At 41.9% G+C, this 121896-nt stretch overlaps 1 protein-coding gene across 6 annotated transcripts; it reads left to right on the top strand.

Annotated features, from left to right (window-relative positions):
• Positions 1–19152: 19152 nt before the first annotated feature.
• Positions 19153–81659, top strand: AKAP1 (A-kinase anchoring protein 1). 6 transcript variants are annotated; one of them, XM_039341208.1, is made up of 12 exons: positions 19153–19374; positions 26643–26702; positions 48231–49866; positions 53900–54033; positions 60415–60541; positions 61322–61449; positions 63437–63614; positions 65103–65253; positions 67485–67552; positions 68762–68835; positions 75154–75219; positions 80116–81659. In XM_039341208.1, the coding sequence occupies exons 3-12, from the start codon at positions 48255–48257 to the stop codon at positions 80176–80178; spliced, it is 2601 nt and encodes an 866-aa protein (XP_039197142.1). In that variant the 5' UTR covers positions 19153–19374; positions 26643–26702; positions 48231–48254; the 3' UTR covers positions 80179–81659. The 6 variants fall into 6 exon arrangements, with proteins under 6 accessions (XP_039197142.1, XP_039197124.1, XP_039197150.1 ...); XM_039341190.1 differs by lacking the exon at positions 26643–26702; XM_039341216.1 differs by lacking the exon at positions 26643–26702 and having other exon boundaries at positions 19153–19475.
• The last annotated feature ends 40237 nt before the right edge of the window (positions 81660–121896 follow it).

The raw sequence follows: 121896 nt of genomic DNA, 5'->3' as shown, positions 1-121896 counted from the left end.
CACATTTTATTATGCTTAAAAATAACAAGGTAATGAATGTACCTAATATTTGTCTCTCCTGCTATTTTCCCCAGAAGACTGTGAGGTGGGTTTGTGGATTTTGTGATTGATTTCTCCCCTTTCTTTTAAGAATCGTTTATTTTATTTCTTAAATTACTTTTGTTTTTATTGTTAAGCGCTCTAAACTCCATTCATGAAATTCAGTGGAGAGATGGACCATTTTTTGAGTATTGAAATAAATTCAAGATTAAAAGATAATGAGATACCCTCGGAACTAAGTGTCTGCTGGTTTAAGAAGGAAATAGGAAACATTGAAGCTTGTAGCCTGCAATTAACACTAGAATTTTCCCTGCTGTTTTATGATGTTATTTTTTTTAAAGGGAGTTGAATGTTCATTCTACTCTTTGTTACAAAGGCTTACAGCAGGGGTCTTCAAACCTGGCCCTTTTATGACTTGTGGACTTCAACTCCCAGAATTCCTCAGCCAGGCACACTGGCTGAAGAATTCTGGGAATTGAAGTCCACATCTTCATAAAAGGGCCAAGTTTGAAGATCCCTGGCTTACAAGGTAACTTACCTGCAGGATTAGCAAACACACCAGTTGCGGAAGATATTGTGGAACACACTCCATATGCAAAGGATAAGCAGAATTTACCTCTCCAGATGCCTGACTAATAGCAGAGCTGCACAAGGTGGTGGATAGACCAGTGTTTCTCAACCTTGGCCACATTTAGATGTGTGGACATCAACTCCCAGAATTCCCAAGCCAGCCTTGAATTCCTGGGAGTCAAGTCCACACATCTGAAAGTGGCTAAGGCTGAGAAACAGTAGGCTTGTGTTGAGATCTGAAGTTCAGGCTCATTTTTCTCTGAAACTCTTCAACTGGGCATGGTTTTGGGAAACGGGCCTCCAACACATGTCTAGGTGGCCTCTAGCTTAAGTTTCTGACAGAGATGTCAGAGTTCCCTAACCTTTCCAGCTTCGTGGACCAGCAGGAGGCGAGAGGGAGTGGTTTTGCACGAGCAGTGGGCAAGCGCGCACACATCTCAATTTGCATGAATGGTGGATATGCGCACCCACCGCTCATGCAAGTGAGGGTGCATATGTGGGTGTGCTTGCCCACTACTTCCATGGCCTGGTTCCAAAGGGGTCAAGGCTCGTTAGTGGGCCACAGCCTGGGAGTTGGGGACCCCTGGTCTACATAACATGTTTAAAGACAGACTTAATAGGCTCAGCTTTCTGAAAGCCTAGCATGTTGCTGAGAGGAACCATTGTGATCAGCATTGTATCTGCAACCTCTCAAGTCTACTACAGCATCTTCCAAAGCAGGGATTGGTGATTCCTTCTGAGCAAAATGGATTGATGTTGGGAGACAGATTTAGCAAAGCATTGCATTCTCTATTATCACAAACTGTAGTACTGCAGTGCCCTCTGCTGGTTGCCAGAGGTCTAGGTCCCTTTTTCTTCTTCACCCTGTCACTTTTTAAGGTTTTTTTAAAAAGTGTGCAGTGTTTTAATCATTATGTTGTTAGATCTATTTACAGCGACCACATTTTCTTGGAAAACCAAAGGACAACCCTGAAGAAGGGCAAGTGTGGAAGAAGTCTCTAAGGATTAAAAAGAATCTTTACAGCTTTACAAAGGACAATTCAAGAGCAAAACAAAGAAAATTAAGTCTAAAGGACTGTCCTTTATAATAACGGATGTAAGAACTGTAGCTATATTGTAGTTGCTTTATACATAATGCTACAAATGACCATTTTTTAAAAGAAATATTAGTTATAATATAATGAAGTTTAATAAGAGACAAGCATACATTATCGACCTCAGTCTCCAACAGAATGTTAATGTCACCCCCAACTGCAGCCAGACTCTTCAATCTGATATTAGTTAATTAATCAATTAATTATAAGGAGCATATGCTGCCAAGCAACCTCAAGCCTCTGTCTTGCGGAGTTTATTTTTTATCCCATCTTTATTGATTTTACAAATAACGCAAGGCAGCAAACATATCCAATATACATTCCAGCACAACAACTCTGTGTGGTGAATTGGACTCAGAGACAGCGACTGGCCACACCCACCCGGCTTTCATGGTTAAAGCAAGACTTGAACTCACGATCTGCTGCTTTCTAACTTGGTGTCTTAACCACTAGACCAGTGGTGGTGAACCTATGGCACGGGTGCCAGAGGCGGCACTCAGAACCCTCTCTGTGGGCACGCAGGCTATCACCCCAGACCAAGGCCTTCAGCTGGGTTTTATAAAACCTTTTCGCTTTAGGCCTCCACCGCCGTGTACAAAAAAAAGGTTCAATCAATCAGTCAATTTCAACTTCTCGGGGAAAAAAGAAAAGATCTTGCAAAATTGGAATTGATTGATTGAACTTTTTAGTCCCACCCAGTCTGCTGTTACCACTGCAGCCACGCCCACTCAATTGGCCATGCCCACCCAATTGGCCATGCTCACCCAAATGGCCACACCCACCTGTCACCTGATGATGCATAAGTGGGTTTTGGGTTTGGGCACTCGGTCTCTAAAAGTTTCGCCATCACTGCACTAGACTAGATCATCCTCTCACGCAGAGGTTTTAGTCCACACACAAAGCCCAGGGGCGTATTTAGACTTTTACGTACAGCTAGAGTTGCAGCCAAGTATCTTGCTTTGGGAATATGCTTACCAGCCCTGGAAGAAGTGAGAGTCACCTGAGAAGATCCCCATTTCTTTTCATTATTTCTTTTTGCAGCATTCAGGTGAAACAATAGATATAAAAGCAGGAGACCATAGACGTCTACTTGGAAGTCAAATTCTCACTGAACTGGAATTGGGACTTAATCCTTGGCAAGCCAGCATGGTGGGCACATTTTGAACAGTGACACCTGTGGTGGATGCCCTCAGAAACAGCTGCCATGACAACCACCGTTATTTACACTTTTAATGCACTGTGTGACACACACATACCCTGAGATAAGTGAGCTTTTATGAAGTAAATTGTTGGTCTGCAACTAACAAGGAACCTATAGTGGCCCCAAGCTCCTGTAGAGAAAAGGAATGCTGGGGTCCTGGGATTCCTTTGGTGCCTTGTAGGCTGCTAAAGTTCAGAAATGGAAGTAATCTGTCAAAACTTTGGAGGTTAATAGGAACTCCAATGCAGGAATGAGTTGAACTGGCCACAGCCAGTCAAGAAATGGGCTGCTCCAGTCTGGATTCATTGCAACTTCCTTTTGTCTCCTAGGACAGCCCCACCTACAGCACATGAACAGTAGTCAAGCCACTATGACTCAGGAGTTGTTTTCCTGCATCATGCTTTTCAGATTGTAAACCTGTAGACAAGGCCTTTCCTCCCCCCCCCTCACTTAAGTCAACCTGGGGGCCTTTTCAGTTGAAATATGCAATACAAACATGTCGATAATGATGCTCAATCATCCAGATAAAGTTGTCTGGAGGTTGAGTCATGGCAAATGGATTTATTTTCTTGTTAGTTTGAGATGTTTCGCTGCTCATCCAAGCAGCTACATCAGACAGAGCAAGCTAGTTAGCCAGAAAGTCGTTGGAAACAACTCCACCCGCACAAACTTTAGGGTTCCCCCCCAATATGAATAATGCAATATTTCTGCAATATGAGCTCTGTAACTTTGGCAGTTCAATTCTCACTGGCTCAAGGTTGACTCAGCCTTTCATCCTTCCAGGTTTGGTAAAATGAGGATCCAGATTGTTGAGGCCAAGATGCTGACTCTGTAAAATGCTTAGAGAGGGCTGTACAACACTGTGAAGCAGTATATAAGTCTAAGTGCTATTGTATTGCTATTGTAAGTGCGTAACCAACACAATAGAACAGGGGTGGGGAACTATGTCCCTTTCATGACCTGTGTTCTTCAACTATGGCTAGCTCAGGAATTCTGGAAATTGAAGTCCACATAGAAGAGGGAGTCAAGCTATTCTCCAAAGCTCCTGAAGGCAGGACAAGAAGCAACAGATGGAAACTAATCAAGGAGAGATGCAATCTAGAACTAAGGAGAAACTTCCTGACAGTTAGAACAATGAACCAGTGGAACAGCCTGCCTCCAGAAACGGTGAATGCTCCAACACTGGAAGTTTTTAAGAAGAGACTGGACAGCCATTTGTCTGAAATGGTATAGGGTTTCCTGCCTGAGCAGGGGGTTGGACTAGATGACCTCTAAGACCCTTTCCAACTTTATTATTATTATTATTATTATGGATCATCGCACAGTCAGCCAGATGTTCAGACTGGATTTGGCATTTTGTCTACTTATCGAGTCCTTACCCAGGACCTGGGATAGGCAGATGTGGATGTTTGATGGTATTACAGATATCGTTGCAGGATGGAAGCAGTTCCTAGTAAGGCCGCCTTTTGCAATTGACTAATAGCGAATTTGTCAATGCCAATGGTGTTTAAGTGGTGCTCCAGTTGTTTTGGATTATTATTATTATCATCATCATCATCATCATCATCATCATTATTATTATGTCATAAAGGCGCCATTGTTCCCCACCCCTGCCATAGCAGCTGGATCTTCCCATTGTTCAGCTGAGCAATACCCATTAGGGATGCTGACAGATCTTTGCAGTTTCAGACAGTTTGTCTTCTATCACCAGCTACACCCTATTCAGGAGCACCTCTTGTCAGATAAAGTCTCCATCAGCTCCTGGTGTCTTTACAGAAAACATCCACGTTGGTTCCTTGGCAGGTGTGCAAACACAATTTGCCATCGCACTCTTACAGAAGCAAAGGAGACCATTTTAATTTACAAAAGAGTTGCTGGCACACATTTCTCAGTGGCCCCGTGGAAGGACCTCTCTATGATTCTGCCTGTTTGGCTTTGACCTATCTGAACAAGCGTGTTTCTTACTCTTCTTTTTTTCCAGCCAGCAGTTGTGATCAAAAGTGGCTGACTTTAAAAAAAAAAAAAAAAAAATCTCAGGGTGAGCCAGTAAGAGTTGCCATGTGGTGAGATGTGCCGGAGATAACTTTAATAAACAAACAAACAAACAAACAAACAAACAAATAAATAAAAAGCTGGGATGGAAGAAATTCAGATGTGAGCCTCACCACATATATACCCCAACTGGAAAGACTGAATCAAATACGAGGTTTTGTTCTTCCTGTCAAGCTGTTAACAAACAGAAGCAAAATATTATTTATTTGTCACATTTAACTGCCACGATTTCTCCATCTTCCTTCATAGTATCCCAGCAGCAATAACTGTGCAAGATAGGGGCTGCCACAAAGAAGAGGGGGCCAGGTTGTTCACCAGAGCACCAGAGGGAAGGACGAGAAACAATGGTTGGAAGCTGATCAAAGAGAGAAGCAACCTGGAATTAAAGAGAAACTTCCTGACAGTGAGGACAATCAACCAGTGGAACAGCTGGCCACCAGAAAGGTCCCTTCCAGCTTCTATTCTATTCTGTTCTGTTCTGTTCTATTCTATTCCTAATTTCTATTCTATTCTGTTCTGTTCTGTTCTATTCTATTTTCAGTTGGGCAGAGAAGACGACGGACTTTTTCAGGGGCTCTCTGATCAAGAAGAGACTTGAAAAGGAGAGTGAGGTTCCCCAATACAAATGACATGAAAGGCACCTCTTTAGTGATGAAAGACAGTAGTCCTTTACTTATGGCGGGTCACTTAGCAACCGTTCAAAGTTACAATGGGCCTCCCTTGGGGTAGTTACGATGTAGATTCAAAGTTCTGACAGCCAACTGCCACATTTCCCCCCCACCCAGCAGTCACATGATCACACTGCAGTCTCTCGGCAAGCATTTACAGACACCTGCAGCATCACAGGACTGTTGTGCAACTGTTTTGCTGAAAACCGCCATTTACTTCAGGTTTTTGGCAAAACTGGGCTCATAGGGAACCATTGGTTTGCTTAATGACCACATTATTCATTTAACAACCATCACAAAAAAGGTCGTAAAATCAGGTTGGTCACATGGGTGACATGATTTATGACCATCACGAGTTATGACAGGAAGGGTCCATTAACTCAATCAGAATGGAGCTGGAAGGGACCTTGGAGGGTCTTCTAGTCCAGCCCCCTGCTCAAGTAGGAGACCCTATATTATTTCGGGACAAGTGACTGTCCAGTCTCTGAAAGCCTCCAGTGGTGAAGACTACTTGCAAATTGGGGCTTTCTGTGTGGTCAAATCTGTTTCTTTGCCTGCAGATTTCTTCAATCATGATTAGATTAAATTGTTGTTGTTAATTGCGAAGTCGTGTCCGACCCATCGCGACCCCATGGACAATGTTCCTCCAGGTCTTCCTGTCTTCTACCATCTTCTGGAGTCCATTTAAATTCACACCTACTGCTTCAGTGACTCCATCCAGCCATCTCATTCTCTGTCGTCCCCTTCTTCTATTGCCCTCAATCTTTCCCAGCATTAGGCTCTTCTCCAGTGAATCCTTCCTTCTCATTAGGTGGCCAAAGTACTTGAGTTTCAACTTCAGGATCTGGCCTTCTAAAGAGCAGTCGGGGTTGATCTCTTCTAGGACTGACCGGTTTGAACGCCTTGCAGTCCAAAGGACTCGCAGGAGTCTTCTCCAGCACCATAGTTCAAAGGCCTCCATTCTTTGGTGCTCAGCCTTTCTTATGGTCCGACTTTCACAGCCATACCTTGCAACTGGGAAAATCATGGCCTTGACTATATGCACTTTTGTTGGCAGGGTGATGTCTCTGCTTTTTAGTATGCTGTCTAGATTTGCCATAGCTTTCCTCCCCAGGAGCAAGCGTCTTTTAATTTCTTAGCTGCAGTCCCCATCTGTGATGATCTTGGAGCCCAGGAAGATAAAATCTGTCACTACCTCCATTTCTTCCCCATCTATTTGCCAGGAATTGAGAGGGCCGGATGCCATGATCTTGGTTTTCTTAATGTTGAGTAGATTAAATTAGCAATTCTCAAAGTGTGGTCTGGGAATCCCTGAGGGTCCCTGACAATCTTTTAGGAAGTCCAGAATGTCACACATTTTTAAATTTCTCAGTTTTAATTTCTAATACAATCAGTATCACTGGTGTAATCCATATAAACCAAAAAGCACTTTGGAGTCCTCAATCAGTTTTAAGAATGGGAAGATCCTGAAACCAAAATGTTTGAGGACTGCTGAAATAAACTCCGTTGGTTGAATTCAGATATTAGACCAAACCCAACAAAAACCCATTGTTTCAAGTAGGTGAACACAAATTTTGTTCCAGCCATTTGTTTAAAACTCTGGCATTTTAATTAAATTACCAATGGCTAGATTTGTACATGTTAGGCTTGATTATTGCATGAGCTCAGCCACCATTTGTGCCAATTCTGTGTGGCCATACACCCATACAGTGGTCATCACCATATGAGCCGTGGTGTCACAGTGTTTGGAATGCAGTATTGCAGGCTAATTCTGCCAACTGTCAGCAGTTCGATTCTTACCAGCTCAAGGTTGACTCAGCCTTCCATCCTTCAGAGGTTGGTAAAATGAAGCACCAGATTGTTGGGGGCCATATGCTGACTCTGTAAACCTCTTAGAGAGGGCTGTAAAGCACCGTGAAGCAGTATATCAGTCTAAGTGCTATTGCTGTTGCTATCAACCTTCCGTTAATGAACACAAGAAGAAAGCATTTGAAAATGAGCAAAGAAATAGAGGAAGAACATTTTTTTATCAAATCTTATCAACTGTTCAAACTATACCCCTGCTACTGGTGCATGAATAGATTAGTTATGGAATGCCAAACCCTTTATTTGCACACTTTGGCATAGACACTCTCTTGCTTTGTCCAGCTCAGGGTTCCAGACCTTCTGTAGAGTTTGCTGGGTACAGCCAGACAGCTGTGAGTCAAATGTCTCATCATCATCATCATCATCATCATCATGTTGGAAGGGACCTTGGAGGTCATCAAGTCCAACCCCCTGCTCAGGTAAGAAACCCTATACCATTTTGGACAAATGGCTGTCCAGTCTCTTCTTAAAAACTTCCAGTGTTGGAGCATTCACCGCTTCTGGAGGCAGGTTGTTCCACTGGTTAGTTGTTCTAACTGTCAGGAAGTTTCTCCTTAGTTCTAGATTGCTTCTCTCCTTGATCAGTTTCCATCCATTGCTTCTTGTCTTGCCTTCAGGCACCTTGGAGAATAGCTTGACTCCCTCTTCTTTGTGACAGCCCGAGATATTGGAACACTGCTATCATGTCCCCCCTCATCCTTCTCGTTAAACTAGACATACCCAATTCCAGCAACCGTCCCTCATATTTTAGCATCCAATCCCCTAATCATTTTTGTTGCTCTTCTCTGTACTCTTTCTAGAGTCAGCATCTTTTTTATATCGTGGTGACCAAAACTGGATGCAGTATTCCAAGTGTGACCTTACCAAGGCATTATAAAGTGGTATTAATACTTCACGTGATCTTGATTCTATCCCTCTGTTAATGCAGCCTAGCACTGTGTTGGCTTTTTTGGCAGCTGCAGCACAGCAGCTGCCATCATTATTATTATGGTAGATTGCATAGTCAGCAGATGTTTACCCTGGATTTGACATTTTTGTCTACGTATCGTATCTTTCCCAAGGACTGGGATAGGTAGATGTTGTTATCTGATGGTTGTTAAAAGTAATGTTGCAAACTGTTCCAAGTAAAGCTTGAAATTGCAATTGATTGACAGGGATTTTGTCAATGCCGATAGTATTGAAGTGGTACTCCAGATGTTTTGAGGCTGCACCCAAGATGGTTATCACTATCACCAGTAGCACTATCTTTGTTTTCTTTTGCCATTCTCATTCTACTTCTATTTACAGGTTTTTGAATTTTGTGATTTTCAAAATAGAGTTTACATCCTGTGACGGTACCTGTAACATCATCAGCCAACAACATCTGTTATTCCCAAGTCCTTGGTAAGGACTCAATAGGTGAGTAAAAATGTCAAATCCAGTTTAAACATCTGGCTGACTGTGTGATCAACCATAATAATAATAACAGAAGAGAAAGAATTGGGGGGGGGAATCACAAAATGATTTGATGTCTAGACTTAATTGGCTTAGTGTTAAATGAACCAAAGTACCGAATCAGTAAACCATAGTTAATCCAACAATGGTCCAGTGCAAAGTATAATCCCAGACAGTGTGCATCTGACAGAAGCCAATAATGTTCATAAAACAGGCTTAGCTGGTTGTTGAATCCACCCATTATCTGAACTGCAAACCAACCCAACAGCCTTACTTCACTCTAGCATGTTAAGTCAGAAAAGGAAATCAAGTTTAATGCAAACTAAGGTCAATAGACAGCCTAACGTGTTTAAGTGTATTGTTTGAATACAGAACATTTCCTAAATCAGGGTTTCTCATTGTGGGCCCCATCCCAGAATCTCAGTTGAGGTGCATAATTTTAGACAGCCGTTCAAGAGGAGCTGTTTTGAAGAGTCTTCAAGTTTTAATTTGCTGCCAAGTAGATGAGGGTTGGTGTCTGGGGTATCTTTATTAATACGTTATCGCCCTATTAACGTTACTGCTTCTGGTTTATTGATTTTATGTTGTTTTAGATTTTATTGGATGTTCTGGTATGTTGTTGTTTTTTTGCACTATATGGTGTTGTAAATCAGCTCAGTTTGGCAGGATATCAATATCTTTCCCAAACAAGCAAATAAATAAAATCAAGACAGCAGCTGAAAGATTTCGTGGATACTGTCTCCATTACTTGTGAACAAATGAATTGCCAGATACTGAATTGGGACCCAGTGTGGATAATGCAGGAAAAGGACTTGGTTCAGTGGTGGCAAATCTATTGCATACGTTCCAAGGCGGCACTCAGAGACCTCTCGGTGGGCATGCACGCTGTTGCCCCAGCCCTGCCTCCCCCCGCAGCCCCTCCTCACCAGCAGCCCCCCTGGAGGAGAGTTGCCCCCAAGTGCGGCCCATGCGGAGCAGCGCAGCCAAGGACAATGGCAGCTGGGCAGTAGGGACAAGACTCTACCCTTACGCCCTGTCACGCGCAGTTGATGCTACAGAGCACGGGTGAAGGGTGTGGCTGCCATACCGTTGCTGGGCTGCCTGGGCGATCTGTAGCAGGCCGTGAAGGTGGTGGGTGGCCCTGCGGGTGTGGCGTAGGAGCGTGGGGCAGAGGGGCAAGGCAGGCGGGACAGGGCTGGGGCCAGTTTTTGGGCACTCAGTGTCTAAAAGGTTCGCCATCACTGATTTAGTCCTTCCAATGTGAAGAGTCAATGGCTACCTTTAGTGTTAACCCAAAATACTTATTTTGGTTATTTCTGCTTTAGTGTGCTGGGTGAAGCAATCCTGTGGTGTGCAAAAACATGGTTTCCAAAATAGCAGTAGCATGTGGCAAAGCTAGCTGAACATCATACTTACCCTGTGAGGCCCTGTTTCTGCCCCACTTTACGACTTTTCTTGCCATTGTTAAGTGAATCACTGCAGTTAAGTTAGTAACACGGTTGTTAAATGACTCTGGATTCCCCATTGACTTTGCTTGTCAGAAGGTCACAAAACATGAACTCGTGACCCTGGGACACTGCGACCGTCATGAAATATGAACCAGTTGCCAAGGGCCCGAATTTCAGTCATGTGACCACAATGATGCTGCAAAGGCTGTGGGGAAAATGGTCATAGGTCACTTTTTTCAATGCCATTGTCACTTTGAATGGTCGCTAAACAAACGGTTGTAAGTCAAGGACTACCTGTAACATCTTTGCTCCACAAAATGCACTGGGTGACAGTTTGCTTCCGCATCCAATTCCAGGTGTTGGTTATCACCTATAAAGCCCTACATGGAGTGGTGGGATTCAAATATGTGAACAACCGGTTCTCTGTGTGATTGCCACTTCCGGAAGTCCATTCTGGGCCTGGGCAACAAAAAATTAGCTACCAGTTCTGCCGAAGTGGTGCGAACCTGCTGGATCCCACCACTGCATAGGGCCAGGCTACCTAAGGAATTGGCTTTGCCCCATGGCATCAGCCCATCCCACCCAAATCAGGCAGGAAAGATATGCAGCCATTGGTCGAAAAATTCAGACTGGCAAGGTCAAGGAAGAGAGTCTTCTCTGCCACTCCCCTTGCATTATGGACCATCTTGCCCCTAGAGGTGAGGCTGGCCTCCACTTTCCCGGCCTTCTGCAAAGGGGTCAGAACTTGGCTATGCAGCCTTGTTCGGGGGGTGGGCACAGAGGACCATACAATGGTGGGGCTGGCTGGATCTATAAGAACTGCCCCCCACCTGCATTAACTATTAGTAAATGGCTATTTTGGATTTTTTAAATCTTTTTGAAATTTTATAATGCTATATTTTACAATTTAAAAATTCTCAATTAATGTTAATATTTTAATGCTAATTTTATAAGTTGTTTATATATTGATTACATTGTACATCACCCAGAGGCCCTTTCTGAGGAAGAGTCAGTATTATAAAATAGGGCATAGAGCACAAACTTCCTTTCACAAACTTGCTTTCACAAACTTCACAAGTTAAAGTTTTACAGCCTTTTCTTTTGTATTAACTACCCTGACATCAACTGGGAGACAAACTCTGCACCAAGTGGAAGATCAAACAGATTCCTGACAAACCTAGCAGACAACTTTGTCTCCCAAAAAGTAGAGAAGGGAACTAGGGGATTAGCCATATTGGATCTAATCCTCACTAACAGAGATGAAATGATAGAAGGAGTTGAAGCCATAGGAACCTTGGGAGGAAGTGATCATGCAATATTGGAATTCAACATTATGGAAGCACAAGCAATAGAACACAGTCAAACTAGAGTCTTGGACTTCAAGACAGCTAATTTCAATAAACTTAGAGAGGGTTTGGGAAGGATTCCATGGATGAGAATCCTCCAGGGGAAAACAACTCAAGAGGCTTGGGAAATTTTGAAAAGTGAGATAATAAAGGCCCAGTCTAGCACAATACCAACAAAGAGGAAAAATAACAGCTCTCAAAAGAAACCAGCATGCCTGCATAAAGAACTCTCTGATCAATTGAAAGATAAAAAGGACAAGTATAGAAAGTGGAAAGAGGGACACATAACTAAGTCAGAATATCAGCAAATAGCCCGAGCCTGCAAAGATGAAGTGAGGAAAGCTAAAGCTCAAAATGAGCTAAGGCTTGCAACCAAAGTCAAAAATAACAAAAAAAGAGCTTCTTTCAACATGTAAAGAAAAAGAAAAAAGTGAAGGAAATGATTGGCCCATTAGTGGGTGAAAGTGGCAAGAAAGTGACAAGCAACAGGCAGAAAACAGAACTATTTAACTCCTTTTTTTGCATCTGTCTTTACACAAAGGGAAAAAACAGACCGACCTATCAAAAATAGTGCCATAAAAAACAAAATAGAAATACAAGTTAAGATAGGCAAGAAAATGGTAAGTGAACACCTGTCCAACCTAGATGAGTTCAAATCACCAGGACCAGATGGATTACACCCCAAGGTTCTTAAGGAACTGGCAGATGTGATCTCAGAACCACTGAACTATATTTTTCAAAGATCCTGGAGCACTGGGGAACTACCAGAGGACTGGAAAAGAGCTGATGTAGTTCCCATCTTCAAAAAAGGAAAAAAAAAGGACCCAGGAAATTACAGACTTATCAGCCTGACCTCAATACCTGGGAAGATTCTGGAAAAGATAATCAAAAAAGAATCAGCAAACACCTACCAGGCAAACAAAGTCATTACTAAAAGCCAACATGGGTTTGTCAAAAATAGATCATGCCTGACAAATCTTATTGCATTCTTTGACTAAGTGACAAAATTAGTGGACCAGAGGAATGCTGTGGATATAATTTACTTAGACTTCAGTAAGGCATTTGACAAAGTAGACCACAACCTACTACTTGATAAGATAGAAAAATGCAGGTTAGACAGCATCACCACCAGATGGATCCATAGCTGGCTGACCGGCCGTACTCAGCATGTGGTCCTCAATGGAACCACATCTACATGGAGGGAAGTCAGTAGTGGGGTGCCCCAGAGCTCTATTCTGGGCCCAGTGCTCTTCAATATCTTCATCAACAATTTGGACGAGGGGATAGGTGGGGAACTCATTAAATTTGCAGACGACACCAAGCTGGCAGGAATAGCCAGCACTTCAGAAGACAGGCTTAGGATACAGGAGAATCTGGACAGACTTGAACACTGGGCGCTATCTAACAAAATGAAATTCAATGGTGAAAAAAGTAAGGTTCTACATTTAGGCAAGAAAAACCAAATGTACAGGTATAGTATAGGGGGTACCTTGCTCAAAAGTAGTAACTGTGAGAGGGAACTTGGAGTCCTAGTGGACAATCATTTAAATATGAGCCAGCAGTGTGCTGCAGCTGCCAAAAAAGCCAACACAGTGCTAGGCTGCATTAACAGAGGGATAGAATCAAGATCACGTGAAGTATTAATACCACTTTACAATGCCTTGGTAAGGCCACACTTGGAATACTGCATCCAGTTTTGGTCACCACGATGTAAAAAAAGATGTTAAAACAGCTAAAACATATAAAGGACGGTTGTTGGAATTGAGTATGTCTAGTTTAACAAAGAGAAGGACGAGGGGTGACATGATAGCAGTATTCCAATATCTCAGCGGCTGCCACAAAAAAGAGGGAGTCAAGCTATTTTCCAAAGCGCCTGAAGGCAGGACAAGAAGCAACGGGTGGAAACTAACCAAAGAAAGAAGCAAACTAGAACTAAGGAGAAACTTCCTGACAGTTAGAACAATTAACCAGTGGAACAACCTGCCTCCAGAATCAGTGAATGCTGTAACACTGGAAGTTTTTAAGAAGAGACTGGACAGCCATTTGTCCAAAATGGTATAAGGTTTCCTGCCTGAGCAGGGGGTTGGACTAGATGACCTCCAATGTCCCTTCCAACTTTATCATTATCATTATTATTAATATTAATATTATTATAGCTCTATGCCAGTGTTTCTCAACCTCAATAACTTTAAGATGTGTGGCCTTCAACTCCCAGCATTCTCTCCTATGCTGAGGAATTCTGGGAGCTGAAGTCCACATATCTTAAAGTTGTTGAGGTTGAGGAACACTGGCCTAAAGCTCCAGTACATGAAAGAAAAAGCAGTAAAATAAGACACACAGTACATAGTATTTTAGGCATAGATAATTAAGCAAAGTAAGAAACAAAGCAGTCATTACATATTTAACTAAGACATATTTAACTAAGAGGGAAAATGAAATACTTATCTTGAACAAAAGAGATCCGAACTTCAAATTTCTACTACAGGGAGTCCTCAATTTACAACAGCTTGGTTACTGACTCTCCGAAGTTACAACAGCACTAAAAAAAGTGATTTATGACCATTTTTCAGATGTATAACTGTTACAGCACCCCCCCCATGGTCACATGATTAAAATTCAGATGCTTGCAACTGAATCATATTTATGACGGCTGTGGTGTCCTGTGATCACCTTTTGCGACCTTCTGACAAGCAAACTCAATAGGGAGGCCATTCACTTAACACAGTGTTACTAACTTAACAACTGCAGTGAGTCACTTAACAATTGTGGCAAGAAAGGTCGTAAAATGGGGCAAAATTAACAATTGTCTTGCTTAGTAAGAGAAATCTTGGGCTCAATTGTGATTGTAAGTCGAAGACTAATTGTATTTGGTCCGGAAAGATTTGGGAATCCCAGTTCAGCTAGTTTTCCTTACTTTGTTATTCCTCCCAACCTCATGAAATCTTGGAAAGAAATTATGTCCAAGTAGTCCTTCTTTAGTGGCCACAATTGGGACTGGCAACTTGGTTGTTGAATGAAGTGCTCACTAAGTGAAATTGTGACTATGTTTACTTCAGCTTTCTTTTTTTTATTTTATAAAGTTTTATTTTTTTAACAGAATTCAATAGTAATCATTCAACAAAACGTGTTGTCTGAGTATCTTGTTCACTAATACAAATTAAATTCCTAGTCCCTAAATCTTTTCTCTAACCATTGATAAAATAAGTCCCAAGTTTGAAAATATTCTGTTTCTTCTTTTTCTTTCTACCTTAAAATAAGTTTGTCCATTTCTGCACAGTGTAGTATTTTTTTAATTATTTCTTCTTCTGGTGGCATTTCTTCATTCTTCAGTATTGTGCAAATATAACTCTTGCTGCTGTTATCACATGTAAAATCAAATATGTACTTTGCTTATCAAGTTTTTCTGGCATTATACCTAATAAAAAAAATTCAGGTTTATAGTCATGTTTTCTCTAACATTTTTTCTAACCAAGTGAATTTTTGTCCAATATCTCCTTGCTTTAACACATGTCCACCACGTATGATAATAAGTATGTGGTTTATGCTTACATTTCCAACATTTCTCTGACATATTTTTAAACATCTTGCTGGTGGCAAGTGCCAACTATAAAACATTTTGTATAGGTTTTCTCTATAGGAGGCTGACATTGTCAATTTATACTTTCTTTCCCACAAACTTTGCCACTTCTCTAAGTCTATATTATATCCAAAATTCTTTGCCCATACTATCATTGTTTCTTTAACCTGTTCATCTTCCATTTTCAGATTTAATAAGAAATGGTACATTTTTTTAATTAACTTTCATCAGAAGTTAGTAATGTCTGGTCAAACATAATCTGCTCTTTGTAAAATCCATCTTTTATCACTTGCATTTGTAAATGTGACCACCATGTTAAATCGATGCCCTGATTTTCCATCTCTTGTCTAGATTTCAAGTTCTCTTCAGAACATAGCTTTCTTTTGCTTTACAGAATGGTTAAGGCATCTATGTGAGGTGTGGGTGCAAAGTTATTTTTCCCAACCCCATCATAATTGTCAATATTTGCAAAATGAGGCAGTCGCTAAACATGGACTATGTGTAAATCTTATCAGCAAGATTAGAGGCAGATATCAAGTTCACCATATAGATTTAGGACTTTATAGACTTACAGGGTCAAGATGGATATGCTGCATTAGCAATGGAAGACCCTAAACCAGTGGTTCTCAACCCTTTTAATGCCGCGACCCCCAACCGGTCGTAAGTCGAGGACTACTCAACTGGTCATAAGTCGAGGACTACTCAACCGTCGTAAGTCGAGGACTACTCAACTTGTGCAGCACCGTTTGCAGAATGGGACTTTTGGCAGGCTCAGCAGGGCAGAGACAGCCTGGACAATTCCTATTGGCTTTTGAAAGCCAATAGAATTAGACTCTATTCAAGAGAGTCTATTCTATTGGCTTTCAAAAGCCAATAGAATAAAAGGGTGTAGCACAGCTAAGGAAAAGGGGAAAAAAATGGCAGACTGCGTTGTTTGGCGACCCCCGTGAAATGGTCCTTCGACCCCAAATGGGGTCCCGACCCACAGGTTGAGAACCACTGCCCTAAACCAATAAAAGTTTGAATAGGAAAAAAAAAGCAATGGAAGACCCCAAAGGTCAGCTAGGGGTAGCAAGGCCTGCCAGGCACCGAGTGGTTGTGGCTTTGTGTTGTAGGAGCTGGCTGCGGCGTGGGGCTTGAGGCAGCACTCAGCTGTAGTGGAGCTGAAGTAGAAGACCCTGGTTGGTGGTGGCTGGATGAGACTGGAGGTGCCAGGCCTCCATTTCAACCCACCACCACCTAGGAGTGCCATTTTGCAGGGCAGACAAAAGGGCAGAGATGGGGAGAGGTGGGTGGTATTGAAGCACCCCTGCAGTTATAAATGCAGCAGACTGCTAAGCACCCTAATTTTAATCATATGACTGCCGGGGCACTGCAGCAGCCATAATTTTGGGGACTGTACCATTTGTTCAGCACCTCTACAACTTCAAACGTTTGCTGAATGAGTCGTCATAAATGGAGGACTATTTGTATTTACTCTGTATAGTCTCAAAGTGTAGTTTGTGGTTCTGTTTGTGAGTGGGTTTTTAAAAATATACATTTTTATTTTCAAGTTTCTGTTTTCAAGTTCGGTGCGTTCATAATCTGGGCATAAATCAGACTTAAAAGTAGCTGAACTGGTGGGATTTTTGATCCTAGATAAATTCAGGCAGGATTCCTATCTTTGGTTACAATCTGTTTCTCAATCTTTCATTTCAGATCCTACCGATTACTCTGGCAAAGAAGCAGGGTCCTAATCCAGATGGAAGCATGAAAGGACCTCTTTTTCCAAAAAGGCCACTTATATATTCATCATTGGTGATCAGGCTTGTTTAAAATTCAAGGGCTTACCCTGTGCCCCACTTGTACGGCCAATCACTGAGAGCTACTGCTCCACCACCCAAGAACCCTGTAAGGTAGACCAGGCTAAGAAAGAGCGACCTGTTCAAAGGTTTTACAAGATCCACATTAAAAGATGCAATTTCTTAAAAGATAAAGGCTGAACTCTCCTCAGTGCTCAGAAAAGGCAATACAGATAGTCCCTGACTTACAGCAGTTCATTTAGTGACTGTTCAAAGTTACAACAGCACTGAAAAAAGTGACTTATGACCGTTGTTTACACTTACGGCTACTGCAGCATACCAAGGGTTGTGTGATCAAAATTCAAACGCTTGGCAACTGACTCATATTTATGATAGTTGAAGAGCCCCAGGGCCAAGGAATCACCTTTTGTGACCTTCTGACAAAGTCATTGAGGAAGTCAGATTTACTTAGACACGTAACCAATTTAAGAAGTGAAGTGATTCACTTAACAACTGGGGCAAGAAAGGTTGTAAAATGGGGCAAAGGTCATTTCACAATGTCTCACTTAGCAACAGAAATTTTGGGCACAACTGTGGTCGTAAGTCGAAAACTACTTGTTATAGTCAAGTAGGAGAGGCTTATCCTACGTGAGAACCTGTTTTTCTTTCCCTGTATTTTTATCAAATTTTATACATTATCTATCTGTCTATCATCTCTATTTCTCTCTAGATATAATAATAATAATAATAATAATAATAATAATAATAATAATAAAAGTTGGAAGGGACCTTGGAGGTCATCTAGTCCAACCCCCTGCTCAGACAGGAAATCCTATACCATTTTGGACAAATGGTTGTCCAGTTGCTTCTTAAAAACTTCCAGTGTTGGAGTATTCACCGCTTCTGGAGGCAGGTTGTTCCACTGGTTAATTGTTCTAACTGTCAGGAAGTTTCTCCTTAGTTCTAGGTTGCTTCTCTCCTTGATTAGTTTCCATCCATCCTTGCTTCTTGTCCTGCCTTCAGGTGCTTTGGAGAATAGCTTGACTCCCTCTTCTTTGGGGCAGCCCCTGAGATACTGGAGCACTGCTATCATGTCCCCTCACGTCCTTCTCTTCATTAAACTAGACATACCCAATTCCAGCAGCCATTCCTTATATGTTTTAGCCTCCAGTCCCTTGATCATCTTTGTTGATTTAGCCGTAGAAAGAAAATGCTTTTTCTTTAAAACTGCCATTAGCCTGTTTTTGACTTTGTACAATTTTATTCTGTTTTAGACTTGCACATGTTTTAGGCTTCCAAATGTTAGCAAATTAAACCTGAACTTTGCAGGAAGACTCCCCAAAAATCTTTAGCCTCCACGATTCTCCCATTGATTTTCAGACAAACTCTACAATGAATGCTAAACGCGGATGCTCTTTGCAAAATAAAATGCGACGAATCATCACGAAGCTAGCCAGAACGATGCTTCAGCCTTCAGGAGATGAAGTTAAATCGAGATTTTTAGGGTCTTTTTTTAAAAAAAAAATGAATCAAAGGAACTCTTTTATGGGAACTTACAAGCAAGTTACAAGAGCCAAGAAGCTCAATTGTGCTTTTGAATTTCTTCCACATTTACACAATCAATCAATAAAGCAGCGCATTTTAAAAGTATTCAAAACCATCGTGATAACGGTCTCCATTTCTTTGCAAGTAGATTTTGCAAAAAGTTGCTCTGGTTGCATTATTTATAAACAAAACTCCCTTTACAGCAGGGGTCCTCAACCTTGGCGACTATAAGACTTGTGGACTTGAACTCCCAGAATTCCTCAGCGGAGGAATTCTGGGAGTTAAAGTCCACAAGGCTTAAAGTTGCTAAGGCGGAGGACCCCTGCTTTACAGTATACTATTACGTTGCAAATAGAACCGGATTTGCTTGACTGCGCATGCGCTAGCTAAGCCTTTTTCTCTTCCCTCCTTTCCCCTTTCTCTCCCCCTCCCGGCCAGGCTGAGGCAGGGGGGCGTGGCCTCCTGAACCTTCTCGCGCGAGCTGCCGCCGAGACAGTGGTAGGAAAGGCGGGGCAAGGGGAACGCTCGGCGAGCGGTGGGCGGGGCGAGTGGAGCGTTGTGTATATCGCTCGAATGTCTCAGCGTTCCAAAAGGCCCGGTCTGGCAGCACGTGGGGAGAAAATTGAGCAGCCCGCGGCGGGTGGCAGGGCTGGGCACGGAGGTAGCGCACGGGGGCTTGGCACCAGCATCGGGGGTGGGACAGCGAGGAGAGGCGGCCGCACCAGCTGGAGAGCCGGCTGCACCGGACGCATCGTGAGTAGCGGATTTGACTGGAGGCTTAAGGTGCCAGTCCTCATGCGCCAAGTTTGCGAGGGAGGGGCTTTCCGGAGAGTAAACCGGCGTGGGCAGCGGAGGTGAGGGTGACAATGGTTGCTGGCGCTTCCGGTGAATCATATAAACCCCCGTCTGTTGTTCCCAAAGGGGGAATTTCTCTTCCCTCCCGCGCATATGTTTGCTAACTTCTCCGCTAGCCCACCTCCCCGAAGCCATACTTGGCTAGCGTTCCGATGATTGCTCTGCGGTACACTAATTGGCAGGTAAGAACGCGGCTCTCCCGTGTCCGATGACCGGCCCCCTCTCCCCTCCGGCTTGCATCTGACCTCCCTGGCTTGTGTACCACTTCAAAGCGGCTGTCTCCCACCCGGAGCCCTAACGGGAGGGTTCTCCAATGGGCTCCCCAGCAGCGACGGGGCTGCTGAACCCTTCAGTGTAAGACTTAAGGCTCCGGAGGGGCTCGGGGTAGCGGCGGTTCCGTCCTTCCCTTTTAAGTCCCCCCCCCCCCCGCGCAACTCTGTCATTTACCCGTCCTTCATTCCTCTGCTTTCCACGCGCCTTGTACTTGCACTTTTATGGCGTTTTCGACGCGTCTGCCTGCGAACATGTTTCTTCCTGCCACTTTCTCCGGCGGGTGATACCTGCCCCCCCCTTTTTTTTTTGCAGAGCCGGCCTATTTGGTGCTCTGCATTTGCACCCCAAGTGAGGTGCTGGGTGCTGTACAAGTTTAAAGATTCTCCCTAGGCAGGTGCCCCTTTCTAGCTCTTTGCCCGTGAGGAGAATTGGAGGCTGTTAAGGCCTACCTGGAACTCTGGAAGACACGCAAACCAAAAGCTGAATCTGTCAAGGCTGTTAAGGAGTTGTGGCTTGTGAACGGAGGTTTGTTTGAAATGTCTTGCTTTTCTAGGACATTTGAAAAACACCTTCAAACGCGGGGGACAGCCACTATTTCCTTGCTTAAAATTCATATTTAGGACTGTAGTCCTTCCCACCAGGTCATCCTCCAGATGTGTTAAGGCTACAACAACCTGGGTTGCAAATTCAGAGAGTTGTAACAAATCTGGTGGGGGGGCGGCTATGGCATATTCTACAGGCTTCAGAACATGTGTTATCAATCAAGGAAAGAGTATAATTTGCTGTTCAGCTTGTATTTAAAAGGCTCCCCCCCTTTCTTGGTTCTTCCACGTAAGGCATACTGTAAACTTAATGTTGGCTTATCCTGCAGGGTTATTGTGTGTGGGAGAGAGAGAAAGGCCAAGGTAGTGCAGAATTGTGGAGTTGTCAAGGACTGCACAGAAACTGGTCTACAGGGGGATTCAATCTGATGTGGGATAAATAGTACATGCCTGAGAAATGAGAGTTGGAAAACTATCTGGATGTAAAGTATCTCCACTTGGGAAGAAAGGCACGTGGGCATGGCTGTGTTTTGAAGTGGGTCTAGTGCAAGAGTTCATGAGAGGTGTGCTAATTTATCTGGAGTAAAAGCCACTCCCTGGTTTGTTCTTTCAGTGTATCAGGTATGGGCTAGAACTGCATTTGAAAGGTACCCAGATGCTTGCAGGCTGCTTATTCATGTCTGAAATGTATAATTTGGGGGAGCATGTGCTTGGATTGATGTCCCTGCAACCCCCCCCCCAGGTTCTTTTTCAACTAATGTTGCCAGCTCCCAACTGCAGTTAAATTGCCTTTTGCCCCCATCTTAAAGCCACAGGGCACCTCTGCAGCGAGAAAGCTAAAACTTCCTTGCAACAAGGTCACACACCACCTTGTTGGGTTTCTCTTTCAAGAGGATCTGGTGCCTGGCCTTCCGGCGACTAGAAAGAGGCGGGTCCTGGGTCCTCCAGCGAGGCCTAGTTTGCTAGGTGGGTAGAGGTCACCCTCCTCCACGCCTGCCTCTTTTGCTAGAGCAAGCCTGGGATTGAGAAAGGAGAGCCCATCTGTCTGTTTTGCCATGTGCCTGCTTCATCTTGCAAGGGCACGGCGGTGACATGAAGGCATGGGGGGGGAGGGAGGGACCTTGGTCCCCCCTCCTCTCGTTTAAATGAACTCTTAGCAAAGAACAGTTGCATTTGGCAGATTTGATTAAGCCAAGTCTTAACCCATGTGCCCGCTCTCTCCAGTGTGCAAAAAGAGCAAGGTTCCTTTAAGACACTTCTGACAACGTTTGAAGGACTGTGCTAAGTACAGTAATAATGCTTTGGTATGCCTCCCCCAACCTCCAGGTGTGTTCAGTGTGCACATTTTAATCACCTCCTAGTAGGCACAGCTCAATGGTGGTTATTTGTTTTCCCAGGCTTTATGGAGAATAATGCCATCAGAGAAGGAAATTCTGGGTGTTGATTCGCCTGCTAAATTTATATATTCTGCTAATCTAGGTTTTGTGGAGGCATCTGGCGTGTTTCCTGCATTACGTTAGGCGTCAAATCACAGTGGCTAGGTTCATATACTGTATTAAACCAAAATAAACCACATTGTGTTTTAGTAGTATGTGTGAAACAAGCTTCTGTGCTAAACTTAGCATGTATGCTTAACAATGCAACATGTTTATTTTATTATGTCCATAGTATATGCTTCACATCAATCCTGTTGAGTTGACTTGATTGAAAGATAGTTACTGGCCCAAAGGAATCTGTATTTCAGAATTCAGTTGGCCAGGGTCAACTCCACACTGTAACCACTATTCTAGACATCCGAGAGACAGACTGTCTGAAAGACAATTGCTCTTACACGGTGAATATTCAAAGTTTTTCTGCTCTCTAATTCTCCACCTATCCGCACACATTTAATGTAACTGACTGCTATTCCCATTTTACAGATTGTGGGAGAAGAATTCAGGTCAGCCCATATAAAGTTAGTAGGCAAACTTTGATTGTTACAACAGAGTAGTATATTTGACTTATTATTTTATGCTATAAATTATTCCATTTTACAGACGGAGGACAAAATTATTAAATTTTTCAGACTGAAGTTGCATTTAAGACAGATAACCAGGAAGGACATAGTTGTTTCAGGATTTGGATAGTGGTTTCTCAACCGCATTTTAGCTATTGGTTTCTACAAGCACGGTACTGTTTAAAGTGCTCCAGGATTTTCAAAGCAATAGGTTAGTGATGGTGAACTTTTTAGAGCCAAGTGCCCAAACTGCAATCCAAAACCCACTTATGCATCATAGGGTGCTGGGTGGGTGTGGCCCATTGGGTGAGTGTGGCCAATTGGGTGGGCGTGGCTACGGTGGTAACGGCAGACTGGGTGGGACTAAAAAGTTCAATCAATTCCAACTTTGCAAGATCTTTTTTTTCCCATGAAAAGTTGAAATTGACTGATTGATTGAACCTTTTTTTTTCTTGCACACGGCAGCAGAGAGGGCTCAGTGCCGCCTTTGGCACCCATGCCATAGGTTCTCCACCATTGCAGTAGGTTGTGTTGTATAGATTTTTGAAGCTTTCTTCCTTCAATCTGGGTCAAAACATTATGTCACTGTCCCGTTGTAGCTTCACAAATATTCTGTAGAAATATCAGGCTTAATTGTTGGACCCAAAGTGACTTATTTAGCCAGTTAAGGATTTGAACATGGGTCTCCAATCTGAGTTATTAATTAATCCACTACACTTCAAATTTGGCAACTTTTAAAACTTGTGGACTTCAACTCCCAGAATCCCTCAGTCACAAGTCTTAAATCTGCCAAGTTTGGAAATCCTTGCACTACAACAGGCATGTCAAACTCGCGATGTCATGCGACGTATCACGACTTTTTCCAGCCATGGGGTGGGCATGGTTTTGGTGTGACGCATCCGGCTTGTGGGCTGGCAGTTTGACATGCCTGCACTACAAGATTTCAGTGTCCATTCTCAGGAAAAAAAAGTTTTGAGTTTTTTAATGTAGATTTTATTATTTATGTTCTGGGTTTAACCTTTGATACAGGTGTATTAGATGATTAAATATATTTGGGAATAATTTTGGTTAGAAGTGGTTGCAAATCTGTGTCTCACATTGTGACTATTGTTGTTTATGTATTACATTTATATCTTGCCTTATGTTTGGGAGCAAAAGGCAGCAAAACTATTTCCCCAACTGGACAGAAACACTTTCATGGGTTTTAATCTTCATTCTTGCTCTGGTGTAAGGATTGTTCAGTTTTCTATGATGTCAGAGCAGCTGACCAATCAGAATTAGAGACACTGTAATGCTGAGAGCTATTTTCTGGGTTGAGCTTGGTCTTGGGATAGGGCTGTCAGATAATGGTTGGGGAGAAAAACCACATTTCCCTATAGTTTTGCATTATAAGACCTTGGTGCTCTTTGAGCTTGGTTGTTTTCTTGCAGACGTTTCATTACCCAACTAGGTAACATCATCAGTGTTAGAAGGAAATAGGGTTTGCTCTCTGTTTACATACAAATGGTTTGCCCTGTCAGTGTTGGTATGTGTTGTTTTCTTTTTTATAATTCTTTGATAAGTCTGTTATGTATTATTTAATTGTTTGTCTGAGTGGGTAGTTCTTTGTTTAGGGTATTGGGTATTTTGTAAATAGGTCTGCCAGTGGGATCAAGAAGCTGGCAGAGACACCCAAGTATGGACCACTCTAACACATTCACATGACTAATTTGCAAGTTATCTTTCTGAGATAGGGAGAAAGTGACTTTGATTCACCTTGGACAAGGGGGTGTGTTTTGTTGAATGCAAAGATATGTGGGAAGTCGTGGCCAATGAACCACATGACTTCCCCTTGGTCCAGACTGTGCAGTCTTGGCTCCCTTCTGCAAAAATGGACTTCCAGTAGCCAAGATAACCATCTGCTCCACCAAACAGTTCTTTTTCCCCTGGAGCAGAGGCTATCAGTAAATAAAAATTACCAGAGTGCTTTAGAGTAGAGCGAGCAGGCCTCTCTCCTCTCTGCAGCTAAGATGGGTGGAAAGTTTATTTTGTAAAACATGATTCGGTACATCTGGGTTCTTGACTGACTCTTGCCCTCATTTGTAATCTTGAGGCTGGATCAAGTTATGTTCTAGTGTGCCAACATGCTGGATTCTGGGACTTGTAGAAAGGAAGTGAATTTCCTGGCCTGGCCTCTTAATTTGCTGCTAAGAAAACTTGGTTTTTATTGGTTATTAACATATCCATACTGCTGCATTCCATCCGGTTCAGAGCGCAGGTAGTCCTCGACTTTACATCCATTTGTTTAGTGACCATTTGAAGTTACACAGTGTTGAAAAAAATGAAGTATGAGCATTTTTACCCTGAGGTAAGCTAAGTGGCCAATGAATTTGACAAGTGAAATAAATAAAAATTTTCACACTTGTAACTGTTGCAGCATCCCCATGGTCATGTGATCAAAATTTGGATGCTCGTGTTTATGACCGTTGCAGTGTCCCGAGGTCATGTGATCACATTTTTTTGCCACCTTCTGACAAGCAAAGTCAAGGGGGAAGCCAGATTCACTTAACCAAGTTATTAACTTAACAACTGCAGTGATTCACTTAATAACTGTGACAAGAAAAGTTATAAAGTGAAGCAAAATTCACTTAACAACTGGGGACTACTTCTAGTGTACAGTATGTTGTAAAAGGAATTAAAATCCAAATAACAACATTGGAATAATAGTGCCATCCATTGGAGCAGGGCCAAACGTGACATCTCAAAATGCTGTACCCTAGATAGAACACGTGGGCAGTCATCCAGAAGAATGGCTGTCTGTTGGTACAGGCCAGGTTCTTCCAAAGGAGATTAAGGCCATTTAGAGAAGGCCTGAATATATTTGTCATTGCAAATGGAGTTCGTTGGACACAGGACTTCAGTTGTCCTCTTTCGATCTTCTGGATAGGCAGATTCTCTTTTTAATTCAGATCTGAATCCCACTCATGACCAGGGGATGGTTGAAACATTACAATGAGCCAGTGTTTTTCAACCTTGGCAGCTTTAAGATGTGTGGACTTCAATTCCCAGAATTCTTCCTCCAGCCATGCTTGTTGAGGAATTCTGGGAGTTAAAGTCCACATGTCTTAAAGTTGCCAAACTTGAGAAACATTGCAGTAAGCCACAGTATAATTTATAGTTTTAGCTACAGTGGGAAGGGCTGAGATCATGATTAAGATTTAGGGCATGAATCAGTCTATTTGGTGCATGTTCTCCTTCCATGCAGAATCCTATATGAGTGATTATGTTGTTTGTTTGTCTGATTAATGCTTCCTCAATTGTACTATTATACAAAAGTTAGGTTTTATGCAACGTGCTTCCCGCAGTATGCTAGACTGAAGGTTATACAATATGCTTGTCCACTGTTAACATTACTGTGGTTTTACACAACCAGATTTTTTTGGCTTCCCACAATATGCAGAATCTTAAAATAGCCACGTGGACTAAGTTTGCACAGCACAGGCATTTTGTGGTTATACCATAATGTGGTTTGTTCCATTTGAGTCTACCATGTTGTATGAACTTGACCAGGCCTAATTTCTACGGTTAACTGTAGTTAAGGAAATCGTGGTATGGTATGAAAATGTAAATTTGGTTTGCATTAGTTTTTAATCTATTATGATCCCCACAGATAAAGCTCAGCCCCTTCCTGTGCCAGCTTCCTAATGCAAGAAAGCATATAAAAGTTCTAAATGCTTTAATCAGTTTATCTGTTACTTACTACTCATGATTTTTTTTTGGCAATGTTAACTGCCTTGTTTTTTTGCACTGGAAGGGAAAGAGAAATAAAATCTCTATAGTGTGGTCCAAAGTTATATTTTGGGGGGGGGGGGTCCTTAAAGCCGAATGCCAGATTTTTGGCAAGTTAGTGAAGAAAGGGGGGGAGTGAATTCCCTCCCCCCAAACTCTATTCCAGAATATTTTCCATTACATTTTTCAACTGGATGTTCTCCCTTTTAGAAATACACAATTTTGTAAGACATAGTTTAACCGGATGTATGCACTGCTATGCAAAATAGATAAGTAGAGGCTTTCGAAACTAGAAATACAGTGTACAAACTTTTTTCAAGCGAGTCTTTCTAGGAATCAACCAGAAAAATGCAGTACATAGATTTTTAGGCATGCTCAATACACAAGCAGTATCTCTGGTTTTACATTTGACTTTGAGAAAAAAAAAAACATGTCTAGTTGATAAGTCTAAAATTACTTATAGTTATTTCAGAAAACAATAGTTTCCAAACTTTGAATTGTTTTAGTATATAAATAATCCACCTTGTCATCACAATTCTATATTTATTTAATTTATTTATATTCTGTCTTTTTACAAATAACTCAAGATGGTGAACAGGTCCACACACTTCCTCCTCCTATTTTCCCCATAACAACAATCCTGTGAGGTGAGTTGGGCTGAGACAGACTGACTGGTCCAGGGTCACCCAGCCGGCTTTCATGGCTAAGGTAGGACTAGAACTCGGGATCAGCTTTCTAGCCTAATATCTTAACCACTAAACCAAACTGACTGTCTTAAACATTATATTAAACATACAAGTTTAATTTGAGTAGGAGGCATAACTCTTTAATCTTGATATGCCCTCACATACTAGTTTGTAATATTATATATATGAAGTTTTTTTAATGATCAAAATGTTCAGTTCAGCTAGTTTTGACTGTCAGTAAAATCTATGATGTGTTGATTTTGTTTAGTTTTAATTTGCAAGTAGCACAGGCTGATTGGATCTTATCTGATTTTTCAAACAGCGGGAAGCTCTTCAAAATTTTGAAGAGAATCCTCTTCCAGCAAACATTTGATCCTTAATGGATAATGCCAAGCCGCCGTTTTTATTCGATTCGGTTTATCGACTTATAAAAAATGTTCATCGTAAACAGCCTTGAATTCTGAAACGGGACATCATGTAAATGACTATATGTATAACCTGCTGAGGTTAACACTTTCTTATGCTTGGCTTTGTAGAAGCTTAATAAATATCCATTTTCTCCCTAATGTCTTCCGAGGAAAGGGAGTTTGACTACAGTTCCCATTTTCTCCAACTGGCTAATACTAGGTGTATATGTGACAACACATGGCAGAGCTTTATGGTTTCCAGCCTGGTGAAGTTGTGTGTCTTTATTGGTGATGTAAGGTTTAGGATTATAATAAAGAGGAATGAGGTCAAGCAAATCACTATTGTCCAGAAAAGTTGATGAGGTGTTTTTAGGTGTTTGAAGGCTCAGCTTTTTGTGGTGCTGACAGCTTAGCAAACTTGCCTTATTTTATTTCTGCACAGGGCTTAGAGGCCACTCCAGTGACCTTGGAGTGGTGTACAACTCCCACATATACCGTATAATTTGGATTAAAATAAATACTAGGTGGTGCGGTGGCTCAGTGGTTAAGGCACTGGGCTTTCGTTGGCTGGAAAGCTGACAGCCCAGGTTTGAGACCCAAGCGTCTTACAACAGGGTGAGCGCCCGTTCCTCACCACAGCTCCTGCCAACTTAGGAGTTCGAAAGCATGCAGATGTGAGTAGATAAATAGGTACCACTTTGGTGGGAAGGGAACAGTGTTCCATGACGTCATGCTAGCCACATGACTGCGGAAATGTCTTCAGACAGCGGTGGCTCAGTGGCCTTGAAACAGAGATAAGCAACGAGTAGCAGATTAAAATCTGCCAGGGCTCATACCTTTTTTTTTTAAATCTTTAAAACAAATACATGTAATCCTTGACTTATAACCATTCTTTTAACGATGGTTCCAAGTTGTAACAGTGCAGGCCACTTTAGCTGACTGTGTTCAACAGGTCAGCGGTTCAAATCTCATCGGCTCAAGGTTGACTCAGCCTTCCATCCTTCCGAGGTAGGTAAACTGAGGACCCAGATTGTTGGGGGCAATGTAAATATATACATACATTGCTTACTGGTGTACACCGCTTAGAGAGTGCTTGCACTTAAAGCGGTATATAAGTCTCATAAATAAATAAATAAATAAATAAATAAATAAATACCTAGAGAAAGCAAATGTAGGGATAGTCCTCAAATTACAATCGGTTGTTTAGTGACTGAAACCCCCCAAAATGTATTAATGATGTGGTTCCTAAGTTCCAGTGGCTGGTTGTTCATATGCACACATGCACACGCAGTCACATAACTATATTTTAGGTACTTGGCGACCATCCCTGATTTACAACACTTTGCAGCATCCTACAGTCGCATGACTACAATTTATAATATGTTTAACGAAAACTGGTGTTTACATCCGGTTTTCTGCAAAAATGCCCAATGGCAAACAATAGGTTTGTTTAATGACTGTGGATTCACTTAATTATAGTGATTTGTTTAATAACTGCTGTTAAAAAAAGTCATAAAATTAGATCAGTTGTGCTTTACGGCTATTATGACTTAAAACCATAACGGGCAGACTCCATCATGGTTGTAAGCTGAGGACTTCCTATAGTGATGCAGACATGCAAACTGCATCCTATTAAATCTGGCCAGCTCCTTGGGTTGTCTAAAAATATTACTGTGGTCCATGTCCAACAGATCTGCCCATGCTTTAAATAAAGGTAAAAGTAAAAGCTTCCCCTGTCCAGTTGTGTCTGACTCTAAGGGGGCGGTGCTTATCTCGTTTCTTCGCCAAGAGAGCCAGTGGTGTCCGAAGACGTTTTCCATGGTCCTGTGGCCAGCATAGCTATATGCCAAGACGTTCGGAAGACTGTTACTTTCCCATGAAGTGGTACCTATTTATCTACTTGCGTTTGCATGCTTTTAAACTGTTAGATGAGCAGGAGCTGAAACAACTAACAGGAGCTCACTCCGTGTTGCAATGCTCATATATCAAACCTGGGCTGTCGACTTTCCAGCTGACAAGCCCACCATCTTAACTGCTGAGCTATCACACCCCATGCTTTAAATAAACTATGGCTTATTGAGGCAAGCCAGTTGCCTACATTTTTGCGATACATTGCATCATAAGCTATCTCCCTCACTGAGTTTGCAGAGTACCCTGAGCTTCAATGGGGTTAGCTACTTCGTGGCTCAGAGAATTGTGCAAATATGGGTAGCACTAAGCCATGATTAGCCATGATTAGCCAAAGTATAAGCTGTGCAGTGCTAAGACTGTGCTTTGTTGCACAGAGGTATGTGAATCACGGGTATGTGAGCTGCCCTCCACCTCTTTAAAGCAGCTGTATCTCTTTCTAGGATGACGCCTAGTAATGACAGAGGGAAGTCAAAAGTACTATAAAAGACTATGAACTAATATATTTGGATTGCATCGAGTTGCAAACTAGCTAGCTGCATTTTAACAAAGCATGTTTTACAAACTTAGTTGCCAACTGGCATAACTTTTCCAGATTTCAAATTAGTGTTTTTCCAAGTCTTATCTGCAGATAGAAGTTATACTCCTGATCTTGTGCATCTTAAGGACATGCTCTTTCATTCATTGAGTGAAAATACTACTCTTCTGGGCATCAGGCTATTCAGAAAGAAATTTCTGAGTGATATTTTTTTACTTCAGGTCAGAATTTCATGTGGTCTTTATTTTGATTTGTGGTTGCTGTGAGCTCAATTTAGAGAAAAATGGCATGTAGGAGGTTTTATCAAGTTGTTAGCCTTTGCTTAGTTACCTACTAGGTTTCTTACTTGCTGTGGGCATAAATAGATGGCCATTCTTTATAAATCATGTGTACGTTTTTTAGTTGTATCTTTGCTTTCAGCGGAGCCAAGACATGGAGATTGGGGGATACGGCTAGACGTTAATAGGTAACTGTAGCTGTATCTCTACTTATTTCAGTTTATGTAACTTCTATCTCAGTGTTGACTTTAGGCAGTGAATAGCAGTTTAAAAACAATATAATAACTCCCCAATAAACATATAAATAGTAGCAAAGGTTAAAAACTATGCTACAATGCTTTACAAATCTTGCATTGTAAATGGAAAGATTGGATCACAGAGGTACTTTTTCATCGCTGTAAACGATTGCTAAATGAGGCAGTCACTAAATGAGCATTACCTATAGATGGGAGTTACAAGCATGTCTCTCCTGCTGCATCTGTAGTGACGTGTAAACACAATTGGAGTAACGTGGTCCCTCAACTGACCCCTTGTGGAAGCAGCAGCAGATAAGCAAGTTGAACCTGGTATTGAACAGGAGACCACTATGAAATCCCAGTTCTAGACTAGAGTGAAAAACTGGGGGGGGGGGAAATCTCCTGATTTAGTTGAGGCTGCCCAAAAGACCAGATGTTGAGTTCAACCTGAAGGAGAATCCGCCTTTTAAAAATATGGGCATTTGGGACAATACGTAGATAGATGATACAGATTATCCCCGAGTTACGAGTGTTCACTTAGCGCCTGTCCAAAGTTATGCGATAAACGCCTCCTAGTGTTTATGAGCAAGTCCCGAAATTACAAATATTGCAGCACCACGGCAGTCGTTCGCCTTTACGAAGGACTGCAAAGGCCCTGCAACATTCACCCTATTTCCCTCCCCCCTGCTCCCCCTCCCATCCTGCTATGCCAAGCTCACTTTCCTTACAAAAGATCTGTCTCCTCTCTGTTGCGGATTCTTTACTCTTGAGGGAGAGAGAGTCAATGGAAGTTCCTGGGTGCTATAATATCGCGCGAGTTCAGGCACCCATCCTCTTTTGCAGAGAATGGGTGCCTGAACTTGTGCGAGATCACGGAGCCCAGAAACTTTCATTCTCGGCGCAAAAAGTGTTTGCGTTGCCTGTCTCCTGCTCTTCCCCCCCCCCCAAACTCCTTTTCGCCACTGCTGGGACACTTTTCGCTCAGATTGCTCCGTTCCAAACGCCCCATTTGCACACAAACAAAGCTTCCAGTCTCTGTCAGGTCTCTCTCCGGGTGAAAAGTGTTTGAGTGCCTATGGGACGCTTGGAAAGGAGCGAGTCGCTCTGTTTCCAAGCGCCCCATTGGCACGCAGACGAAGCTTCCAGTGTCCGTCTGGGCGAAAAGTGTTTGAGCGCCTATGGGGCACTTGGAAACAGAGCGATTCGCTCCATTTCCAAGTGTCCCATAGGTGCTCACTTTTCGCTCAGTCGGAGACCTGCAGAGACCTGACAGAGAGCTTTGTCTGCAAAAGGATGGGTGCCTGAACTCGCGCGATATTACGACACTCAGGAGCTTCCATTGACTCTCCTTTCCCTCAAAGGCAAAGAAACCGCGGCAGAGAGAAGACAAATCTTTGCAAGGTAAGTGAGTCCAGCGCAGCAAGAAGGCAGGGAGAAGCATGAGGTATCCTGGTGGGACAGGGAGGCCTTTGAGGCCTGTTCCATCACTAGGCCCCCCCCATGGCCTTCCCCACCCTGAGATACCTCATGTGCCCTTAACGAACCACGCATTCAATTAACGAATGTGTAGGCGAAAGCAAGGAGTGATTTTGAGCAAGGTTCGAAATTCACTCCTATGAATCCTCGAGTTACGAATGGAATGGACAGGCTCCATTCCATTTGTAACTCGAGGACTACCTGTATTATAATGTGATAATAAAGGGGTATTTGGACAGAGAAGTTGGTCTTCCTTACCTCTTCTGTATTTCCAATACATTTCATTGCACTTAAAATGTTATTAAATAGGCTATGTAATAAAAATTAAACTGAACGATGCAAACTTGTAGAGAAGGCGGAAAAAAAAGAAATAGAAAACATGAAAAATATCCATCACATAATGATGGATTTTTCACTTTTGGGGAAGGGGGGGAAGGCAGGAGCTTCTGTCCCCCCCCACCCTGTATTTTGTATTTCATCTTTGGGGGGGGGGAATTACAAAAAAGAAAAAAAACCACCACAATTCTTTGCTATCAGAGTAGCATTATTATATTGCATTTATATAAAGTTTTACAGTTCAGTTTTTAAATTAGAAAGGAAACTCTGACCACGTAAAATTATGTGGTTCAGTCCACCAGTACCAAATGCAATTTGTCTATGCACACTCAGTTTGAACGTATAGGTAGAGCTGATGTTATTCGCTTTAATGGGTGTCATTGTAGTAACCCAATTACGTGTTTGTGCATTTAATAGATTGACTTGGTTTCTCCCTGGATGAGTAATACTGTACATATCTCCCAAGAGGCACTTGGCAGAGAAGACCATTCTGTGTGCATCACATGCACAGCCATAATCCAGAGATTAACAGCATGATTGGGTTCACACAACAGTGAGTGTCTGGCTTAGTCTGTTGATTGAACCTAGCATGTATTTCCCATAGTGCAGTGTTTCCCAATCTTGGTAGCTCTAAGGCAGGTGGACTTCAGCTCCCAGAATTCCCCAGCCAGGTGTATGGATTTCAGTTCCCAGAATTACTACAGGAGAAAGCAGACGGAGCTGGAAGGGCGGCGTTAAATAAGTCATCAGCCTAGAATTATTACGTTCCCACAAATGATCTAAATCCAATCCCTCTTGAATTCTGTTGACCCTTATCTGGAGCCAATTTAGTATTGAACTTTAGTCGACTAGATTTTTGTATATAGGCTCGAGCAATAAATCTTCCGACTTTTATTTAAAGTATGATCCTGATTCTTCATACCTGACAATTCCCCAGCCAGATATATGGACTTCAACCACCAGAATTCCCTAGCTGGCGAGGGGAATTCTGGGAGTTGAAGTCCACCCGCCTTAAAGTTGTGAAGGCTGGGAAACACAGCCATAGAGACTGCCCTGTGGGACTTTAATTCTGTTGCTTTGTGGTGATGGGTTGTCCTAGCTGTGGATTAGGGGTGTGGCAACTCAGCACATCAAAAATCAAGGTGTTGTAGACCACCTTGGAATGTCTTTATTTCCAGTGAAAAGGGAATGGGACTGGAAAGGGAATTTTCCCTTGGATTTAAATTAACTTGCTTTTAATTTTTGTGTTTCTCTCCTGCTACACGTCCTAAACTCTATTTGGTGGCAACCAAAAGACATGCTGATTTATTAGTTTTCTTGCTTCCTGCCTCCTCTCCTCTGCCATATTTGTTCATTGCCTGGAGTTCTGTTTATATATTTCAGGGCAAAGTGCATTTGAGGTACAATTGAGTCGTTGGGTAAGCTTTTTATTTATTTATTTTTAAACTGCAGCCTGAGATTCACATCCCGCTTTGCCAAATGAGGGATTTCTATTCAAAACGATACTCAAAGGTTGCATTTGCAAACTTGCTTGGCTGAGAGCCTGAGTAAATATATTTGTAGAATACTTAGAACTGTTAATGATCAATGAAACTGGTTGGCTAAAACTAGCCGTAGTTGAAAGTATCTTAAGATTTACTCACTGTTTAAATGCTAAGGCTGGAGATGGTTGGAAGAAGGTAAAAGTGGTGCACCATTATCTTGTATCTGGGTGAGGAACCATGGCTCTTTTATGACTTGTGGACTTCAACTCCCAGAATTCCTGAGCCAGCATGGTGCACCATTATCCTGCATCAGGGGTGAGGAACCATGGTCCTTTTATGACTTGTGGACTTCAACTGATTGGCTCAGGAATTCTAGGAGTTGAGGTCCACAATCATAAAAGGATCATGGTTCCTCACCCTATCCTATATTGTCCTTTTTGGAGGGAAGGGTCAAATATGGCAATTAGAGAACCTCAGTTTTGGAGATTTGTGGAATGCTCCATTTTTTTCCTGACCACCGTAAACCTTCCAGTGTTTTAGCTTGGTGACTTGTACTGACTACAGGGAGTCCTTGACTTACAACTACAATTGAGCCCAACATTGGCTGAATGAGATATTTGTTGTGTGAGTTTTGCCCCATTATACGACCTTCCTTGCCTCCGTTGTTAAGTGAATCATTGCAGTTAAGTTAGTAACATGGTTAAGTAAATCTGGCTTTCTCATTGCTTGTCAGAAAGTCACAGAATGTGGTCATGTGACCTCAGAACGCTGCAACCATCATAAATATGAGTCAGTTGGCAAGCGTCTAAATTTTGATCATGTGACCATGAGGCTGTTGCAGTGCTCATAAGTGTGAAAAATGGTCCTAAGTCACTTTTTTCAGTGCCGTTCTAACAGTCACTAAATGAACTATTGTAAGTTGAGGATTACTTGTATCTCCCCTGGTTTGAAGTCTTCTTGGAATGGTTCACTCAGGAAGCATACCCAGTTTTTCCTGGAACTGCATATGGAGCCACTTCCAGTTTGGTGGATTTATTTCTAGAAATTATCACCAGCTCCTAGAATTGTATACAGCTAGTCCTTGACTTACGGAGAGATAGATTGGGAAAAACTGTTTCTGGCCAGCTGAATTTACTAATGTTTCTTACAGGATCCAAGATAAGACAATTGAATTTCAGATTTTAAATTGAGCTGCGTTATAGGAGAGTGAGAATCCAAATCCAGGCCTCAAGCTGAACTTTCATTAAGCTGGATTTCTTTTTAGACTTAAATCAAAGTACCCTGTTTTTTTATTCTGAGTAGGCTACCAAGTTGACTTCTCTCTTCCAAAATCACCGGCCTTCTATGTGGGCTTATAAGGCAGCTCCTGTGCCTTTTATCTATTTTTAGCTTGGAAAAAGATTCCTTGCCCCCTCCTTGATTTAGGATTTAAAGCGGCCAGTTCCTGTCCAGTGTGCTTCCTCAATAGGCTGGCTGCCCTGGCCTTATTGCATCTTTCTAATTCTGTTGTGTTGTGCAATTCTGTTGCTATGTTTGGGTGAGAGTTGGAGTGTTTTTTAATTGGGGATCCCATGTAGTTATTTCTTGGTACCCCACAAACTTGCTGGTCCAGCTTTCATTGCTGGAATGGGTGTGTGCTGAGCTTGGCATCAGCTAGAAATTTGGAGAGTTTGTTGTCATGATATGAAAAATGTAAGGAAAAAAAAACGCTCAGCAAGCAATTCTCTACTCAAGGGAAGAAGTAAATTAATTCATTTATACTGCACCATGCTTGGCATTCGATAGTGCACAAATGTAATTTCACTTCGCTAGAACTATCCCTCGTTCTAGCCAGATTATGCATGGATTAAGTTCCTACAGAGTTTGCTTTTTCCTAGTGGCATGTAATTATTGGTGGTCCTCAACTTCCAACCACAACTGAGCTTAAAATTGCACATTGCTAAGCGAGACAGTTGTTAAGTGACAGTTTTACAGTCTTTCTTGCCAAAGTTGTTAAGTGAATCACTGTAGTTGCTAAGTTAGTAACACAGTTGTAAAGTGAATCTGGCTTCCCCATTGACTTCGCTTGACTAAAGGTTGCAAAAGGGGATCACATGACCCCGTCACACCGCAACCGTCATAAATATGAATTGGTTGCCAAGTGTCTGAATTTTGATCATGTGATCAGAGGGATGCTGCAGTGGTTGTAAGTGTTAAAAATGGTCGTGAATCACTTTTTACAGGGCTGCTTTAACTTCAAAGAGTCACTAAATCAGTGTTTCTCAACCTTGACAATTTTAAGGCATGTGGACTTCAACTCCCAGAATTCCACAGCCAGCATTGCTGGCTGTGGAATTCTGGGAGTTGAAGTCCACATGCCTTAAAATTGTCAAGGTTGAGAAACACTGCACTAAATGAATAGTTGTAATTTGAGGACTATCTTGTACCTAATTGTGTAAGTTCTGCAAAAAAAAAAAAAATTAAAACTCAGGTCAGGGTGGATTTTTAAATCCTATTTTTGAAATAAAAGCCAAATAGCAAGGGTGCTTCTTAAGGGAATCCCTCAAGCTTCTGGGTTTGGTTTAACTGGTAAGAGCTTTGGAGGAAGAGTTAAACAATTCAGCTGCAACCTGATTTTCCTCAGAAGAGGAGAGGCCAACAAAGGCCTCTGGCTTTCCTGGGCTCAGATTGCCAAACAGATTCATTTAATCACTAGATTACCTGCCAAAGCATCAGGATTCCAAAAAGTGCTGCCAAAGTGCCGTGCTGTAACTTGCTTGAGAATATTACGCATGTCTGTGAGCTAGTTACAGTAAACAGGACCCTGTTTGTTATCCAGACTTAAGACAGATCTGCCTCCTGGCTGTTCCTTTTCTCAACTTTTTAAGGATGGAGACGTTCTTTATTCTGCTTACTGAAGCTGTCCATTCAGGTAGTCCTCGATTTATGATCACAATTGGGACTGAAACCTCTGTTGTTAAGCAAGGTGGTTGTCAAGTGAATCGAGATCAGTTCTACGACCTTTTTGGCCACAGATGTGAAGTGAATCATCCCAGTTAAAGGAATCATGTGGTCGTTAAATGAATCCAGCTTTTCTCCCCCCCCCCCCATTGACTTTGCTTGTGGAAAGCCACCATCTGGGAAGGTTAAAAATGGAGATCACATGACCTCGAGATGCTGCAACGGTCATAAGTACATCCTGGTTGCCAAGCACCCAAATATTGACCACATGTTCATGAGGATGTTACGATGATCGCAAGTTCAAGGACCAGTTGTAAGTCTTTTTTTTTTTCAGTGCTGTTGTAACTTCAAATGTGGCTGTAAGTCGAGGACTGCCTGTAGTCATTTCAGATGAAGATAGAAAGTTCCAGCTCTGAAAAGTAAGCTTGCTTTGGCATACTCAACAATCCCTATTTATTAGCAAGCAGGATTTCTGCTTTTAGTAAGTGAAGTCCATCTTCTTTCAAGTCAACCTCAGCTCCTGATGGCTTCAAAGAGACATTCCTATGGTTTCTTTGGAAACCATAGGGATGTGACTTTCCATGGTCGTTTCCATGGATGGTTTTATTTTATGGCCCAGTTTAGCCTGCTTTTTTGAGATTTTTTTAGTGGTCTCCCATCCACGTGGTAGCTAGCTTTTGAGATTGGTTGAGAATGGCTAGTTCTGCCACCTGGCAGTGTTCTGTGTATTGTAAGCATATTACAAGCTAATGCAGGTAGTCCTTAATTTACGACTGGTCGTTTAATGACTTTTTGAAGTTACAACAGAGTCAAAAAAGTTACTTCTGTCCCGTCATTGATCTGCTATACTAATCAAAGAGAGAAGCAACCTGGAATTAAGGAGAAACTTCCTAACAGAGAGGACAATTAACCTGTGGAACAGCTTGCCTCCAGGAGTTGTGGGTGCTTCATCACTGGTGGTTTTTAAGAAGAGTCTGGACAACCACTTGTCTGAAATGGTTTAGGGTCTTCTGCTTGAGCAGGGGGCTGGACTAAAAGACCTCCAAGGTCTCTTCCAGCTCTATTCTGATTTTGATGTGATCACAGTTTAGTCATTGGCAACCAGCTTCCATTTATGATGGGGTACAGTATCCCATGGTCATATGGTCAAGCTTTGTTATTTTTGTGCTGTTTTCCCAGAAAAAAAATGCCCATTGGATAAGCTGGATTCAAACTTATGACCATATCTTTGGCTTAACAACTGTGATGACTCAATGACCATCATAAAAACAGTTCATAAAATCGAGTCTTGTCGTGTGGTGACTTGATTTACGATCAAAAGCCAGGGCTCAATTTTCATCATAAATTGAGGGCTACACCTGTGTGGCATATATTTCTGGATAATTGTGCCATTATTACTAGATTGGAGTATCAGATGCCAATTTGTTGTAGCAAATATTTATGTTCTTAATTAAAGTAATAATTGGTATAGGACTAGACATGACTGAACCTCTTCTAATGACATGAATTCATCAGCGTTACTAAACCTCGGCAACTTTAAAATATTTGGACTTCAACTCCCAGAAGTTTCTGGAAGCTCTAGCTAGAGAATTCTGTGAGCTGAAGTACAGACATTTTAAAGTTCCAAGGTTGAAAAAACGCTGCCTTAAGCCACTAATCTACAATCCAGCTAATTGTGGCTTTGCATCACATATGAAAGCAATTTGCACTTCCAAGATTCGTTTTATCTCAGAACAATTTTGTATTCCGCATTTGTTAAATTCACAGAGATAACTTTGCCGCCCAAAGTTACAGTAGAAGATCAGTGGTTTAGAAACTTTTCAGCTTTACAGTTTCTGTGTCTTCCTGTTTCACAGAAAAACTTGGTAGATGCCAATACTGAAAGTTTTAAATAGATAACCCCAGCAGCTAAATTCCTTGCTTTAAACCAGTGGTCCTCAACCTTTTTAATGCCGCTACCCCAACAAGTCGTAAGTCAAGGACTACTCAACCGGTCGTAAGTCGAGGACTACCCAATCGGTCGTAAGTCGAGGACTACCCAACCGGTTGTAAGTGGAGGACTTTCCCTGCCTGGGAGCCACGCATGCATGGTGCTGCCCCCTGCGCCAACCGAGGCGTAGCTGGCAAGCGGCAGAGATGGCGCAGGCCGACCACCGGCTGGGCTACCAGCTGGCCCAGCCCAAGGGAGGTAAGGCACCCCCCGGGCCCCACGCGTGCCAGCAACCCTCCCTGCGCCCGCCGGCCTCCCACCTCCCACCCCTGGCCCTCTATTACTTACATTTTTAGTAGTTGCTCAGCAGGGAGAGGTGGAAGCTTCCAGACAGCTCGCCTTCGCTGCAGACAACTAGCAGCACCATTTGGAGAATGGGACTTTTGGCGGGCTCAGCAGGGCAGAGACAGCCTGGACAATTCCTATTGGCTTTTGAAAGCCAATAGAATTAGACTCTATTCAAGAGAGTCTATTCTATTGGCTTTCAAAAGCCAATAGAATAAAAGGGAGTGGCACAGCTAAGGAAAAGGGGGAAAAAAATGGCGGACTGCGTTGTTTGGCGACCCCCGTGAAATGGTCGTTCGACCCCAAATGGGGTCGCAACCCACATGTTGAGAACCGGTGCTTTAAACATATTTTAGCTTGTGAAGTGTTATTTTTTTAATTTAATTTTTCATTCCATGGTGTCAGTTTGGCATCCTGGGTTCTCTTAAAACAGAGGTTCTCAACCTGTGGGTCGGGACCCCATTTGGGGTCGAACGACCATTTCACGTTGGTCGCCAAACAGGGCTGTCTGCCATTTTTCCCCCTTTTCTTTGGCCACGCCCCTGGCACCCGGTGATGTATAAGTGGTTGGGGGTCACCACAACATGGGGAACTGTATTATGGGGTCGCGGCATTAGAAAGGTTGAGAACCACTGTCTTAAAAAGATCATGAATATTAGGGCCGAGTATGCTTTGAAAATGATGAAGAAAAAAGAGTTTGGATCTAGTGTGAGTGAACTGCTTTCCCACTCTTTCATTAAACCAGCCCAGGTTTGTTCCTGCTCTCATGTTTCCATGAGACCTTGGAAGGGACCTTGGAGGTCTTCCAGTCCAACCCCCTGCTCAAGCAGGAAGATCCTTTGCCATTTCAGACTAATGGTTATCCAATCTCCTCTTAAAACCTCCAGTGTTGGAGCACACACAACTTTTGGAGGCAAGATGATGATAATGATGATGATGATAATAATATAATAATAATAATAATAATAATAGTAGTAGTAGTAGTAGTAGTAGTAGTAGTAATAGTAATAATAGTAATAATACAAAGTCAAAATTGAGAAGACAGCAACAGACAGTAAGTGCCTGCTATGCAAAGAAGCTGAAGAAACAGTGGACCACCTAGTCTGCTGCAAGAAGATCGCACAGACTGACTACAAGCAGCGGCATGACAAAGTAGCAACAATGGTGCATTGGAAGATCTACAAGAAATATCATTTGCCTGTAAGCAAAAACTGGTGGGATCATAAAACAGAGAAAGTCATAGAAAATGATAAAATTAAACTGCTCTGGGACTTCAGAATTCAAACAGACAAGCACCTGCAACATAACACCCCGGACTTAACAATTGTCAATAAGAAAGACAAAAAAGTCTGGATAGTGGAGACAAGAAAGAACTGGAGAAGATAACAAAATACAAAGACCTACAAATAGAAATAGAAAGACTGTGGCAAAAGCAAGCAAGGGTAGTACCAATAGTACCACTGGAGCACCACTTGAACATCACTGGCATTGACAAATTCGCTATTAGTCAATTGCAAAAGGCGGCCTTACTAGGAACTGCTTCCATCCTGCGACGATATCTGTAATATGATCAAACATCCACATCTGCCTATCCCAGGTCCTGGGTAAGGACTCGATAGGTAGACAAAAAGCCAGATCTGCAAGAAATATCATTTGCCTGTAAGCAAGAACTGGACATAGACAGGTACTCCTCAATTTACAACAGTTCATTTAGTGACTGTTCAAAGTTGGCACGAAAAAATGGCACGAAAAAGTGACTTATGACCGTTTTTCACACTTACGACTGTTGCTGCATCCCCACGGTCACATGATCAAAATTCAGATGCTTGACAACTGACTCATATTTATGACGGTTGCAATGTCTCAGGGTCATGTGATCCCTTATTCGACCTTTTGACAAACAAAGTCAATGTGGAAGCCAGACTCACTTAACAACTGTGTTACTAACTTAATAAATGCAGTGGTTCATTTAACAACTGTGGTAAATGGGGCAAAACTCCCTTAATAAAGGTTTCACTTAGCAACATAAACTTTGGACTCCATTGTGATCGTAACTCGAGGACTCCCTGTATTGGTTTTACGCAATATTACATAATGCGTGTTTGTCTTCCTCTTCACAAGCGTTGATTCATTGTCCATTCTCACTCAGGGCAAATGGTATTTAAGCTATCCCACTCGAATTATTCCAGGATTGAGGGCATCATAATTCCCTGAAGCTTGGACAACTAGCAGATGGGGATGAAAGGTTTACCCTTCCGCCTGAACTGCTATTTTTCTACCTGCAGGAAAGTTGTTTGTGTGGAACATATTGTAGTGCGCGTCTTCCTTCTACAAGCTGGACGAAAGAACTGGATTGTGAAGCGTTCCTAGAGAGTCTCTCTAACCTTGAGAAATCAGCTGTATGGCCTTGGACATGACATGTTCATGTGCTGTGTGTTGCCAGGACTGGGAGTGTATTCTGCAACATGCTGCTGTCTGAATGGGCAGCTGTTTATTCCAACATTCCAAAAAAGGGCCCCATCTATTCTGCACAAGGAAAGGAATGCCAGCCTTGTCTTTTTATATCTCAACGAGAGTTGTGCACCAGTAGTGTCTGTTGGGCAGAAGGCTCTTTGAACCTCCTTAAATTCTTCTTGGACTTGACTGTAGATCTGGAGAAATGGGCCTTAATTTGCCCAGAACTGAAAAACCATGCAGGGTACATGGATAAAGCGCTCAAATTTTCCCAACATTGATTTGACTTCTGGCAGATTTTCAAGAAGCCAATCACTGCACCGCACCGCACTGCACATCCTTCTCCATTCCGTGTTAGAAAAAACTTGTCCTGCAAAATTAAGTTTTTCTTCTGGTTTTCAAACCGTGGTCTCCAAGCGTTTTTTATTGTAAAAGCTTATCAGTGCAATTTTTAGCACACATTAATAATATTTGTATATTTATTTATAAATACATACATTTACAGATAGCCTTGACTTACAACTACCATACTTTCCAGCATATAAGACGACTTTCAAAAGCATTGAAATCGGCGGCGAAGTTGGGGGTCGTCTTATATGCTGAGTCGTCTTATACGCCGGAAATAACGGTAGTTTCCGGCGTATAAGACGACTTTCTAGGCATGCGACTCGGTGCTGAAGTCGGGGGTCGTCTTATATGCCAGGTCGCCTTATACGCCGGAAAATACGGTATTCATTTAATGATTGTTTGAAGTTACAATGGCACTGCAAAAAGTGACTTATGACCATTTTTCATGAGCCGTGATGGCACAGTGGTTAGAATGCAGTACTATAGGCTAATTCTGCTAACTGCCCAGAGTTCGATCTTGACCGGTTCAAGGTTGACCCAGCCTTCCATCTTTCCGAGGTCGGTAAAATGAGGACCCAAATTGTTGGGAGCAATATGCTGATTCTGTGAACCGCTTAGAGCAGGGGTCCCCAACCCCCAGCCTGTGGCCCACTACTGGGTTGTGAGCTGTTGGGAACTGGGCTGCAGAAGCGGCGAGCGTGCACACACATCTCCCCCTCCGTGAGCAGCGGACAAGTGCATCTGCACATGCTCCGTTTGCGTGAACGGTGGACATGTGTGCCTGTCGCTCACGCAGACAGAGCTGATTGTGCGTATTTACCAGCCGCTTACGTGGAACCAACACCTTCCCCCCCCCTCCCGTCCACAAAGCCGGAAAGGTTGGGGAACTCTGGCTCAGAGTAAAACACTATGAAGTGGTATATAAGTCTAAGTGCTATTGCTCTTTTCACACTTACAACCGTTGCAGAATGCCTGTGGTCACGTGATCAAAATTTGGCCTCTTGGCAGTTGGCGTGTATTTATGACGGTTGCAGTGTCCCTGGTTTGTGTGATCCCCTTTTACGATCTTCTGACAAGCCAAGTCAACGGGGGAAGCCAGATTCACTTACAGCTGCAGTGATTCACTTAACAACTCTGGCAAGAAAGATTGTAAAATGGGGTAAAAAAATTCACTTACAAATTCAACTAACTGCCTTGCTTAGCAACAGAAATTTTGGGCTCAATTGTGGTCATAAGTCAAGGACTGCCTGTATGTGCCTGTGAGTCGGTTGCTGACTCCTGGCCACGTTCTGGACTAGTTGCTGGAGTTTTTTCTTCGTAAGACTTTCAGAAGCAGTTGCTCTTATCTTCTCCTTCCTAAAGCTGGGAGAGAGCGACTGGGCCAAGGTCACCCAGCTGGCCTTGTGCCTGATTGTAACTTCAAACTGTCGCTGAATGAATGGCCATAACTTGAGGACTATCTCTATTATAAAAACATCACTGATTTTTCTGTCATTTCAACCAATTACCATTGGTCATTTCATCAGGTTTTATCTTAACAGGAATACTTTGGGAGATTTTTGAATATACTTTAGTAGAGTGGTCCCCAATCCCCAGGCCCATTGTGCCCCATTACCAGGCCCTGGTCTGTTTGGAACTGGGCCACGTGAGAGGCAGGCTGGCGTGCATGTGCGCGCAGTCCAATTCATAGGAGCAGCGGGTCAGTGTGCATGCGCACACTGTGTGTGCATCCGTGTATGTGCAACTCGCCACTTGTGCAACCCAGTTCCCCTCTTCCCCCCGCCAGGTCGCCAAGGGCAAAAATTGGGGACCGCTGTTTTAGTACGTGTTGCAACCTGTAAGTCCTTGCTGCAGTGGGATGATGGGCTTGTGTGCCAATTCCCAAAGACAATCTACTTTTATCCAATTTTGGATGCCGATAGTCCTCAATAGTCCTCAATAATGACCATAACTGGGACCAGAATTTCTGGTGGTAAGCAAGGCAGTTATTAAGTGAGTCATGCTGGATTTTATGACCTTTTTTGCCATGATAGTTAAGCAAGTCATGGCGCTGGCCAAGTGACTCTCATGACTGTTAAGCAAGTCTGGTTTTTCCCATTGACTTTGCTCGTTGGAAGCCGGCTGGGAAGATCACAAATCACAGTTCCACGATCCTGGGACCCTCGTAAAAACATACTGGTTACCAACTGCCCGAATTTTGATCACATGACCATGGGGATGCTGCAATGGTTGTAAGCGTGAGGACTGGATCTAAGTCACTTTTTTCAATGCTGTTGTAACTTTGAATAGCTGCTAAATGAATGGTTGTAAGTTGAGGACTACCTGTAATTTATCTAAGTTTGTTTGGGAAGGACTGAGTCAATGGCTCACAGGTTTCTTTTCAACTGTACCTTAGAAAAATAGCTACATGAACCTCATTAAGTTTTGGTGGATTCCTCGAAGTCCCGTGGCATCCTTGAAGAATGCTGAAATAGACAACATTGTGGAGTCCTTGGTGCTCTCGGAGCTTGGTGGTTTTCTGGCAGACGTTTCATTACCAAACTTGTTAACCTCATCAGTGCTAAGGGGGTAATGAAACATCTGCAAGAAAACCACCAGGCTCAGAGAGCACCAAGGACCCCACAGTTCAACCCTGAGCTACAAAATATTTTCTTCTATCAATAGACAATGTTCTAAAGCAGTGGTTCTCAACCTTTGGGTCGGGACCCCATTTGGGGTCGAACGACCATTTCACGGGGGTCGCCAAACAACGCAGTCCGCCATTTTTTCCCCCTTTTCCTTAGCTGTGCTACTCCCTTTTATTCTATTGGCTTTTGAAAGCCAATAGAATAGACTCTCTTGAATAGAGTCTAATTCTATTGGCTTTCAAAAGCCAATAGGAATTGTCCAGGCTGTCTCTGCCCTGCTGAGCCCGCCAAAAGTCCCATTCTGCAAACGGTGCTGCACCAGTTGAGTAGTCCTCGACTTATGACTGGTTGAGTAGTCCTCGACTTACGACCGGTTGGGGGTCACGGCATTAAAAAGGTTGAGAACCACTGTTCTAAAGAATGAATGATGAAGCTCCTTCCTCTCTCTCTGGTTTGGAGAGGAATTTTAAGTGGTGAAATGGTGGCTTCAGCTTTATGGATGCAAGCTTAAGGCATCCTTTTGTTCCTCCTTCCTTCAAAAAAAAAAATGGAAAAATTTTCAAAGCAGTCAGCTTCAGCCACTGTTTCTTGCTTGACCCTTCTTAAAGGGTCTTACAGCTTGATGTGTACAGCTGCTTCAGATTTTATTCTGGGGCAAGGGGTGGGTGGGAGACAGGGATTATAAATGCTTAGAATATCCTCTCGGATATCTCAATCTTAAAACACATCCTGAGATGTTCATCGGAGGAAACCTTGCTTGAATAATTAAACTGTATATTGGTGCTTAGCCAAAGGATCTGAAAAGATCCACATTTAAGGGGAAAAGAAGGTTTGGAGGATGCTTATAAGAGGCAGAGGGAATGGCTTTGGGGGACAGGAGGAATAATGACATCCCAGACAGTCATTGGATAAATCTATAACAGGGGTGTCAAATTGACGGCCCACGGGCCAGATGCGTCACATGCTGGCGACACACCCACCCCAGCTCCGCAGAGGCAAAAAGCATTGCGATATATCACAATGTGTCACGTGACATGATTGAATTTGACACCCGTGATCTAGACACTGTACTGTGAGGGCAGGACAAGAAGCAGTGGATGGAAACTAACCAAAGAGAGAAGCAACCTAGAACTAAGGAGAAATTTCCTAACAGTGACAACAATTAATCAGTGGAATGATTTGTCTCCAGAAGTTGTGAATGCTCCAGTACAAGTTTTTAAGAAGAGATTGGACAACTATTTGTCTGAAATGGTATAGGGCTTCCTGCCTGAGTAGGGGGGAGATCCCTTCCAGATTCTATTCTATTCTATTCTATTCTATTCTATTCTATTCTATTCTATTCTATTCTATTCTATTCTATTCTACTTCTACTGATAGTGTATAGAGTAGAATATACTGCGTGGGACAGGAAGGGGCTGAGAAAATCTCTACAGACCTTTCACATCCTGGATATAAAGTGTTTCAACTCTGCGCCTTGGGGTGGCACTACAGAGCATTGCATGCTAAAACAACTAGACTCAAAAGACAATTTTTTCACTGGTGCCATCACTCCGCTGAACACCTAATTCCCACAGTACTGTCTTATGTCTGTGGATATTTACCTATGTAATAGGGCTGTATTACTCTTATCCTTCTCATCTGTTCCACTACTTTTGAAATCATCATCATCATCATTATTATTATTATTATTATTATCCTTTTTATTATGATTATTATTACTTTGTTGTTTTGCATGTACACTGAAGGCTTATTCATTGGAGACAAATTCCTTGTGCATCTAATCGCACTTTTTCAAATTCTATTCTATTCTATTCTATTCTATTCTATTCTATTCTATTCTATTCTATTCTATTCTATTCTATTCTATTCTATTCTATTCTATTCTATTCTATTTCCTAGTCCCATTCCATCCCATTCCATAAAAACAGTATTAGCCTTCATGACTTTATTTTCCTAGTCTAGTCTACCCTGAAAGGCTGAGAAGTTGCATCTTTTCCTAGACTTCTATAACTGCTGCACAATTCTAGGACAATATGAGTTTGATCTTGGAGGGTGCTACTCTGCATGGTTTGGGTTTTCTTTAGATTGTTTTTATCCCGTCTTTTTTATTTTTATAAATAATTTAAGGTGGCAAACACACATGGTACTCCTTCCTCCGTTCTATTTTCCCCACAACAACTATCTGCAGCTCAATTTTGCAACTTCAAGTCATTCGGCTTCTGGGGAATTTCTAGTACTGTAAAATTGATGTGATCCTGGTCAGCAGCCTCTGAAGATATGTTAGCACGTATCTAGCTTGCCACTCACATAATGACAAAGTTGTGAATGTGTTCCAACAAGTGGAAGTCTGACATGTGACCAGTTTGTCTGTGTGCTTAATCGTGACAACTGTACAAGAATATGGTTGTTGGAAAGCCGTGAGTGTATCCTCCAGGGTTTTTCCAAATTTATTGTAGAATCATGGAGTGATAGGGCTGGAAGGGACCCTCAAGGTCTTCCAGTCCAACCCCCTGCCCAAGGCAGGAATCCTTATACCACCCTGAGTAAATGGCTGTCCAATCTTTTCTTGAAAACCTCCAGCGATGGAGCACCCACTACTCTGGGAGACAAGCCGTTCCATTGATTGTCCATTTAAAAATTTTAATGTCCCAAGGGAGGAAGAGATGGTTGCACATAGAAGCAGGTTTTTAGCAGGGATCCTAGAGGTCATCCAGTCTAACCCCCTGTTCAGTGCAGCTGTCCAAATTAAAACATCCTCAACAGGTGTCTGTTTAGCCTCTACCTCACCAACTATGGCCCCTTTATGACTTGTGGACTTCAACTCCCAGAATTCCTGAGCCAGCATAGTATAGCTGGATCAGGAGTTCTGGGAGTTGAAGTCCACAAGTCATAAAAGGGCCATAATTCCCCACTTCTGCTCTATCTGAACAGGCCCAGTAAAGAGAAGACTATCATCTTCCAGGGACTTTTTATTGTTCAGATTTTTCTGATATTCTCTTGGAATTTAGCTTCCTATAATTTAAATCTGCTATCCAGTATTCCACATTCTGGAGTAAGAGAAAGGTCTGGTCCTCTGATATGAAATCCTGTTACGTATTTGAAGAGAGCCTATTATGTTCTTCTTCAGTCATTCCTCAAGGTTAAATTAAACCCACTTTCGTCTATCTCTCCTCTGTGACTTAGTTCATAATCCTCTGATCATCCTGATTTCCTTTCTTTGCACCTGTTCCAGTTTCTCTAAATCCTCCTTTAAGCGGGCATAGGACTGAATGTGGGAAGCCAAACAGAGCCGAACAATTATTTATTGTCATTTGGAAATGATGGTTTGTTTGAGGTCTCACCCATTTCTGGCTTATATTCAGTTTGCAATCAATTAACCTTCCTTAAGTATTAATACCAAACTCAGTAACCCCCTGCCTTTGATTATTGTTTTCTAACGCAATTTATATTTGTCTTTACAGTTATTATTTTCAGCCAATTTTTTTAACTTACTAAAATGGTTTTGACTTTGACTTTGAGAGGGAATCTTCCTTTAGCGAATGCCCCATTTAGTGTTTGTTCACAGTTACGACAGTGAAAAAGTAACTTTATAGCCCATTCTCACATTTGCAACCTTTGCAGGTCTGTAAAGCCAAGGAAAGTTGAAGTGAGGATGTAAGCAGAGTTCCAGTTTCACTTAGTGACAAGTTTGTTTAATGACCAAGTTGCTGGTCTCAGCTGTGTTCACTAAATGAGGACTAGCCTGTATTAGTTCTCTCTCTCTCTCTCTCTCTCTCTTCACTGTCCCTTACCACCTTATGTTATGCTGTGGCTTGTTTTAACTAAGATTCGTTGAAGAAGACAGCTGGATATTTCTTGTAGAAGGAAGAACAATCCTTCAAATGGCTATGACTTTTGTTATGGTTATCAGAACTGATAGGAATTAAGATATAATTTAAAGATGAGCTTCTTGATGGAAATGGTGCTGTGTATTAATTGTTTAAGTCACTGTTTCTCAACATTGGCAGTTTGAAACTGTATGGACTTCAATTCCCAGAATTCCCCAGCCATCTATGCTTCATCTTCAAGCTGCCAATGTTGAGAAAAAATGTTATTTTGAATAGGATGTGGAAAGCTACCTTTTCTAAACATTGTTAGACAACTGAAATCTTAATATGGCCCCTTTTCCTCTCTCTTTTTCAGGTATAATTTCTGAGGGTGCATGAAATGGCGCTGCACTTCCGCAATTTGCTGCCGTTCACCATTCCCGGAGTGCTGGCACTCATCGGCTGGTGGTGGTTTTCTTCGCGTAAAAAGGAGCGTGTCAGTAACCACGACAGGCAAGATCTTCCTAGCTTGGAAGAGTGCCAGAAATGTTCTCCTCCTCAGGAGCCAAGCTCTTGGAAAACTGGACAGTCGAACAGTGAATTTTCTCCACCTCTGCAGGACAAGCAGTGTAGCGATTCACCCTTTCAAGAATGGCAGATACCTCTGGCAGAAGACAGAGCCCAAAGCTTGGAAACGTTGAGAGAAGACCTTCCTGTTGGGGCAATACCAACCCTCCAACCAGATTCACTTCAGGACGACAGTGGAGAAGTGGAAGTGATGGGGCGTCAAGGTGTGCTTGGTTCCCCTTCGCCCAAGACCTCTCTTCTGGATGTACAAAAAGTTGATGATTCCCAAACTGGTGATGTAGCCAATGAAGGAAAGCCTGATTCCAATCAAGCATCAAACCAAAGGCTGTTGGCAGCTCCTGGTTCTGAAAAATGGGAGGACAGTAGCAAAGATGTGATGGTCCAGATCGGTTCATCTGAGACATCTTTGAAAGAAGACCAGTGTTCTGCATCCACCTCTATGGATTCTTTCCCCGTCACCTGCTCCAGAAAGATAATTGAAGAGGTTCTGGGTGAGATCCCTAAGGATCCTGTTGAAATGGAAGAAGGGAGTGATAATAATAGTGGTGAAGGAGAGACTGCAGTTGGGACATCGACCAAGTGTGTTGAACCTACTAGATCGGAGGTGGTTGAGGAAGGGATGATGTCCAGTTCAAAGATTGGTAGCATGTTGAAGCACAATGGATGCAGAGAAGTTGGGTATAAGGGTGATCTGGAGAAAGAGAGGATAGGATCCATTAGTTTGGACAAAGAAGAAGTAGAGAAGATTGAGCAGGTGGCCATGCAAATCATTTCTAATGTCATCCGGGCAGCTACCGAGGAAGTATTATCAGGGTCGGTCAGTGATATGTCAGAGAGGATATGCCAAATAGCAAGCCGGGTGGATAGTCCTCGGGAGAAGATGTCCACCGGAAATGTTGGCCAAGCAGAATCTAGCCAGGGTGGTGAATGTATGAACCAGAAGGTTGCTAGTGTGGAAGTATCTCCCCTCCTGGAGGAGAATGTCAACCGTCATGCTACGTATTCAAGTTGTTTGACACACGGCCAACTGGTCAACCGAAGTCACAACCGGCTCAGAGACTCCAGTTATCCCATCAGGCGGTCTGTTGGCAGTCTGACAGCAGCTACGAACCATGAGGAGGAGTTTGAGGATGGTCACATAGTGATGGAAGATTCTGGGTGCAGCGCCTGCACCTCAGAAGATGGGGCTAGTGCTGAGGATCTCTTGAAAAATGCTTCATCTCCACCTCCACAACACCTGGATCTGTTGAACATGTCCACCATCAAAGACTCAGAGAACAAGTCCGTGTCAAGCCAGAAGCCACCTTCCTCCATGTCAACGGAAAACAGGGTGCCATATAGCAATGGCCTGCTGAAGGAGGACTTTCCACCTCTGAGCCACGAACAGCAGTGGCCAACGGAGGCCGATACAGACCACTCAGGAGGTGAGGATTCTCTGTCATCTTAACTAAATATAGGTAGTCCTCAACTTACAGCCCTTCATTTAGTGACAGTTCAAATTACAAGGGCACTGTACATTACAAGTGACTTATGACCTTTTTTCACATGACTATTGCAGCATCCCCATGGTCACATGATGAAAATTCAAACGTTTGGCAACTGGCATGTATCTATGACGGTTCCTGTGTCCCGGGGTCATGGGATCACATTTTGCAGCCTTCTGACGAGCAAAGGCAATGGGGAAGCCAGATTCACTTAACAACTGTGTTGCTACCTTAAAAACTACAGTGATTCATTTAACAACTGTGGCAAAAAAGGTCATAAAATGGGTCAAATCTCAGTTAATAATGGTCTTGCTTAGCAATGGAAATTTGGGGCTCAGTTGTGGTTGTAAGTCAAGGCCTACCTATAGGGCCTGCTCTTATTTTTCTCACATCTTTCTAAAAAGTCTGGAAATGGGGGGGGGGCTGCCTCACGGGGGGGGGGGGGGAATATTATGAGCCTTAGGAGGAGAGTTGTGGGAAAAAACTCCCTTTTTTCAATTACAACTCCTGAATCCAAGCATCTACGAGTAGTTCTCACTGAGGCAGCAGAAATTAGAAAAACTGGTTATGTTCCGAAAACAGCATAGACTTTATATATAGAAAATTCATAGTTTGGGCTGCTCTAAAGCCAACTTTAGATGCTATGCCTGGATTCACATTTCTTATTTTAATTTGTAGACCACCTGACTCCCAATAGCTTTGGTTGGTTTAGTTTTTAGTATTTATCAGTATATATTTGATATATTTATATTTATAATAAATTATGTATACAATATTTATATGGAAATTATAGATTTATATTTAGTATAGGTTAGACCAGGGGTAGGCAACCTTGGCTCTTTTATGACTCGTGGACTTTAACTCCCAGAATTCCTGAGCCAGCATGGAAACCTCTCCATTTCTCCTCAGCATGGCTGGCTCAGGAATTCTGGGAGTTGAAATCCACAAGTCATAAAAGAGCCAAAGTTGCCTACCCCTCGGTTAGACTGTAAGTATTCTATTAAATCATGGTTTAATAAATAAACCATATTGACACCACTCAAGCCTGAGCCATAAACTCCAGCTTATAAGCCACAAAGACTCAGTTCATAATTGTATCAAGCCAAAATTAAACAAACCTAATTATTGCTTTAAAAAAAAACCTAGCTATACAGATAGTCTTTGACTTACAACCATTCATTTAGTGACTGTTCAAAGTTACAGCAGCACTGAAAAAAATGAGTGCCAAGTGCCCAAATTATGATCACGTGACCCTGGCGATGCTGCATTGGTCATAAGCGGGAAGCCCAATCATGTATCTCATTTTTCAGTGTCACTGTAACTTTGAACGGTCACTAAAATGGTTGTAAGCTGAGAACTAATTGCAGTTCCAACTTCTCCACTCTCCACAGTTTGATGTTTGCTCAAACGATCAAAGCCAGAATCAAGGCTCTGAATCTGACTCAAAATGGGTTTGCTTGGATTTTTAATTCTGGCTTCTAAAATTGGTCAGTCTTAACAATATCTATTTTTCATTAAAGTCCCCAAATCAAAGATGCTTGATTGAAGCTACTCCTTTTTTCTGTCAAAAAAAGTCAAAATGGTGGCATATGACTGAAGTTCCTTCTCAATATGCATTTACAACCGGGTGGATTTGACCATCCCAATTTTTTTGATACATGCATATACCCAAATTTCCATTTCCATGAACTTCACTACAGATTTATTGATGCTCAGATCCCAATATTTCAAAAAATAAAAAGAAATCTCTCTTAAATAACCACCTTTCCAGGGGTATCCTGAGGAAATTATCCTATCTTTTACCACAGAACATGCCTCCACAGTCTTGCTTGGGGAGTGCAAAAGAACATGCAGCTGTAGATCTGAAAGCCCTCCCTTCATTTTTTAATTAATTTAAATGTGGCTTTTAATCATCCTTGTCTCTTTTTAAATTTTGATTTCTTTTACATTTTTTGGGGTTTTAATATTTTACTGTACACTGCCCAGAGATCCTCTGTGAGGCAGATGGGCAGTTTCAAAATGTGATTGGTAGGTAGGTAGGTAGGTAGGTAGGTAGGTAGGTAGGTAGGTAGGTAGATAGATAGATAGATAGATAGATAGATAGATAGATAGATAGATAGATAGATAGATAGATAGATAGATAAAAGGAAAGAAGGGAGAGTGGAGAAAGAAAGAGAAAGAAAGAAAAAGAAAGAAAAAGAGAAAGGAAAGAAAGAAAATGTTATAGTATATTGTTCTTAAACACTGGGGATATTGATGAAGATAGTAACTAGATACATCCTAGAGAGTTTGCCATCTCATAATAATCAAAAGAATGTCAGTCTTTTCTATTTCAAGCTACCGTTGTTGCTTTGGATAGTAAGATGGGCAATGTATGAATTTAATAAATAATGTTTCTTGTGGGCCCATACGTATTCCCTTTTGGAGAATGAACAAACTGGTCAGGTCTATGCATTTTTTAATCAGATTTACATTCGCCTTTCAGTTAGAAGGTCAGGGCAGCAGTCATAGCTATTCTTCCCACTTTTCTCCCCAGTGACAACCCTGTGAGATAGGTAGATCCATGAGAGATTGTCTGGCCTGGGGAGAATTTGGATTCCAGTGTAAGATGGGAAAGAATTGTTCCTCCGTGCTTCTTATCCAAGTTATTTTGCACCTTTCTGAATCTAGTACCTTCCAGATCTCTGGCTTTATACAAATAGTCCTCAACTTACAACCGCAATTGAGCCCAAAATTTCTGTTGCTAAGTGAAATATTTGTTACGTTAATTTTGTTCCATTTTAAGACCTTTCTTGCCACAGTCATTAAGTGAATCACTGCAGTTGTTAAGTTAGTAATCCGGTTGTTAAGTGAATCTGGCTTCTCCATTCAGTTTGCTTGTCAGAAGCAAAAGATGGTTACATGATCCTGGGATATTGTAACCGTCATAAATACATGCCAAGTGTCCAAATTTTGATCACATGACCATGGGGATGCTGCAACAGCCATAAGTGTGAAAAACGGTCATATGTCACTGTACAGGTAGTCCTTGATTTATGACTGAAGTTAAGACAGACTGCCCAGAAGCTATTTGTGACCCAGTTCCAAAGTTCTGACCGTTGTTTCTTCCTCTGGTCTCGGGTGCTTGGCAATCATCCTGCATATATGTCTGTTTGGAGTGCCCCATGATCACAATTTAAGATACAGTATATTTGCTAAAAATCGGTTTTTACTTCCAATTTTTTTGCAAAAATGGCCCATAGTGAACAATGGGTTCACTTAACAACTGTGGCATTTGGTTAACAACAAAGGTTAGAAAAATGGGTCCAGGCATGTGGCGATCTCCTTTACAACCATCACTACTTATGACCATAATGGCCAGGCTCCTTTACAGTCATAAGTTGAGGACTACCATTGATTGATTGATTGGTAGGTAGGTAGGTAGGTAGGTAGGTAGGTAGGTAGGTAGGTAGGTAGATGATAGATAGATAGATAGATAGATAGATAGATAGATAGATAGATAGATAGATAGATAGATAGATACAGACAGATGGTAGGTAGGCAGGCAGGTAGGTAGGTAGACAGATAGATAGACAGATAGATAGACAGACAGACAGATGATAGACAGATAGGTAGATATATAGGTAGGTAGGTAGATAGATAGACAGGCAGGCAGGCAGGCAGGCAGGCAGATAGATAGGCAGACAGGCAGACAGACAAGATAGATAGACAGACAAGATAGAGTTAAGATAGACAGACAGATACTGGCTGACTGACTGACTGACTGACTGACTGACTGACTGACTGACTGACTGACTGACTGACTGACGGGACATCATCTGGCTAGAGAAGTTTGTTCTACCCATCTCTGTAGCTCCTTATGTAAAAGGAGAAAGTTGGAATGACAGGACCAGACCTTGAGTTTGTTGCAGTGCCGTTGCCCAGCGTTTCAACACCCTGTAAGTGAAGGAACGTGGCTGGTTTTCTTTTTTAGGCTCTGACGTGAACAGCATGGACTCGGTGGACAGCGGTTGTGCTCTCCGCAAGAATGACAGCTGCCCTAATGCTAAGATGGGAACAGACTGCAATAAGGCAGAGCTTGTTATCTGGGAAATTCAAATACCAAAGGTAATGTCCAGAAAATCGTCTGTCTAGACTTGATTTTGCTTAAATGGGGATTCCCAGTTTTTTCAGTTATGCATTTTCTTGGACGTAGTGCTTGCCCTTTAATGTTATTCCTCCAATGTCCACATTCTCCTAATTTTGATGGTCTTCGTACGTGGTTTAGAAACTGGGATCTTTTCCTGGGATGATGGGTTTGGGACATGTACTTTTATGGAAATTTTATTAAGATAAAATTAAAGATAAACTTTATTAAGATAAAATAGTCCATGGAGTTGGACTAGAAGATCTCTAGCGTCATTTCCAACTCTGTTGTGATGCCTATTATGTTAAGCCTCCTTGTTGTATGCCTTCTTCTTATAGTTTTTCATACTTACAACCCTTGTAGCATCCACGTGGTCCTGTGATCAAAATTTGGACGCTTGGCAATTGGCATATTTATGACGGTCACAGTGTCATGTGATCATCTTTTGCAACCTTCTGACAAGCAAGGTCAAGGGGGAAGCCGAATTCACTTAACAACTATGTGACTAAGTTAAGGGCTGCAGTAATTCACTTAACAACTGTGGCAAGAAAGGTCATAAATTGGGGGAAAATTCACTTAACTTGTCTTGCTTAGCTATATAAATTTTGTGCTCAAATGTCGTAAGTCGAGGACTACTTTTAACGTGATTTGCACAATTCTGGTCTTTGTAGATCTAGACTAGGGGTAGTCAACCTTGGCTCTTTTATGACTCGTGGACTTCAACTCCCAGAATTCCTGAGCCAGCATGGCTCAGCTTGGAAACCTCTCTCTTTCCCCTCAGCATGGCTGGCTCAGGAATTCTGGGAGTTGAAGTCCACGACTCATAAAAGAGCCAAGGTTGCCTATCTCTGATCTAGATAGATCACAGTATTTGAATGTCTTTTCCAAGGCCTCCATGGTTGCTGTACCAAATGGTAGTTTTGTGGTATTCCTCTTGTCTGCTGATTCCTTTATTCTTGATAGTGGATCCTAAAAGTTCTAAGGCTGAGGCTTAATGTCACCACTTTGGTCCTCCTTACTTATAATCTTAATCCTATTTTCTTTTCACCATGGTCTTTGAGTTTATTGCCACAGCTTGCACATCCTGGGCTCTTTTAGCTATCTGTAGAATCATCAGCATAGTCCTGGACATTGATATATCTTCCTTTAGTTTTAACCAACCCATCTTCAGAGCTCAGAGGAGCAGAGATTATGACACCAAGATTAACATCAGACCAGCAATCAACAAATAAACAATATCTCAATCAAGGAACTTCCAAACAAGCTAACAATAAACAACGAAAGAACCACCAAGGCCGCTCCCATCAACACTTGATAGGGCAAGCCACTAGAATATAAATTGAGAGCCAACCCTACTCCCTACTAGCACATGATGTTACCTAGTTTGGTAATGAAACGTCTGCAAGAAAACAGCCAAGCTCAGAGAGCACCCAGGACCCCTCCTCATTTCAACCCTGAACTATAAATATTCACCTCTATCTGCAGCCCATCTTCTTCCAGCTTCCCTATATTCTTCATAAAGGTAGAGGAAGTAAGGAGAGCATATGCAGCCTCTGTTACTCCTTTTCAGAACTGGAGTTTGATTATCTCCATCCGGACTCAATTCCTGTCCTGGGGATAGGTTTTGCATGCAGACAATGAACTGATCTGAGCTCTTCATTTTCTAAGGACATTCCACAGCTTGACATGGTTGACACAATCGTTGACCTTTCTATAATTGATGAAGCACATATTGACTTATTTTTGTTCTCTCATTTTCTCAATTGTGTGTCTTGTTCCTTAACCTTTTCTAAGGCCATCTTGAGCTTCTGTCATCTCCTATTCCAATCTGCATTGAATAATGATCCTAACCAGTGTTTTACTAGCATATGAAATTAAGGATATTGTGTGATGATTGATTTATTTTATATCTATGTACTACTATGTACTACATACTACTAAAACCCTGTCATAACCATTAACTGGGCAAAACGGTATGCCACAGGGCAACAACTTTTATCTCAAATGGGCTAATTTAGAGAATGCATCCAAAAATTGGGACCAGACTCCCATGGAATTGAATTTTGACAAATTTTATAAAATGTTTTATGACATTAGTCATCATAAAATAGTTTATGACACAACAGAGCCAGTTTGGCCTAGTGTTAAGGCATCAGCCTAGAACAGGGGTCTTCAAACTTGGCCCTTTTATGACTTGTGGACTTTAACTCTCAGAATTCTTCAGCAAGACACGCTGGTTGAGGAATTCTGGGAGTTGAAGTCCACAAGTCATAAAAGGGCCAAGTTTGAAGACCCCTGCCCTAAAAAGTAGGAGATCATGTGTTCAAGTCCTGCCTTAGCCATGAAAGCCCAGCTGAGTGACTTTGGGCCAATCCCTCTCTCTCAGCTCACCTCACCTCACAGGGTGGTGGTTGTGTGGAAAATAGGAGGAGGAAGGAATATATTTGCCTTGAGTTATTTGTAAAAATAATAAAGGCAGAATACAAACAAAACATTTCTTCTGCTGCTGTTTGTGCTATACAGTCCAAAATGGGCTATTTTCAAGGCAGATACATCTCTGAACTTTTCCAATGAAGGCAGGTCTTTAGAACTTCTGCCATTGTTGAAGTCTTTGAGGAATCTGATAAGGAAATATCTCTGAAATGATGACCCAAGTATTCTGTTAAACCTTCTTTCTTGGTATTGGTGTGTAGTGTGCAGACTGACCTCTTCCAGTTTATTGACCACTGTGTCATCTCCAGATTTGCTGTCATAGCTTAATTAGAACCCTTATGGTGGTTCTTCTCTTGCTTGCCATATTTCTGTGGGTATTCCATTCCTGTATCCTTCCATCTTGGTAATGACCGGAGTGATGATTTAACTCCCATCTTCTAATACTAGAGATTCTTGTAAGTAAGGAATATCTTTTAAAGCAGTGTTTCCCAAACTTGACAATTTTAAGGCATGAGGACTTCAACTCCCAGAATTCCACAGCCAGCAACGCTGGCTGTGGAATTCTGGGAGTTGAAGTCCACATGCCTTAAAATTGTCAAGTTTGGGAAACACTGTTCTAAAGCAGTGTTTCTCAACCTTAGCAACTTTAAGATGTGTGGAATTCAACTCCCAGAATTCTGGAGTTGAAGTCCAGATATCTTAAATGTGCTAAGGTTGAGAAACACTGTCTAAAGCAGGGCTGTCAAACTGCTGGCCCACAGGCCGGATGTGTCAAGCCGAAACCGCGCCCACCCCAGCTCCAGCAATACATGTTCCATTTTTGTTGGATCTACTTAAAATCCGTTACTATCTGTCCATGCACCCTTTGGTATACCAGTTTGAGTTTGATCTTCCTTCGGACTCCAGTGATCTTTTGGAAGGTTTTCCATGCTCTTCTTGTGTTGCATGAATGATGTTGATTTTGGATTGAACTGTAATAATAAAACCCATCAAGTTCCTCTTTTTGCATCAGTGGTTGGCGCATAAACCTCATACGGTATTAAAGGATTGTGTGTGAAATCTGGTTTATGTTATTTCATCATTAACTGCATCCAAGCACTCTCCTTGCTGAAGCTTTCCTGACAACGAGAAGTAGCTGCATTGCATATTTGGTTTTTGTGTCCTGAGTAGCAAATAGTATAGATTAGGGGTAGGCAACCTTGGCTCTTTTATGACTCATGGACTTCAACTCCCAGAATTCCTGAGCCAGCTATGCTGAGGAGAAAGGGAGAAGTTTCCATGCTGAGCCATGCTGGCTCAGGAATTCTGGGAGTTGAAGTCCACAAGTCATAAAAGAGCCAAGGTTGCCTACCCCTGGTATAGATAATCCTTGACTTACAACCACAGTTGAGCCCCAAATTTCTGTTGTTGAGCAAGGCAGTTGTTAAGTGAGTTTTGCGCCATTATAGAACCTTTTTGGCCACAGCTGTTAAGTGAATCACTGAAGTTGTTAACTGAATCATGCAATTAAGCGAATCCAGCTTTCCCTGTTGACTTAGTTTGGCGGAAGCCAGCTGGGAAAATTTGAAGTGGTGATGACATGACCTTGGGACAGTACAAGTGTCATAAATGCATGCTAGTTGCCAAGAGCTCAAATTTTGATCATGTGACCATGGGGCTGCTGTAACGCTCATAACTGTGAAAAGTGATTATAAATCACTTTATTCAGTGCTGTTATAACTTTGAATGGTCTCTAAACAAATAGTTGTAGGTTGGGGACTATTTGTATCTTGCCTTTCCATGATGTTTTCTTAGCAAAATAGAGAATTACCATTGTTCTTTCCTGTGCAATGTGATATGAATAAAAAAAACTTTAAATAAAAATAAAATAAAAAATAAAATTCAGTGCCTAGAGATATTTGGATATGAAAATGAGGTTTGAAGTTACCACTTGTCTGCCTTTCTTTCCTTCCTTCCTTCCTTCCTTCCTTCCTTCCTTCCTTCCTTCCTTCCTTCCTTCCTTCCTTCCTTCCTTCCTTCCTTCCTTCCTTCCTTTCAATTTTTATACTACTCATCTCCTCTATAAGGTGACTCTGTATTATTGTAACCCACAGGGCCTCTGCTGGTTAGTACAATTAGTACTCAACTTACTACCTTTTGTTAACTGAGTGTTGCCCTATTTTACAATCTTTCTTGCCATTGTTAAGTGAATTACTGCAGTTGTTAAGTCAGTTTCCAAGCATTTTGATCATGTGACCATGGGGATGCTACAACGGTTGTAAATGTGAAAGATGGTCATAAGTCACTTTTTAACGTGCTATTGCAACTTCATATAGTCACTAAATAAACTGTCGTAAGTCGAGGACTACCTGTAGTTAGAGAGGAGTTAGCCAGATCACCCTAGAACCACAGCCAGACTTGGAATCAAAAAATTCTGAGGAGGAGTCAGTGGCAAACCACTTCTGTCAGGATGCCAAGCAACTACCTGGGTGTGTCTCCGTAGGAGTAGAGCTTAACTGGAGGGCATTTACTTATGCCAGCTTGTTTTATTAATTTTAATAAAAGAACCAAGGAACCCGGCCAGTGTAGCCGCTGGCATCGTATTCCTGGTCCCTGAATTGTGACAAGAGTACTCATCCTCACAAAAAAGTATTTTCTGGGAAGGCCTCATGCTGGTAGAAGAGCTGCCTTAATTGGCAGTTGTCTAAAGAATAGCGGGGATTTTTAAAGGTTTTTTTTTATTCCGCTTTTATTATTTTATAAATAATTCAAGGTGGTAAACATAATATTCCTTCCTCCTCCTAGTTCCCCTATAGTAGGGATCCCTAACCTAGGGTCCACGGCCTGGTACCGGGCCGTGGCCTATTGGCCACCAGGCTGTGGGAATAGCTGGCGAGCTCCCCCCACTCACGATAGTGCCGCCGTGTGGGGCCTAGCAACCCTGTTTACGCATGCGCAGGTGCACTAGCACTGCCACCAGCATCACACAGGCACTAGCGTCCTGTTTGCGCATGTGCGTGGGTGCCAGCAGCCCATTTGTGCATGCACACAGGCGCCAGAGTACTGCCACGGGTGCTCTTGCATGCACACTAACACTGCCACTGTTCGTGCGCCCATTTGCAGGCCGTGTGCACACACATTTTCCCTACTCCTTCCTTTCCTTCCAGGCCGCCAAGCTGGAAAGGGTGGGGAACTGTGCCCTATAGCGGTGCCCTATAGGTTGGGGAGCTGTGCCCTCTGCGGTAGATTGGGCTAAGAGAGAGGGCCTGGCCCCAAAGTCAGTCAAACTGGTTTCCATATCTAAGGCAGGACTAGAACTCACTGTTTCCTGGTGATTGATCCAAAGTCACCCAAACTAGCTTTCAAACCTAGGGTGGAACTAGAATTCACAATCTCCTGGTTTCTAGCCAGGTGCCTTAATCACTAGACCAAACTGTTGCTTAGTTAATGATGATGATGATGATGATGATGATGATGATGATGATGATGATGGCTATCCAATCTCTTCTTAAAAATTTCCAGTGTTGGAGCATTCACCGCTTCTGGAGGCAGGTTGTTCCACTGATCAATTGTTCTAATTGTCAGGAAGATTCTCCTTAGTTCTAGGTTGCTTCACTCTTTGGTTAGTTTTCATCCATTGCTTCTTGTCCTGCCTTCAGGTGCTTTGGAGAATATCTTGACTCCCTCTTCTTTGTGGCAGCCCCTGAGATATTGGGAGACTGCTATCATGTTATCCCTAGTCCTTCTCTTCATTAAACTAGACGAGGGGTCTTCAAACCTGGCCCTTTTATGACTTGTGGACTCCAAAAATAAATAAGTTTATGAAAAATAAATAAGTTTATGTAGTTCCAGAGATGATACACTTGGTCCTTTCTGATCTACAGGATGAGACATCTGGAAATGTGTTCCTCCATTTATTATTCTTTTTCCCGTTTTTCTTCTTCCCGTAGCACTTAGTAGGACGGCTGATAGGCAAACAAGGGAGATATGTGAACTTCCTGAAGCAAGTCTCTGGTGCCAAAATCTACATTTTCACACTACTTCACACCCAGGACTTCCAGATCTGTCATATAGAAGGTGAGTGGTACCTGCTGGAGGACTATGTGGAATGGGCATTTCACCCCAAGTTTAAAATATGGCACATTTGATTTTTGATTTACTGAATCTGAGAATTCTCCACTCCTGTGGTGCTTCCCTCTACATTGATTAGATAAGGAGTGATGCTCATATTAAGACTTTGTGGGGCTGTGGTGACGCAGTGGTTAGAATGTAGTATTGTAGGCAAACTCTGCCCACAGCCTGGAGTTCGATCCTGACTGTCTCAAGGTTGACTCAGCCTTCCATCCTTCCAGGATCGGTAAACTGAGAACCCAGATTGTTGGGGGAGATATGTGGACATTTGTAAACCGCCCTGAGTGTGATGTAAAGCACTATTGGAGTTGTGTGTAAGTCTAAGTGCTATTGCTACTGCTATAGATAAGAATGGTCCAGATCCGTGTTAATTAACCTCAGCAACTTTACGATGGATGGATTTCAAGTCCCAGAATTCCCCAGCCAGCCATACTGGTTTTAAGAATTCTGGGAGTTGAAGTCCACCCATCTTAAGATTGTTGAATGGAGAAACACTGGTCCAAATGGAAAACCATTGAGTTTGGTGTAAATACGATGGATTGAATTCTTCCTTTCACATAGAAATTGGCTTGGCTGCTCCTTTACAGGCTGTGAAGCAAAATCATTCCTCTCTTGCTTCAATGGGCAGATCTTGCGTTTCTTCCTGAGGCGGGCTATCGTGATTCTTCCTTTGTGCCTAAACATCTTCTAAAATCTGTATTTTCTTCTCCCCTTCCTTCCCCTCAGGCTCTCAGCAAAACGTTGACAAAGCACTGGCCCTGATTGGAAAGAAGTTCAAGGATTTGAGTCTCACCAATATCTATGCTCCGCTACCCCAACCGTTGCCATTGCATTCCCTCCCCATGACCTCCTGGGTAAGCACCAAACTCAAAAACCCTTAGTAAAACTGGAGAAATTGCTGGCTTTGGAAGGACTTTGATTCATCAGTTGTTGGGATGTGGTCCCTTGCTTTCTTACCACATCTCTGTAATGACAGTTTCGAAGCATCTTAATCTGGTGTCTTCCTGGTGACGCTTCTTTCCTGGAGGTGGAAGCATCTGTGGAATCCAGAGCTTTTGTCAAAAGGTTGAAAGCTCCATCAGAACAATCTCCAGCTGATTTGTACATATGTATAAAGTTAGACACACATACTAAAGGAGCCGAGCTGTTGGAACACTGATTTCATGTGTCATGGGTTGACCATTTCCTTGAGAGCTCCTGACCTTATGATTCTAATGCATTTATGCAGATTTGGAAGGTTGCCTGCGCGTAGCAGAGGTTGGGAACTTGTAGTCCTTACAGCCACCCACAGCCCTTGGCCTATTTTCAGAAACTCTCTGCCAGGGTGTAGACCCGCAGTATGAACAGCCTGTTCTGTTTAAGTAGGAGGGAAGAGAGGGAATAAAACTATCACAGAGACAAAAAGGGAGCTGATAAGAAGAGAGAAGAAGGGGGCACCAATAGAAGAGAACGTGTGTAGTTCAGAGTTGAACTGTGGGATCCTTGGTGTGCTATGAGTTTGGTTGTTGTTGTTTTTTTGTAGACGTTTCATTACCTAATTAGTGCTAGTTTGGAGGTTTATTTCTGACACCAATGGGCAGGGCATGCTGTCGTACATATTTACACAGAAAGAGTTCCTTAATGGAGTTTGCCTGTATGCCAATTTCTCCTATTTGCATGCTTTCTGTAACCAATTAGGTACAGGCAAGATGTTTTCAGAATAGTCACTCCAAGCAGAGTTTGGTATGCAATTCCCTCCTCCTTCCAGCTGAGTGACCTTGAGGCAGCTTCTCGGGGAGATACAGCACTTACTTTCATTTCCCCAAGCATTCCCCTCCTTCATTCTCCCTCCCCACAATTCATCCCAGTCTGTCACAGCATAGAGAGTGTTTCTCAACCTTGATAATTTTAAGGCATGTGGACTTCAACTCCCAGAACTCCACAGCCAGCAATGCTGGCTGTGGAATTCTAGGAGTTGAAGTCTACATGCCTTAAAATTGTCAAGGTTGAGAAACACTGGCATAGAGCAAAGCAAGCATAAGGTGGCAGCTGACGAAATCAGTGTATTTGGGGGGGTGTGTGTGTGTGTGTGTGAGCAACTTTGTCTCCTTTAAGTGATTTACACCAGTGGTTCTTAACCTTTTTGAACGAATCGCCCCCTTGAGCCAATGAGGAAGTTGTCATCGCCCCCCTCCCCCAACATAACCTCTCAATCACAACATAGGAAATAATTCTTCAATTTATGCAAACACTTGTTTTGTTTTCTTTAAAATTGTCATCAGGACATATCAATGCAAATAATTTATTTCCAGTCTTTTTCCCATATCTCCCATATTCTGGCCAATGGCGTGCCACTGTATGGGTAGAGGATGCTGCGCAACGCGCATGAAGATAAGCGATGCGTCTTTATATATGTACGGCGTTCTGTACTGAAGCTAGCTGGAGGAACATTTGAAAACACAATTCAATCCACTAATAGTGAGCGATCTGATGTTTTTGTACAACAGATATACAGCGATTCACTGTACGAAAAAGTCTTAAAAGTGTCCCCAAAACTTCTCGCTCCATCGCCTCCATATCGCCCCCTTTTCGTTCCTTCGCCCCCCTGAAAAATGAAATCACCCCCTGGGGGGCAATATCGCCCAGGTTAAGAACCACTGATTTACACAATGAATGTTCAATATCTCTTCCTGTTGAGCCATGTTACTACGCTAACTTAGGACGTTGTAGTCTCTGCATTACAAAGGGTACAAGTTGCTTAACTCTGCTCTCATTTCTATACAGTGTTATAATCTGTAGCTTGGAAATTAAATGCCATAACTTGTGCATGGAAATACATCTCTCTTCATCCTTCTGTGGCAGCTCATGCTTCCTGATGGAGTTACAGTAGAAGTTATTGTGGTTAATCAAGTCAATGCCGGGCACTTATTCGTACAACAACACACGCATCCCACTTTCCACGTCCTTCGTAGCCTAGATCAGCAGATGTATCTCTGCTATTCCCAACCTGGGATTCCTACGATGCCGACCCCAGTAGAGGGTAAGTCTTCTCCGATATAGTTTCCATGCACCTTTGTGCCATTGATAAAGGAGATGATGTTGGTTTTATCAGCAAAATGGAAGCAGAAAAGAATCATTCTTCAGCCTTCTAGCTTTTTGCTATTATAGGAGAGCCAGTTTGGTCTAGTGGTTAAGGCAGGGGTCTTCAAACTTGGCTCTTTTATGACTTATGGACTTCAACTCCCAGAATTCCTCAGCCAGTGTGCCTGGCTGAGGAATTCTGGGAGTTGAAGTCCACAAGTCATAAAAGGGCCAAGTTTGAAGACCTCTGGGTTAAGACATCATGCTAGAAACCAGGAGACTATGAGTTCTAGTCCTGCCTTAGGCATGAAAGCCAGCTGGGTGACTTTGGGCCAATCAGAATCTGATTGCCAAGTCCATAAGTCTTAAAGTTGTCAAGCTTGAAGACCCCTGGCATAATTGAACAAATGATTTTAATTGGCATGGAGTCCATGGCATTAGCATCCATTGGATAAAATGCAGAGACTGTCTCGCCACCTGCAAAGTTTGATTATTTCTGAAAAAAGAAAATAATGGTATTATGGAATGGTTACAGGTAGTCCTTGACTTACAGCTGGTCACTGACTAACCTTTCAAAATTCTGATGGTTCCCCCCTACCCCTACCAAACGGTCCTTTTGACTTGGTTTTAAAGTTTTAACATCTGCTCCCCCATGGTCATGTGACTGCATTTTGACTGCTTGGCAGTTGGCCTGCATTTATGGCTATTTGAGGTGACCTGCAGTCATGTGATTGCAATTTACACTGTTCTGGCCCAAGACTGTCATTTGCTTCCAGTTTTCATTCAAAACGCCACATAGGAAACAGTGGGTTTATTTAATGACCACAGATTTATTTAACTATTATAATGATTTCTTGGACGACCACTGCAAAAAAAAAAAAATTTGTAAAATTAGTCATACAATAGCAATAGCACTTAGACTTATATACCGCTTTATAGTGCTTTGCAGCCCTGTCTAAGCGGTTTACAGAGTCAGCATATTGCCCCCAACAATCTGGGCCCTCCTTTTACTGACCTCAGAAGGATGGACGGTGTAGTCAACCTTGAGCCGGTCAGAATCGAACTACTGGCAATACTGCATTCCAACCACTGCGCCACCATGGCTCGCTTTATGACCATAATGACTTAAAATCATAATGGGCAGTCTCCATTATGGTCATAAGTCGAGAACTACTTGTATCTTGAAAGACTATTAGTAAAGGAAGGACTTAAGGCGGACCCCGTTCTTCTACAGCAGAGATGGGAAATGATGGCCCCTTTATGACTTGTGGACTTCAACTGGCTCAGAAATTCTGGGAGTTGACGTGCACAAGTCATAAAAGGACCATCGTTCCCCACCCCTGTCCTACAACACACACACACACACACACACACACACACACTTCTTTATTTCCCAGAAAGCTGTTGCATTGCCTACTGAATTGTTCCCAATTTTTCTGTTCTGCAGTTGGCGTTGTCTGTGCCGCACCGGGTGTGGAAGGCGCGTGGTGGCGGGCACAAGTGGTTGGCTACTTCAAAGATGTCAGCGAAGTGGAAATCAGATATGTGGATTATGGTGGATACGAACGAGTCAAGATTGATTCACTTAGACAAATCAGGTGAGGTGACCCGGAGTTCCTCTCTGAGAGGTTGGCATCCTGAATTCTATGAATGTTGAAATAGATGGACCTTGTTTCATCCTTGCAGACTCTTTCCAGATTCTCCACTTGAAACTAGTTCAGGAGTGTCCAACATTGGCCACTTTAAGACCTGTGGACTTCAACTCTCATCTAGCTGGCTGGGAAAATCTGGCAGTGGAAGTGTACAAGTGTTACAGTGGCCAGTGTTGAACACCCCTGAACTAGAATTTTTCAGAATAGAGTAGAACTGGAAGGGGCCTTGGAAGTCTTCTCGTCCAAGGGTCCCCAACCTTTTTGCGTTGGCAGACTGGGGCGGGGGGTGGAGGCGCCTTTAAGTGTGCGAGTGAGTTCCCATGTGAACTGGGCCACAAGCGCAGACACACCGGGCTGTGATTGCGTGTGTGATGTCGACGGGGCCACAAGCACCTGTGCAACACTCAGGTGATGCTAGCATCCACGCATTGCCGCAATGCTAGCGCGAGTGAGGATTTGTGCTCGCAGGGACGATAACGCCTCTGCAACACCGCAATACTAGCACGAGTAGAGGGAGCATGCTAGCGCCCGCACAACACTCAAGACATCACTAGAGCCACCGTGACACTGGCACGAGTGGGGGGGCATGCACTCATGGCGACGCTAGCACCTGCACAACCCTCACGGCATCACTAGTGCCCGCGCGACATTGCAACGTTACTGTGAGTGGGGAGTGCAAACACACACACGTGTATGCATTGGCCAGCCACTGACGCAGCCCAGTGGCCAACAGCCCATGGCCCAGTAGTGAGCCAAGGCCCACAGGTTGGGGACCCCTGTTCTAGTCCAGCCCCCCGCTCAAGCAGGAGATCCTATAGTATCATTTGAGACAAGTGACTGTCCAGTCTCTTCTTAAAAACCTCCAGTGATGAAGCACCCACAACTTCTGAAGGCAAGCTGTTCCACTGGTTAACTGTAAGAAATTAGAGTCTCTTAGCTGAATACCAGTGGTCTGGAAGAAGCAGTTGGAAAATGTGATTGTAATATAGTGCAGCAATTAAAATGTTGGCCTTTAGTTGGGTGGGTAGTTTGGTTGAATCATCCTCACAATGATGGGGCTTCACAATCGGCAGGCCTTTATAACAGTCACAAGCTCTCTCCGCTCAAGTGACCGCCATTTGCCTGCTTCACAGCCATCTTTCAACAAGCAGAATCGATAGAGAAGCCAGCAATAAAATTGCCAGACAAGATTACCTGATGTCTCTCTTAATGACCATATTGCTCAGTGACAAAATTGTTGGTCCCAATTGTGGTTGTTAAGTGAGGAATACCTGTACCTATTCTTGTGTGTGTATTAATGGATGTGCTGTATTTTTAAATTCTGTGACTTGATCTTGGACAAAAACTAAACAGCTAAAAAAATAAACTTTAGCTTAGTCATGCTAGGTACAAGCTGATCTTGAAAATTGCTTGGCTGACTTTCAAAATTCTGTTATATTGCCGTATTAGCAATAAAGATCTTTCTCACAATGCAAGAAACTCTTAAGTTGGGCAACCACACACAGACAGCCATAAGTAGTCAAGGGACCAAGTTTAAGGCCGCATTTAACCAAGAGCTGGTCACAGGCTACACTGGATTAAGTTAACAATCACATGGCTCGCTCAATAACCACATGATCTGCTTAATGACCACCATGACTCACTTAACAACCACTGTAAAAGTTGTAAAATCGAGTCAGATCATATGAGGACCTGCTTAATGACTGCAACGAGGACCAAAATTCTGGGTTCAGTTGAGTTTGCAAGTGGAAGACTATTTGCAAAAATAACATTGACTCCTTGGATAGTCCAGTGGGCCTTTCAGGGTCAGTATGAATCATTTTGGGGAACTCTAGTCTAAGCCCAATAGCTTGCTGCCAAAAGTATTCCCATTTTTTGCCTAAAGGAGCTAGAGAGAAGGAAGCTTTGGGTCTTAGATTGTAAACCTAGGCCAGGGGTAGGCAACCTTGGCTCTTTTATTACTCGTGGACTTCAACTCCCAGAATTCCTGAGCCATCATGGCTCAGCATGGAAACCTCTCCCTTTTTCTTCAGCATGGCTGGCTCAGGAATTCTGGGAGTTGAAGTCCACGAGTCATAAAGGAGCCAAGGTTGCCTACCCCTGACCTAGACATTTCTAAGGTGTCTGTTTGTTCTTTTAATACATTTCCTTATTCATCTCTCTTTTTTTTTTTTAAGATCTGACTTTGTAACCCTGCCATTCCAAGGAGCTGAGGTTCTTTTGGACAATGTGGTGCCACTTCCAGGTAATACCCCCTAGAAACATAAGAGGGATGTGTCTATCTTTGTGGTTTGGGATTTTATTACAGGTAGTCCTCGACTTACGACCACAATTGAGACCAAAATTTCTGTTGCTAATTAAGACAGTTGTTAAAGTGAGTTTGGCCCCATTTTATGATTTCTTCTTCAGCTCTGACTGGATGGTGGGCAATGGAAGGATGTATATTCCTTGCAGACAACTGGTCATTTGCAGCATCCTGCAAATTTGCATTCTTTAGAAAATCATTGATAAACCTCCAAGTGACCTCAACGACTCTCTAAAGGGATGCAAATGACCAGCTGTCTGCAAGGAGTATAAATCCTTCAACTCTCCACCATCCAGTCAGAGCTGAAGAAGCTTCTTTGGATGAGAAGCGAAACGTCTTCAAAGAGAAAAAAAAAAGTAACTCCAGTTGCCTCATGAAAAAGCACCTTTGGGTTGTAAAATCAGGTTGATCATGTAACTGATTGCTTTATGATCATCATGGGTTACAACTGTGATTGGCAAGTTTCATTACGGTCATAACTCAAAGACTACCTGTACAGGATACAAAATTTGAAATGGCAATCCAGCACCAATAACCCAACAACTGAAAGGCAGCTCCATTCATCCAGCCATTCAATAAATTGCATTGGTGGAAAATGATGGGAAGGGCTGAGTTCGGATTCTTCTCAGACTTAACTCAGGAACTTACCATACTTACCTGAAGATAAGCTGAGAACTTTAGGTACCAAAATATACCTCCAAATTGGGTTTGGCTTACCTTTAAATTAAATGTATTACATTAGTAATTATACTTTTTAAAAGTATCTGCATCTACTTGCATATAAGCCCATCTGAGTATAAGCTGAGCCTTGCATTTTTAACCAAAATACCATGAAAATCAGATTATCCACAAAAGCCAATTGTGAAAATTAAAAGATGAAAATTTCGAGGGGCAGATTATTCACAGATGGGCTTACATGCAAGTATATACAGTACTGTACTCTCAGTGCAAACCTTTTCCACTTCCTTCAGGGATTATCATGCTCAGTTATAATTTGAGCAATTTTAAAAAGCTGTTTATTTTTTGCTCCTACCTTCCCGGAAAAGGCAGGAATAACCCAATGGAAAGGTTCTGGAGTGCTTAATTTTGGTCTGGGTTCAGGGGCCACTTTGAATAATTATTCTTTCTCTCTCCTCCTTTCTATTAAAGATGATGATAACTTCTCATCTGAAGCTGACACGGTTGTTAGTGAAATGACCAGGGATACACCCTTACTTGCAGAGGTAAGAGTAACAGCTACAGGTGGATTGCTTATAGCTCTTTTGATTTGATTAAACCTGGGAAAAAACTGGCATTTGTGGTGAGAAATCCCTTTTCCTTCCATTAACAAAGGAGAAAGAGAATGTCAAACTAGTGAGAAATGGTGATGTTGTAGAATCCACACTTCCTGATATCTCAGTGCTGATGTTCAACAATATTTGACAGGCCATAGATTCACCATCAGGCCTGCCCTTGGCTTGTTCAAATTCAGTTTCATGTTTATAAGAGCCAGTTTAGTCTTGTCATTAAGGCGCCAGTCTAGAAGGCAGGAGACCATGGGTTCTAGTCCCACTTTAGCCATGAAAGCCGGGTAGGTGACTTTGGTCCAGTCCCTTTCTCTCAGCCCAATTCACCACATTGTTGTGAGGAAAATAGGAGGAGAAAGGTGTATTGGGATGCCACCTTGAACTATTAGGCGTCCAGTTCAGCCCCTCTACTCTAGTAAGCCTCCGTGCTATCAGCCCCTTTTACCACAAAGATCCTGCAGGAGAAGGGCAGTGTGGATAACCGTGGGTTCTGGCAGGGTGAGAGCTGTGAATCATAAACACCAAGCTTTCGCTATGTCCCTGCACAACAGTTACAGTGCCCTTGCTGACCTTAATAGGGACATTAAGGAGACAGGTAAAGGTATTTGTGAAGATAACTTAAATAAGCAGGGGATTGTGGTCCGAGATGAAGAACTAGATTTAGACAGGGAGAAGTGTGAATCAGGTATTGCACATCAGTCATGCAAGAACAGAAAGGCACCCAAAAAGAGAAGCTACCTTCTGGTAGGTGATTCAATTATAAGGGATGTAAATTTAGGAAAGGGCACAGAGGCTTCGAAAGAGGTCAGGTGTCTTCCAGGTGCTACTGCCAGTAGGAATAAGAAGCGTATTTCTAAAATAATCAAGAATGGCAGCAAGGACTGTGATGTGGAGGCTATTGTACATCTTGGCACTAACGATCTGTCCCAAAAAGATGTACTCTCTGTGCAGAACGATTTCCAGAGTTTGGGGAAGGAACTTAGCAGAATAGGCTGTAGGCTTACTTTCTCAGAGGTTTTACCAGTGTATAAGGAGCAAAACGGAAAAGGCCAGTGCATAGCACAATTCAATATGTGGCTAAAAGAGTGGTGTAAAGGGGAAGGCTTTGGATATATTAGTCACGATGTCAGTAGCTGGTCCAATCAAAAGATGTACAAAAGAGATGGTTTGCATCCATCAAAAAAAGAGACTGAGTTACTCGGCTATAAATTCACAGATTTTCTGGAGGGATGTTTAAACTAAACAGCGGGGACAGGGAGTTAATTGATACGGAACAACCCTGTCCCCGGCAATCTAAAAATTATAGGGCTATCAGTGCATGTAGCATAGATGTGTGTGTGGACAAGAATACCAACCTTGCTATCAAGCAAAATGAAGCCTCTAATAGCGAGTGCCACACAAAGTGCACTAACCAAATAGGTGGTAAGACAATAGGGGAACTCAGGCACCACACAGGTTATATAGAAAGGAAACACAGGGCCACTCACAAAGGACTCAAATGTTTATACACCAATGCACAGAGTATGAACAGCAAACAGGGTGAACTAGAAATTCAGGTTAATGAGGGCAGATACGATATTGTTGCCATTACGGAAACATGGTGGGATGAACCCCACACATGGAACACACAGTTAGAGGGATTTAAATTATTTAAAAGAAACAGACCAAATAAAAGAGGAGGTGAAGTTGCTCTCTATATAAGAAATAACTACATCTCTACAGAAATAGAGCACAACAATGATAAAAACTGTCTTGAATGCATTTGGGTCAATATAAAAGGGGGGGGAATGACATTGCCATAGGTGTATACTACAGACCACCCAACCAAACAGAGGAAATAGATGAACTTTTTGCTATTCAGCTAACTAAGGTATGTAGGAAGCACATCACAATAGTAATGGGGGACTTTAACTACCCTGACATCAACTGGGAGACAAACTCCGCACCAAGTGGAAGATCAAACAGGTTCCTAGCAAACCTAGCAGACAACTTTGTCTCCCAAAAAGTAGAGAAGGGAACTAGGGGGTTAGCCATTTTGGATCTAATTCTCACTAACAGAGATGAAATGATAGACGGTGTTGAAGACATAGGAACCCTGTGAGGAAGTGATCATGCAATATTAGAATTCAACATTATAGAAGCACAACCAATAGAACACAGTCAAACTAGAGTCTTGGACTTCAAGATAGCTAATTTCAATAAACTTAGAGAGGGCTTGGGAAGGATTCCATGGATGAGAATCCTCAAGGGGAAAACAACTCAAGAAGCTTGGGAAATTTTGAAAAATGAGATAATAAAAGCACAGTCTAGCACAATGCCAACAAAGAGGAAAAACAACAGCTCTCAAAAGAAACCAGCATGACTGCATAAAGAACTCTCTGACAAATTGAAAGATAAAAAGGACAAGTATAGAAAATGGAAAGAGGGGAACATAACTAAGTCAGAATATCAGCAAATAGCCCGAGCCTGCAAAGATGAAGTGAAGAAAGCCAAGGCTCAAAATGAACTAAGGCTTGCGACCAAAGTCAAAAATAACAAAAAAAGCTTAGTGGCAAGAAGGTGACAAGCAACAGGGAGAAAGCAGAACTGTTTAACTTGTTTTTGGCATCTGTCTTTACACAAAGGGAAAAAACAGACCAACCTATCAAAAATAGTGCCATAAAAAACAAAATAGAAACACAAGTTAAGATAGGCAAGAAAATGGTTAGTGAGCACCTGTCCAGCCTAGATGAGTTCAAATCGCCAGGACCAGATGGATTACATCCCAGAGTTCTCAAGGAACTGGCAGATGTGATATCGGAGCCAATGAACTATATTTTTCAAAGATCCTGGAACACAGGGGAACTACCAGAGGACTGGAAAAGAGCTGATGTAGTTCCCATCCTCAAAAAAGGAAAAAAAAATGGATCCAGGGAATTACAGACCTATCAGCCTGACCTCAATACCTGGGAAGATCCTGGAAAAGATAATCAAACAACGAATCAACTAACACCTAGAGGCAAACAAAGTCATTACTAAAAGCCAACATGGGTTTGTCAAAAATAGATCATGCCAGACAAATCTTATTGCATTCTTTGACCAAGTGACAAAATTAGTGGATCAGAGTAATGCTGTGGACATAATTTACTTGGACTTCAGTAAGTCATTTGATAAAGTAGATCACAACCTACTACTTGACAAGATAGAAAAATGTGGGGTAGACAGAACCACCACCAGATGGATCCGTAGCTGGCTGACCGGCCGTACTCAGCGAGTGGTCCTCAATTGAACTGCATCTATATGGAGGGAAGTGTGTAGTGGGGTGCCCCAGGGCTCTGTTCTGGGCCCAGTACTCTTCAACATCTTCATCAACGATTTGGATGAAGGGATAGATGGGGAACTCATCAAATTTGCAGACGACACCAAGCTGGCAGGAATAGCCAACACTCCAGAAGACAGGCTTAAGATACCGAAGGATCTGGACAGACTTGAACACTGGGCACTAACTAACAAAATGAAATTCAATGGTGAAAAAAGCAAGGTTCTACATTTAGGCAAGAAAAACCAAATGCACAAGTACAGCATAGGTGGCACCATACTCAATAGTAGTAACTGTGAGAGGGACCTCGGAGTCCTAGTAGACAATCACCTAAATATGAGCCAGCAGTGTGCTGCAGCTGCCAAAAAGGGCAACACAGTGCTAGGCTGCATTAACAGAGGGATAGAATCAAGATCACGTGAAGTATTAATACCACTCTACAATGCCTTGGTAAGACCACACTTGGAATACTGCATCCAGTTTTGGTCACCACGATGTAAAAAAGATGTTGAGACTCTAGAAAGAGTACAGACTAGAGCAACAAAGATGATTAGGGGACTGGAGGCTAAAACATATAAGGAACGGTTGCTAGAATTGGGTATGTCTAATTTAACGAAGAGAAGGACAATGGCGGACATGATAGCAGTATTCCAATATCTCAGGGGCTGCCATAAAGAAGAGGGAATCAAGCTATTTTCCAAAGCATCTGAAGGCAGGACAAGAAGCAACAGGTGGAAACTAATCAAGGAGAGAAGCAACCTAGAACTAAGGAGAAGCTTCCTGACAGTGAGAACAATTAATCAGTGGAACAGCCTGCCTCCAGAAGCAGTAAATGCTCCAACACTGGAAGTTTTTAAGAAGAGACTGGATAGCCATTTGTCCGAAACGGTATAGGGTTTCCTGCCTGAGCAGGGGGTTGGACTAGATGACCTCTAAGGTCCCTTCCAACTTTACTACTATTATATTATATATTATATTATTTGTAAAAATAAATAAATGCAAATAAATAAACTATTCTTCACAATCTACTGGTTGGACCAGGGGTCTTCAAACTTGGCCCTTTTATGACTTGTGGACTTCAACTCCCAGAATTCCTCAGTCAGGCACACTGGCTGAGGAATTCTGGGAGTTGAAGTCCACAAGTCATAAAAGGGCCAAGGTTGAAGACCCCCTGGGTTGGACTATGGCAATGTGTTCTATCCTTGAAAAGTATCTGGAAGCTTCAGCTGGTACAAAATTGGGCCTTGTGAGATATCTTGGACACCCAGAGAATGGCGCACGTAACAACTTTGCTATATAAGCTGCATTGGGTGCCAGTTTGCTTCTGGGTCCAATTCAAGGAGCGGGTTGTGGTCTATAAAGCATGGGGCCAGGTTACCTATGGATTAGGAACTGTTTTCGTCCCATTACATCAGCCTCTCCCACCCAGTCAGTCAGGGATGTTTTTTTTATGGACCCTGTCAATTAAATCATTTTGACTGGCGGGGTCCAGGAAGAGAGCCTTCTCTGACGTTGCCACTGCCGTGTGGAACACTCTCCCTCCAGAGGTGTGGTGGGTCCCCACTCCTGTTTTTTTTTATAGTAGTAGTAGTAGTAGTAGTAGTAGTAGTAGTAGTAGTAGTAATAGAGTTGGAAGGGTCCTTGGAGGTCATCTAGTCCAACCCCGCTCAGGCAGGAAACTTATACCATTTCGGACAAATGGCTGTCCAGTCTCTTCTTAAAAACTTCCAGTGTTGGAGCATTTACAGCTTCTGGAAGCAGGTTGTTCCACTGGTTAATTGTTCTAACTGTCAGGAAATTTCTCCTTAGTTCCAGGTTGCTTCTCTCCTTGATTAGTTTCCATCCGTTGCTTCTTGTCCTTCTATAAAGACATAAAAACAAGCGGCCTTGCTTGAGGCACACAAAGGAGCCACATAGCCCTGGGGCTCGTTAGCAGCCTGCAAGCCCTCCTCCTTCCCTTTAATTCAGTTTTTTATACTCTTTGCCTTTTTAAAATTTTATATCCTCTTTTTTATGCTTTTAATATTTTATTGTACACCACCCGGAGTCTCTCTGTGAGAGAGATGTCATTTCTTAAATATGATGAATAAATAAATTGTGAGCCAGGCAAATTCTTGTCCAGAGCTTGGTGGAAAGATTTTAGTAACCTCTAGGATAGGGGTTGGGGAACCTTGGCTCTTTTATGAATTGTGGACTTCAACTCCCAGAATTCCTGAGCCAGCCAGCCCCACCCATGCTCTAGGAAGATTTTTGATTCATTGCAACATAGTGCAACATAACATAGTAGCTCAAAGGGATAACTGTAGGTAGGAGAAGAGCAGGCAGAGATGGAGAGATGGATTAAATGTATCATCTATTTAGTTGTGATCCCACAAAAACTCTCACGTCCAACCCCTCCTAAATTCCATTGACCCTTATCTGGTGCCAATTTAGTGTTGAACTTTAGCTGACCAGATTGTTGTGTACAGGTAGTCCTTGACTTACAATAGTTCGTTTAGTGACTGTTTGAAATTACAACGGCACTGAAAAAAGGACTTACGACCATTTTTGACACTTAGGATTGTTGCAGCATCCCCCTGGTCACATGAACAAAATTCAGATGTGTGTCAACTGTCTCATATTTATGACGATTGCAGTGTCCCAAGGTCATGAGATCACCTTTTGCCACCTTCTCACAGGGTCAGTGGGGAAGCCAGATTCACTTAACAACTGTGTTACTAACTTAACAGCTGTGGTGATTCAGTGGCAAGGAAAGGTTGTAAAATGGAGCAAAACTCACTTAACAAATTTCTCACTTAGCAACAGAAAGTTTGAGCTCAGTTGTGGTTGTAAGTTGAGGATTATAGGCTTGAACAAGTCTTCTATGCTGCAGCCTTATGAACGTTCCTGATTCTTTGTTTCTAATAACAACCATGCATTTACTGCTGGTAGATATTAACTGACTTCTCTATTTGTAGGTTACAAATTATGACAGTGCAACGGGCTTGCCACTAATACAACTGTGGAGCATGATAGGAGATGAGGTATGTAGACTATCAAATCGATTTTGGGTCCTTAATGTGTCACAGTGATCCCAGAATTGAATCACTCATTATGACCACCTGGGTGATTTGAACAGAAAGCTGGAAAGATCCTTTGTAAAATGTGCATTAGTAGGCTTCTTAGTAGGATGCTGTTCTTTGGGGAAGTTGTGTAGATATAGAAAAACTAGACTTTGTACTTTGGAGAGATGTTGGATCTTAGTTGAATATCCTGCTTGCTCTTGGTTGGCCTTGTTCCAGTCATCCAGGCTGCAGGTGGACACCACCAATTTTTTTCTGCAGTTCTCAGTCCAGTTTGTTAGATGGACAGATGGTCTCCTTTTTAGTTTGCGTGTCTTTGGATGGACAGCAATAGAGTCTGTAAGCCCCTTCGTAGGATGTGCCAAGTCTTCTTAATCCATGCAGACAGCACCAAACAATATGGGAAAAGTAAGCCAACTTTGCTTCACTCTTCAGGATCTCAGCTGCTTTGGTAGACCGGGCTCTTTCTTGGAATTCTTTCCCATTATATTTCTGCAAAACATTAAAGAAAGGAAAGCAACTGGGCCAGCCCAATTGGAAAAAAATGTTGTCCGTGCGCACGCATACAAATACCCATCTGTTTGTACACCAGGAATGATAGACTTCATTTGTTTTTTTTTTTTCCTTTCAAATTCCTGCCCATACTGAAAGCTAAAACAGAGAAAAGCCACAAATTAATATTTTATCAGGAGGTACAAAGATAAGACTTTCTGTTCATCCTCCAAATGGCAGGAATTGAGTGGCAATTTCCAGATTTTAGACTCTCCTGCAAAGGAGATTAATATTTCCAGGTGAGAGTTTCTCTAGCATTAACTTGATGGGCTTGTCATCAAAAGGCAAAATCTTTTATTTACAGTGAAATTATTTATTGAACTGATAACTTCTCATTCTGGAGTGAAATAAGCTGCTAAGTATGTCTACTGGATTTTGGGATGGTTTGGTAGCGTGTTAAAGCTGCCTGCCTTGGAATTTTTATTGCAACAGATAAATTTAGTAATATTTTTCTTTAATTACCAATATTCTTTAGCGGAGGAGCATGTCAATTAAGCATAGACAAAAAGAAGGGGGAAATTTTTATTTCAACTAGAGAGACTTTGTTTAAAATATAAACTTCACATTTTATGGACTGCATGTGTACACAAGTCCTCCCATAACATCCACAGACTGGAAACTCTGTTGCTAAGCAACATGATCATTAAACAAGACATTGTGTGACTGCACTGGACTTTGTCACTTTTCTCTGCAGTTGTTAAGTGAATCACTACTGTCATTATATGAGTCAACCCATAACTGTGACTGGCCTTCACAGTGACTTTGCTTGTCAAAAGTCAGCTGTGTACAGATGCCAAACACATGACCATGGGACATGGCAGCTGTCATGTAAGCAAACTGATTGCAAAGTGCCTGAATGGCAATCATGTGACTCTGGGGATGTTGAAACAGCCATAAGTTTGAGGACCAGTCGTAAGTCTTTTTGTTCAGTGCTGTTGTAACTTTGAACAGTCACTAAGTGAGTGGACAGTAAGCAAAAACGACCTGGAATGTCTTTTCACTTAAGATAGTTATACGCACACACATACCCAAAATACTATCTCATTTAAACTGGCCAGTATAGGTAGTCCTCGACTTACAACAGTTCATATAGTGACTGTTCAAATTACAACTGCACTGAAAAATGTGTCTTGCTTATGTCCATTTTACCATCCCCACGGTCACATGAACAAAATGCAGATGGTTGGCAAGTGACTCACATTTATGACGGTTGCAGTGTCCCAGGGTCATGTGATTGCCTTTCATGACCTTCTGACAAGTAAAGTGAATGGGGGAGCCAGATTCACTTAACAACTGTGGCAAGAAAAATCAAAATGGGGCAGAGCTCACTTAAAAACTGTCTTAATTAGCAACAGAAATTTTGCTCTCAATTGTGGTCGTAAGTCGAGGACTATGTGCAGAAACAAAATAGAATATCTCAAAAACAGTTTGAAAACATCTTCAATAATTATAATCCACAATCACCTTGGGATTCGAAGATTTGTTAAAGATAAAGATGGATTGAAATATTTTCCTGAATGAGATTCAGATGCCAGTCATACCCCGGGCATAGCATGTGCCATAGCATGAGGGCTACAACTGACAAAGGCATGGTTCGTTGACCGACATGGTTGAGTTCTTCAGCATGTCTTTTGTGGAAGTTTGCACCAGATGGGCAAAATCCATTCAACAAGGCGATTTAAACAATTATTCAATTGCAACAACAACAAAAAAAGAACAAACTGAATAGCTGAATCCACTGAAAGAGGAAATTGTGCTTAATTCAAACCAGCTCTCTCCCAGCTTCAAAGTGAATTCTGCATCAGCTCAGCTTCAATGCAGAAAGCCAGCTGCAATTTTCTTTTAAAACATTGCCCAGTGTCAGAAGGGCAGTCTCAGTGGGAACACCATTTCAGAACACAGTACTGGAGGAGGTGGGAGAATCCTTCCCAGCTAACAAAGTTTATTAAAAAAAATAGAATTATACAGTGATTGTGATCTGCGGGTTTGGATTTCAATTACAGGCCACTTTTAAGCTAGTTGGAAGGTGTTTTACATACCTGAATGAAAGATTGCAATCTTAATGTAACCTGTGACTTTCAGTAAATACTGCAAATACATATATCTTTGGCAAAGAAGAAAAAGACAATATGTATGTAGTCCTCGACTTACAATATGTATGTAGTCCTCGACTGGAATGGAGTCTACCCAATATGGTCATAGGTCACCCATTTGACTGACCAATTTTATAACCTGTTTTTGTGGTGGCTGTTAAGCAGATCCACTGTCACTAAGGGACTGCCACCATTTTTAAGTGAGCCTATTGTTCACTGTGAGGTGTTTTTGCAGAAAACTAGAAATAAATGCTAGTTTTCAGGAAAAAAAATGTAAATTTGTGGTCACACTACAAATGACAGTAAGTGTGGGCCAGTTGTGGAGATGACAGTTGGATTTTCAAAAATAGGTTGCAAAGTACCTTTTGTGGGTCGGTCATAACTTCAGTCATTAAGAACCAGAGGGAGGGAGGGAGGGAGGGAGGGAGGGAGGGAGAGAGACAGACAGACAGACAGACAGACAGACAGACAGAGATAAATATAAAGATATAAAATCTCACTTTTTAAACCAAACATTTAATCTTGACCCCAGGGAATAATATTGATCAGTTCTTTCATTACGTTCATAAAGAAATTAATTATCAGCAAGTAAGGACATACAATCAGTTCAAAATGTTTTTCTGTTGTAAAGTGTCATTTTTTTCTGCTATTTCCCATGCTTGATATATCCATGAGCCTATATTGTTAAAATCCACTTTTCATTGGGTAAAGAGCAACATCTGAAATTAAAAGATCTTTTAATTAGATATATTACCCTTCTACAGGTAGTGCTCGATGTATGACTGTTTGTTTAATGTCCATTTTAAGTTACAGCATCACTAAAAAAAAGTGACTTATGATCCGTTCTTACATTTATGGCCGTTGCAGTGTCCCCATGGTCACATGATCAACATTTGGGAGCTTAGCAGCCATCATATATTTATGATGGTTGCAGCGCCTCAGGGTTACAAGATAGCCATTCATCCAACAAGCTTCTTCAGCACTCTGAGAGTTCATCCTAAGGGTACGGATAAACCCTCAAGTGGCCTCAGAGAGCTAATGACCAACCCTCACAGTGGTATTAATTTAATATAAATCCTTCCATTCCCCACCAGTTGGAACTGAAGAAGCTTCTTGGATGGGAAAAAAAAAAGCCCCAAGAAAGTTTGGCAGCTGCAGCTGCCAAAAAGGCCAACACAGTGCTAGGCTGCATTAACAGAGGGATAGAATCAAGATCACGTGAAGTATTAATACCACTCTTCAATGCCTTGGTAAGGCCACACTTGGAATACTGCATCCAGTTTTGGTCACCACGATGCAAAAAAGATGTTGAGACTCTAGAAAGAGTACAGAGAAGAGCAACAAAGATGATTAGGGGACTGGAGGCTAAAACATATAAGGAACGGTTGCGAGAATTGGGTATGTCTAGTTTAACGAAGAGAAGGACAAGGGGGGACATGATAGCAGTATTCCAATATCTCAGGGGCTGCCATAAAGAAGAGGGAATTAAGCTATTTTCCAAAGCACCTGAAGGCAGGACAAGAAGCAACGGGTGGAAACTAATCAAGGAGAGAAGCAACCTAGAACTAAGGAGAAACTTCCTGACAGTGAGAACAATTAATCAGTGGAACAGCTTGCCTCCAGAAGCAGTAAATGCTCCAACACTGGAAGTTTTTAAGAAGAGACTGGACAGCCACTTGTCCGAAATGGTGTAGGGTTTCCTGCCCGAGCAGGGGGTTGGACTAGATGACCTCCAAGGTACCTTCCAAATTTACTAATATATATATATAAAGTCCAGTTGCCTTTTGGAAAAGCATCTTTGGGACAACCATGACCTAGATCTGTGTTTCTCAGTCTTGGCAACTTGATGTCATGTGGACTTCAACTCCAAAATTCCCTAGTCAGCCATGCTGGCTGGGGAATTCTGGGAGTTGAAATCTACCCATCTTCAAATTGCTAGGTTGAGAAACTTTGACCTAGATCAGGGGTCTTCAAATGTAGCCCTTTTATGACTTGTGGACTTCAACTCCCAGAATCCCTCAGCCAGGCATGCTGGCTGAGGAATTCTGGGAGTTGAAGTCCACAAGTCATAAAAGGGCCAAGTTTGAAGACCCCTGACCTAGATGATTGAGAATCTCCATAGACATTTGGCCAAGATGTATCTGAGTGTGCAAGATCACTTCTGCTATTGCTAAGTTCACTCACTAATGTTTCTCTTTGTTTTCTCTTCCAGTTGGTGTCCATCAACCGAACACTGGTGGAAAGAGGATTTGCTCAGTGCACGGAAAACTACTAGCAAACCCCTTAACCCATCTTCTGGACTGCTCTTTCCTCTATTCCCCCCTGTCCCTTTGACTTTCTTTCCTGTTTTTGGCACTGTTTCAAAATTAGGATTTTGTAGTCCTTCTTCCCGCCCTTCCCCCCCACACACACAAATCAGTCACTATTTCCACCAGTGATTTGTGATGAATTCATCTGACAAACCACAGTTTGTATTGCATACCTCATTTTGTTGAAAAGGCAGGGAGTTGTACCATAAGCCATTAAACAAAACAAACCACAGCTTTAAAACTTGGCTCTTCCCCTTTGGTCAAATGTCAAGTTATTTAAAAAAAAAAAGAAAGAAAATAATAATTGTAATAATAGAGCAAAGAGGTTTGCACTAGGTTGGCTGTGTATGGTTTAAGGCATGTGTTGAACATATCTCAATTTCCTAAAGTGACTTCTGCCTTGACATTAAACTGACTTGAAATGTAGGAGATAAATTTGATTCAAAAATACCCCCCCAAAAAAATTAATAAAATATTTGAAACTTGGGAGCACATCTGAAATAATTAGCATATCCATATTTCTTACCATAAAAACTAGCTACCTTCCCTTTGGTTCTAGGTAAGGCTACATGCCCCTTGTTTGATTGTGACTACACTTTTAATTAAGGCTTGGTTTGTGCAAGAAATCAGGATATATTCATTTTGCAGACCACCTTAAACAATGAATTTGACTTCAGCCACTATAGCTGCGGCGTTTTTTAATTCCCAGTCTTGTTGAATACACAGAGAAAAGAAAAACGGTTCGCCAAGCCTGATTGTAAGACACCACTGTTTTCTAGCTGTTTGAAAAAAAAAACCTATGTAAATATATATAAAAATCATTGTAATATTTTGTACAAGAAAAGAAAAACTGGAGAATTAAAAAAGGGAACTTCAAACAAAATGAATTTTTTTTCCATACCAAAATGTCCTCTGTAGAAAAGTAGTTCGGGGTGTATGATTACACAGCTTAAAACACTAGAATGTGTGAAAAAAATTCTGACCCTTGTATAGCATGATTCTTCCCCTGCTTGCTGTATGGTAGGAAGAGTAATCAGCAAATTCTTATTGCTTTTTTGCTGTACAGATCTGACTGAACGGGGAAAAACGAGTAACATTTGGAATTAATATTGCTGTGGCGTCTTTTTTTTTTTTTTTTTGCTCCTTTTTAGATTGGTTTCAAATGTGGAATTTAAAAAGAAAGAATCAAGTAATTTAAGCTAATTTAATACTATTAAAATATAAATGAATTTAAAACATGGTTGCTGAGTTCTGAGTTATTACCGAAGGGAGAGAATGTAAAAATGTCTTGTATGTATGTCAATTCTATTACAGATTTTTTGAAATATTGGTCTTATATAGAACATGGAGTGTATGGCAAAATCTTCCTGAAAAGATGTAGAAAAAAAATATTGTGTGAATCAGTCAACCTTTAAGATTTTCAGCAATTAAATGCCTCTAAATGTGAGGGACTAGTGTCATGGATTTCTTTTGTACGATTAAGGTGCTTGGTTAAAAGACTTGGCCAAATTTTTTCAGGGAACTAATTTTTCACTTTTTGTGAAAATTCCCTGGCTGGGGAATTCTGGGAGTTGAAATCCACATATCTTAAAGGTGATGAGGTTGAGAAACAGTGACCTAATAATAGAGTTTGAGTTTTTATTTTGATTTTTTTAATTGCCACAATCAATCAATCGGTACACAGAAGGAATTGCAAGATCAGTAAACATAAACATCCATGATGCAATGCAGCCATTACAAATATGTAAACCAGTAACATAACAATCAGTGCAGTCACAAAATGGCTACCATGGAGTGACTCACCAAAGATTCAGAGAGCAAAGGGATAAGATTGTACAAGGCCTTCCTGCTTGTTTTGCTTCCCCCACCCTCAACAATGGTTAATCAGGAAAGGTTGAGAAGGACCAGAAAGAACATTATAGTTAGTTCTCCACTTACAACCAGAAATGGGACCAGAATTTCTGTTGTTAAGCAAGGTGTTTGTTAAGTGAGTCAGACCTGATTTTAGTACATTTTGTGCCATCTTAAGTGTTAAGTGAGTCACTGCAGTGGTTAAATGAATCACGGGGTTGTTAAGCAAATCTAATTTCCCCGTTGACTTTGCTTGTCAGAAGCCAACTGGGAAAGTCTCAAAAGATGATCACATGACCCTGGGATACTGCAACTGTCATACATATTGACTAGTAACCGAGCTCCTGAATTTTGAACACATGACCAGGGGGATGTTACGACATTCATAAGAGGGCCGGCCATATGTCACTTTTTCATCCATTGTAATTTCAAATGGTTGCTAAAGGAATAGTTGTAAGTTGAGGACTACCTGTATAGCCAAAATGGCGCTAGTTTAAGCTCTTAAGAACCTGGATTGTGAGCTTTTGCACATAAGAGAAAATCCTAGCAAGCAAAAATGATTAGGCTAAAAGTTCCACATGGGAATTATCTTCCAGATAAACCTACGGCCCTTTCAATGTTGTGCACACAACATGTGTTTCAAGTGCAAAATGAGATTGGCAGAATAACAGAGTTGGAAGGGATCTTGGAGGTCTGCTAGTCCAACTCCCTGCTTGAGCAGGAGACCCTTTGCCAGTCCAGACAAGTTGACAAACGGATCAACTGACATGGATCAGTTTGGGCCTGTAAGGCGTGTGAGTTGATTTCAGAACAAGGTTGATGTCAAGTTGAGACCACCTCAAAAAAATGATTTCCAAAGAACCTGGTTTCACACTCTGGGATCAGTGTGGTGCTCAAAAGCAGCATTTGGAACTGGGTAAAATCAACCCAGAGTCCTCACTTGTGGCACAGACTGAAATTATCCTATTTTGGACTCTGTAAAGACCCAGCTCTCTGGAGAAGGCTGTGATGCTGGGAATGATGGAAGGTGAGGGAAGAAGAGGACCACCAGTGGGAAAGTGGAGGGACTCAGTTACAGAGATGATGGGTGTACCATCAGGCTATCTGAAAGACCAGGCTGGGGAGCAGGTCTTTACTGAGAAAATCTATGTCAGAGGTCTTCAAACTTGGCAACTTTAAGAGTTGTGGACTTCAACTCCCTGATTTCCTCAGTCAGCCACGGCTGGCTGAGGAATTCTGGGAGTTGAAGTCCATAAGTCTTAAAAGTTGTGAAGTTTGAAGACCTCTGATCTATGTGGTTGCTGAGAGTTGACAATGACTGGATGGCATGCCATCAATGAAACAGATAGTGACTATAGAATTCCTCTTCCAAGATTTAGTTAACTCCATGCCTGCTTTTTAAAATAAAAGTAATTATGATAGTGTGCTTTGGTCAAACCAATGAGGCCCCTTCATCTGGATGCAGCCTTCATCTGCAGAAGAGCCCTGATTTTCTCTAAGGAAAGAGCAAGTGTAGTGGTATTTTTTGTCTCTTTCTAACTAAAGAGAGATCAAAGGTAAGATCATGTAAACATAATTATTCAAATAATTAATTATTTGAATAATCGGGGGTCAGTAGAACCGTCTCCCAGAAATCTATTTTTGCACACAAGAGTAATATTAATGCTACAGTGCTGAAAAAAGTGGCATAACTCTTTTTCACACAACTGTTGCAGCATGTCCATGGTCACGTGATCAAAATTCGAACACTTGGCAACTGGCTCAGATTTATGATGGTTGCCGTGTCCTGGGGTCATATGATCTCCTTTTGCAAATTTCTGATAAGCAAAGTCAATGGGAAGCCAGATTCACTTCACAACCGTGTTACTAACTTACTAAGTCCACAAGTCATAAAAGGGCCAAGTTTGAAGAACCCTGGTATAAAGTCTGATCTCCTGTCGATGCAAATCTAAATCCCATTATCCATGGCAAGAATGGCTGCAAATAGGGCAAAACTCGCTTAAAAGTGTCTCACTTAGCAATGGAAATTTTGGGCTCACTTGTGGCCATAAATTAAGGACTATACCTATACATAATATGTTCTCTTATTGCTTGGCACCTATCAATTTAGCTCCAAAACATGTTTCCCTGTAATTTAATTGTTCAATGCAGAGAATGGATTAATTCAGTTACCATATGGACATACTGTACAAACGCAGACTTGAAAGGTGGAAGGCTGGACGCTAAAGCGTGGACTGCAATAAGAGCAAGGCTGATGTTAAATGTTAGTCCTAATAGTAAGAACAGATTAGCAAAACAATCCATTACTGGAGAAAAATGGGCTTTCCTGTAATTTCAAGCAGAGGCTGGAGAGCTATCCACCATGGATACTGGGATTTAGATTTGCATTGACAGGAGATCAGATTCTACACCAAGGGTCTTCAAAGGTGGCCCTTTTATGACTTGTGGACTTCAACTCCCAGAATTCCTCAGCCAGCTGAGGAATTCTGCGAGTTGAAGTCCACAAGTCATAAAAGGGCCAGGTCTGAAGACCCCTGTTCTACACCAATGTTTCTCAACCTTGGTGACCTTAAGACATCTGGACTTCAACTCCCAGAATTCCTCAGCCAGACATGTCTGGCTGGGAAGTTCTGGGAGTTGAAGTCCAGACATCTTAAAGTCACCAGGGTTGAGAAATTCTGCCCTGCACAAATGATTTTCACCACTCTAATGATAGAAAATTGTCTAGATTTGAGTGAACTTTATTTTTTGGTCTTTCAAGGAAGCCCAACAAGTTCTCATCAAATGTTAAGGTGCGGTGAAAAACAGTAGCAAAATCTCTGATCTAAACAACCCTTTCCGATTGAAGAATGTGGACAATTTAAAGCACTAAAAGGAAACAGTCAGTAGATGGCAATACAGCCTAAGATAACAAACTATATTTCTTGCTGAGTTTTCCGAGTCTCACAAAAGTAAGTGGAGCATCCTGAAATGCATTCCTTCATCAGCTCCGAAACAAAATTGGGTTCTTAATTACAGGTAGTCCCAACTTACAACTATTCATTTAGCGAGCGTTCAAAGTTATGACAGCACTGAAAAATGTGGCTTACAAGTGGTCCTCACGCTTACGGTCACATGATCAAAATTTGGGCACTTGGTAACCAGCATGCATTTACGAGGGTAGGAATATCTCAGGATCACAGGATCACCCTTTGTGACCTTCCTAGCCAGCTTCCAGCACAAAAATTCAGTGAGGGAGTGACTGAATCATGGAGTGATTTTTCAAAATTTTTAAATTTACTATCCAAATGTATATTCTTGGATAAATTATGTTAAGAGTGTTTCGGTGTGTACTGACTCAAATATTAAATTTTAAATGCCCCTTCTGAATTCTTTTTGCCTTATTTTGTCTTAACTGTCAATATTCATTTTTTTAATGTGTTTTTATAGATACTTGTAGAGCGTCCCATTCAAAGATTCTTGGTGGCCTGGAGATCATAGAAAAAGCAAAGCCCTGCACCATCCATGTTCATTATATCAACCCAGGGGTGTCTTCAAATTCTAATAACAAAACGTCAAGGTGGCAATCAACATGATGTGATCCAAGCTCTGCCTATTTTTAATGACATAAAAAACAGGCAGAGCTTCAGTCATACTGTCGCAGTTGCCATCTTGACTGTTTTGACTGGACAGCCCTGTATAATTGGCCATATTCCAAGCTGCTGCCATAGAAGAGGATATTTGTAGCTCAAGGTTGAACTTTGGTGCTCTGTGAGCTTGGTTGTTTTCTTGCAGACATCATCAGTGGTAGAAGGGAGTCTATGTTTATGTTGTCCTCCAAAAGGGGTAGAAGGTCCACACCTGGGAACCAGTTTTTTCAAGTGACATCTTGGGATGGGTGAAATTTTCAGTATGATCTTTCCACCCATTCATATAAGTGGGTGGAGTCATTTCTAGGGACCATCAACTTGGAGCAGATGGTCCCTAGAAAAGTCCGTATTTAAGTCACAAAATCCTTCATCTGCCTTGGTTCTCCCAACTTGGTAGCCATAGGGATTCAGAGTGAGGAGAAGACTTGTTGCCAAGCCCCAGCTGACCTCCTAGGGTTCTGGACTAAAATAAAAAACTATTAAAGAATTACAGGAAAATGTTATTTGCATCTGATTTCTAATTTGCATCTGTATAGAGCTGTACAGAGACAGTCAAAGAGCCACATGTGACCATGGGGTCATTCATACCAGGACTGGTATGAATGCTGTAGCATTTTTACAGCTGAAATGAAGCAGATAGTTTGAGGGTCAGTCTAATGTGCAGAAGTGTAGGGTGAGGTTACATGGTTCAGTGTTTTCTGCGTACGGAATGGGATGGGTTTCATTCGCTAAACCGTGATTCATTTAATCATAGATGGCTTTCCAGTGGAATGGCTTGCCTCCAGAAGTTGTGGATGCTCCAACCCTGGAGGTTTTCAAGAAGAAACTGGACAGCCATTTGTCTGAAATGGTATAAGGTTTCCTGCTTGAGCAGAGGGTTAGACTAGAAGACTTCCAAGGTCCCTTCCAACTCTTATTCTGTTAGATTGCCATGCCTAATTTAGACGCATCCATCTGCAAATCTGGAAAGCTGAAGATCTGGCTTCTCTTTTTGAAAGAGAAGATAGTAGTTTCCCAAAATCAATGGTTTTAGCAGCACAGTTTCATCTTGTTCTACTGTCCTTGAGTGCGATTATGAAACAGACAGAGATGGATGAGCAAACGAGCTCCTTGTCACTGCAAAATTGCTCTGTGGTAGCTGTCTATTTCACACTAATTTAATTTTAATTTTCCAAGACTTTTCCGGGCTGACCTTGGTTGACCTCAAAAACAGTTAAGCAGGATCAGGCCTGGGACTACTAGACACCACAAGTCACTACTTTAGAAAGGGGTGAAGTCAATTTAGAAGACCACACAGAAGAACTACCTGGTCCTCGACTCACCGCGGATTGACGTCCATCAAAGGGAGATTATATTATTTCTTTTAGTAGCTTTCACAGGTTGTACTGAAACATTTTTAAAGGAAAGTTTAACATTTAAACTTGTTAAATATATTTAGGTTAGGTTAGGTTAAACAGTGTTTCTCAACCTTGACAGTTTTAAGGCATGTGGACTTCAACTCCCAGAATTCCACAGCCAGCAATGCTGGCTGTGGAATTCTGGGAGTTGAAGTCCACATGCCTTAAAATTGTCAAGGTTGAGAAACACTGGGTTAGAATAACAGAGTTGGAAGGGACCTTGTAGGTCATCTATTCCACCACCACCCCACTCAAGCAGGAGACCCTACACCATTTCTGACAGATGGCAGTCCAGTCTCTTCTTGAAAACTTCCAGTGATGAAGCTTCCACAACAATATCTTATGCAAAATGTGGAACTCTCTTGGAATTTTGAGAAATACCTTTGAAATCCACCAATGGACCCACAAATGCATCAAGGCGCAGGACATCTTGTACTCAGAGTGTGGTGTACCCATGCAGGGTGAGCAGAAAAGGCAATCTGGAGCTCTGCCTTTTCTGTGTGCCCCTGTGCATGCAAAAAGTGACAGAGCTTCAACTGAATTGGCTCTGGCTGCCATTTTGACTTTTTTGACTCTCTTCCTGCAGACACTCCTGTGTAGAGGGGAGGGGACTTCCAATTAGACAGTTCTTCTCTAACTCAAAAATTATCATAGTTGCCTAAAACCAGTATGGTCTAGCAATTAGGGCACCAGGCTAGAAAATGGGAGACTGTGAGTTCTAGTCCTGTCTTAGCTATGAAATCCAGCTGGTGACTTTGGGCCAGTCACTCTTTCTTAGTCCAACCCACTTCACAGGGTTGTTGTGGAGAAAATATGAAGATGCGTTGGATATGTTTGCTGCCTTGAGTTATTTGTAAAAATAATTAAGGTGGCATACAAATAAATAATAAAATAATAAAATAAAAATAAAAAATCCTCATTTACTAGAATAGAATAGAATAGAATAGAATAGAATAGAATAGAATAGAATAGAATAGAGCTGGAAGGGACCTTGGAGGTCTTCTAGTCCAGCCCCCTGCTCAAGCAGGAGAACCTATACCATTTCAGACAAGTGATTATTTAGTCCAGGGATGTCAAACTGCCGGCCCATGGGCTGGACGCATCATACAGAAAATGCGCCCACCCCAGCTCCGGCAATGGGGAAAAAGTTTCGATAGGTCGAGACACGTCACATGACGTGTTGAGTTTGACATCCCTGGTCTAGTCTCTTCTTAAAAACCTCCAGTGATGGAGTGCCCATGATTTCTGAAGGCAAGCTGTTCCACTGGTTAATTGTCCTCACTGTTAGGAAGTTTCTCTTTAATTTAATTCTCCTTAACTTAAGGCAGGGGTCAGCAACCTTGAATCTTTTATGACTTGTGGACTTCAACTCCCAGAATTCCTGAGCCAGCATGGCTCTGCATGGAAACCTTTCCCTTTCTTCTCAGCATGGCTGGCTCAGGAATTCTGGGAGTTGAAGTCCAAGAGTCATAAAAGAGCCAAGGTTGCCGACCCCTGATTTAAGGTATTGTGTCCTCAGAAACAAATAAGAATAGATATTGTGTTCTCAGAAACAAAGAAGAAACGGGGGAAAAAACCTTCAAAATGCTGCTAAATCTTGAATATCGATGAAAGATATAGAGGAGAGGAAAAATGTCACGCTCCAGCCAGCTGGGTCCATTGGTATGAGCAATGGAAGCCTACCTCACAAACAGCCATGGATGAAGCATTTATGTTAGCTAAGTCCAAGTGGATTCACACAACATGCTATGTTACAAGCCAAGAAAGGGCAAACTTTTTTGGCTGAATGCTCTTGTGGGGATTCCTCAACCCATCTCAGTGGGGGTGGAATGTGCCAGTTCAGGATCTGCTGTCGCCTCAGTGACCGTATTTTCTTGGAAAGGATAAAGAACAAAGCTGAAAAAGGGGCAAATATGAAAGAAATTCTAAGGATTAAAAAAAGCTTATATTTTTAACTTTGCTTCACACAGGAAAACTTAAAAGCCAAGCCAACGAAAGCTTTACAAAAATGCATATTCTAATAACAATATCTAAAGTCCTCGACTTAACCACCATTCATTTAGCAACGTTTGAAATTTCAACAGCGTGGAAAAAAATAACTTATAACTGGGGCTCACATTGACAATCGTCACAGCATCTCCACAGTCAGGTGTTTGAAATTTGGGCACTTGGCAATTAGCAAGTTATTTATGACAGTTGCAACATTCCAGAATCATTTTATGACATTTTTAGCTGCAGTCATTAAACAATGACTGCAGCGTCCTCCTCCTCCTCCTCCTCCTCCTCCTCCTCAAATGTGGCAGTCAGAATTGTGAACCCTTTTCCACTATGGGCATGGTTTTGCTGAAAAGTGCCATTTGAGACTTTCCCAGCTGGCTTTCAACAAGCAAAATCAATTTGCTTAATGACCACATGATTCCCTTAATGACTGCAATGACTCCCTTAACAACCGTGGCTTAAAAAAGGGTGTAAAATCAGGCATGTCTCACTTAACAACTGCCTTGCTTAGCAATGGAAATTGTGGTTGCAAGTTGAGGACTGCCTGAATATAAATGTATTTTTAAAAGGCCACTCGGTTTCCATGCATTGAGTGAATTGATGAATTACATGACTGAGAAAGACTGCACATGAAGTGGTACCCTTTGTATGGCAAAAGACCAAAATAAAGGGCAAAAGTGAGCGGTTGAAAAATAAAGAAATCTAAAGGGCAGCTTTCTGAAAGAAAGGACTGTCCTTTATAATAAAAGGCACATGGTCACGGTAGCCATAGCAGAAAGACGCAATAAAATAATATTTCACAATAAGCAATTGACAACTCTTTGCAAAACCTACTGGCAACATTGGCCAGTGAATATACAATCCCTTGACAGGTCCAAGCCTGCTGGATCAATTCCATTTTATGCTTTGATTGTATGGGGGGGGGAGGGTCTGCAGGGACTGGTCCAAAAGTCAAAGTGGAAACTGTGACATTGCATGGTTTTGGGGAGGGGGCATCCTAGAGAGCTGGTGGGGGTGAAGCCCAGACTTTAAAAATCTCAAAATACAACAAATGTTTAAGCAAAAGATTCACCTTTTGTGTTTCAGGAGTGATATCTTTTTTTTTTTTTTATCAGTGACAATGATATAAAGGTCTGAGAGAAAACGATTGGCCCAAAGTCATCCAGTGGTCTTTCAGGCCTAAGGTGGGACTAAAACTCACTATCTCCTGGTGATTGGCTCAAGGTTACCCAGCCGGCTTTCATGCGTAAGGCGGGACTAGAACTCACTGTCTCCTTGTGATTGGCTCAAGGTCACCCAGTTGGCTTTCATGCGTAAGGCGGGACTAGAACTCACAGTCTCCTGCTGATTGGCCCAAAGACCCACAGGTGGCCTTTTTCCAACCAAATATTCCTGGAAGGCAGGATATCGCATGCTGGCAGGGGGAATTCTGGGTGTTGTAATCCATGCAGCTTAAAGTTGCCAACAATGCCCTATAGATAGCTCTCAATTTAAGACCAGAATTTGGGATTGGAACTTCAGTTGCTAAGCGAGACAGTTTTTAGGTGGGTTGTGCCCAGTTTTAAAATCTGTTTTGCTGCAGTTGTTAAGCGAACCACAGTGGTTGTTAAGCAATTCATGCAGTTGTCAAGTAAATCCAATTCCCCCCACTGACTTTGCTTGTCAGAAACCAGCTGGGAAGGTCACAAATGGTGATCACATGGCGCTGGGACGTTGCCAACTGCTGTAAATACATGTAAACACATGCCAGTTGCCAATTTTGATCACTTGATGCTATGGTGTGTAAGTGCAAGGACTAATTGTAAGTCACTTTTTCAGCACCGTCATAACTTTGAACAGTCACTAAATGAACGGCTGTACGTGGAGGAATACCTATATTCTTTTCCCTCTGCTGGGAAAGGCCAACGGGCTGCACTTATGCTTTTCAAAAGACGCACACAGACATCAAAAACTCAAAAAGATCTTGCATTCTGATGCTTTCAAAATGTCATAAAATAACAGTAATGATAAATTAACGGCTGCCTTTTTCCTTTCTGTCTCCAGCCTATTTATATCTCAGACATAGGGCAGATTCTAGGAGTTTTTTTGCCTCCCTGTGTTTTGACACTGACAGAAACTCTGCTTGTTGGGAAGCTATTGATGCTGTGAAGGCATAATGCATCACCCAAATTTTGCACTGTGACATGTATAGGCTGGCTTGATTTATACATGTCAGCTAAGAAGAAAAGGAGAAGGGAGCATCCCAACTAGATAAAAAAATATACTATGCTATATTATATGAAGATATAGATATAGATATAGATCAGTGGTTCTCAACCTTTTTAATGCCACGACCCCTAACCAGTCATAAGTCGAGGACTACCCAACCGATCGTAAGTTGAGGACTACCCAACTGATCATAAGTCGAGGACTTTCCCTGCCCAGGAGTGCCGCGCATGCGTGGTGCCGTCCCCTGCGCCGGCCGCGGCGTAATTGGCAAGCGGCAGAGATGGAGCAGGCCGACCACCGACTGGGCCACCAGCTAACCCAGCCCAAGGGAGGTAAGGCACCCGCCGGGCCCCACGCGTGCCAGCAACCCTCCCTTCGCCCGCCGGCCTCCCACCTCCCACCCCTGGCCCTCTTTTACTTACATTTTTAGTAGTTGCTCAGCAGGGAGGGGTGGAAACTTCCAGACAGCTCGCCTTCGCTGCAGACAACTTGCAGCAACGTTTGCAGAATGGGACTTTTGGCGGGCTCAGCAGGGCAGAGACAGCCTGGACAATTCCTATTGGCTTTTGAAAGCCAATAGAATTAGACTCTATTCAAGAGAGTCTATTCTATTAGCTTTCAAAAGCCAATAGAATAAAAGGGAGTAGCACAGCTAAGGAAAAGGGGGAAAAAATGGCGGACTGCGTTGTTTGGCGACCCCCGTGAAATGGTCGTTCGACCCCAAATGGGGTCCCAACCCACAGGTTGAGAACCGCTGATATAGATATAGAGATAGATAGATAGATAGATAGATAGATAGATATGTAGCGTTACCTCCTCAGAGGCCGCCAAAGCCCAGGGAAGGTGACAAATGGCGATCACATGACCCGAGGATGCTGCAACTGTCATAAATACATGCTGATTGCCAAGTGTTTGAAATCATGATCCCATGACTGCGGGGATGTTATAACAGTCATAGGTGTGAGGACCAGTTGTAAGTCACTTTTTCAGTGCCACGGTAACTTTGAATGCTTGCTAAATGAATGGCTGTAAGTTGAGGTTTACCTGTGTGTATATCTGTGTATATGTGTGTGTGCGCACTTGTGCATACGCGTGCGCACCTGTGTGTTTGTGCGTGTGCGTGTGCATGTATTTTCTTCCATTCAGCCATGTCCGATTTTTGCCTACATGGTGTCCACGCTTTCTTGACAAGTTTTTTTCAGAAGTGATTTGTCATTGGATAGTCCTCGACTTATGACCACAACTGACTCCCAAATGTCTCAAAATGTTGTTAAACAAGATAGTTGTTAAGTGAGTTTGGCCCCATTTTATGTCCTTTCTGGCCACAGTTGTTAACTGGATCTGGCTTCCCCATTTGGAACATTCCAACAATGGTTGGAAACTGGTCAAGGAGAGAAGCAACCTGGAACTAAGGAGAAACTTCCTGACAGTGAGGACAATCAACCAGTGGAATAACTTACCCCCAGAAATCATGGGGGCTCCATCACTGGAGGTTTTTATACATTCACCTGTCTGAGATGGTATAGTTCTCCTGCTTGAGCAGGGGAGTGGACTAGAAGATCTCCAAGGTCCCTTCCAGCTCTATTCTATTCTATTCTATTCTATTCTATTCTATTCTATTCTATTCTATTCTATTCTATTCTATTCTATTCTATTCTATTCTTTACTTTGCTTGTGAAAAGGTCACATAAGTTGATTACTTGACCCTGAGACACTGCAACCATCATAAATATGAGCCAAATCTCTGGTGTGTAGCCTGATTCTTTGACCACTACATTAAATTACCTCTCAATTATCTATAATATAAGCATATCTATATCTCAACTACACATACAAGCAATTTGAGTCCACCTAGGAAGGAAAATGCCGACTCTTTCTTTCACTGATTGTAACCACACTTTCCCCAAATGCTCCTTGCACTTACTGGAAGAAATCAACCAACGTATTTTATGTCTAGCACATAACACATATTTTGAAAACGCCAAGAGTAAGCTGTTGTTTGATTAACCCGGCATTACTCTCAATTCCTGGTTAAAAATAAGCCCTTCCCTTGGCTTTGTTTTCTGTCCCTTGACCAATCCTTTTGTCCCCTGAAGCAGATTGTGCCCTGCTTTTAATTGATGAATTAATCAAGATAAAGCAAATATTGCACTTGCTCGATAGACAGGATATTTTAAAGGTCTTAAATCAATGTACCAGTTTCCTTTGATTAAGCAGTGCAAGCAAATATTGGTTGTTGCTTACAAAGGCATCGTCCCATCTGTCCCCCAGCCAGTATTGTTTTCCCCTTATGCAGGAAAAACAATTCGTTTTGTCCCTCTCCTCCAGATGAGAAACATGGAGACTTTGTACTTGACCAACTTTGCAAGGAGTGAAGATATGAAAACTTTTCCAGCCGGGTAAAGAAGCTTATTTTGGAAGCCTCCTTGGCTATGGTTAGTTACATGTTCTTCTTTTTCTGGCAGGCATAACCTTAAAATCAAATATTGTCCTGCTTTTTAAGGGTCCTGTGGTGGGGTGGTTTGTTTGGGGTTTTTTGGGGGGATTATTTTCACAACAGAAATCATTGAAAAGTTCATGTATTGTGACCTTGTACATTTATTCATTTACTGTATGTATTTATTTATATTCTGCCATCATTGTTTTTAACTTAAGGTAGCGAAAATAATAATAATAATAATAATAATAATAACAACAACAACAACAACAACTAGATGCTGTTGTACTGCATCAGCTACCACACCAGTTAGTAATTTGAAAGTTGCTGGTAAGCAGGTAATTGGCCTGTAGTTGCCTGGTGTTGCCCCTTTTGCTGGATTTTTCATTATTAGGTAGGTTTTCCCAGTTGTTAGCCACTTTTCAATTTCTCCTCCTTGTAGTATATTGTTGAACTGCTTGGCAATGAGTGGGTGTATAAAAGTTAGATGTTTCAACCAAAACCCATGCAGTTCATCTTCACCTGGGCTGACCAATTTTTGATTTTCTTTGCTCTTTTTTCTACCATTTTTGTTGTTATTACTAGTTCTTTCATTTCAACTTCTGTTTTATTTGCATCCACCTCTTTTAACCAAGCCGCATCCTTGTTGTATTTCTTTGGGTTATCCCATATCTGCTTCCAGAACTGCACTGTTTCTTCCTTGTCAGGTACTGACTGATTCCTTGCAGTTTCTCCATTGATGGATTGGTAGAAACGTTTCTGATTGGATTGAAATTGGAGGTTCTGCCTATAGTTTGCAATTCGAGCTTCATATCTACTGATTTTCCTGGCTATAGCTGTTATTTGTTGCTTTATTATTTCCAGTGCTTCCTTGATCTTCCTTGTTTCTAAGTGGTATTTCTTGATTAGGTATTCTTTGGTCTTCTTGTTCTTCAGCTTCTTTTCTTTCATCTGTTCTAGCTTGCTTGCATGTGATCTTAACTTGCTGATTTATTTTCTAGTCTAACCTTCCATTTTTGTGGTGCACTGTTTGTTTGTTTTTCTTCTTTGTTGATTTTGCATCCCAGGTATTCAGTTATAACTGCAGCTGTGCTGTACATTAGTTGGTTTGTTTCTTGCAATGAATTGGTGCTTATACTTGATATTGCAGTATTTGCATCTTTTAATGCTTGTGCTAGCTGTTTGTGGAAAGGAAACCGCCCCAATAGCAGAGGAACAAAAGATCAACTCCTAATAGACAAAATGATCTTGGAAAACTGCAAGAGAAGGAAGACCAACCTGAATGTGGCATGGATTGACTACAAAAAGGCATTTGACTCTCTGCCACATGACTGGATAATCAAGTGCCTAGAAATAACAGGAGTCAGTAGAAACATCAGAAAATTTGTGCAAAGATCGATGGCACAATGGAAGACACAGTTGCAGATCAATGGTGAGAGACTGGGAGAGGTTAATATCAAGAGAGGAATATTTCAAGGAGATTCATTGTCACCATTACTATTTGTTATTGCACTGTTTCCTCTGTCAACAATACTGAATAACTCAGGACATGGCTATCAAACATCAAAAACATCTGCCAGACTATCCCACCTCCTTTACATGGATGATCTGAAGCTGTATGGAAAAACATCATCTGAAATAGAATCGCTGCTCAACACTGTCCGTATATATAGCCAAGATATTGTTAATGGAGTTTGGCTTGGACAAATGTGCCACACTTACTATCAAACAAGGAAAAGTAGTGAAAACTGAAGGAATTAAGATGCCCCACGAAAATAACATTAAGAGTCTGGATGAGGAAGAGTACTACAAATACTTGGGTATCCTTCAAGCTGACAACATCAAGCACACTGAAGTCAAGAAAAAGATTAGAGGTGAATACATCAAGAGAGTGAAGAAGATCTTAAAGTCCAAACTCAATGGAGGAAATACCATAAAGGCAATCAACACCTGGGCAATCCCAGTCATTAGGTACACAGCTGGAATAGTGGACTGGACTCAAGCAGAACTAAAAGCAATGGATAGGAAGACCAGAAAAATAATGACAATGAATCATGCCCTTCATCCACGCAGTGACATTGACAGACTTTATCTACCAAGGCAAATAGGTGGGCGTGGAATGTTACAAGTACATCAGATGGTTGAAGAAGAAAAAATGGCTTTGGAAGAATATCTGAAGAACAATGATGAAGATGCACTGAAATTAGTATATCAGGAAGGCTTACTAACTACTGGAGAGACCAAACTGGCCTACAAGAAAGACCAAATGAAGAACAGAATAGAGGCATGGGAAGACAAAGCACTACATGGCCAATACATGAAAAAAATAGCTGGGAAAGCAGATAACAATAAAACCTGGCAATGGCTAAGAGCAGGAAAATTGAAGAAAGAGACCGGGGACTAATTCTGGCTGCACAAGACCAAGCCTTAAGGACAAATGCATACAAAGTCAAAATTGAGAAGACAGCAACAGACAGTAAGTGCCGCCTATGCAAAGAAGCTGAAGAAACAGTGGACCACTTGGTAAGCTGTTGCAAGAAGATTGCACAGACTGATTACAAGCAGCGGCATGACAAAGTAGCAACAATGGTGCATTGGAAGATCTGCAAAAAATATCATTTGCCTGTAAGCAAAAACTGGTGGGATCATAAAATAGAGAAAGTCATAGAAAATGATAAAATTAAACTGCTCTGGGACTTCAGAATTCAAACAGACAAGCACCTGCAACATAACACCCCAGACTTAACAATTGTCGATAAGAAAGACAAAAAAGTCTGGATAGTGGACGTGGCAGTGCCTGGAGATAGCAGAATAGAAGAGAAAGAACTGGAGAAGATAACAAAATACAAAGACCTACAAATAGAAATAGAAAGACTGTGGCAAAAGCAAGCAAGGGTAGTACCAATAGTAAGAGGCTCCTTGGGTGCAATCCCAAAACAACTGGAGCACCACTTGAACATCATTGGCATTGACAAATTTGCTATTAGTCAATTGCAAAAGGCGGCCTTACTAGGAACTGCTTCCATCTTGCAACGATATCTATAATACCATTAAACATCCACATCTGCCTATCTCAGGTCCTGGGTAAGGACTCGATAGGTAGACAAAATGCCAAATCCAGTCTGAACATCTGGCTGACTGTGCGATGATCAATAATAATAATAATAATAATAATAATAATAATAATAATAATAATAATAATAATAATAATAGTAAAGTTGCAAGGGACCTTGGAGGTCATCTAGTCCAACCCCCTGCTTAGGCAGGAAACCCTATACCATTTCAGACAAATGGCTGTCCAGTCTCTTCTTGAAAACTTCCAGTGTTGGAGCATCCACCGCTTCTGGAGGCAGGTTGTTTCACTGGTTAATTGTTCTAACTATCAGGAAGTTTCTCCTTAGTTCTAGGTTGCTTCTCTCCTTGGTTGGTTTCCACCCGTTGCTTCTTGTCCTGCCTTCAGGAGCCTTGGAAAATAGCTTGATTCCCTCTTCTTTGTGGCAGCCCCTGAGATATTGGAACACTGCTATCATGTCCTCCCTCGTCCTTCTCTTCGTTAAACTAGACATACCCAATTCCAGGAACCGTTCCTTATGTGTTTTAGCCTCCAGTCCCCTAATCATCTTTGTTGCTCTTCTCTGTACTCTTTCTAGATATTCCTTCCTCCACCTATTTTCCCCATAGCAACAACCTTATGAGGTGGGTTGGGCTCAGAGTGACAGGCTTTCATGCCTAAGGTGGGACTAGAACTCACAGTCTCCTAGTGATTGGTCCAAAATTATCCAGTGGCTTTCTTGCCTATGGCAGGACTAGAATACACAGTGTCCTGATTTCTAGGCCATTGGTCCAAACTGGTTCTCAAAATTGTCTGCCTCTTTCTTCCCGTGTCCACCAACAAACATGGACTAAATTTACATTATTTAATTTATTTCTTGATTCCAACGTTCAGCTCCAATCCAGTCATTTCAAATTTTTGATCTCAGGAGTGTATCATATGTTTCTATGGTGCAATTTGAAAAGTGTGTTGTTGATTTTATATTATCACTAGAATATGTTTCTAAAAATAAAGCTTGGCTGGGAAAATATTGTGATTGAAAAGACTTCAACTCCTAGACTTCTCCCAGCCAGCATGAATTCTGGGAGTTGAAGTCCACATATCTTTATGTTGCTGAGGTTGAGAAACATTGAGTTAACAGCAAATGGTGTTGGTGCCATCTAGATTTATCGATATTTCCATTTCTTATCTCATGTCTCTGACATCTTTGGCTCGTCATCTTTTACTCCTTTTCTGTGGTTCACATAAGACAATTTGACCTAAGAAAGGGATAAATGTTTAGCTTCAGATTCCCTGTGAAGCTAACAGAAGGGACTGCAGTTACTCTGCAATTTTACCCATCTCCAAGGGGCATGATGACTCAGCGGTTAAAGATGCTGAGCTTGTCAGCTGGAAAACTGACAATCTGAGTTTGAGACCCAAGTGATCTGCATTCCTTGCCCCAGCTCCTGCTCACCTAGTAGTTCGAAAGCGTGCAAATGCAAGTAGATAAATAGGTACCACTTTGGTGGGAAGGTAACAGCATTCCGTGCACCTCAGGGTATAATCATGCTGGCCACATGACCATAAAAATGTCTTCGGACAAACCTGGTTCTCTCGGTTAAGAAACAGGGATGAGAACTGCCCCCCTAGAATCAAAGACAACTGGACAGGGGAAGCCTTTACCTTTACCCATCTCCAGACAAAGGGAAGAAGAGGCTGACCAGCAGGAGAAGAGTTGGATCCAGTTACAATGGTGATGATGCGACTGTAGACTAAGTTCTCCCGATCATTCTGGAGAAAACCTGTTTTCTTGCTAAGAGTTGGCATGGATTTGACGGCACATAATCAGTAATCTAGGCTTACATGTAACTTTTGGCCTAAGCCAGGCTTACCATATTGGGCTAATGGCCCTTAGCTTCTTAATGCAGTGTTTTCATCCAAGAACCAAATTTCCTTCTGTTTTCTTCAGCAGATTTGTGGGTATCCAATCATTTCTCTATTAAGCCACAGGAGAAATCTCTTTCAAAGCAAAGTGGACTTCAAGAAATGGTTGGGTTTAATTTCTCCTTTTCAAACAGCCAGCATGAAAACCTATTTGAGCATGAAAAGTACAATGCGGTGTTGGAAAAATTATGGTGAATAATTTCCAGTTTGTTTGCATCAGTGCATTCCCAGTCAGTCCCTATTTCCAAATCAGAGCGAGCCCAGGCGCTTTTCCATGCAGCTAGGAAAAACAGAGCTGGGTGCTTATTTATTAAACATCAACAAATATCCAAAACAGTTAACTGGCAAAAACTGAATAAGAGGTAGTCAAGAACAGGGAGAGTAAGACACAAACCACAGGCAGTAATGTACTGTATTTAAATATCTATAAGAAAAGGATGGAGAACTTTGCAAAGTCCCTGAAATCTTGCCTGTGGGTAACAGGCATGGACAATCCCAAAGAGAAGACCCTCTGGTTATTTCAGCCCTAACCAGTGGTGGGATTCAAATATGTGAACAACCGGTTCTCTGTGTGGATGCCGCTTCTGGAAGTCCGTTCTGGGCCTGGACAACAAAAAATTAGCTACCGATTCCGCAGAACTAGTGCAAACCGGCTGAATCCCACCACTGGCCCTAACCCTTTTATGTATAGAGGAGTAGCAGAATAGAGATGGAATGTAGGTGACTAGGTGATCCCTCCTTCATCCTACACCAGTGATGGCGAACCTTTTAGAGACCGAGTGCCCAAACTGCAACCCAAAACCCACTTATCTATCGCCGGGTGCCAGGTGGACGTGGCCCATTGGCTGGGCGTGGCTGTGGTGGTCATGGCAGATTGGGTGGGTGTGGCCAAGGTGGGCATGGTCATCTCAATATTGCTTGTGGGGAGGGACGCCTATGGGGGTGGGCAGGGTTGGGGGAGAACCAGGGGGTCTCTGGCAGGTGGGGCTGTGGGCAGGACGCTCATCCTGCGGGGTGAGGTGAGGCAGGGCGGGGGGGGGCAATTGCCACGGGGCAAGGCAAGGCAGGGGCCGGGGCGGCTGCTGCCTGACACCATCGGCCCCCAGACACAGAGGCCAATGAGCGCATGGGGGGCGACGGTGTCCGTCAACAGCCACAGCCTGCCGGCCCCTTGACTGGCGCAGTCTGGGGCTCCGCAGTCCGTTGCCACCAGTTCAAAGAATCCACCTCTGAACTGGATGGCTGGCCAACAGCTGAGGAGGCGATGTAGTGGGTTGTGCCCGGGAAAAGGAGAGCATGTGAGGCCAGGAGGGATGGGACGGGGGGGGGGGGAACTAGCCATGCCAGGATGCATCTGGCCATGTGGGACCTTGGCGAGTTAGCAGGCAGCTGGTTGAAGAGGGACAGTTGCTATCTCCGGGGCATGGCGTGCATGCCCACAGAGAGGGCTCTGAGTGCCGCCTCTGGCACGCGTGCCATAGGTTCGCCACCACTGTCCTACACCATGAAGGAAAGAATTTAGTCAATGGGAATGATGTATCCAGTATCATTTTAGAAATCAGGAGACTGAGGCATGAAAACTGGCTGGGTGATTTTGGGCCAATCAACAGATTATCAATTCTAGTCTTGCTTTAAGCATGAAAGCCAGGGAGGGTGACTTTGAGCCAGTCACTCTCTCTCTCAGCCCAACTCACTTTGCAAGTTTGTAGGGGGAGGCAGGAGTTTTAGGTATGTTTTCTGCTTGAGAACAAAAGACAGGATAAAACTAAAATAGTAATAACAACAACAATAATAATAATCTAAATTGGTACTCCAGAAGTTTTGTAATTTTACCCAAGGTCCTTTGTTTGATTCCTTTTGCCACAGTCTTTGTACTTCTAATTTGCACACACTATAAAACCTGCAGTTAGAAGTGCAATGACTGCAGCAAAAGAAAGCAAAAATTGTGCCAATAGTAATAGGCACCCTTGATGCAATTCCAAATATCTGGTGCACCACTGGAATATTATTGGCCGAGACAAAATCACCACCACTCATTTGCAAAAGGTAGCTGTACTAGGGACAGCTGACATCTTGAGACAATAGTTTTAATACCATCAAACGACAACTGCCTATCCCAGGATCTTGGGAAAGACTTGATAGGTGGACAAAATGCCGTATCCAGTCCAAACATCTGGCTGACTATGAGACCAACCTTAATAGAAAGATTAGCACAAGATTCTGTACTGGCTTTTAAAGGAGAAAGCAGACTTAATCCCAGTTTTCTGCTATCCTCATATGTGATCCTCATCTTTGCTCAGGAGTGAAAAATGATGCTTATTCTCTGTAACAGAAGGATGTAGGAAATGCCCAGTTTAGAAATCTGTCCTGATGAATCCAGCTTAATTGTGTTAAGACACAGTTCACTTAACTATGGTTTGTTGTGCGGGCCACCATTGAGAGGGTCATTCAGGAAGATGGTAAAAACACCTTAAAAGCTAAGCAGTAGTAATGTCTAGTTTTAATTTTGTCCTTTTAATGTCTGTCAATTTTATTCTCAATTTTTTTAATTGTTGCAGGCTACCCTGAGTATTGGACCAAATAGGAAAACAAGATAAACATTTAATTGTAAATATATAAATGGTACTAAATTAAAATCCACATTTGTAAACAAGAATGAATGAGTTTATTCAATGTGGCGAATCAAAGCTAAACCAGCTTTTTGACAGCTGGGGGCACAGAGTGAATTCACTCATAGTTTGACTTACAGGTATTCCTCGACTTACAACCATTCATTTAGCGACCATTCAGAGTTACAACGGCCTGGAAAAAAGTGACTTGCCACCATCACAGCATCCCCTGCAGTCATGTTATCAGAATTCAGACATTTGGCAACTGTTGTGTATTTACAATGGTTACAGCATCCTAGGAACACATGCTCATCCTTTGTGACCTTCCCAGCCAGCTTCCGATAAGCAAAGTCAATGGGGGAAAGCCAGATTTGCTTAACAACAGTGTGACTCACTTAACAACTACACTGATTCACTTAACAACCCTGGCAAAAAGAGTGTAGAGTGAGGTACAACTCACTTAACAACCGCTTTGTTTAGCAATAGAAATTCTGCTCCCATTTATGGTCGTCAAGTCATAGCAAAACTCACACCAGATCCAGAATGATGAACACATGTACCCACCCACTGATCAGGTTTCACAGGATGTTTGATACTGCACAGGTAGTCCTCAAGTTACAACAGTTCATTTAGTGACTGCAAAGTTACAATGGCACTGAAAAAAAATGACTTATGGCCGTTTTTTACAGATACAACCTTTGTAGCATTCCCATGATCATGTGATCAAAATTCAGAGGCTTGGCAACTGGCTCATACTTATGACTGTTGCTGTGTCCCAAGGTCATGTGATCCCCTTTTGCGACCTTTTGACAAGCAAAATCAATGGAGAAGTCAGATTCACTTAACAACCAAGTTACTAACTTATCAACTGCAGTGATTCACTTAACAACGTATGAGTAGAAAGGTTGTAAAATGGGGCAAAACTCATTTAACAAATGTCTCACTTAACAACATAAATTTTGGGCTCAATTATGGTCGTAAGTCAAGAACTACCTGTAGTAACAATATTAACCTAGTAACATTGCCATTTAGGTTAAAAAAAATGTTTGTTTTCCCCAGGTGACTTGTTGCTTGTGAAATAAATAGCCAGGATATGTGCTTATTATGGGCTGTTTGGCCTCAGCTTCCTGCCATGCATCTCTTTCCTTCTACCGCTCTGTGAATCTGAAGGATGCTCTGTCTTTCGGTAATTACTGTTCTATCATTGTCTTGGTGTAGAAACATCTGGTCTCCTCAGCAATTCTGCTCTTTTTTCTTACAGTCATTATTTCTTGGAGACTTTCATGGATCATGATGACCTTCTGTTTTCCCCTAACACCTCATATGTGTCTCCTTGTGCACAGCTGTTTCCCCTGTATTCCCATCTCATGCCCTGCCTTCACCGGTCCCTCTATCAGCCTCACCCAGGCGTTCCAAATTTTATATTCATCGCTTTATCAAATCAAGTCTCCTGTTCTGCATCGTTGGCTAAGGTGAGCCGGGTGAGACCGGCATTTTGCTCGTACAGTTAAAAGTTTTGTTTCTTCTTCTCTCCAAACAAAAGAACAAAAGACAGGCCTTGCTTTCTCAAATAATTATTTCTGGAATCTTTGAAGGAATACGGAGAAAGATAATTTTCAGGGCGTGGGGAGAATATCTCGATTAGGCTGTGTTGGTCTATGTGGTCTTTCAGTTTCAGCAGGTAATTCATTTTTCCCTGGGTTAAAGTCCCTCTATCAAAGGAGATGCAACTGTAAAAAAAGATATGGATCACAGGACGAGAGGGGGCTGCAATTCAGAGCATTGCTGGCTGCTGTTTGAATCTTTTCTAAACTCAAGGAGTATAACACAGAAATAGCAAATAGGAACTTCAAATGAAAAGACAGCTCAAAGGCAGCAGCTCTGTAAGCTGCTCAGTTTTTGGTCAACTGCAGTGGGCCAAGGTAATTAATTAAATCCGATTGAGAAAGAAATATTTAATAGTTCAAAAACTGCCGGAGAGGGAGCTTTTATATTTTAACTATTTATTGGACTGGATGCTGAGAGTTGATACAATGTTAGAACAACATAACCAGAGTCACTTGGTTGAGTTGGGCAGCTGTAGAAATCAAAGAAGTAAGTAAGTAAATAAATAATAGAAAGAACAAACTAGAAAACCAGACACCAGGAGGAGGAGAGGAGGAGGAAGAACGAGAAAAGGGAGAAGGAGGAAGAGGAAGAAAAGGCGGAAGAAGGGAAGAAGTGAAGGAGAAAGAGGAGGAAGAAGGACGAGGAGAAGGAAAAGGAAGAGGAGGAAAAGTAGGAGGAAGAAGTGAAGAAGAAGTACTAATACCACTTTACAATGCCTTGGTAAGGCCACACTTGGAATACTGCATCCAGTTTTCGTCAGCACGATGTCAAAAAGATGTTGAGACTCTAGAAAGAGTACAGAGAAGAGCAACAAAGATGATTAGGGGACTGGAGGCTAAAACATATAAGGAACAGCTGCTGGAATTGGGTATGTCTAGTTTAATGAAGAGAAGGACGAGGGGGGACATGATAGCAGTGCTCCAATATTTCAGGGGTTGCCACAAAGAAGAGGGAGTCAAGCTATTCTCCAAAGCACCTGAGGGCAGAACAAGAAGCAACAGGTGGAAACTAATCAAGGAGAGAAGCAACCTAGAACTAAGGAGAAACTTCCTGACAGAACAATTAACCAGTGGAACAACCTGCCTCCAGAAGCGGTGAATGCTCCAACACTGGAAGTTTTTAAGAAGAGACTGGACAGCCATTTGTCTGAAATGGTATAGGGTTTCCTGCCTGAGTAGGGGGTTGGACTAGATGACCTTAAAGGTCCCTTCCAACTATTATTATTATTATTATTATTATTATTATTATTATTAGGGGGTGAATGAAGGGGAAGAAGGGGGAAAGAGGGAGAGGGAGAAGAAGAAGAGGAGGAGCAGGAAGAGGAGGAAAAGAAGAAGGGGAAAGAAGAAGAGGAGGAGAAGGAGGAGGAGGAGGAGAAGGGGGAGGAAGAAGAAGGGGAAGAAGAGGAAGAAAAAGAAAACAGGAGGAAGAGGGGAAAAAGAACAGAAGGAGGTGAAGAGGAGGAGGAAATGGAGGAAGAAGGGAAGAAATAGTAAAGGAAAAAGAAGAGAAAAAGAATGATTTGTAAAACCATAGTTCACCCTGTAGGTAAATCCAAAGGGTGCAGCAGTTTACTCGTATTCACCGCATTAAAATACAATTAAACTGCTTCTTGCCTGCAGACACATTCCTATGTGCAATCCCTCCAGGAAGTGCCCGACCCAAACTTTATTATGTACTGTTATGTAGAGTATTTTAAAATTTAAAGACATATTGCTGCAATGCCCTCCATCATCGGCCATTTATGACAACCACCCATCAATCCTTCTCCATTTCCAGGTGCGCTTGTGGTCCAAAACAGTATCTATCCCTATATTAAATATTTAAAAGGGAGGATGGGTAACCAAAGAGCATTTAGTGGGACTCCTTTTATGGTGTGCAATAATCAGGATTAATTTTATGATATTCCTGAGAAATAGGCATACAGAGGAAATCGGAGGCTGCATAGAGATCAATGTTCCCAACCTCAGCAACTTGAAGATACGTGGACTTCAATTCCCAGAATTCCCCAGCCAGCATGGCTGGCTGGGGAATTCTGGGAGTTGAAGTCCATGTATCTTTAAATCGCTGAGGTTGGGAAAAGCTTCAAGGTCTATTATTGCTATAGTTTTTCTCAGTGGGGAAGTCAATCTCCCTTTACTCAATTTCACAGGACAGATTTAGAAAACAGCTCCGAAATTTCGGAGAGAAGCCTTGGCTAATGCCTTTGTCATGTGACACTTGGCACATCTTCATAAGAGGCATTTTTCTTCCTGAACCAGGCAGCCATTATGCAGGATGACAGGAACATAACTCTTTTTTTGGATGAATAGATTCCTTAATCTACGATTCTTACAGGCCTATTTATATATAAATATGCTCTGCATGTAAAAAGAAGAAGAAGAAGTGTGTGTACAAACAAACGCACACAAATCGCCAAAGCTATTTCTTCACAAATGGGATACTCCACTCCAAAAGGGAGCTAAAAACATGATATATTGGGGGGGTTCTCTCTCTCCCCTCTCATGTGAAAAAAAAATCATTGCATGATTCATTAATCTTCCTTCCTTTCTCACCCCAAGCTTTCCTCTTCTCCGTCCACCCCAAACAGCAACATATAAATAATAATTCTGTTCTCATCTCCTCTAAGTGTCAAAACTCCTACAAAGTCATTCCAAGAACAGAGCTACAAAGAGGCCAACAAGCAACTAGAACTTTCTGCTAGACCGAAAAATGTTCAAGCTACAATTTTACCTCAACTTAGGTACAAGTTACTCCACTGTTGTCTATAGGTCTGGGACCTTCAAACTTGGCCCTTTTAAGACTCGGGGACTTCAACTCCCAGAATTCCTCAGCCAGCATGCCTGGCTGTGGAATTCTGGGAGTTGAAGTCCACAAGTCTTAAAAGTGGCCAAGTTGGAAGACCCCTGCCTCACAGCAACAACCCCACAAGAAAAGTATGGCTATGAAAAAATTGTCCAAACAAATGCCAGGATCGAGTGGTGACCTAAATCTGCATTTATTTGTCCTATTAGAATGTGGAACACTTGGAGGGAGAAGCGTGCAGCCAGCCAGCAGATAAATCACCATTACGTGGTTTCATAGCACAAAATGTATATTTGAAAATGCGTGTCCCTAAGATATCATGATGGCCTACAGCCTTTAAAAAGGAGAAGCAGCAACTTGATGGTGGAAGGGAGATAAAACATCATGATACCTTTAGCATCAAAGCAATATGCTCTTGTTAATGGAGTTGCACAGAAGAATACAAGAATACTGTCACCCTTCCAGTTTCCTCTTTGGGAAGAGAGTAGATTAAACAGGACTTTGATCTGCTCTTCCTAGGTACTCTCAAGAACTATTTTTCAACAAATATAGCTCAAACTTTCATCACCGGAAAATAAAATTAGCTGTTTGCAGAATTCTCCTGGATGTTCTCATCCGTGCTTCTGAGGCAAGTCTACACCCTCCAAAATATTCAAGACTTATTTCAAATTATAGTCTGAACTGAGTATGGCATTCTGAATGACTTTGATTTTACAATTCTTGTTTCCTGTGTTTCTGAAAACAGATGTGTAGAGTTCAGCCAAACAAGTTTTTAGAGTGTCCTAATGCAGACAGAAATGCCTGAAAAGGGAATACAGTTCTAGTTTATCTGGATGAGATTTTAAATCTTCTTGAATCTGGTGATCTTCAGAAGCCTTGGTCAGCAACTCCCATTAGTTGGGTGGCAAAGTAGTTGAATTTCAGTAGCTAGATTTTTTTGCCTCGTCCATCATTCTCACCAGCCTAAATTGGGGTGAAAATGGGAGATGCCCCCCCCCAAGAAGCAGCTACCATTGCCCCTATTATACCTGCCCCAAACTTGATGTCTCTTATGCTGCCATTTTTTAAGACATCTTAAATCAGGGCTCTTCAGACTTGGCCCTTTTATGACTTGTGGACTTCAACTCCCAGAATTCCTCAGCCAGGCATGCTGCCTTTATAAATCCTGCCTTTATTATTTTCATAAATAACTGAAGGCAGTGAACATATATAATACTTCTCTCCCTTATTTTCTCCACAACAACAACTCTGGGAAGTGGGATGGGCTGAGAGAGAGTGACTGGCCCAAAGTAACCCAACCAGCTTTCGTATTTTAGATGGGGCTAGAACTCACAGTCTCCTGGTTTCTTACCTGGTGCTTTAACCCCTAGACCAGGGGTAGGCAACCTTGGCTCTTTGGACTTCAACTCCCAGAATTCCTGAGCCAGCTGGCTCAGGAATTCTGGGAGTTGAAGTCCACGAGTTATAAAAGAGCCAAGGTTGCCTGCCCCTGTCCTAGACCAAATTACCTCTACTGCCATTACTGTGTCACTCGATAGTCAGTCAATCAGATAACAGATTACAATAAACCACAATTGATTAGTTTGCATACCATGTGGATCATAAACTAAGTTTAAGAAGCCATTATACCTGGGTTTGTACTACTGGGTCAAAAAGAATGGGTGACTGTGATTGTAGATGGGTGAAGGGGGAACGCAGCCAATAAATAATATAGATAGATAGATAGATAGATAGATAGATAGATAGATAGATAGATAGATAGATAGATAGATACATACATACATACATACATACTATCAAATACAGTCTTCCGGTATATGTGAATCCAGCCCAAGACTAATGGCAGTTTGTTTTGTAAAAAAAAATTATGTATAGATTTATTTACCTGTTAAATCTGTATCCTACATTTTTCTCAGAAACAAAAGGCATTTGCCATCTGTTACCATAATCTGTCTGTTGACATAAAAGTTGTGAAGTATGGCATGGTTTTCTGGAATGGGGGTTCCCCTTGAGAACTATATGGTTCCCATCCTGTTAGCCTTCTAAGGGGGCATACAAACCTGGGCTTTCTTAAGCCCTGAACTTGGTGTCCCCTTCACTGATATCATTAGTTGGTTGGATGTTTGCGGGTTTTCTGTGTTCCTCCTCCTCCTCCTCCTCCTCCTCCTCCTCCTCCTCCTCCTCCTCCTCCTCCTCCTCCTCCTCCTCCTCCTCCTCCTCCAACTGGATGTAATTCCTGACCTCCACATCAAGATTACAAGGGTGCCTCAAATTCTATGCCCCTACAACCTGCTGCCTCACCTCCTATTCAGTTCTAGTTGTTCTTTTCCATTCTAATTACTTTCCCATCACTGAGTGCTGCTTGCCAAACATATTGGGACAGTTCATTCCCTGACCCTTATATTTTCATAGCAGGATGCAAAAATCACATCCGCTCAGTCGGTTTTTGCATTTCAGCATATTCTTCCAATTTGAAGCGCAGCGATACAGAAATTACTAGCTATTCTGGCTTCCAAAATATCTGATGCCAGGGCTTCTTATTATACTGCTATGTTGCATCCATAGACCTGCTCTCCAACACAGCTTTATCACTCTGCAGTGTGTAGCTATTTCCTCACCTTTGACTTGCAGATTTCATGGCCAGGAAAATAGCAAGTTATTGCCACTCCTGATGGACTTTTTCCTTCCGGCTGTAAAGTGGTAATTAATTGTTGCGAAGTGCTCATCCTGCTTCAACTTCAGCTAAACCTCCCTATAAGTTATCCTGTTTTGCAAATATTGTCTCTCTGGGTAGCAAGTAACTTTTGTTTTCCTGGACTTGTTTGTTTACCCAGAAAAATCAAAATAATACCTATAATCTCCTGCAAACTGCTGTTATTGTTCTAAGAAGCAACAAGCAAATGCTGGCTGTGGAATTCTGGAAGTTGAAGTCCACATGCCTTAAAATTGTCAAGGTTGAGAAACACTGTGCTAGACTTTGGCTTTAGCAACTACTTTGGGCTGTCAAGTAATAGGCTAATGGAAAACAGGGGATGGAGCTGCAGTTGTGATCTCTATGTTCCAGCAATACTTTTTTTTTTTTTTAAACCATTACAGTGGCCATCCTTTTAGTCCATTTTGAATTTTGAGATTCTAAACTTGTCAGAATAAAGCCATAAAGATGAAAGCAGGCTAGAAATGGTAGGTGATATTTGGGCTGTTTAAATTTGGGTGCTCTGAAATAATTTGGCAGCTTTTATTACATATACAGTGAAATCTTGATTTAACAAACCATTGGGAGGGAAAGGGCATTATTAAAGCCCCCTTTTACATCCAAATTGGTGCTGCTCCATTATTTGCATCCATTTAAGTCCATCCGATGCAAATAACATAAAAATGTCAATTACTTTACTCCACAAATTGTGCAAATGACAGAAATTACATCAATTATTTGGCCTGCTTCAGGAACACTTTTATTTTAGACTAGAGGGTATGTGTGTGTAAAATCCAACCTAAAATTTTGTCTGTTGTATTTGACATCCAGAGAGTAGACAACTGGAAAATCAAAACCTTAGGACAAACTGTAAGATTACAGTACATGCCACTGGATAACAGAATAACAGTTGGAAGGGACCTTGGAGGTCTTCTAGTCCAACTCCCTACTCAAGCAGGAGATACTACCATTTGAGACAAATAGCTGTCTTGTCTCTTCTTAAAAGCCTCCAGTGATGGAGCACCCACAACATCTGGAGGCAAGCCATTCCATTGGTAATTGTTCTCATTGTTGGGAAATTTCTCCTTAGTTTTAGGTTGCTTCTTTCCTTGATTAGTTTCCATAAATTGTTTCTTGTCTTGTCTTCTGGAAAGTAGGCTGTTTTGGAAAGTAGGCTGATCCCCCTCTTCTTTGTGGCAGCCCCTCAAATACTGGAATACTGTCACCCCTAGTCCTTCTTTTCACTAGATTAATACCCAATTCCTGCAACAGTTCTTCAGATATTTTAGCCTCCAGCTCCCTAATCATCTTTGTTGCTTTTTTCTGCACTCTTTCCAGAGGTTCAACATCTTTCTTATAATTTGGTGATCAAAACCATATTATACATTCAGTGGTTTTCAAGAATACATATAACAAATGGATTATTTTTAAAATTCATACAGTTTGTTAATTCATTTCAAACCTAGGTATCAATTGCAATGCCCACCCAGATAGCAGTCCCTAGACTACTTTGACTGACTTAAAAAAAAAAACCAAACCAGAATCAGACTTGGTTAGTTCTTGGATGGCGAATCAGAATGACAAGTGGTAGACTAAAAAGATAAGAAAACTGTCAAGGAAGGTTATGGCAAAGTATTTTTTTACTATTGCCCAGAAAAATGCATGGTGTGTCCATAATATACCAAGCTAAGTTTGATTCAAAAGAAACTTTATCAGTTCAGATTTAGTAACAAACTCTGTGTTGGCATTCATACAGAACAGAATTATTCTGAATACCAAATTACCTTTTTGGTGGGATTCACATGGTGCATTGGAATATGATCTACTGTAATGAAACAGGCAACATGTAAATACATCTTTAAAAAAACAACAACCCTGGATTAATACCAGACAAATATTTTGTCTCAGAAGAGTGGCAAGTCCCTTAGTTCTTAGAAAAATTCTTGGAAATAAATTTTTGCATCCTTCAAATTGCCAAATAAACTAGCAGCTGCTCCAGGAGCAAAAGATTCCCCCTAGATAAAAAAAATTAAGAGAATAAAAACAATAGAAATTTTGAAAGAAAAAGTAAAAAAAGTAATAAATAAAAACAGGTGCAAAGAAAGAGAAATAAAAGAAAAAAAATGATAAAGAAGTGGTTTCCATTCTTAGCAGTTACAAGTACATTTATGTGCTAGCCTCTCTCTCAAGTTAACATTTAAAAAAAAAATTTCCATAGTGTTTCCTTAGAGTGGAGTAGAATAGAATAGAATAGAATAGAATAGAATAGAATAGAATAGAATAGAATAGAATAGGAAGGGACCTTGGAGGTCTTCTAGTCCAGCCTCCTGCTCAAGCAGGAGAACCTATACCATCTCAGACAGGTGATTATCTAGCCTCTTCTTAAAAATCTCCAGTGATGGAGTGCCCACAATTTCTGGTGGCCAGCTGTTCCACTGGTTGATTGTCCTCACTGTCAGGAAATTTCTCCTTAATTCTAGGTTGCTTCTCTCTTTGATCAGTTTCCAACCATTGTTTCTCGTCCTTCCCTCTGGTGCTCTGGTGAACAACGTGACCCCCTCTTCCTTGTGGCAGCCCCTCAAATAATGGAATACTGCTATCATGTCTCCCCTATTTCTTCTTTTCTTTAGACTATCCAAACCCAAGTCCCACAGCCGTTCTTCGTATGTTTTAGTCTCCAGGCCTTTGTTCATCTTAGTTGCTCTTCTCTGAATTTTTTCCAAACTCTCAACATCTTTTTGTGATATGGTGACCAAAATTGGCTGCAGTATTCCAGGTGTTTCTTTCTAATCATCATTTTTCTTTTTTCAACAAATAGACCATAAGGGTTTCTAGTCAATAATGCTAGTAGTCCTGGACCAACAACCATTAATTTTAGGGATTGTTCAAAGTTACAGCGCATTGAAAAAAGTGATTTATGACTGTTTTTCACACTTACGATTGTTGCAGCATCCCCCATGGTCATCTGATCAAAATCAAAATTTCAGATGCTTGGCAACTGGCTCATATTTATGATGATTGGAGTGTCCCAGAGTCATGTGATCACCCTTTGTGACCTTTGGACAAGCAGAGTCAATCTGGAAGCCAGACTGAGCAGAGGGCTGGACTAGAAGGTCCCTTCCAGCTCTATTCTATTCTATTCTATTCTATTCTATTCTATTCTATTCTATTCTATTCTATTCTATTCTATTCTATTCTATTCTATTCTATTCTCAACTGCTATGATTCACTTAAGTATAGCAAGAAAGGTCGTAAAATGGGGCAAAACTCACTTAACTGCTATCTTGCTTAGGAATAGAAATTATGGGCTCGGTTGTGGTCATAAATAGAGAATTACCTGTAAATGTGGTTATTATCTTTTCACTAATCCATTGCAACTATTTTCCAGTTGCAAAGGTAGAAAAGGGAAGTAAGCTTAATTGTAAAATTATGTTCAGAGAAACATTGTTCAGATAAAACTGCCGATGTCCAAGTGTGTTCCCCTTCCATTCCAGTCTGATGATAGCCAAAGCTTTCAAACTTTTAACTTGTTAGTTAAAAAAAAAATTCCACAACCCCAAAGTGGTGGTGATCGAATATTGGCTGAATTCGAGGGGTCTTTTTTCTTCTTCTTGTCTTAGTTTCTCACAAAGCCTCATTAGGTTCTCAAAGAGATGGTATAGGTCAGGGGTAGGCAACCTTGGCTCTTTTATGACTTGTGGACTTCAACTCCCAGAATTCCTGAGCCAGCATGGCTCAGCATGGAAACCTCTCTCTTTCCCCTCAGCATGGCTGGCTCAGGAATTCTGGGAGTTGAAGTCCACGAGTCATAAAAGAGCCAAGGTTGCCTACTCCTGGTATAGGTTCTCCTGCTTGAGCAGGGGGCTGGACTAGAAGACCTCCAAGGTCTCTTCCAGCTCTATTCTGTTCTGTTCTGTTCTACTCTGCTCTGCTCTGCTCTACTCTACTCTACTCTATTCTATTCTATCTCTACAGTTCTTCAGGATACTGCTTGAAGGTAGTCCTCAATTTATGACCATATTTTTAGCAGCGATTTGAAGTAACAACAGTGCCGAAAAAAGTGACTTACAATTGGTCTTTACATTTATGACCATCACAGAGTCCCTGCAATCACATCAACTCAATTCAGGCACTTGGCAACTGGCATGTATTTATGACAGTTGCAGCATCTTTGGGTCATGTGATCACCTTCCTAGCCTGCTTCCGACAAGCAAAGTCAACGGGGAAAGCCAGATTCGCTTAACAACTGCATGATTTGCTTAACGACCATGGCAAAAAGGTTGTAAAATTGGGTGCAATCACCTGATGACTTACTTGATGAGTGAATTGCTTAACAATGAATGTTCTGGTCCCAATTTACCAGAAAGAATCTGGAGAACTCAGAGCTGGTTGCACTTGTACATAATGAACTAAAACTTTGATTAATTATCCCGGGGCAAGGGGGAGGGGTCACAATAGTCTGACACAGCTGTTTTATGAATATTCATGACAGGAAGACGTCTGTTTGGTTGGAAATAACCTCTGCCCCCTCCCAAAAGGACAACTGCCAAACGACATGGACTCCAGCCTAATAAAGCTACTCTTAAGCCATTATGCGTGTTTAGTTTAATAAAACGGAGGAATACAGACACTGTGGTTTGAAAACCAGGATTTATGTCCTAGCTCAGTTGGCATGCCCAGGCACAGTAAGGAATTTGATTTATTTGATTTTATTATTTCACTTTACCGGCATTTTAAATATCTCTCCAATCAGATTTTCCTCACTCTTTATGGCTATCAAGACGCTTTGGCCGGGTCTGAGGAGAAAAAAAGAGATGAAGAAGTCCAGGGACTTGGAGGCAGGGCTTCACAAGGATTGTTCTACATTCTTCCTGCCAATCTATGAAAAAGTTTCAAAAGATATGCCATGGCACCTTCATACAGATAGTCCTCATCTTACAGCAGTTCATTTAGTGATTGCTTGAAATGGACAATGGCACTGAAAAAAGTGACTTACGACCGTTTTTCACGCTTACGACCACTGCACCCATCCCATAGTCATGTGATCAAAATTCAGGTGCTTGGCAACTGGCTCATATTTATGATGGTTGCAGTGTCCAGGATCACGTGATGATCCTCTTTTTGCAAACTTCTGACAAGAAAAGTCAATGGGAAAGCCAGATTCACTTAACATCCATGTTATGAACTTGCAACTGCAGGGATTCACTTAGCAACTGTAGCAAAAAAGGTCGTAAAATGGGGCAAAACTCACTTTACAAATGTCTTGCTTAGCAACAGAAATTTCGGGCTCAATTGTGGTCATAAGTCGAGGACTACCTGTACAGGGATGTTATTAACACAAGACCACTATACAGAGTATTAGTCATTCAAAGGTTGTGAGGAAAGAGAAAGGAATGGAAGGATCAGGTTGAGGAAAGGGGAAAATTTTCTCAGCAAATTTACACCCACCTCTACCTTAATTGCTACAAATGGCTAACTGAGGCAGATTTTTCTTGCCAAGAAGGTGCGAAGTTTGCTGAATATTACTTTGAAACATGTTTTGATTCTGTGGTGCTTTGATTCATCTCAAAGCAGAGGTAATCTCCTGCTCTACTTGACCAATTTTTGCTGCAAATTCAAGCTGAATTAAATAGTGGGGCAGTGGGCCAAACTAGACCCCAAATATCCTTCTAAAATATAAGTCTCTAGAAATTTCTTGAGACTTTCTCCAAATTTCTCACACTTTGACCCCAGTCCTGAGTCCATAGTTGCATTAGTAAAAGAGCCTTCATTGTGATTTATTGAGTAAGCTACCATCAGCTGGGTTCAGATCACAGCTCAAACCTTAAACCATAATGCATAAGCCAGTTTTACTGGAGGACTCTTCACTTGTAATATCCTGAGAGGAGGATTTTCACCCAGGCATGGGGTCAGACATTTGGGTCAGTCTGTTCCCACAATTGAAGAATGGATGGTTAAAGTGATTTCTAGACACCTGAAATGTTTAGATGGAAATATAAAGCAAAAAGTTGGAGTTCTAATTCTTTTTTTTTTAATTCTACTGCACTGAAGAAAATTGGAAGTCTCCTTCCTTCCTTCCTTCCTTCCTTCCTTCCTTCCTTCCTTCCTTCCTTCCTTCCTTCCTCCCTCCCTCCCTCCCTCCCTCCCTCCCTCCCTCTCTCTCTCTCTTTCTTTCTTTCCACCCTTCTTCTTTCTTCTCTTAGCTTTCTAACTTTTGTTTCATTTTATATTTTTTTATCATAATAAACTTTAATATTTTTTTTTAAAAAAAAGGAAGTTAGGTCAGCTTGGAAAATACTTTTGCTTTATTTCACTGTATATAGGAGAATGCAAATTCAGTGATCCATCCATAATGAAAACAAAATGAAAAGAAAACAAAAAAAATCAGAAGCATCAGATAAAAACAGGCATTGATCCCCGGAGAGGAGTGAGCAGGTATTCGGGTGTATAGGGGTTAATCTCGTTCTGGTGGTAGTAAGGGAGTGGCCCACAATTCTGCAGATGTGCCTTGAGGGAAGGGATCAAACCCCTGTAAAAGAGGGAGGGTATTAGATTGCTTGGTGGTAGCCACCATCTTGACTTTTTTGACACCCCCCCCCCGCAGACCCTCCCTAATCCTGGCAAGGCACTTAGCCAGGTGCAAAGGAAGAGTAAGCCTTGGCCAAGCTCAGCAGCAGGAGAGGGAGGGGGCACAAAGCAATTTCCAGTCTGCCTTTACGGTTTGTATGCAGCATAAATTCAACATGGTAATAAAAAGGAGTCTAAATCTTTACTGAATAATTCATTTTCATGCATAAGGAAGAAATAATGGCTTACATTATATCCCATCTCTCACTTAGCAACTTCTTAAGATTGATTGGCTGGTAGGTCTGCAGAGTCTTGTTCCCTGCTTGCTCTCGTACTCAGCTCCGCTTTGCACCTGACAAATGTTCAGTGAGTGCTGTTATTAAGGAGAAGTACAGCCAGGAGCTGCAGGGAAAATGGAATAGGGGGTATTTTTATTTTATTAAATGCCATGATTATTTTTCTGAGCAATTGGTCATGCTGATGTAGATAATGGAGAGGGCGAGGTTGGATGCCACACGACTCCATTTGTGGGAAAAACGCAAGTGAACGCAGAGGGTTGGGAAACAACGGAAGAGCCTCAAAGTTTCTGGAGCTTTTTTTCATCCAGAACTTTATCGAACTTTCTTCCCCCAAAATGACAGGCCCATCTGCGAGTCTCAACTTCAATGGTGCAAGCCACAGTTGGTCTCCTAATGCAGTGTTTCCCAAACTTGACAATTTTAAGGCATGAGGACTTCAACTCCCAGAATTTTGGGAGTTGAAGTCCACATGCCTTAAAATTGTCAAGTTTGGGAAACACTGTCCTAATGATACTTCAAGGATTTATTTTTTCAGAATTGGTTTGTGCCCTAAGAAAACACATACACACTTTTAAAAAACATGTGTGCCAGTAGGAAGATCTGATCAATATGGCCACATTTATAGATAATCCTCAACTTTACAACCATTGTTTAGTGACCGTTCAAAGTTACAATGGTACTTAAAAAGGGGGCTTGTGTCTTTTTCACACTTATGACAGTTGCGGCATCCCTGTGGTCACCGGATCAAAATTCAGATGCTTGGCTGTTGGTTTGTATTTATGACGGTTGCAGTGTCCCAGGTGACCACCTTTTGTGACCTTCTCATAAGCAAAGTCAACGGGGAAGCCAGATTCACTTAACAGCCATGTTACTAACTTACAACTGCAGTGATTCACTTAACAACTGTGGCAAAAAAGGTCGTAAAATGGGACAAGACTCCTATAACAAATGTCTCACTTAGCAACAGAAATTTAGGGCTCAATTGTGGTGCTGGTAGAGGACTCCAAAAGTTGGTATTGCATTTGGGCACTGACCCTGTGTTTAGTGGTGTTGGTGAAGACTCCTGAGAATACTGTAGACCAGTGGTTCTCAACGTTTGTGTGACGGCAACCCCCATCACACAAACGTTCTGCGCATGCACGGCGCGCATGCACAGCGCCGCCCTATGTGCGGCGGCACCCCCATGCGCGGCGTGCATGCGCGGCGGCACCCCCTGAGGGGGGGAAATGGCGGATCGCCTTCTTTGGCGACCCCCGAAAAATGGTCGATCGACCCCAAATGGGGTCGCGACCCATAGGTTGAGAACCGCTGCTGTAGACAACCAAGACAACAAGCTGATGGCTCATTGAACAAATCATCCAGTGTTCTCATTCCAGGCACAAATGACCAGGCTCAAATTATCCAATTTTGGAAACATGATACAAAGTTGCTGGGAAAGGTAGAAGGAAAGAGAAGAGGACAACCAGCAGCAAAGTGGCTGGACTCAGTTACAGTGATGATCCTGCTTTGGACAGGATGGCGGTGTGGAGAGTGGTGAGGATGGAAGAAAAGATTAGTGGAAGTTCACTTCCTTCTATCCAGGACATGGCATAGAAGCACTGCTTGATCAGGGTCCGCAGTATTGTCAGGGACAACAGAATTTCATTTTTAATGTGTGCCGTTAAAAATGACAATAAAGGTTATCTTATCTTACCTTACCTTACCTTACCTTACCTTACCTTACCTTACCTTACCTTATCTTATCTTATCTTATCTTATATCTTATCATCTCATCTTATCATCGCATCTTATCTTATCTCATCTCATCATATCATATCATATCATATCATATGATATCATATATCATATAATCTCCTCCCCTTCCCTCCTCTCTTCTCTTCTCTTCTCTTCTCTTCTCTTCCCTTCTCTTCTCTTCCCTTCCCTTTCCTCCCCCCCTCCCCTCCCCTCTCCTCCCCCCCTCTCCTCTCCTCTCCTGTAAGAATGATAGTAATTAAGGAATGAATGACTATGAGAAGAACCCTGAGAATCTAGAAGGGCCACAATTGGTCCACAAAATGGAATGCAGATCATCTGAACACAAATTTCGATCCTAAAGAGAGAGATCCTTGTATTTAAATTACAGTTCTAAATTTCCAGCAATGAATTCAGGTTGTCATCCTTGTTATACAGTAAGGTGCCCTCTTTTTATTTTTGGTGATGCCTTCCCGTAGTTGGTGATGGGTTACTAGGCACCCGAACATGTGGTATAATTCTGTAGGACTCTTCTTACATTTGTCTCTGGAACTAAGACATAAGCAGTGCTCTCTCTCTGCCTTTCTATAACAAAACTCTCTCACCTATCACAAATAGCTTTTTAATTTCTTTTTAATTTCATTTCAAAGCCATTTTCTATGCAGCTTGAGATGATATTTAAGAAGGTCCAACATTTCCTGCACTGAATGGAAGTAATCGTGTAGTTATTTTTATTTTGGACTCTGTATTTTGTCTGCTGATGTCTTTTAAACTAAACTTTTCTTTCTTTTGCATGCTCATAATATAGCATGAATCAACCCTATAAAGCCCAGCTTTTATATTCTTTGGGAAAAATCAGTTTCTGGCAGGCTTCAGAACTAGCTCAGTGGGTAAATTACAGCTTGACCTTATTTAAGAAAAAAAATGATTGGGTTTCTGCTTTCATACAAAGAACCTATTAAATTTACCTTTAATATAGGAAGAATCTATTTAATATGGACAGCTGTAATGTGGTGGTGCTGTATTTTCTCTTTTCTACCAAATTATATCTTAATTTTTACCTTTGTGCAAGCAGTTGGTTGGCTTTAATTGGAACAAAAGGATGGTTTTAATTTTAAACATTTTTAAAATCACCGCTTAGACATAAATGGCATCATTTGGATGAAAACCTGGATTTATTTCTGTGTGTTTATTATGCTACCCAATCTTGGAAGGGTCTAGGTACCCAATAATGTTGTTGTAAAATAAAGAACAGCAATAAAAAGAAAAAGACGCAAAAAAATAGAGGACTAATCAAAAATAAAAAATAAAAACAAGCTGTCTATTCCTCCCGGCATGAAATGGAGCCCCACCAGATGGCAATCATGTTGGGATGGGACCTGGAAGGAATTGATCCTCTTTGATTGGTTGGATGGACAGATAAATATGGGATGGTGGTTTCTCAGATGATCGAATCTAGAGCCATGCAGAACTTTGAATGTGATAATCAGCAGCACCGTGAATAACACAGGGAAACTGGCCTCACTCCTTAAGCAGTGAGGGCATCATGATATATCCGTAGATATATCCCCTTATAGTTTGGGAAGCTGTGTTCTGTACCAGATGTAGCTTCTGAAAGCTCTACAGGGGCAGGTCCTTGAAGAACAATGATAATGATGGTAATAATAATGATAAAGTTGGAAGGGACCTTGGAGGTCATCTAGTCCAACCCCCTGATCAGGCAGGAAACCCTATACCATTTCAGACAAATGGCTGTCCAGTTTCTTCTTAAAAACTTCCAGTGTTGGAGCATTCACCGCTTCTGGAGGCACGTTGTTCCACTGGTTAATTGTTCTAACTGTCAAGAAGTTTCTCCTTAGTTTAGGTTGGTTAGTTTCCACCCGTTGTTTCTTGTCCTACCTTCAGGCGTTTTGGAAAATAGCTTGACTCCCTCTGCTATCATGTCCCCCCTCGTCCTTCTCTTTGTTAAACTAGACATACCGAATTCCAGCAACTGTTCCTTATATGTTTTAGCCTCCAGTCCCCTAATCAACTTTGTTGCTCTTCTCTGTACTCTTTCTAGAGTCTCAACATCTTTTTTACACCGTAGTGACCAAAACTGGATGCAGTATTCCAAGCGTGGCCTTACCAAGGCATTGTAAAGTGGTATTAATACTTCACGTGATCTTGATTTTATCCCTCTGTTAATGCAGCCTAGCACTGTGTTGGCTTTTTTGGCAGCTGCAACACACGGCTGGCTCATATTTAAGTATTGTCCACTAGGACTCTGAGATCCCTCTTACAGTTACTACTATTGAACAAGGTACCCCCTATACTATACCTGTACATTTGGTTTTTCTTGTCTAAATGTAGAACCTTACTTTTTTCATCATGATAAGGATAATGATGATGATGATAATAATAATAATAATAATAATAATAATAATAATAATAATAATAACAATAATAATAATAGTTGGAAGGGACCTTGGAGGTCATCTAGTCCAACCCCCTGCTCAGGCAGGAAATCCTATACCATTTCAGACAAATGGCTGTCCAGTCTCTTCTTAAAAACTCCTTCTGGAGGCAGGTTGTTCCACTGATTGATTGTTCTAACTGTCTCCTCAGTTCTAGGTTGCTTCTCTCTTTGGTTAGTTTCCATCCGTTGCTTCTTGTCCTGCCTTCAAGTGCTTTGGAGAATAGCTTGACTCCCTCTTCTTTGTGGCAACCCTTGAGATGTTGGAAGACTGCTATCATGTACCCCCTTGTCCTTCTCTTCATTAAACTAGACATGCCCAATTCCAGCAACTGTTCTTTATATGTTTTAGCCTCCAGAATGCATTACTGTAATCCAGTTAGGAAGTGACAAGGGAGTGAGTGACTGTAAGAAGTCCCATAGATCATCCACAAGTGCAACCATGTACCCTGGCCTCTGACCTGACTACTAGGGATCTATCTAATTTGCTTAACAGAATAACAGAGTTGGAAGGGACCTTGGAGGTCTTCTAGTCCAACCTTCTGCTTAGGCAGGAAACCCTATACCATTTCAGACAAATAGTTATCCAATCTCTTCTTAAAAATTTCCAGTGTTGGAGCACCCAGAATGTCTGGAGGCAAGTTGTCCACTGATTAATTGTTCTGTCAGAAATTTTCTCCTTAGTTCTAAGTTGCTTCTCTCTTTGATTAGTTTCCATCCATTATTTCTTGTCCTGGTGCTTTGGAGAATAGCTTGACTCGCTCTTCTTTGTGGCAACCCCTGAGATATTGGAAGACTGCTATCATGTCACCCCTAGTCTTTCTTTTCATTAAACTTGACATACCCAATTCCAGCAACCGTTCTTCATACGTTTTATCCTCCAGTCCCCTAATCATCTTTGTTGCACTTGTTCTAGAATCTCAACATCTTTTTTACATCGTGGCAACCAAAACTAGATGCAATATTCAAGTTTGGTCTTACCAAGGCTTTATACAGTGGTATTAACACTTCTAGATCTCTCTGGAAGTCCAGCACCACCCATTTTTCCTACAACTTTTCCTAGAAAGGAAAGGTTGGAAAAAAGTCCAAACTGATCTAGAAGAGTCTGATCAAGCAAGAGTTTCTTGAGCAGGGAGAGGATCTTTTCACTCAAGTATTGATTAATACCCAAACTCAACCTCCTGTCATCTCATAGGAGGCTTTAGGTTTAACAAAGTAACGTAATAGACGTTAGTTTGCAATAAAGGTGAAGCTAGAGGGAAAAAAAATCTATATAAGTCCAACCAGCCAAGGCCCCTTAAAGTGTGGGTTTACTCTATTAAACCTTCTCTTGGAAAGGTTAGAAAATTCTGAGAGATTGGATTTAAGATCTGAACATACTGGAATTCTTTTTAAATTTCTTTCAGAAAGATACTTTGCTTTATTGTTGGGTTCAACCATCCCTCACCAACCTGCATTTCCAGGAGCAACCTAAGTGGATAAAACAAACAAACAAATAAATAAATACATCATTGCGAATATCTTGCTAAACCATCCTTGATACCCTGGTTTTTGACAAACAAGAGGTGTTCAGTCTAGTTTTAAGCAGAACGGCTGCATGAATGCCCAAGAGAAGATATTTTTCCAAATTCTTTTTCTGTATTAAGACCACTGACTTTGATGCTTCCAATCCATTATGATGATAAAACCAAGCTGGAATAGCCCCAAAATAAAGACTGATGGTGTTTATTCTTAGAGGCCCGGCATGCGCGTGGCATTGAAAATGTACAGCTTCTTCCGTAATATATTAATGTTCCCTCCATGGACAGCTTTTTTGGGGGGCCTGGAGAAATGAATGGTTGTGATCTAACCTGCATGAGTTCCTTGATAAAAGTCTATCTCAATTATCCCTTTTATGATGGAATTTAAACCAGATGGCAAGGCTCACGTTCCTCCTCGGCCTGCAGCATTAGAACAGGACCCAAAGGAGTTTAAATCTTATGTGTCTGCTTTTTTGATTTATATCTCTATTCCATCTTCCCACCAAGTGGTGATCGAGAGCGATGACAAACAGTGACAATAAAGCACAATTAAAAAGCTTTAAACTTAGGCAACTCAAATATGGATTAAATCATAAGAACATAAATTGGGGAGTTCTGGACAAGACCCAGTTACTTAGCCATGCTAGCAACAGCATACAGGTAGTCCTCGACTTACGAACCCCACCCAGCCCCAAATTTCTGTTGCTAAGTGGGACAGTTGTTAAGTGAGCTTTGCTCCATTTTATGATCTTGCTTGCTACCCTTGTTAAGTGAAACACTGCAATGGTTAAGTTAGTAACACGGTTGTTCCATGAATCTGGCTTATAAATGGCTTGTCAGAAGGTGGCAAAAGTTGATCACATGACCCTGGGACACTGCAACTGTCATGAATACATGTCA

The sequence above is a fragment of the Crotalus tigris genome, unplaced genomic scaffold (genome assembly GCF_016545835.1).
Source record: "Crotalus tigris isolate CLP2741 ecotype Arizona unplaced genomic scaffold, ASM1654583v1 scf7180000017550.10884619, whole genome shotgun sequence".
Taxonomy (NCBI): Eukaryota; Metazoa; Chordata; class Lepidosauria; order Squamata; family Viperidae; genus Crotalus; species Crotalus tigris.
Note: the sequence above shows the minus strand (reverse complement) of the source record. Positions and strands in the feature narration are given on the sequence as shown.

Coding starts and splice junctions, on each gene's coding strand:
- AKAP1 (XM_039341190.1), top strand. CDS start 48,255: ATGGCGCTGCACTTCCGCAATTTGCTGCCGTTCACCATTCCCGGAGTG. Junction 54,034..60,414: donor GGGAAATTCAAATACCAAAG/GTAATGTCCAGA, acceptor TTCTTCCCGTAG/CACTTAGTAGGACGGCTGAT. Junction 67,553..68,761: donor CAATGTGGTGCCACTTCCAG/GTAATACCCCCT, acceptor TTTCTATTAAAG/ATGATGATAACTTCTCATCT.